Raw genomic sequence first — 137,485 nt, 5'->3', positions numbered from 1 at the left:
ACTCCTCATTCCCCTCACCTTCAGCGCTGGGACGCCCCAATATTCCTTATATCTCTGGATTTATCAATCCCTGGTTTTTCGTATCAGTGGTAACATGTAACTTGTGGCCTGTTGTGTCCGGCCAAGTATGTATGAGGAGACTGATTAAAGTTTGATTCTGGGTTACATAAAAAATGTTAAAAATTTAAGATGGCCACTGAGTTAAGAGGCATGACTTTGGATGTGTTTGATCCAGGGGAATTTCTGAGTGGCGCTTGTGTGAGCAGAAAGGGTTTTAACAAAACATAGCAGGTGCTCAAGGAAGCTTCAGGAAAGTCAGAGTCTCAGTCCAGGGAGCTCAGGACTGAGCACAGGCCCCACCCACCCCTCAGGCTCCTCCAGCAGTGATCCACCGCCCGCCCCTGGTCCAGCCCCCAGGGCTGGCATCCCTCCCATTCAGCTTCTGCACAGGAAGGGGCTCTGCCTTTTCCCCAAAACCACAAATGGGTGGGGGCATTATGGGCCACCTTGTCCATCAAAGTCAAGTCAGGGGCCCTGTTTGGGAAAAGCATCTTAGGAACTTGTTTGGAAACAAGCAATTTCTTTTTTAATTAATTAATTTATTTATTTATCTTTGCGTTGGGTCTTCGTTGTTGCCCACGGGCTTTCTCTAGTTGTGGCAAGCAGGGGCTACTCTTCGTTGTGGTGCATGGGCTTCTCATTGTGGTGGCTTCTCTTGTTGCGGAGCACGGGCTCTAGGCGCACGGGCTTCAGTAGTTGTGGCACACAGGCTCAGTAGTTGTGGCTCACGGGCTTACTTGCTCCGCGGCATGTGAGATCTTCCTGGATCAGGGCTCGAACCCCTGTCCCCTGTGTTTGCAGGTGGATTCTTAACCACTGCACCACCAGGGAAGTCCACAGCGATTTTTAGAAGGCGGCTGCTCTAATCTACAGACCCTAGACTTCAGCTGCAACGCTGAACCCTACTCACTTCAGACTGGCCCCCCTCACAATCCGAATTGGCTCTGGCCAATCTATCCTGTTACTCTTTGTCCTGAATGCAGTGGTTTTCGTATACTGACAGACTCCTCGGTTTGTCTCAAGTTGGAAGTCAAGGAGAGATTCTGTTAGCAATCAAGGACCTGTGTTCAGTCCTGAATGGCAGGTTTTCCCTCCAATTCCAGGACGTGTCCCTAAACTGTGCTCCTAAGTGTACAGTTATACCACCCCCTTAGATTGTCTAATTGTTGAGTATATTGTACAGTGTTAAATACATTGCACCCTTAGAACTGTCTTATCCATTTATCTTTCAAAAATCTGAACATATGGCCAGCATATACCTGAGCTCACTTTTGGTGAAATTTAAATGTCAGTAAAATAGTATACCCATTAAAAAAAAAAAGTAAAGTCATGGGGAGTCCCACGGTCTGAGTTATTGAGTGAGTCCATGGTCAGCGACCTCTCTTTTCTCTGCCCAGAGATGGAGCCCCCCTAAAGCAGAGAACAAAAGTCCTCACAGGGAGGAAATTCTAAGCTCTCCCTTGAGGAGGAAAGACTGAAGCCCCTGATTAAACTTGGAGTAGATGAAGCAGAGAACAGAGGACCAAAGGGAAGGGCTGCCTGGGCTGAGGCTCTACTATAATGGTTAGGAGCACAGGCTCTGTGTTGGTTTGCAGGAAGTGGCCAGGAATCATCCCATCAAAGTCTCCAAATTCACCTCCAGAGAACATCTTCACTAAAGAGCCCAAAATATCACTTGGTCACCTGGAGTCTGTGGAAGCTTGAGACGCTGTCTAGCTCGTGAGCAAAGAGAAGGGTTGAGGACGGGGTGTCCCACAGAGTTCAGGGCAGTGCAGGTTGTCTGCCTTAGCAAGGAGGGCCCACTATCATTGGATGCCCATATTTCCCTAATATAGCAGAAAAACCAGAATACCACAGGCACAGGCAAGAGGGAGATTTCTTCCTTTCTCATGAATGTAAACTGTTCATACTGACCCTCAACTGCACACCTTGGTAGTCAGCCCATATTTTTCTGCCCCAGCATTTTTAGCTGGTGTCCAACCTCAAGGCTGCCTGTCTTTTGGTACAAAGTGGCTGCTGGAGCACCAGCCTTGACCAACCACCAAGTCTTCATTTCTGAGGCAGGAGGGAGGAAAATGAAGGGCGAAAGGGCCAATCCAGCTGTGTCTGTTCTATCTAAACAGCCTCCCACAAGTCCACATAATCCTTTTGCTCACTTCTAATCTTCCTGAAGTTCTTCTGGCTACTTTCAGCTGCAAGAGAGGTTAGGAACTCGACCGTTGAGTTTGGCCAATTTCCGTCCTCAATTAGACTATTTTTCTCTTCTTAAGGAAAATATAATGAAAACCACATGGTGACGGCCAGGGCTCTTTCCCTACAATAAACACCAGGATGAAAGGGAAGGAGATGGAGTGATTTTCAGATGAATTAGACATTCATTTCGCCACCATGGACTCTTTCCCTGGTGTCTTTTTATTCCCAGAGAAATTAGAAACATGGTTCCTTACCAGGATATTTGAGTGGGAAAGATTCTTTCAATTCCTAGGCAGGTGATTGGATCCACTGAGTAGCTTCTTTCTGCCTGTACATTGTAAGTAGCTCTGAGAACACCTTCTGTTCTCTAATGAGGTGGGCAGAATAGGAGGGTGGTGGAGGCTTTTGGGCAAGTGTTCCAAAGGTTGCATCAAAATTGAATTGCTGGGACTTCCCTCATGGCACAGTGGTTAAGAATCTACCTGCCAATGCAGGGGACACAGGTTCGAGCCCCGGTCCGGGAAGATCCCACATACCACGGAGCAACTAAGCCCATGAGCCACAACTACTGAACCCGTGAGCCACAACTACTGAACCCGTGTGTCACAACTACTGAAGCCCGCATGCCTAGAGCCCGTGCTCCGCAACAAGAGAAGCCACTGCAATGAGAAGCCCGCGCACTGCAATGAAGAGTAGCCCCTGCCCGCCACAACTAGAGAAAAGCCCGCACACAGCAACGAAGACCCAATGCAGCCAAAAATAAATAAATAATAAATTTTTTTAAAAAATTGAATTGCTGTCTTCAAGGAATACACTGATTGGACACAAGCCTTTTGACATTAAGAACACTTGCACTGGGACTTCCCTGGTGGCACAGTGTTAAGAATCCGCCTGCCAACGCAGGGGACACAGGTTCCATCCCTGGTCCGGGAAGATCCCACATGCCATGGAACAACCAAGCCCGTGCACCACAACTACTGAGCCTGTGGTCTAGAGCCCACGAGCCACAACTACTGAAGCCCACGAGCCACAGCTACTGAAGCCTGCGCGCCTAGAGCCTGTGCTCCTCAACAGGAGAAGCCACCTCAATGAGAGGCCTGCACATCACAACAAAGAGTGGCCCCCACTCGCTGCAACTAGAGAAAGCCATGTGCAGCCAAAAATAAATAAATATATTTTTAAAAAAAGACTTGCACTATCATGGAGAGTATTAATAGTAAAAATAATACATACCATATAAAACTCCATGTGGTCAAATGTATTATTGATTTAAGATTGATGGAAGAAAAAGATCATTTTGAAGTTTTTTGATATCAATATTTGACTCAGATCAGTTGACCAAGTACAAATAATGATCACTAAAGAAATCTTACAATGAGAGCACTTATAGTCAGTCATTAAGATGTGATGTGAACAAAAAAACCTGTCGTTTATTTTTTTTTAAAATTGATCCCAACTAAAATACTTTTAGTTAATTGAAAATAAACATAGATAAACTATAAATAATTTACTGTGCTGTATTTTCAAAACAGGATCAAAACAATTAAAATGTCTGATTGAAATTTTCCCTGTAAAATACTTTCTCAATGCTATTTTTCAAATACTGTTATAATTCTGATTGCAATGTTTATTAAGGTCAGAATAAAAAATTCTGAGGAATCAAAGTTCTCTGAGGTCAAATGACTGGGTCAGAAGAGCAGGGTTAATTTAGAGGATGAAACTAGAAAGGCAAAATTGAGTTTTGTCATTTTTTTTTAATTTTATTATTTTTTTAAAATATTTATTTATTTATTTTTGGCTGTGTTGGGACTTCGTTGCTGCGTGCGGGCTTTCTCTAGTTGCCGTGAGCAGGAACCACTCTTCGTTGTGCTGTGCGGGCCTCTCATTGAGGTGGCTTCTCCTGTTGCGGAGCACAGGCTCTAGGCGCACAGGCTTCAGTAGTTGTGGCTCACGGGCTCTAGAACGCAGGCTCAGTAGTTGTGGCGCACGGGCTTAGTTGCTCCACAGCATGTGGGCTCTTCCCTGACCAGAGCTCGAACCCATGTCCCCTGCATTGGCAGGCAGATTCTTAACCCCTGCGCCACCAGGGAAGTCCCTATCATTTTTTTTTTTTTACATAAGTTTATTTATTTATTTATTTATGGCTGCGTTGGGTCTTTGTTGCTGCGCAGGCTTTCCCTAGTTGCGGCGAGCAGGGGCCACTCTTCACTGCGGTGTGCGGGCCTCTCACGGCAGTGGCCTCTCTTGTTGTGGAGCACAGGATCTAGGCCTGTGAGCTTCAGCAGCCGTGGCACACGGGCTCAGCAGTTGCGGCTCACAGGCTCTAGAGCGCAGGCTCAGTAGTTGTGGCGCACGGGCTTAGTTGCTCCGCAGCATGTGGGATCTTCGAGACCAGGGATCGAACCCATGTCCCCTGCATTGGCAGGCGGACTCCTAACCACTGCGCCACCGGAGAAATCCTGTCCCTATCATTTTTTTTTAATTAATTAATTTATTTATTTTTATGGCTGTGTTGGGTCTTCGTTTCTGTGCAAGGGCTTTCTCTAGTTACGGCAAGCGGGGGCCACTCTTCATTGCGTGCGCGGGCCTCTCACTATCGCGGCCTCTCTTGTTGCGGAGCACAGGCTCCAGACGCGCAGGCTCAGTAGTTGTGGCTCACGGGCCCAGCTGCTCCACGGCATGTGGGATCTTCCCAGACCAGGGCTCGAACCCGTGTCCCCTGCATTAGCAGGCAGACTCTCAACCACTGCGCCACCAGGGAAGCCCTCCCTGTCATTTTAAATGTACTTGATTGATGCCTATTTAAGTTGATGCTATGATGAAAATTTTTGTGTGTATGTTAGTTTATGCTGAATTACCAAACAACTCCCAAAATTTCAGCAGCACATCACTCTACATTTCACACATCACAGTTCACATTGGGGAGACTGCACTCCTTCACGTGGTCAATCAGGAACCCAGAGTTTTCCATCCTGGGCCTCCTCCATCCCTAGGACCTCATCCCCATCTGCATCCATCAGCAGAAGGGGCAAGAACATGGAGAAATGCATGTGGGAGGTGATAATGGGCCAGGTCTGGAAGGACACACATCAGTTCCTCTCCTGCTCCATTGGTAAGGACATGGTCCTATGGCTACAAAGGAGGGTGAAAAATCTTCCAGCTGTGCACCCCAAGGAGGGGAATGGATTTTCATGGACAATTCACATTGTCAGCAACAGCAAGTAATTCTCAAGTAACTGAGATTTATTGTGTTTTCAAATTATTATTGAGTATTTACCATATGCAAAGCACTGTGCTGCAAGTGGCCTGAGAATTGATTGAACATCATCTTGGTCTGAGGGAAGCTCTGAATCCACAGGAGAAATGACATGGAATTGAAGGCCTGCCATCCGAGGAGAAAAGGATAAAGAGAATGTTCTCTGGAAGTTCAGGGAATGATTCTAGATTTGGAAGCTGCCTGGAGATGATAGGATTTGGATTCCACTTGCAGAGATGAACAAGATACGGTTGTGGAAGAAGCTAGAAGCAGGAGCTATAGAAACAGGTCCTTTAAGTACAAGGTATCATAAAGAATATCACGCAGCCATTAAATACGTATTTTCTAAAACTTTAAATGGATGGAATATTTATTCATATTAAGTGAAAAAGTGACCGGTAATATAAGGTAATCCTTTTCTTTTTAACTCTATATAAGTTTGGATGAATTTATACAGATACGTCGAGTGACAGTTTCCAATTTTTTAAAACGCTTTATTGTTAACATAAACAGAAAAGTGCCATAAACTTCTTTGGTTGGATAGACTAATTTCTCCTCACCAGACACACAGTGCTGGGATGCAGACAAGTGAACACCAGCACGTTCCCACTTTCTCCCTGCAGGTCCCATGAGGCAGCGACCTCTCTATTCTCTGCTGTGGACCCTGGGCCTGACACAGGGGCTCAGTCAACACTCTCTGAAATACTGCACTTGGGAAGTGGCCTATTGTGTCATAGTCAAGACAATGACTTTCACTAGAAGGCTCCCCCAAAACTTTGAGTCTTACAGAATGTGGTTTGCTCTAACAACAAGACTGTGAATTTTGCAAGTTGTATGTTGGTTTCTTTTGCTGATGGATGCTTGGAGCCCTGCAGCAGTCATGCCATATCTCATAAGGCCACCAGAGGGCAGTGTGCTTATGACAAACACACTGCTCCCATTCAAAAGTGGTCCTTTCCAAGTTAGCCTTCATCAGAACATGTTTTATAAAGTTACAGGATTTCTTTAAAGTATATTCATTTTCTTTTCTTCTTCAAACTCATTTTGAAGTTAATGAAAATCCACTGCAAATAACAAATGTAAGGTGACCAACTGACTGGGAGTTGTCCCTTATGACACGTAAAGACATGTAAAATTATGTGTCCAACCCCCCATCTCTGTCCTTTGTTTCTTCCTCTCTCCCTCCATCCATCTATAAACATCTATCTGTGTAAAACATCTTTTGACAATCTATGTAACGTATTAGAGATATTTTTCAGTCATGTTGCCTCTTCTTTGTGATATGAATCTTTGGGGGGCAAGCGGTCTGTTCATAAGATGGTGGAAGTGTCCCCGAATCCCTAGGAGATGATGTGAAGGTGGGGAGTAGGTCTCAGTGGGAGTCGGTAAAGTGGGAGATCTGTTCAGCATAGCCAAGGTCGGCTCCACACTGTCTCCTAGCCCCAAAGCACTGAGTAAGCTTTCCCCTGTGGAACTTTGCTAAAATCCTGTATATCCTGAAGAAGCATCACGGCCAGAATAATGAACAATGGTTATAATAATGTGGGAGAGAGATAAGGTTATGTATTTTCAGTTCTTACCTTTATGTCTCAGATTCATTTGTGAGTTAACTTTTATAAATGGTGTTTGCAGAGGTCCAGGCTCATTCCTCTGCACGTAGATGCCACATTCTCGCAGCACCCTTTGTGGAAAAGTCAGTCTTTTCCCCTTGAATGATCTTGCCACTCTTGTCAAAAATCATTTGACCATATATGTGAGGGTTTGCTTCTGTGCTCTGAATTCTATACCATTGATTGATAATTCTGTCTTTATGCCAGTACCAAGCTCTTTTGATTATTGTAGTTTTGTAGTAAATTTTGAAATTGGGAAGTTTGTGTCCTTCCACATTATTTTTCTTGCTCAAAATTGTTTGACTGTTTAGGGGTCTATTTGGTGTAAAGTGAATTTTAGGATGGGGTTTTCAGTGTAGGATGGGGCTTTCGACTTAGAATGGGGTTTTGATAGGGGTTGCATTGGAATTGTAAATTGAAATGGGTAATATTGAGATCTTAGCAGTGATAAGTCTTCCTATCCATGAAAATGGGATTTGTGTCATTTACTCTCTTTCCAAAAGTTTGGCAAGTTTCATTGTGAAAGTCTTCACCTCCTTGGTCAGGTAAATTGCTAAGAAATTTATTCTTTCTGATTTTATTGTAAATAAAATCGTTTTCTTAATTTCCTTTTCAGATTGATCATATTAGTATACAGAATTGCAAATGATTTTTAATGTTGACTTTGTATCCTTTGTTACTTTGCTGAATTCACATATTAGTTCTAATATCATTTTTGTGGTATCCTTAAGATTTCTACATATGAGATCACATTCTGTGAGAACAGGGCTAATTCTACTTCCTCCTTTCAACTTTGGATATCAGTGATTAATTCCTTCATTCATTTATTTATTGATCTGTCTTTCCTAACTGCTGTGGCTAAAACTACCCCTACTATGTTGCTTCTTTTGTGGGAAAACCCAGCATGCTTACATGCTTCCTGATGCCAAAGGAAAAGTTTTCAGTCTTTCACCATTGAGTATTATGATGGCTGCAGGTTTTACACATATGGCACTGATTATGTGGTGGTAATTACCTTCAAACCTAGTGTGTTGAGTGTTTTTTATCATTAAAGTGTGTTGAATTTTTTCAACTGCTGTTTCTGCATTCAGCTGATCCTGTTTTTTCCCTTCTTTCCATTAATGTGGTTCATTACACCAATGCATTTTCCTAGGTTGAAGCATTCTTGCATTCCAGGAATGAACCCACTTGTTCTTATTATATGAATAGATACAAATTATTATTATGTCAATATATATGTGTGCATTCCCAGCCTCAGCTCAGGCTTCCTGAACCCTGGAAGGATGGCAGGCGATGGCTAGGACAAAACACTGAACCACAGAGGTTTATGACTCTAATTGGTCCTGATGATTGTTATTACTAACGCATGACTGGTGTTTCACACACTCGATGACTGTCTGACTTAGACCTGCACTCACCCATCTCCTGCCTCTGTGTCTCTCACACTCCACTCCTTCCTTCTGGATTTTACTCTCTTCTTCCTTAAATACATCATCCTTCCTCACTCTCAGTGAGAGCCTGAGAGAGGCAAACTCTCTTAGTCTTTTTTATCTGAAAAGGTTCTTATTTTGCTTTATTCTTGAGTGATAGTTTAGAATGAAATCTATACAGACGTTTCTGTGACATTTCCCTTGGCCTCTGAAGATGTCATTCCCTTGTGTTCGCCCTTAACTGTGACTGCTGACTGGTCTGCTGTTTGGTCTCACTGTTGTCTGCCTTCCTCCTCTTTGATAATCTCTTCAATTGTCTTTAATATTCTACAGTCCATTACTGTAGGGCAAGGTTTGAGTTTATTTTTCCTGCTTGGGACTGGAATCTGGAGATCCATGCTTACCAAAATTCTAAAAACTTCAAATCCTGTCTCTTCACCACTCGTTCCATTTCTCATCCTAAAATTCCATGTACATTAGACTCTCTCTATATATATACCTCATGTGCCTCATTGTACTTGCCCTCTTTTCTTTTTTCCATCACTTTATCTCCTGTAACATTCTGGGTCACTGGTTCTCTCTTCAACCCTCGTTAATCTGCTGTCTAATCCACCCAGTAGAGTTCTAATTTCCATGGCACTGTGTTTTTAGTTTTAGAAATTTTTTATCTTGTTTTGTTTTTCTAATTTTCCTGTTATGTTTTCATAGTATCTTATTCACTTATGGTTCCAATACGATTTTTTAGGCCTTTAACCAATTAACAGAAATTTCTGTAATTGTTTAATCAAGTTACTCTATTTCATGAAGGTTTTGGGGTTCTAATCCTCCCATTTGTAGTGTCTGCTGCCTCTTGTTCATGGTGAGATCAGGGCATGTTTTGGTGATAGTGGATCCTTGCTGGCTTGGGGGTTTTAATGTATGTATATGGTTTTTTTTGTCATGTTCAGGACACTTCTACCTATGGCCATTTTTGTGAAGTGTTATTTTGGTTCTTAATCAGAAAAGGATACTGCGTTTTCTCCAACGCACTTTCAGGCCCTCTGGAGACAAACATATAGAATTCTTCTTAAATATCATTTCCTTCCTCTTCTTCCCCACAGAAAGGCTTCACTTATCACCGCAGTTGAAACAAAACGTCCCCCAATCCTCACCTCCACCCCCTTCCTCTGTTTACTTCTATCCACAGCACTTATAATCAGACACTGGCTGCCAGAATCGCAGGCTGTCTTATCCCGTTTGGGCGGCTATAACAAATACCATAGACAGGGTGGCATATAAACAACAGAAGTTTATTTCTCACAGTTTTAGATGCTGGGAAGTCCAAGATCAAGGTGCCTGCAGATTCCCCATCTGGTGAGGGCCCACTTTCTGGTTCACAGGTGGCCATATTTTTGCTGTGTCCTCACATGTCAGAAGAGGTGAGGGGGCTCTCTCAGGCCTCTGGGCTCTTCCTTCTGTCCCAATCACCTCCCAAAGGACCCACCTCCTTATATCGTCACTTTAGGGGTTAAGATGTCAACATATGAATATGAGGGACATAAATATTCAGGCCATGACACAGGCCTAGTAATATCCCCTCAGGGGATTCTCTTTCTTCCTCACCCACAGCCCAGACAACAAAGCTTCCTCAATGAGTTGAAAGTTTTCTAGCTAACTTCTACTAGGGGCAATCCACCAACAGACCTGGCTGTGTGTGTGTGTGTGTGTGTGTCTGTGTGTGTGTGTCTGTGTGTGTGTCTCCGTGTGCGTGTGTCTGTGTGTGTCTCCATCCCTGATCCCTGCCTCCTGTCACATCAGAAGGCAGTAAATCTCAGTCACTCACGTGATTGCCTGGACCAATAGCAGGACCCCCACCCTGGCAGCTTGAAACACTGGATCACAAACTTGCACCTGGTTTTCACTTCCCTCCTCACTCCCAGGACCTTTCCCGTTCTCTCTTCTGATCTTGGCCAGGTCGTCACATGTATGGGTGTTTGGATTGCCTGGTCTACACCTTGCCTGGACCAAGAGCTGTCACATCCCTAGCAGTTACAATCGTCCTTGTTGGCAATGAGGACATACCTAGGCCTTGAACAAACAGTAGTCTCTTGTTGTTGTTGTTTTTAATGTATTTTTTTTTTTTTTAATTTTTTTTTTTTTTTTTTTTTTTTTTTTATATAGCTACTTTATTTATTTATTTATTTATTTTTGGCTGTGTTGGGTCTTCGGTTCGTGCGAGGGCTTTCTCTGGTTACGGCAAGTGGGGGCCACTCTTCATCGCGGTGCGGGGACCGCTCTTCATCGCGGTGCGCGGGCCTTTCACTATCGCGGCCCCTCCCGTTGCGGGGCACAGGCTCCAGACGCGCAGGCTCAGTAATTGTGGCTCACAGGCCCAGCCGCTCCGTGGCATGTGGGATCTTCCCAGACCAGGGCTCGAACCCGTGTCCCCTGCACTAGCAGGCAGATTCTCAACCACTGCGCCACCAGGGAAGCCCTAATGTATTTTTAAAATACTTTCCGTACATAAAAAATAATTCTGGTTCCCCATTTTTTCTTTTAAAGTATCCTTTTTAAAACAAAATAAATTTCAGAATTCTGGGAAAATGGCAGTATTCATGGAAGCATAGCCTTTTCTTCCAGATTCCCCACATAAACACAGACAGAGCAATAAGATATCAAAACCAAAACCCATGGGCAATATTCACAACAAGAGTAGCTGACAAGGTATCCCCCTGTTACCACAAAATACGAGTGGGTGGACAACAGCCAGGAGACCCGCCCAACGTCACCATGAGTGCGGGGAAAGTGGAAGGAAGCAACAGTGCAGCTGGACGCCTGAGGGCCCGGCGCATGCTCAGTACAGGAGCAGAGCGAGCCTGCACCTCCCCCTCCAGGAGGGCCCCCGCATGCGCAGTGCAGGGACCCAATGAGGCTCCGCAGCAGAGCCTAGAGGTTGTGCGGAGCAGGAGTCAGTCCCGGACCTGCGGCTGAGCCAGCCAGGGACGCACTTGGTTCCCTCCACCAGCGAGTGAGGCAGAGGTTTAAGGTAAGACATGAAACTCTTTGAATTCTCACACTGAGGTGTCATGGCTCCATTGGGACTGGACCCACAGTGGACATCAACCACAAGGAGTGACTCAAAATTAAGTGGGATGGGAACCTAAAGACAGAGGACAGCGCAGCTCCAACTCACGGCTAGAACCAGGAGAGGCAGGAAAGGCACTGGCCTTTGGCACAAAATTTCAGGGGCGCCAAACAACTCAGAAATCAAGATAAATGAGATTTTAATGCAATAATTTTTCAAAAAGCAAATTTAATGCCAAAAATCCTTGATGAGCAAAATATCAAATTTTAAATAAAGATAGAATTAGTAACATTCTGACACTGAACCGTCCTGGAGCCTTGAGGCAAAAGGAAAAATCAGTATTACTGATCCAGTCTTTATTACACTGTTTCAGTAGAGTGTTCCAGAGCCCTCCTTGAGGGATCTACTAAAGAAGCAGCTTCAGAAACCAAAATAACTAAAGAGACATTGCAGTAAGGATTAGTGTGTGCAGTAAATATATAGTTATTTGTAGAATTAAGATTAAATGAGGGTTAAAAAGAGATTATACTAGGTAATTGGTACGGTTTTGCGTCCTTGGCCTCTTTAATCAATAGAAATGGATAAGACGCCCACAGGAGGAATTAAGGCACGGCTTTATTGGGATTGGGCTGAGGGAGCGAAAACAAGTAACAGGTGCCCTTGTTTGCTCTCTGAGGAAGGCGGACTGGTCCCTTAAATGGGATAATGGCGCGGATTGGCGGGTCAGGCCAGAGGGCTGGCTTAGGTGGTCTGCCCACCCGCTTGGTGGTGTTGTGTGCAGGCATCACGCAGTTCCCTGCTTTTGCTCCTGGCACCTCAGAAGTGGCAGTTGGTTTGTGGCCTTTTTGTATCTTACTGTTCATAATTGCACATGCATGCAGGTCTTTTTAGTCCCTTAGAGGGTTTTGTGTGTTCTCTTGCTCAAGGAGACGTTTGTCCAGGTGCAAGTGCAAGTGCTCAGGTAGAGGGACCCAGGTCCCAGTCTATCTCATAATGGCTTTATGTTCTGAGAATGTGGATATGGTACAAACACAAAATGGGGAAGGGAGAGGAGAGAATTGAAATATCACGCAAAAAAAAAGTGTTTCCTGTTTTCAGAAGTCACAACTGGTTGTGATATATTTTTCCTAGGATATCATAGGGGTTTTTTTTTGAGGTATAGTTGATATATGACATTGCTAGTTTCAGATGTACAACCTAAGGATTCAGTATTTGTATATATTGTGAAGTAATCACCACAATAAGTCTAGGATGACAGGGTAGCAATTCATCCTCTTGATAATGGATAAATACATGAAAAGAAAGAAGCATCTAACTGCCTTTCCCCTATGCACTGTTCCACTGGGTGACCAAATAGTCGATGAAGGGAATTGTGTCTTTATAAAATTAATCCAGCTGATAAATGAGAAAGAGATGATGTAATTAGAATACCATCATTTTTCACCCCAAGTGGATTAATGGATGTGAGCATTGAACATCATCTCTGCTAACATCTCAGAAAAAGACAGACACCCTGACATTATGTGTCCCTTGATGAAAGAGCACATCAATACCTAGAGTCTCACCCAAAATCTTGATCCTGAGTCTGGTCAGTCCTCTGAATACACTTGAAAATCTGCAGGAAAGGTAGAGAACAGAGTGATGTGTTGAACTGCATCCTAGAACACAGTCTGTAAAATACATACTGGAAAGTTCCATAGGGGGAAGGGCTCAGGTTCTTCCATGGATACAGTGTAAGAAAGAGTAAGGGATGCAGAAGGAACTTAGAGACTAAAAGAGGTTTAAAAGACATCAACAAAATGAGCAAGCCTCATCTACAGGGTCTAGAGAGGACACTTTGGTGATAAAACCTATAAAGAAACTCAAGGAGAGTAATGAGTATAAAAATCAGGACAGAGAATACTTTTGGAAGTAGGGAGGTGGTTGAGATTGGGAAGGGGCACAGAGAGGGTATTTCTGGAGTGGATGGAAATGTACAGTTTCTTGGCGTGGATGGTGGTTACAAGGGTTTTTTTTTGTTTTGTTTTTGAGGTATAGTTGATTTATAATATTATACTAGTTTCCCGTGTAAAACAGTGATTCAAAACTTTACAGGTTATACTCCATTTAAAGTCATTTAAAATGCTGGCTATATTCCCTGTCTTGCAAAATATGTCCTTGTAGCTTGCTTGCTTACTTATTTATCTGTTATTTAAATCTCAAAATATTTGTGCTGAGTGAAAGCAGCCAGATACAGAAAGATGTCATTTATATAAAATGCAATGTTATCTTTAGTGGAAACAAAGCAGATTAGTGGTTGCCTGGGGATGGGAGGGAGGGAGGGAGGTGTGGATTACAAAGGGGCGTGAGGAAACTTTTGGGGGTGATGGGTATTTTTTTACCTTAATTAGACTGATGCTTTTCTGGATATATATATTTGTCGAAGCTCACTGAACTGTACACTTTAAATATGTGCAGTTTTTTGTACCTCATTTGTGAATCCATGAAGCTGTGAATAAAGCAGCACAGAGCGAATGATTATGAGCAGTGTTTCCCAGTTATGTTGATAGAAGCTCCTGGTGCTGTGGAAAGTCCATCCTCCTGGTCCCACTTGTGAGTCCTCCATGAAGCACCAGGTGATTTATGCTTTCAATAAGGGTCCCGGGAATTCTCGTGCTCAGGGAAGTGGGGAAACACTGGTATGAAGTGGGTGGTAGCTGAGAAGGTGCCTTCCCTCATCTTGACCAAACCATCATCAGGTGAAGCCAAATGAAACTGCCACCAACAACAAGCCAGGGGAACACAAGTTTATGATTTCCTAGTTTCACACAAGTACCTGATAGTTATCTACCGTATAACAAGAGTTTGTCACCAGTGTCTCCCTGAAGGAGCTTTCTCAGCCCCCAGCATCTTATATCATTGGATTAACTGGGAGAGAGCCATGCTGATGGGTGAAATGGTGCCTCCGTGAGAATCCGTGTGATTGCAATTATCCAATCAAGATCCTGTCTCCTATAAAAGAATCACGAACACCTGTGCTTAGCATTTCATCTTGAAGGGTATTTGCTGGTGTCTGTAGTGAAATAGATGCATTTAACGCTAGGTTAAGCATGTACCATTTTTTAATATTTATATGAAAGTAGTGGTGTGATTGGAACTCACTAAAAATGCCCTCTTTGTTATGACTCAGTAAGGTCGGGATGTCTTTTGAGATTCACTGAGCATTTCCTCAGATGTGAGTTTTCTGTCATGCACTTTGTCAGTTTTTCTGTTCTTTTTCTTAATTTGTGGTATTCTCTGTATGTTATTGATTTTAACTCTTTTTCTCTTATCTATGTTGAAAATATATTCTTCCATTTATCACTTACTATAACCTCATTTCTGGTGTCTTTTTTTCCTTTATGGCAGCTGTGCTTCATTTCTTTCAGTAAAAACTTGAACTTTTTTCTTTATATAGCAATATTGAAATTACACAAAGATGCATTCACCCTAGGAATTGAAAGCAAAATTTTAAACATTGGAAATGGAGGAGGAATTTAATATGGATAATGTAAAACAGCCAGTTGGAAAGCAAATGCTGTGCTTAATGGATACAACTTAAGGCTGGTTTTTGGAAAAGAATTGTTCTTCTATTTGGAAATAAATGAACTCTGTCAAGTCAATAAGAAATTAGCTTATTATGAAAAAGACAAGAAATTGTGTACAAAAAAAAGAATTCTAAAAGAGATAATGAACAACTTCATGCCTATATACTTGACATGTTAGGCTATATACATAATTTTCTGGAAAACAAAAGTAACCAAAGTTCCATCTAGAAAGAACAGAAACTCCCAACAGACCACTTTCTTAAAAGAATTTTAAAAGTTAGTCACACATTCACCTAGAGATGGACTGAAAGCTGATTCCCTGGAGCTGTTGGAAAGGTTGCAATTATTTTATTCGACAAAGGTAGCTTTACCCTAGCCCCAGCCTCCATAAAAACCCCCATGACAATACAAGGGCCTTACATAAGTTTAAAACATGTAAAATTCCTGACAACACATAGCTTATTTATTTTATACATAGTAGTTTCTGTCTCTTAATCCTTTACCCCATCCTGTCCCCCACTTCCCTCTCCCCACTAAAAACAACCAGTTTATTCTCTATATCTGTGAGTCTGTTTCTGTTTTGTTATATACATTCATTTATTTTTTAGATTCCACATATAAATGATAACATACAGTATTTGTCTTTTTCTGTCTGACTTCTTTCCCTAAGCATAGTATCCATCAGGTCCATCCATGTTGTTGCAAATGGCAGAATTTCATTCTTTATTATGGCTGAATAGTAGTCCCTTTTATATAGAAATATATCTATCCATTCATCTGTTGCTGGACACAGATTGCATCTTATCTTGCCTATTGTAAATAATGCAGCTGTGAACATTGGGGTGCATGTATCTTTTCAGATTTGTGTTTTCTCCAAATATACACTCAGGAGTTTAGTTTACGGTGAATCACCAAACAACTCCCCAAATTTCAGCAGCGTATCCCTCTATATTTCCCATATCACAGTGCTGGGTGGGTGTTCACTTTGGGGAGCCTGCGCTCCTTCGCGTGATCAGTCAGGAACCCAGAGTTCTCCCATCCTGGGCCTCCTCCATCCCTAGGATGTCATCCCCATCTGCATCCATCAGCAGAAGGGGCAAGAACGTGGAGAAATGCATGTGGGAGGTGAAAATGGGCCAGGTCTGGAAGGACACACATCAGTTCCTCTCCTGCTCCATTGGCAAGGACATGGTTCTGTGGCCGCACAAGAGGCTGGAAAGTCTTCCAGTTGTGCACCCCAAGGAGGGGAATGGATTTTCATGGACGATTAATGTTGTCACTGCTACAGTAAGATAATATCTCTTTAAGAAGATTAAAAAGGAGAGAAATCCCCTAAGGAAAGAACATAGAAAATGGACCTGGTGTGGCTAACAGGGACCCAAAATAAAACGGAGCCAGGCAGTCATGACAGACCTGGGGTTCAGTAACATGCTCTGAGTTCTTAGAAAACCACAAACAAAAACTCTAAAGGACTTCTGATTCTGCTAAGGGTCCCACCTGGAAAAGAGCCAAAGGTGAAGCTCCGGTGACAGCCAGTCATCGCAAACCGTGGTCCAGCTGCGAGGACTTGTGGTCGCACTGCAAAGGGCCATCCAATCCCCTTACGAGTCTCCCAACTGTGCATTCTGCAGATTTTGCCTTTAAAAATGCTTCACTCCATTCACGCCCCGGGGAACCTACTTTCAGTTACAGGCAAAAGCTCCGTATCCCCAGATTGCAGACCTTGCCAACAATAAACCAGTCTTTTGCCTCAAGATAACCCCGATTCTTTTCTGAGATTTATTTCTGATTTTAGGATGACTTCAGCAATAGTGAGTAACTCATTTGGATCTCTTGTGTTTTCAAATCGTTATTGAGTATTAGCCCTACGCCAATCACTGTGTGGAGAGCAGACTGAGAATTTATTGAGCAGCATCTTGGTCTGGGAGAAGCTGTGAATCCACAGGAGAGATGAGATGGAATGAAGGCCTGCCATCCTAGGAGACAAGGATAAAGAGAATGTTCTCTGGAAGTTCAGGGAATGATTCTAGATTTGGAAGCTGCCTGGAGATGATAGAATTTGGACTCCGCTTGCAGAGATGAACAAGATACCAGGAGCTATAGAAGCAGGTCCTTTAAATACAAGGTATCATAAGGAATATCATGCAGCCATTAAATTCATAAATTCTAAAACTTTAAATGGGCAGAACAATTACTCATATTAAGTGAAAAAGTGACCGGTAATATAAGGTAATCCCATTTTTTTAACTCTATGTAAATTTGGATGAAATTATACAAATATGTTGAGTGACACTTTTCCAATTTTCCACAATGTTTTATTGTTAACATAAACAGAAAAGTGCCATAAACTTCTTTGGTTGAATAGACGAATTTCTCCTCACCAGACACGCAGCGCTGGGATGCAGACAAGTGAACGTCAGCACGTTCCCACCTTCTCCCTGCAGGTCCCATGAGGCAGCGACCTCCTCTCTATTCTCTGCTGTGGACCCTGGGCCTGACACAGGGGCTCAGTCAACAGTCTCTGAAATACTGCACTTGGGAAGTGGCCTATTTGTCGTAGTCAAGACAATGACTTTCACTAGAAGGCTCCCCCAAAACATTGAATCGTACAGAATTTGGTTTGCTCTGACAGCAAGATGGTGAAAGTGTGTAAGTTTGAGAGTTGGCTGCTTTTGCTGACAAAACCATGGGGCCCTGAATTACTCATGCAATATCTCACGCGGCCACCAGAGGGCGGTGTGTAGATGCTTATGACAAACACTGCTCCCATTCAAAAGTGGTCCTTTCCAAGTTAGCCTTCATCAGAACAGGTTTTTTTTTTTTTTTTTAATTTATTTATTTATTTATTTATTTTTTATTTATGGCTGTGTTGGGTCTTCGTTTCTGCGTGAGGGCTTTCTCTAGTTGCTACAAGTGGGGGCCACTCTTCATCGCGATGCACGGGCTTCTCACTATCGCGGCCTCTCGTTGCGGAGCACAGGCTCCAGACGCGCAGGCTCAGTAGTTGTGGCTCATGGGCCCAGCTGCTCTGCGGCATGTGGGATCTTCCCAGACCAGGGCTCGAACCCGTGTCCCCTGCATTAGCAGGCAGATTCTCAACCACTGTGCCACCAGGGAAGCCCAGAACATGTTTTTTTGTTTTTTGTTTTTTTCACATCTTTATTGGAGTGTAAGTGCTCTACAATGTTGTGTTAGTTTCTGCTGTACAACAAAGTGAATCAGCTATACGTATACATATATCCCCATATCCCCTCCCTCTTGAGCCTCCCTCCCACCCTCCCTATCCCACCCCACTAGGTCATCACAAAGCATCAAGCTAATCTCCTGTGCTATGCAGCAGCTTCCCACTAGCCATCCATTTTACATTTGGTAGTGTATATATGTCAATGCTACTCTCTCACTTCATCCCAGCTTCCCCTTCCTGCCCTGTGCCCTCAAGTCTGTTCTCTATGTCTGTGTCTTTAATTCCTGCCCTGCCACTAGGTTCATCAGTACCGCTTTTTAAAATTCCATATATATGCGTTAGCATACAGTATTTGTTTTTCTCTTTCTGACTTACTTCACTCTGTATGACAGATTCTAGGCCCATCCACCTTACTACAAATAACTCAATTTCATTCGTGTTTATGGCTGAGTAATATTCCATTGTGTATATGTGCCACATCTTCTTTATCCATTCATCTGTTGATGGACATTTAGGTTGCCAGAACATGTTTTATAAACTTGGAGGATTTCTTAATTAATTTACTTGCCTCTCTTCTCCAATCTCATTTGGAAACTAGTGAAAATCCACTACAAGTAATAAATATGAGAGCCACTGACTGGAAGTTGTCCCTTGTGACACATTATAAGCATTTAAAATTATCTGTCCAACCCCCCATCTCTATCCACCTGTCCCCTCCTTTCTCCCTCCAACCATCATAAACATCTATCTGTGTAAAACATCTTTTGACAATCTATGTAACTTAGATAGATTTTTCAGTCATGTTGCCTCTTCTTTGTAATATGAATCTTTGGGTGGCAAGTGGTCTGCTCATAAGACAGTGAGAATGTCCCTGGTGCCCTAGGAGACAATGTGAAAGCGGGGAGTAGGTCTCAGTGGGAGTTGGTCAAAGCAGGAGATCTCCTGCTCAGCATAGCTAAGGTCAGATCCACACTGTCTCCTAACCCCAAAGCACTGAGTCTGCTTTCCCCCCAGGAAACTTTGTTAAAATCCTGTATATCCTGAAGGAGCATCAGGGCCAGTATAATGAACAATGGTTATAATAATTGTGGGAGAGACATAGGTTATGTGTTTTCAGGTCTCACCTTTATTATGAGTTAACTTTTATAAATGGTGTTTGCAGGGATCCAGCCTCATTCCTCTGCACATGGATGTCATGTTCTCCCAGCACATTTTGTGGAAAAATCTGTCTTTCCCCCATTAAATGATCTTCCACTCTTGTCAAAAATTATTTGACCATATACATTAGGGCTTGTTTCTGGGCTCTGAAGTCTATTCCATTGATTCGATAGTTCTGTCTTTATGCCAGGTACCAAGCCGTTTTGATTATTGTAGCTTTGTAGTAAGTTTTGAAATCAGGGAGCGTGCATCTTCTTCCCACATTGTTTTTCTTGCTCAAAATTGTTGAACTCTTTGGGGGTCTATTAGGTGTAAAGTATTTTAGGATGGACTTTTTGATTTAGGGTTGGGTTTTGAAGGGATTGCATGGAATTGTAAATTGCAGTGGGTAATATTGAGATCTTGGCAGTAAATTGTCCAATCCATGAAAATGGGATTTGTGGCATTTACGCTCTTTGCAAAAGTTTGGCAAGTTTCATCGTGTAACTCTTCACCTCCTTGGTTAAGTTGTGTAACTCTTCACCTCCTTGGTTAAGTTAATTACTAAGTAGTTTATTTTTTCTGGCACAATTATAACTGGAATCGTTTTCTTAATTTCCTTTTCAAATTGATCATATTTGTGTATAGGAATGCGGATGATATTCAGTGTTGACTTTGTATCCTGTTACTTTGCTGAATTTATTTATTATTTATAACATTATTTTTGTGGCATCCTTAGGATTTCTAAATATGAGATCATGTCATGTGTGAACAGAGATAATGCTAGTACCTCTTTTCAGATTTGAATGTAAGTGATCTATGCATTGATTCATGTACTTATTGACCTGTCTTTCCTAACTGCTGTGGCTAAAACTACCACTTTTATGTTGCTTAGAAGTGGTAAAACCCAGCATGCTTACATGCATCCTGACGTCAAAGGAAAAGTTTTCAGAATTTCACCATTGACTATGATGTTGGCTGTGGGTATTACATATGTGGCATTAATTACGTCGTGGTAATTACCTTCAAACCTAGTGTATTGAGTGTTTTTTTAAAAATTTATTTATATTTATTTATTTATTTTTGGCTGTGTTGGGTCTTCATTGCTGCACGTGGGCTTTCTCTAGTTGTGATGAGCGGGGGCTACTCTTCATTGTGGTGTGTGGGCTTCTCATTGCAGTGGCTTCTCTTTGTTGCAGAGCACAGGCTCTAGGTATGCGGCTTCAGTAGTTGTGGCACGTGGGCTCAGTAGTTATGGCTTGCAGGCTCTAGAGCGCAGGCTCAGCAGTTGTGGCTCACGGGCCTAGTTGCTCCGTGGCATGTGGGATCTTCCCAGACCAGGGCTCGAAGCCATGTCCCCTGCATTGGCAGGCGGATTCTCAACCACTGCACCACCAGGGAAGTCCTGTTGAGTGTTTTTTTTTTTTTTTTTTTTAAAGATTTTTTTTTTTTTTTATTGATTAATTGATTGATTGATTGATTGCTATGTTGGGTCTTCGTTTCTGTGCTAGGGCTTTCTCTAGTTGTGGCAAGTGGGGGCCACTCTTCATCACGGTGCGCGGGCCTCTCACCATCGCGGCCCCTCTTGTTGCGGAGCGCAGGCTCCAGACACGCAGGCTCAGTAATTGTGGCTCACGGGCCCAGCCGCTCTGCGGCATGTGGGATCTTCCCAGACCAGGGCTCGAACCCGTGTCCCCTGCACTAGCAGGCAGACTCTCAACCACTGCGCCACCAGGGAAGCCCAAGTGTTTTTTATCATGAAAGTGTGTGGAATTTTTTCAACTGCTTTTTCTGCATTAATTGAGGTGATCCTGTGTTTTTCCCTTTTTTCCATTAATGTGGTTCATTACACCAATGCATTTTCCTAGGTTGAAGCATTCTTGCATTCCAGGAATGAACCCACTTGTTCTTATTATATGAATAGATACAAATTATTATTATGTCAATATATATGTGTGCATTCCCAGCCTCAGCTCAGGCTTCCTGAACCCTGCAAGGATGGCAGGCGATGGCTAGGACACAACACTGAACCACAGAGGTTTATGACTCTAATTGGTCCTGATGATTGTTATTACTAACGCATGACTGGTGTTTCACACACTCGATGACTGTCTGACTTAGACCTGCACTCACCCATCTCCTGCCTCTGTGTCTCTCACACTCCACTCCTTCCTTCTGGATTTTACTCTCTTCTTCCTTAAATACATCATCCTTCCTCACTCTCAGTGAGAGCCTGAGAGAGGCAAACTCTCTTAGTCTTTTTTATCTGAAAAGGTTCTTATTTTGCTTTATTCTTGAGTGATAGTTTAGAATGAAATCTATACAGACGTTTCTGTGACATTTCCCTTGGCCTCTGAAGATGTCATTCCCTTGTGTTCGCCCTTAATTGTGACTGCTGACTGGTCTGCTGTTTGGTCTCACTGTCGTCTGCCTTCCCTCCTCTTTGATAATCTCTTCAATTGTCTTTAGTATTCTACAGTCCATTACTGTAGGGCAAATTCGAGTTTATTTTTATTTTTCCTGCTCGGGACTGGAATCTGGAGATCCTTGCTTACCAAAATTCTAAAAACTTCAAATCCTGTCTCTTCACCACTCGTTCCATTTCTCTTCCTAAAATTCCATGTACATTAGACTCTCTCTATATATATACCTCATGTGCCTCATTGTACTTGCCCTCTTTTTTTTTTTCCATCACTTTATCTCCTGTAACATTCTGGGTCACTGGTTCTCTCTTCAACCCTCATTAATCTTCTGTTTAATCCACCCAGTAGAGTTCTAATTTCCATGGCACTGTGTTTTTAGTTTTAGAAATTTTTTTATCTTGTTTTGTTTTCCTAATTTTCCTGTTATGTTTTGACAGTATCTTACTCACTTATGGTTCCAATACGAGTTTTTAGACCTTTAACCAATTAACAGAAATTTCTGTAATTGTTTAATCAAGTTACTCTATTTCATGAAGGTTTTGGGGTTCTAATCCTCCCATTTGTAGTGTCTGCTGCCTCTTGTTCATGGTGGGATCAGGGCATGTTTTGGTGATAGTGGATCCTTGCTGGCTTGGGGGTTTTAATGTATGTATATGTTTTTTTTGTCATGTTCAGGACATTTCTACCTATGGCCATTTTTGTGAAGTGTTATTTTGGTTTTTAATCAGAAAAGGATACAGCGTTTTCTCCAACGCATTTTCAGGCCCTCTGGAGACGAACATATAGAATTCTTCTTAAATATCATTTCCTTCCTCTTCTTCCCCACAGAAAGGCTTCACTTATCACCGCAGTTGAAACAAAACGTCCCCCAATCCTCACCTCCACCCCCTTCCTCTGTTTACTTCTATCCACAGCACTTATAATCAGACACTGGCTGCCAGAATCGCAGGCTGTCTTATCCCGTTTGGGCGGCTATAACAAATACCATAGACAGGGTGGCATATAAACAACAGAAGTTTATTTCTCACAGTTTTAGATGCTGGGAAGTCCAAGATCAAGGTGCTTGCAGATGCCCCATCTGGTGAGGGTCCACTTTCTGGTTCACAGGTGGCCATATTTTTGCTGTGTCCTCACATGTCAGAAGAGGTGAGGGGGCTCTCTCAGGCCTCTGGGCTCTTCCTTCTGACCCAATCACCTCCCAAAGGACCCACCTCCTTATATTGTCACTTTAGAGGTTACGATGTCAACATATGAATATGAGGGACATAAATATTCAGGCCATGACACAGGCCTAGTAATATCCCCTCAGGGGATTCTCTTTCTTCCTCACCCACAGGCCAGGCAGCAAAGCTTCCTCAATGAGTTGAATGTTTTCTAGTCAACCTTCTATTAGGGGCAGTCCACCAACAGACCTGGCTGTGTGTGTGTGTGTGTGTGTGTCTGTGTCTGCTTATGTGTCTGTGTGTGTGTGTCTCTGTGTGTGTGTCTGTGTGTGTCTGTGGATGTCTATGTCTGTGTGTCTGTGTGTGTCTATGTCTGTGTGTCTGTATGTCTCTGTGTGTGTCTGTGTATGTCTGTCTGTGTGTGTGTCTCTGTGTGTGTGTGTCTCCATCCCTGATCCCTGCCTCCTGTCAATCAGAAGGCAGTAAATCTCAGTCACTCACGTGATTGCCTGGACCAATAGCAGGACCCCCACCCTGGCAGCTTGAAACACTGGATCACAAACTTGCACCTGGTTTTCGCTTCCCTCCTCACTCCCAGGGCCTTTCCCGTTCTCTCTTCTGATCTTGGCCAGGTCATTACATGTATGGCTGTTTGTAGCACAAGAGTGTTTGGATTGCCTGGTCTACACCTTGCCTGGACCAAGAGCTGTCACATCCCTAGCAGTTACAATCGTCCTTGTTGGCAATGAGAACATACCTAGGCCTTGAACAAACAGTAGTCTCTTGTTGTTGTTGTTTTTAATGTATTTTTAAAATGCTTTCCATACATAAAAAATAATTCTGGTTCCCCATTTTTTTTTTAAAAGTATCCTTTTTAAAACAAAATAAATTTCAGAATTCTGGAAAGATGGCAGTATTCATGGAAGCATAGTCTTATCTTCCAGAATCCTCACATAAACACAGACAGAGCAATAAGATTTTAAAACCATACACATGGGCAATATTCACAAAAGAGTAGCTGACAAGGTATCCCCCTGTTACCACAAAATACAAGTGGGCGGACAACAGCCAAGAGACCTGCCCAACGTCACCACGAGTGCGGGGAAAGTGGAAGGAAGCAACAGTGCAGCTGGACGCCTGAGGGCTCGGTGCATGCTCAGTACAGGAGCAGAGCGAGCCTGCACCTCCCCCTTCCCAGGAGGGCCCCCGCATGCGCAGTGCAGGGACCCAATGAGGCTCCGCAGCAGAGCCTAGAGGTTGTGCGGAGCAGGAGTCAGTCCCGGACCTGCGGCTGAGCCAGCCAGGGAGGCACTTGGTTCCCTCCACCAGCGAGTGAGGCAGAGGTGTAAGGTAAGACATGAAACTCTTTGAATTCTCACACTGAGGTGTCATGGCTCCATTGGGACTGGACCCACAGTGGACATCAACCATGAGGAGTGACTCAAAATTAAGTGGGATGGGAACCTAAAGACAGAGGACAGCGCAGCTCCAACTCACGGCTAGAGCCAGAGAGGCAGGAAAGGCACTGGCCTCGTGTACAAAATTTTGGGGAACACCAAACAACTCCTAAATCAAGAGATTATGAGATATAATCTTGATTTATTATGAAATAAATGAGATTTTAATGCTAAATTTTTTCAAAAAGAAAATGCTGGCTTCTGCCAGCATTCAGTAGGTGTTCTGTAGGAGTTGTTCCACATGTAGATGTAGTTTTGATGTATTTGTGGAGAGGAAGGTGATCTCCACGTCTTACTCCTCTGCCATCTTGAAGGCGCCCCCTGCAATGTTATCTTTAGTGGGAAAAAAGGAGATTAGTGGTTGCCTAGGGATGGGAGGGAGGGAGGTGTGAATTACAGAGGGGCATGAGAAGATTTTGGGGGGCGATGGGTATATTTTTTATCTTCTTTAAGCTAATGCTTTTCTGGGTATTTGTGTCAAAACTCATTGAACTGTGAACTTTTTTTAAAAAAATTATTTATTTTATTTTTTGGCTGTGTTGGGTCTTGGTTTCTGTGGGAGGGCTTTCTCTAGTTGCGGCAAGCGGGGACCACTCTTCATCGCGGTGCGTGGGCCTCTCACTATCACGGCCTCTCTTGTTGCGGAGCACGAGCTCCAGACGCGCAGGCTCAGTAGTTGTGGCTCACGGGCCTAGTCGCTCCGCGGCATGTAAGATCTTCCCTGACCAGGGCCTGAACCCGTGTCCCCTGCATTGGCAGGCAGATTCTTAACCACTGCGCCACCAGGGAAGCCCTGTGCACTTTAAATATGTGCAGTTATTTGTATCTCATTTGTACATCTGTGAATCTGTGAATAAAGCAGCACAGAGCGAATGATTATTAGCAGTGTTTCCTGGTCTCTTGCTGATAGTAAGAAGCCCCTGGTGCTGTGGAAAGTCCATCCTCGTGGTCCCACTTCTGAGTCCTCCATGAAGCACCAGGAGAATTGTGCTTTCAGCAGGGGTCCCGGGAATTCTCATGCTTAGGCAAGTGGAGAAACACTGGTATGAAGTGGGTGGTAACTGAGAAGGAGCTTTCCCTCATCTTGACCAAACCATCATCAGGTGAAGCCAAAAGAAACTACTACCAATAACAGCCAGGGGAACACAAATCTTTGACTTCCTAGTGTTTCACACAAGTACATGATAGTTAACACCCATATAACAAGGGTTTCTCTCCAGCTTCTCCTTGAAGGAACTTTCCCAGCCCCCCAGCCTCTTCTATCATTGGATTAATTGGGAGAAAGCTAAGCTGATGGGTGCAATGACTATCCATGAGAATCCATGTTATTGCAATTATCCAATCAAGAGCCCATCTCCTATTAAAGAAACAGGAAGATCTGTGCTTAGCATTTCATCTTCAAGGGTATTTGCCGGTTTCTGTGGAGAAGAAGTACATTTAATGTTAGGTAAAGCATGTTACAGTTTTTTAATATTTATATAAAAGTAGTGATATGATTGGAAGTCATTTAAAATGCTCTTTTTCTTATTACTTGGTCAGGGATGTCTTTTGAGATTCAGTGAGCATTGCAATTCCTCAGATGTGACTTTTTCGTTATACCGTTTATCAGTTTTTCTATTTTTTTCTTCATTTGCGGTATTCTTTGTATGTAACTGATTTTAACTCTTTGTCTTAGCTATGTTTAAAAGATATTCTTCCACCTATCACTTACTATAACCTTGTTTCTGGTGTCTTTTTTCCTTTATGGCAGCTGTGTTTCATTTTTTTTTTCATTAAAAACTTGGACTTTTTTCTTTATTTAGCAAGATTGAAACTACACAAAGCATGCATTCAACCTAAGAATTGAAAGCAAAATTTTAAACATTGGAAATGGAGGAGAAATTTAATATGGAAAACCTAAAAAAACCAATTGGAAAGCAAACCTCATGCTTGATGGATACAACTAAATGCTGGTTCTTGGCAAAGCAAAGTATTGCTTCTATTTGGACATAGATGAACCCTGTCAAGACAATAAAAAATTAGTTTATTATAAGACAAGGAATACTCTACCAAAAAAAAGAATTATAAATAAGGTAATGAACAACTTCATACCTGTATACCTGACATTTTAGGCTATGTGGATAATTTTCTGGAAAACAAGTGACTAAAATTAATCTAGAAATGACTGAGACTTCAAACAGACCACTTTCTTAAAAGAATTTTAAAAGTTGGTCACAAGTTCACCTAGAGATGGACTGAAAGCTGATTCTTTTGAGCTGTTGGAAAGTTTGCAATTATTTGACAAAGGTAGCTTTACCCTAGCCCTGGCATCCATACAAATCCCCACAACAAAACTGGGGCCTTGATTAAGTGAAAAACATAAATGTAAAAATTCCTAACAACATATAGTTTATTGTATACATAGTAGTTTGTGTCTCTTAATCCTTTTCACCGTCTTGTCCCTCCCCACTCTCCCCACTAGTAACAGCTAGTTTGTTCTCTATATGAGTGAGTCTGTTTGTGTTTTGTTATATACATTCGTTTATTTCATTTTTTTTAGATCCCACGTACAAGTGATAACATACGGTATTTGTCTTTCTCTGTCTGACTTATTTTACTAAGCATAATATCTTCCAGGTGTATCCATACTGTTGCAAATGGCAAAATTTCATTCTTTTTTATGGCTGAGTAGCATTCCATTGTATATATATACTTACATATATATTTATATTTATATATTTATTTTTACATATATATTTTATCCAGTCATCTCTTGCTGGACACTTGGATTGCTTCCATATCTTAGCTATTGTAAATAATGCTGCTATAAACATTGGGATGCATATATCTTTTCAAATTGGTGTTTTTGTTTTCTACAAGAGTTTCTTTTTCTACATATCCTTGCCAACATTTGTTATTTGTTGTCCTTTTGATGATAGCCATTCGGCAGGTGGGCAGTAAGATCTCGTTGTGGTTTTGATTTGCATTTCTCTGAGGATTAACAATGTTGAGCATCTTTTCATGTGCCTGTTGGCCACCTGTATGTCTTCTTTGGAAAAATGTCTATTCACATCTTCTATGTACTTTTTAATCGGATGTTTTGGTTTCTTGACCTTAAATTGTATGAGGTGTTTATATATGTTGGATATTAACCCCTTATTGGTCATATCATTTGCAAATATTTTCTCCAATTCAGTAATCTGTCTTTTTATTTTGTAGATGGTTTCCTTTGCTGTGCAAAAGCTTTTAAGTTTAAGTAGCTCCCATTTATTTTTGCTTTTGTTTCCTTTGCCTGAGGAGACAAATTTTAAAAAATTGCTACAATTTATGTCAAAGAGTGTTCTGCCTGCTTTCTTCTAGGAGTTTTATGGTCTCTGGTCTTACAGTTAGGTCTTTAATTCATTTTGAGTTTATTTTTGTATATGGTTAATTCATTTTGAGTTTAGTTTTGCATATGGTATGAGAAAATGTTCTAATCATTCTTTTACATGTAGCTGTCCAGTTTTTCCAGTGCCTCTTTTGTCATAGATTAACTGACCATATATTCATGAGTTTATTTCTGGACAGTCTATTCTGTTTCATTGATCTATGTGTCTGTTTTTGTGCCAGTACCATACTGTTTTGATTACTGTAGTTTTGTAGTATAGTCTAAAGTCTGGGCGCATGATACCTCCATTTCTGTTCTTCTCTCTTGAGATTGCTTTGGATATTTGGGGTCTTTGTTTCCATAAATTTTAGAAGCATTTGTTCTAGTTCTCTGTTTTGATGTTTTGATAGGGTATATCTTTCCATCTGTTTGTGTGGTCTTCAATTTCTTTCATCAGTGTCTTATAGTTTTCTGAGTAGAGGTCTTTTACCTCCTTATATTTATTCCTAGGTATTTTATTCTTTTTGATGTGATGGCAAATGGGATTGTTCTCTTAATTTCTCTGATAGTTTGTTCTTAGTGTACAGAAATGCAACAGATTTCTGTATATTAATTTTGTATTTTGAAAGTTTACTGAATTGATTGATGAGCTCTAGTAGTATTTTGGTGGCATCTTTAGGATTTTCTATGTATAGTATCGTGTCATCTGCAAACAGTAACAAGTTTATTTCTTCCATTCCATTTTAGATTCCTTTAATTCTTTTTCTTGTGTGATTGCTATGGCTAGGACTTCTAATACTATGTTGAATAAAAGTGGCAAGAGTGGGCATCCTTGTCTTGTTACTGATCTTAGAGGAAATGTTTTCAGCTTTTTACTGTTGAGTATGATATTAGCTGTGGGCTTATCATATATGGCCTTTATTATGTTTAGGTATGTTCCCTCTATGCCTACTTTCTGGAGAGTTTTTATCATAAATGGATGTTGAATTTTGTCGAAAGCTCTTTCTGAATCTATTGAAATTAACATATGATTTTAATTTTTCAGTTTGTTAATGTGGTATATATCACATAGATTTGCAGATATTGAACCATACAAGGTTATTCTTTTTGTAATAATTCACTAAGCTTCCCATTTGTTTTGTGTCATTTTCTATACATTGGATATTTGATACAGACTGAGAACTTCTAACTCCAACACCCAAGGCTACAGCCCACAGAGGCAGAGTCTGTCAGGTAGAAAAAAGGAAGGCTCCAGGGATCTCTAGTTAAGACAAGGTTGGGAAATGGGTCCCCTGCTACCCGTACTGGAGACTCACTGCAGGGGGCGCTGTAGGCACACTGGAATCAAGGAAAGGACTGCAGTTTTTTGACCTGAATCCTGGGAAGCCCAGAGGCCTCCCCAGTCCAACTCAGAACCGGAGAGCAGACAGTGAGGAGGGCGTCGGAGATCTGAGCCCCGCAGCTGGTTGACGTAAGCCCCAGGGTCGGACAGGCAGGCTTGGGCACATGGCCCTGAGCACCCAGAGAACTGGCTTGCAGCCAGGCACAGGAGGGTGGAAATCTGCAATTTGCTGAGCCCCAGCCAACAATCTGGTCCAGGAGGAGGCGGCCCACCCCCCGCGGCTGGCTGACTGCCAAGCTTTGCTTGTCCCGGTGGCCTTTGATTGGGCTGATGCCGATGACAGTTGCCAACCTCTCGGACTTTCCCTGCAACCCGCTCAGGCGGACTCCAGCCTGACTTGGGCTCTAGAGCTGTTTGCGCTGGTTGGGGTCAGCCTCACCACCCCCAAGTTCCCCCACACCCACATCTTCCAGGCTCAGAGGAAGGGCCAGTCAATCCAGAGAGGATGGTGGCGCAGGGACAGAGGAGGTCGAAATTGGAGCTGATGGGCTCCCCTAGGGACTGTGGGGAGCAGGAGAGGTGGATCTTCCCTTGACTGAAGGCTGGGAGCATGAGGCCATGGGTTTGAATGGGGGCCGAGGTGCCAGTGCCTCCTAAGGCCCCCAGGGGAAGGAGCAGAGCAGGGCAAGTTCCGGGGATGTGGTGCCTACGCCAGGATGTGTCACTCTGCCTACCTACTTACCCACGTGGTGACACCCGCAAATCCTGGCCCTGTGCCGCCGGCCCTGGGGTGCTGATGAGACCACAGGAGAGGTCAGACAAGGACAAGGTTAGGCAGGCGTGGGGCCTAAGATGGCTCTCAGCACCTACCAGGATCAGCCTCCTCTCCAGGTAGCCCTTGGGCGGCTTGCTCCTCCTGGGGCCTCCGATTCCACCCCTGGGTGAAGAGAGCTAAGTGGAGGGGACATCCAGCTGGCTGGGATCAGCAACGCAGTTTCCTCCATGATCTAGCCAGTGTAGAGATGCACACAGGGACTGGAGCCCTGGACTTGGAGTCCGCCAAGGGCAATCTCCTGCCCTCCTTACTGCTCCTTGTCAGCTTTGAGCTGGTCTTGGGGGTAGAAGGGTGAGTCAGCCCGGCTCCACTGCCCTCGGGTGCTGACAGGAGGGAAGGACACACCAGTGTCTGCAATGAGAACAGAGGGGGCAGTAGATGGAGCAGGGGAACCATAGGAGGGGAAGTGACAGACGGCACACGAGGCATGGGAATCACAGGACAGCCGGCAGAGGACTGATGCACACATGCTCCTGAGGGCTGGTCACCACCACTGAGATGTGTCCCGAGTTCCCTGTGTGTCCATCCCTAAGGGACCTGAGAGGTTCCTTGTTCTGTGCAGCCTGCGAAGACCTAAGGAGCATGGGCAGGGCAGATGGAGTAAAGCACAGGAGCAAAGGCTTCTGGGGACCAAAGTGTGAGCACACCAAGACCCAAAGTAAGTACAGTTCTGATCAGTTCGGGTCACTTATAGCTGAGAGGAGAGAGAAGTTTGAGAGGTGATGAAAACAAACCATGGGAGTCCTTGAATGCCATGGGGAGATGCTCAGACTCCAGAGGGGATGGGCAGCCATGGCCAGTTGCGAGGTTGGGCAAGGCAGTTTCAGAGCTAGGCTGCAGACTGATGTATCTGGAAGCTGGGGAAATGATTTACCTAAGGGTGAGCCTAGAGACTGGTTTGGCACCAGCACAAGAGCCCTAGTGGGACATGAGAAGGACCTGAATGAGGTGGTGGAAATGGAAAAGCAGGGGGTCAGTGTGACAGATGCTCTGGAGGCCAGCATCACAAAGACTGATATGGAAGAGGTATGGGTTAGGCTTATTTATTTAATCATGTGGACAAGCCCATTCAGGCTGCAAGTAGGGGGGAAAGGGATGTCTTCTATAAGGGCAGAAATGAAACAGAACCAGGCCTCATGGGAACAAGGCTCGGATCTGGGAAGCATTAAGATCAGAGGAGGCTCCTCTTTTTATGTGTGGTCCTTGTCTCTCCTTTCTGAGACTCTACCCTGTTCTCCACGGTTCCAGGTTTCTGTTCCCTGTGACTTCATTCTGCAGTGGTCCAGGATTGCCATGGCACCAATTCTGACCTCTTATCTCTGTGACCTGAAAGTTCCAGTGCTGCACAGTTATGAACAGTTTGGGATCTTGACATGGGAATACTTGTCTAGCATTGAACTACGTGTGCGTTGGGTCATGTATCTACTCTTGGGTGAGGTCACCCAGGGCTGCCCCTTCTTGAGCTTTGGCAAAGCAGATTAGATCAGAAGTTGAATGACATGTCTGGTAGAAATGCTGAAGAGAAGCAATCAAAAGCAATAGCAGGGACAATCTATTCTTATTGAAATACATTGCTGCATCTCACTGAAAGGAAAATATGAGAGGGAGCATTTGATGAAGTTCAACACCAGGTCATAACTTTAAAAAAAATCTACATCAGAGATTGTTGTCAATGGGAAAATGTTAAAGTTCCTTTAAAACTAGAAATATATAAAGGATGACCACAATCACCACCTCTATTCAATATTACGTTGGTGATCCTAGCCATTGTAGTAAGAGAAGAAAAAGAAAATTAATGTATAAAAAATGGAAAGGTAGAAGCAAAACTGTCATTACACAAGTGATATCATTGTCTAATAGAAACCAAAGAAATCTATAGACAAACTATTATGGTAATAAAAGCTTATCTAAAAATCAATCACACTTCTATACCTCAACAGCAGTTAGAATAAAATCTTAAAAATAACGTATTTTCATTAGGAACAAAAAGCCCACAAGATATCCATGGAAAAATCTTACACAAGATGTACAACACCAGTATGAAAAAAATTTGAAGCCTCTTGTAATACATCAAAGACCTAAGTAAATACAGGAGTATGCTATGTTCTTAGGAAAACTCAAGATTGAAAGAGGTTAATTTTTCCCAAAATGACTATTCATAGAGTCAATATATTTCTAAACAAAACCACAATAGGGTCTTACGAGGAACTTGACAAGCAGATTCTGAAATTTATCTGGAAAAGCAAAGGCCTAAGAAGAGTCAGTTAGCCAAGACATAGGGCTTTTAGAAAGAAGCTCTAGAGAAGAATGTATTGTTATTCCTTTTCCAATTTCTAAAGACGCCTGCATTCCTTGGCTTGTGACCCCTTCCTCTGTCTTCAGAGTATATAACTCCATCTCTGACCTCTGCTTCTGTCCTTGTATTTCTCTAAGCCTACTCCTCCCTCTTATGAAGATCCTTCTGATTACATTGGGTTCGCCCACATAATCCAAGTTAATCTCCCATTCTCAAGATCCTTAACTTAATGAATACCTGCAAATTCCCTTTTGCCATAAAAGGTAACACATTCTCAGGTTCCAAGGATTAGGAAGTGGACATCTTTGGGGAACCATTATTCACCCTACCACAAAGACCAATAGAGAATGAAGACATATCAAGCTAGGACAATTTGTTATTCACGTGGAAAAAATGAAATTGATATTTGTAACACAAAAATCAATTCCAAATCAAACACTTAAATGTGAAAGCATAGTTTAATACTTTTAGAAGGTAATACAGATGAATGTCTTCATCAACTTGGGTAGAGAATAGTTTACTAAACAATATTTTAAAATTCTGGGAGTTCCCTGGTGGTTCCCAGTGGTTAGGACTGGGCACTTTCACTGACCATAGCCCCAGGTTCAATCCCTGGTCAGGGAACTAAGATCCCACAAGCCACATGGTGCAGCCAAAAAAAATTTTTTTCTAATCATGAAAGAAAAGATTAATAATGCAACTACATTAAAATCAAAAACTTCTCTTTGTTAAAAGACACTATAAAGAAAGTGAAGAGTCAAGCCACAAACTGGGAGAACATATTAACAACATATATAAGCAACAAAGGAATAATATTGAGAATAAATAATTATAACAATCAATAAGGAAATGATAACCTAATAGAAAAATGGATAAAAGACCAGTGGTCCATAAATATGCTCCAGCTTATTAGTAATGAAGAAAGTGGAAGATGACAATGAGATATCATTTTATATCCACCAAATTAGAAAAATTTTTAAATCTGATAGTTCAAAGTGTTGGGGGAAATATGGAGCAATGGGGGCACCTTTAACTGCAGGTGGGAGTATAAATTGGTACAACCACTTTGGAAAACACTTCGACAGTATTTTGCAAAACAGAATATGACCACATTCTATGAGCTGTATATTCCACTCCTTTGTATATACCCTAGAGAAACTCTTGCACAGGTACACAAGAAGATATTTGCAAGATGGATCCTAACAGCATTCTTTGAAATAAAAAAAAAAATACTGAGAACAACATGGATGGGCTAATGCATAAATAAATTGTGGGGGAAAGAATCATGTAGAATGTTATCCAGCTGTGAAAATGGGTGATCTACAACTACATGCAGAAATAAAGATGGGGCTTCCCTGGTGGCGCAGTGGTTGAGAGTCTGCCTGCTAATGCAGGGGACAGGGGTTCGAGCCCTGGTCTGGGAAGATCCCACATGCCGTGGAGCAACTAGGCCCGTGCGCCACAACTACTGAGCCTGTGCGTCTGGAGCCTGTGCTCCGCAACAGGAGAGGCCGCGATAGTGAGAGGCCCGCGCACTGCGATGAAGAGTGGCCCCCGCTTGCCACAACTAGAGAAAGCCCTCGCACAGAAACGAAGACCCAACACAGCCAAAAATAAATAAATAAATAAGTAAATTAAAAAAAAAAAAGAAATAAAGATGAATCTTGGAAACATAAAGTGAGTAGGAGGAAAAAAGAAAGCCTAAGAAGACAACACAGTATAAGAGACTATTTTTATAAATCTCAAAAACAGACAAGTGGAGCAACATGTTGTTTAGAGATACATCCATATTAGGTAACACTATTTTTAAAAGTATGTGAATGATAAATACAAAATTCAAGGCAAGAGTTATCTCTGAGGGAGTAGCAGGGAGGGAGTAGTTGACTTGAAGGGCAAGCTGCTCCAAAGTAGGGGTCATGTTCTAGATCAGAAATTTGGGGTGGGTTTGCAGGTATTCATTTTATTATTATTATAATTATATTATAATAATTATATTATTATAATTATATTATAATTAATTATAATTATATTGTAATATGTATTCATCATATTTTTAAAAAGATAAGTCCTGGTTCATTAAAAGTAAGTACTTAGGTTAAGCAAAAGATATCACTAATAGGCAAGCCAGCGACTGGGAGAATAGATTCACAACACATCTATCTGACAAAAGGACACCTACATATCAATAAGAAAAGGACAAACAACTCAATTAAAAAATGGGCAAAAGATCTGAACAGACACTTCATAAAGAGGCATCCAAATGGTCAATAAGCTTTTGAAAAAGTGCTCAACCTCATCATTCATGTGGAAAATGCAAATTAAAACCTCAGTGAGATAGCACTACATACCAGACAGGGCAGCTAAAATATAAAAGTCTGACAGTATTAAGTGCTAACAAGGATATGGAGCACGCTTCATTTTCAGAGGGAGAGTAAATGATTTTATCCACTTCAGAAAACTGCTGGACATTATCTACTAAAGCTAAACATACGCTCAACCCTACGAATCAGCAATTTCACTCCTAGGTATTTGCCCAAGAGAAATGAGTGCATATGTCCACAAATATGTAGGAAAGTGTTCATGACAACCTTATTCATAATAGCCCCAGACTGGAAATGACCTTCATGTTCATCAGCAAGGTATATAAATGTTGGTATATTTGTACAATAAAAACAACAAATTACTGATACAACATGGATGAATTTTCGACGTTTTGTGGAGCAAAAGGAGTCAAAGACACACATGCTTTGTATTTCCATATGTATGAAGTTCAAGAACAGGTTAATTAATCTATGATGATAGAAGTCAGAGTAGTGGTTACCTCGTGGTACCTAGGAAATGCATGAGGGAACCTCTGGGATGATGGATGTCCTAGATCTGAGTGGTGGTTACATGGTGTATACATATGCACATTTTATAGCACTGTACAATTAAGATTTGTGTAGTGTACTTTCTATAGGTCATACCATTAAAAGATTTTTTTTCTAGTGTCCCCTTTCAACCAGGTTTCTCCTCCCCAGCATGCCCTGTATAAGAATTTTGTAACCTTTGACATTTTGCCTGAGGAAAGCCACTTGAGTCACAGTGAGCAATGACAGCAAAGAAACTGAGTATTATTAGGGGCACAATATGGCTCACAAGATAAACAAGAAACAAGCTGACACAGTTGAGAAGAATGTATTTTGTTGATGGAATGGAGATAAGTAGGACAGGAAAGCTGACTGCCCCACGAATTCATTTGTTATTCAACAAATACTTTTTTGGACTTCTGCCATGTGCAGACATAGTGCGAAGTTCTCCTCTAAGGATCAGGCCATCTTGTTTATCCCTTAGCAACAGAACTAGCTTCATCTTCCCCTTCATAGTTTGTTTCCCTCTGTACCTGCCTCATTCTGTCACCTTTTCACCCTCTTCTCTGTGTACTTTTTATGCTCCTGAGTTTAACTTGCTTGGATTCAACCTTGGGCTATGAATCTTTCCAGCTTAGGCTGTTCCTAATAAGGGTCTGTCTCAGTCAGCTATAGCTGTGTCACAAAGTACACTCAAACTTAGTAGATTAAAACAACAATCCTTTTGTCAGTTATGATTCTGTGGGTCAGAAATTTGAGCTGGGCTCAGTGGGCATGGCTTCTTCTCCACATGGTGTCATCTGGAACGGCTCAACTAGGGCTTCCCTCTTCTTAACAATGCCTGCTCATTAGGCATTACTTTAATACATCATCTCCTTTCCCATTGAGGTCTTGTGAAACTTTCACATAATGGCTGCCACAATCCCTAAAACAAACATAAAATCATGCTAAACCAGGGCCTTGGGCTTTGCTTCAGCATCAGGTGTCCACTGTGTGTCTAAGAAACCTTGCTTAAGGAAACACACAGAGGTATTATCCATTCTGTAATTAGGAGACTAAGATTCTTTATTTCTTTCATGAAAGAAAAATGAAAACTTTACTTTGGGTGAACCCATGAGTGGACAATTAAGTCAGTCTCCTCTCTTGACACTGTTCCCCACTACACCCAGCTTCTTCCTGGATATCTCATTCAGGCCACATCTTCAAAAAACCTAAGTATTAGTAAAAAATGTAGATGGAGCAAAACAGAAATAAATGTCAAAGACTGCACAGATAAAATACATCAGTCAGTCTTCTAACCCAGCAGATTATTTCAGGAAACATCCATGGAGCTCAGCAGGACATAACTGCCCTTCAGAGCTTGCAGACACAGGGAGCATTGCTGGTACAGGACAGGCTTAGAGAATTGGGTTACAGCCCTGAGTTAGCCCTTATCTGCTAACTGTGATCCTGGCTTTCTCCAGGCCGCAGTTCCTGCCAGTGTGACAATTACTGAGGGAGTGCACAGGAAGCCCCTAGCACCATACGTAGCACCTTGTAGATATGCAGTAGATGTTGGCTTTTACTGGGACTGCTGGAGCAGCCCAGCCTTGCAAACAGCTGGCCACGTCCAACCACTTTATCGACTGTCATGGAACCAGGCCCTGGTAGGCTCTCCCCACTCGGCACTGCCTCTTCCAAAGGAGTTGTTCATTTTCCTACCGCATGAGGCTATACACACCTGTGGCTCACCCCTAGTGGGTCCAGCCCTGGCGGGTCATTTTACCATGTAGAAGATTTGATTAAAACATCATTGTATTAATTTGATGTAGCATGTAAGGGAGCTACACACTACATGATAAATAACTCATTAACTTCCAAGGAAGCCCTAAAGTTAACCTTCATTGCTTTTTACCGTCACACTGCCTCGAAAATAAAGAGTTAGCTTGTTCACACTTTATAAGTTCTTCAAGCATAGACTTAGAACCCCATAACTGAAACATCAGCTCTTCTGGAAGTATCTAAATATTGAAGGCTGTGCCAGGGACATCCTGGGTGCTCAGTAAAGGTTAGCAGTTTATATTAAAACGTCCCTCAAAATGTCATCCTAGGTTGGAGAGGCAAGGTGAGGTAGTCATTGGAAAATTAACAGGTGCTTTAAAAAGATGGTTTACTTTATTCCATTTTAGTTTCTCTTGAATGTGGCTTTGCTCTGTCACTCCTAAAACCCTAAAAATAAATGCTGTATTTAATATTAGCCCACTTAACCTATTTCTGGCTGGCCATGGTAGATTGTGCAGTAATTCATGCTTACCGTTTCAGAAACTGTTCAGTGATCCAGAGGTTAAAGGCAGGAAGTGGTTTATTCAGCGTCTGGCATAGATATAGCGAATGTTCAGTGTAGGTGAATTATTTTTATGAAAACTGTGCTTACATTTTCACCTTGAATGACAGCAACAGAAAACAGAAAAAGTTGGAGTAGCAGTATGTGCTTAAGTAATGTTTGATTTGTACTGTTTTATTTTCCATGATGTGCTGTATGGCTAGAGTACTGACAACTACAGTACTAAAACCCTGAACGTTTATTTTTGTTTCTTCAGTTTAGTCACCAAAAATTATTTGATGCTCCACATGGCTAATCATGCAAGAATTCACACTCAAGTACTTCAGAAACAGTTCCATGGTCTAAAGGTTCAACTCAGGATATGGGTTCCACCCTGAAGACGGTCCCAGCTACCACTCACTTTACTTTATAATTTAAGTTTTATCTCTGTCAAAGTAATATATGTATGTACCTTAAAAAGTCAGAAGTTTTACAATGAAGACGCTTACAATGAAATATAACAGTTCCCTTGGCTTTCCTCCAACGCACCCTCATCCCCGTTCCCCAGAAGTACCCACATCCTGCTCTTTCAGCTGTTTCTTCTGCCTGTTACTTCCTTATTTCTTTTTTTTAAGTTTTTTTAAAAATATTTATTTATTTATTTGGCTGTGCCAGGTCTTAGTTACAGCATGTGAACTCTTAGTTGTGGCATGCATGTGGGATCTAGTTCCCTGACCAGGGATCAAACCCGGGCCCCCTGCATTGGGAGAGCAGAGTCTTAGCCACTGGACCACCAGGGAAGTCACACCTCCTTATTTCTAAACAATATGCTTATACTGCTATTTCTTGGTATTTTCATCAACTAACCACCCTGGAAGACTCAGATTCCCTCTCCTATGGCCCCCACCCCACATTTACCCTTCCAACATATCTATGTCACAAGTTTTGGTGAAATCAATATTCAATATTCGTAATAACAATTGTGTAAATATTACTCCCAGATAAGCTATATATAATATACCTTGATTACATTTCTTATGCAACTTTGGTTACCTCTAAGTTAATAATTTGCTTAGTTTTCTAAGTACCTGTCTCTAATTCATCCCAAATTGCCAACTGACATATAAATTGCTTCTCAGCACATTCAAACTAATGAGGTATCCAGCAGCCTAATTTGTTTTTTCTTAACTATGTCCCTCCTGGAGTCCTACTGTTTCTAATTACTCTCTTCCTTAGAACTTTAAATGGTTTCTTCTTTGCTGTAAGAAATCAGAATTTATTTTAGAAATTGGATGAGAGAAAAGTAAAGTTATTTTAAGCTAGTTTCATCAGGACCCTGAGCATTCAAACATGAGTAAGTCGTGCTTCCTGCCCTCAATAAACTCAGTCTGGATGGGGAAACCCATGAAACAGAAAGATGCAGAGACCCTTGCAGGGGATACAATGAGAGGTCACCCCAGGTGGGACAGCGTGGGTGCGTACCTTTGGAATCAGGCAGTTTTTGATTTGAATCCTGATTCTGCCCCTGGTGGGACCTCAGGTAACCAACCTGACCTCCCAGAACCTCAATTTATTTCTCAATGAAATACAGATACCACTCAGCCTTCCAGGATGTCGGAGAGATTATATCAGAGAAGAGACATGTGAAAGCACCTAGTACCACGTTGGATCCATAGCAGTCACAAAAAAACTCTCTAAATAAAATCCAAGGTTCACATACCTTAGGATTTGTGCCAACATTAATTTCATATTGCAATCATCCTCCCCAAAACCACCATACAAACTTTGGGCTTTTACAGTTTTGTAACTAGGGGAGTAAAAAGCTCAATTTTACTGGAAGGTAAAACCTTTGTTTCAGTTCATCCCCATTTCAGAGCTCGACTCAAGTTTTGTGTGTCAGACATACTGGCGATTGGTTGTGAGAAAAATTGCCCCAGTAAAAATTCTGATGTTTCATACTCTAAGAGAATTATAAGGTTTCAAATCAGCCATCAGGGAGTATTACTTGAAAGCTGAAAAGTGCGACCATCCTATGGCGTCATCCTCAGCTTGGCTCTTCATCGGAGGGTCAGGTTTCTGCTGCTCACAGGCCTGCTTTCCTGCCCAAAGTCTTGATCGTTTATCAGCAAATAGTGGTCCCATTCTCATCACATCCTTGCACAGAGTTGTTTTGAGTTACTTCTGCTCTTGATGTTTTAGAACACTTTAAATACCTTAAACAGACTATCATTTGGAAATCGACTCTCTTTTCAATAGTATTTGCTTTTTTCCAGGGATCAAGACATTTTAGATTTTAGAGGATCAAGACATTCATTAAAAAGATCTAAAAATCATTCACAGTTTTGCATTAAGCTATTCATATGATGCTGGTTGAAATATACAATACCTGTTAACCTCTCAAGGACTCTTAGTTGCATGTAACATGTTTATTATATTTACTGCCTACATCTGGCACTAAATAATGATAACTTGCCCCCACAAAGGTCAGGTTTCCACTGAGCTATTAGGACTATTTTAACTAAGTTGAGGGTGGTTTGCTGGGATGCTCTTGAATGTAACCAGATCACCATTTAGGCTCAATATTTAGAATCCTCTGCAGATAGCTACTAGGTAGCAGTGGCACAAATACCAGCTTTATGTCTGTTCATTTGATTTTCTGGCCTTTCAAATTTATTTTTAATACATATGAATAAATATGTTCTTATTTAAAAGAAATCCAAATCGATACTGATTAAACAAAGTTCACCTTGACATCTCCCCTCACCTCATCTTCCAACATAAAAATCATTGTTATCAGTTTGATAAGTAGCCTTCCAGAATTTTTCTGTCTATGCACTCATAAGCATATCTAGATATCATATAAATATGTACTTTAACTGATTATGATGCACTGTACATATTACTGTGCAACTTAAATATCCCCCTAACAATATGACTTTGAGATCGTGTCAGTAGAAGAATGATCTCTTTCTTTCCACAGATGTATGGTATTTCAGAGATTTGCCTCTGTAATGTTTATGACGTATAATCCTTTTTAAAGTTTCACTGTTGGGGCTTCCCTAGTGGTGCAGTGGTTAAGAATCCACCGGCCAATGCGGGGACACAGGTCGGAGCCCTGGTCCGGGAAGATCCCACATGATGTGGAGCAACTAAGCCTGTGCACCACAACTACTGAGCCTGTGTGCTAGAACCAGTGAGCCACAGCTACTGAAGCCCACGAGCCTAGAGCCCATGCTCCACAACAAGAAAAGCCACCCTTATGAGAAGACCACGCACCACAATGAAGAGTAGCCCCCGCTTGCCGCAACTAGAGAAAGCCCGCGTGCAGCCATGAAGACACAATGCAGCCAAAATTAAAATAAATTAAATAAATTTTTAAAAAAGTGTCACTGTTATTACCTGTGGACAAGCAAATCCCTCAGGGCAAAAGTGATTGTGAGTGCTGGGTTCTTCCTTCTCACCTCTTTGTTAAGCCAAGTAATGTTTCATTAGCCTGTTAGTTCTTCAATGCTTTTCTTAAAAGGTTTAAAGGAATTTTTTTTGCCAGCATTTTAATTTGTCTTCAGCAGGATGGTTGGTTTGAACTCTTCTGTTGGCTGTTCGGTTTTTTTAAATTCTTATCTACTATATTGCTAAACTGTCTTTATTTCTAACAAATTCTCTATGGATTTATTTGGATTTTGTATTAGACAATCATATCTGCAAGTGGTTTCAGGCTTTCTTTATTTTCAGCTTTTATGTCTGTAATTACTTGTCATCACACTAGCTAGGACCTCTAAATAATGTTCAATAGAAGTACTGACATTGGAAATCCTTATTTTGTTACTGACTTTAAAGAAAATGCTTCTAGGATTTTACTATTAAGATACATTTCTGTAGATTTATACTAGATACCTTTGATTGTTTCCAGGAAGTTCCCTTCTATTCCTACGTTGCTAAAAGATCTTTTTTTCTTTGAATATTTTTGAATTTGTTTTGTTAATATTGAATCTTCAAATAAAATAATTCTTTCAATTTATTTTATTTTGAATATTTATCTTTGAATATTATTTGAATTTAATTAAATGCTTTTTGTGCATCCACTGAGAAGATCCCACGGGTTTTGTCATTTATTAATATGATGAGTTACAGATACTGATTTTCCTAATGTTAATTTACCATTGCTTTCCTGTGATAGATCCAACTTGGACATGTTCTGTATTTTTTTAATAAATTGCTGGACTCAATTTGCTAACATGTTTTAAAGGAATTTAGTGTCTATGGTTTTGAGTGGGAGAAGCCTGCAATTTCCTTTTCCTTGTTCTCCTTGTCTTATTTTGTTATCAGTGGACTTCATCGAGTATTTAGGCAAGTTCCCTCTTTTTCAATGCCCTAGAATTTTTGTAAAATTGGAATTGTTTATTGCTTGAAAATTTAGTGGAAATAACTTTCAAAACCATGAACTTTCTGTTATATATGTTATGGAGTGTTTTTCTTAATGTTGATTTGATTTCTTTAGAAGTTATAAAACGCTTTTGCTTTTCATTTCTTTTTGTGTGTTTTGTTCACTTAATTTTTCTGATTTGATAATGTCTTTTAAGTTACCAATTTCATTAGCATATATCTATTCAGAGTATTCAGTTAATGTCTTTTAAATCACTGTCTCTGTACTTTCATATTTTTATAGTTAATTTTTAAATGTGTACTTTATTTCTTCCTTCTTGGTCAGTATCCCCAAGTTAGGTTACCCTCTTCAAAGAATCTGTTTTTGGCCAATTAAAAATTTTTTTTCTATTAACTTCTTTTTTTTTTCACTTTAAAATGGCTAAACTGATACTTTTATTTTATGCATGTTTTCCTAAAATTAAAAAAAAAACTATCAAGAAAGTAAAAAGACAGCCCACAAAATGGAAAAAAAATATTTTCTTATCATATATCTGATTAGGGTCTACTATCCAGAATATATAAAGAACTGTTACAACACAATAAAAAAAAAGAACAAATAACCCAGTTTCAAAAATAGGCAAAGCATTTCAATAGACAGTTCTCCAATGAAGATACACAAATGGCCAACAATCACATGAAAAGATTCATGCAAAAGATTCTTGTATATGAATGCAAGAGATTTTGTGCATTAATTTTGTATCCTGCTACTTTACCAAATTCATTGATTAGCACTAGTAGTTTTCTGGTAGTATCTTTAAGATTCTCTGTGTATAGTATCATGTCATCTGCAAACAGTGACAGCTTTACTTCTTCTTTTCTGATTTGGATTCCTTTTATTTCTTTTTCTTCTCTGATTGCTATGGCTAAAACTTCCAAAACTATGTTGAATAATAGTGGTGAGAGTGGACAACCTTGTCTTGGTCTTGATCTTAGGGGAAATGGTTTCACTTTTTCACCATTGAGAACGATGTTGGCTGTGGGTTTCTCGTATATGGCCTTTATTATGTTGAGGTAAGTTCCCTCTATGCCTACTTTCTGGAGGGTTTTTATCATAAATGGGTGTTGAATTTTGTCAAAAGCTTTTTCTCCATCTATTGAGATGATCATATGGTTTATCTCCTTCAATTTGTTAATATGGTTTATCACATTGATTGATTTGCATATACTGAGGAATCCTTGCATTCCTGAGATAAACCCCACTTGATCATGGTGTATGATCCTTTTAACATGCTGTTGGATTCTGTTTGCTAGTATTTTTTTGAGGATTTTTGCATCTATGTTCATCAGTAATATTGGCCTGTAGTTTTCTTTCTTAGTGACATCTTTGTCTGGTTTTGGTATCAGGGTGATGGTGGCCTTGTAGAATGAGTTTGGGAACGTTCCTCCCTCTGCTATATTTTGGAAGAGTTTGAGAAGGATGGGTGTTAGCTCTTCTCTAAATGTTTGATAGAATTCGCCTGTGAAGCCATCTGGTCCTGGGCTTTTGTTTGTTGGAAGATTTTTAATCACAGTCTCAATTTCAGTGCTTGTGATTGGTCTGTTTATATTTTCTATTTCTTCCTGGTTCAGTCTCAGAAGGTTGTGCTTTTCTAAGAATTTGTCCATTACTTCCAGGTTGTCCATCTTACTGACATATAGTTGCTTGTAGTAATCTCTCATGATCCTTTGTATTTCTGCAGTGTCAGTTGTTACTTCTCCTTTTCATTTCTAATACTATTGATTTGCGTCCTCTGCCTTTTTTTCCTGATGAGTCTGGCAAATGGTTTATCAATTTTGTTTATCTTCTCAAAGAACTAGCTTTTAGTTTTATTGATCTTTGCTATTGTTCCCTTCATTTCTTTTTCATTTATTTCTGATCTGATCTTTATGATTTCTTTCCTTCTGCTAACTTAGGGGTTTTTTGTTCTTCTTTCTCTAATTGCTTTAGGTGTAAGGTTAGGTTGTTTATTTGAGGTGTTTCTTGTTTCTTGAGTTAGGATTGTATTGCTATAAACTTCCCTCTTAGAACTGCTTTTGCTACATCCCATAGGTTTTGGGTCATCATGTTTTCATTGTCATTTGTTTCTAGTATTTTTTTATTTCCTCTTTGATTTCTTCAGTGATCTCTTGGTTATTTAGTAGTGTATTGTTTAGCCTCCATGTGTTTGTATTTTTTACAGACTTTGTCCTGCAATTGATATCTAGTCTCATAGCATTGTGGTCGGTAAAGATACTTGATATGATTTCAATTTTCTTAAGGCTTGATTTGTGACCCATGCTATGATCTATCCTGGAGAATGTTCCATGAGCACTTGAGAAGAAAGTGTAATCTGCTGTTTTTGGATGGAATGTCCTATAAATATCAATTAAGTCCATCTTGTTTAATGTATCATTTAAAGCTTGTGTTTCCTTACTTATTTTCATTTTGGATGATCTGTCCATTGGTGAAAGTGGGGTGTTAAAGTCCCCTACTGTGATTGTGTTACTGTCAATTTCCCCTTTTATGGCTGTTAGCATTTGCCTTATGTATTGAGGTGCTGCTATGTTGGGTGCATAAATATTTACAATTGTTATATCTTCTTCTTGGATTGATCCCTTGATCATTATGTAGTGTCCTTCTTTGTCTCTTGTAATAGTCTTTATTTTAAAGTCTATGTTGTCTGATATGAGAATTGCTACTCCAGCTTTCTTTTGATTTCCATTTGCATGGAATATATTTTTCTATCCCCTCACTTTCAGTCTGTATGTGTTCCTAGGTCTGAAGTGGGTCTCTTGTAGACAGCATATATACAGGTCTTGTTTTTGTATCCATTCAGCCAGTCTATGTCTTTTGGTTGGAGCATTTAATCCATTTACACTTAAGGTAGTTATCGATATGTATGTTCCTATTATCATTTTTTTAATTGTTTTGGGTTTGTTATTGTGTTTTCCTTCTCTTGTGTTTCCTGCCTAGAGAAGTTCCTTTAGCATTTGTTGTAGAGCTGGTTTGGTGGTGCTGAATTCTCTTAGCTTTTGCTTGTCTGTAAAGGTTTTAATTTCTCCATCATATATGAATGAGATCCTTGCTGGGTAGAGTAATCTTGGTTGTAGGTTTTTCCCTTTCATCACTTTAAAATATGTCCTGCCACTCCTTTCTGGCTTGCAGAGTTTCTGCTGAAAGATCAGCTGTTAACCTTATGGGGATTCCAATAAATGTTAATTGTTGCTTTTCCCTTGCTGCTTTTAATATTTTTCCTTTGTATTTAATTTTTTTAAAAATTTTTGTATATCGATCTTATATACTGAAACCTAATTTTTATTAATTCTCATAGATATTCTTTGTACAGTCTTTGGATTTTCTACATAGACAATCCTGTCGTATACTAATAGAGGCAGTTTTATTTCCTCCTTTCATATCTCTGTGCACTTAAACTTGATTCTTTTTTTAAAAAATTAATTAATTAATTAATTTATGGCTGTGTTGGGTCTTCGTTTCTGTGTGAGGGCTTTCTTCTAGTTGTGGCAAGCGGGGGCCACTCTTCATCGCTGTGCGCGGGCCTCTCACTATCGCGGCCTCTCTTGTTACGGAGCACAGGCTCCAGACGCGCAGGCTCAGTAATTGTGGCTCACGGGCCCAGTTGCTCCGCGGCATGTGGGATCCTCCCAGACCAGGGCTTGAACCCGTGTGCCCTGCATTGGCAGGCAGACTCTCAACCACTGTGCCACCAGGGAAGCCCCTGTATTTAATTTTTGATAGTTTGATTAATGTGTGTCTTGGCATGTTTCTCCTTGGATTTATCCTGTATGGGACTCTCTGTGCTTCCTGGACTTGATTGACTATTTCCTTTCCCATATTAGGGAAGTTTTCAACTATAATCTCTTCAAATATTTTCTCAGTCCCTTTCTTTCTCTCTTCTTCTTCTGGGACCCATATAATTCGAATGTTGGTGAATTTAATGTTGTCCTAGAGGTCTCTAAGACTGTCCTCAATTCTTTTCATTCTTTTTTCTTTATTCTGCTCTGCGGTAGTTATTTCCACTATTTTATCTTCCAGGTCACTTATCCGTTCTTCTGCCTCAGTTATTCTGCTATTGATTTCTTCTACAGAATTTTTAATTTCATTTATTGTGGTGTTCATCTTTGTTTGTTTGCTCTTTAGTTCTTTTAGGTCCTTGTTAAACGTTTCTTGTATTTTCTCCATTCTATTTCCAAGATTTTGGATCATCTTTCCTATCATTGCTCTGAATTCTTTTTCAGGTAGACTGCCTATTTCCTCTTCATTTGTTTGGTCTGGTGGGTTTTTACCTTGCTCCCTCATCTGCTGTGTGTTTCTCTGTCTTCTCATTTTGCTTAATTTACTTTGTTTGGGGTCTCCTTTTCACAGGCTGCAGGTTCGTGGTTCCTGTTGTTTTTGGTGTCTGCCCCCAGTGGCTAAGGCTGGTTCAGTGGGTTGTGTAGGCTTCCTGGTGAAGGGGACTGGTGCCTGTGTTTTGGTGGATGAGGCAGGATCTTGTCTTTCTGGTGGCAGAACCGTGTCCAGTGGTGTGTTTTGGGGTGTCTGTGAACTTATGATTTGAGGCAGCCTCTCTGCTAATGAGTGGGGTTGTGTCTTGCTAGTTGTTTGGCACAGGGTGTCCAGCACTGTATTTTGCTGGTTGTTGAGTGGAGCTGGGTCTTAGCGTTGAGATGGAGGTCTCTGGGAGAGCTTTCGCCATTTGATATTACGTGGAGCCACGAGGTCTCTAGTGGACCAGTGTCCTGAACCTCTCCCACCTCAGAGGCACAGGCCTGACACCTGGCTGGAGCACCATGACCCTATCAGCCACATGGCTCAGAAGAAAAGGGAGAAAAAAAGAAAGAAAGAAAAAAAGAAAATAAAGTTAGTAAAATAAAAAATAAAAACAAATTATTAAAAATAAAAAAATCAAAAAGTAATAAAAAAAAAAGAATAGAGCAACCAAACCAAAACACAAATCCACCAGTGATAAGTGCTATAAACTATACTCAAAAAACAAACAAACAAAATGGACAGACAGAACCCTAGGACAAATGGTAAAAGCAAAGCTATACAGACAAAATCACATAAAGAAGCATACACATACACACAAAAAGAGAAAAAGGAAAAAAATATATATATCCCAAGTCTACAGTTGCTCCCAAAGTCCACCACCTCAATTTGGGGATGATTCATTGTCTATTCAGGTATTCCACAGATGCAGGGTACATCAAGTTGATTGTGGAGATTTAATCCGCTGCTCCTGAGGCTGCTGGGAGAGATTTCCCTTTCTCTTCTTTGTTTGCACAGCTCCTGGGGTTTAGCTTTGGATTTGGCCCTGCCTCTGCGTGTAGGTCACCTGAGGGCATCTGTTCTTCGCTCAGACAGGGTGTGGTTAAAGAAGCAGCTGATTAGGGGGCTCTGGCTCACTCAGGCCAGGGGGAGGGAGGGGTATGGAATGCAGGGCAAGCCTGCAGCGGCAGAGTCCGGCATGACGTTGCAACAGCCTGAGGTGTGCCTCTGTTCTCCCGGGGAAGTTGTCCCTGGATCACGGGACCTTGGCAGTGGTGGGCTGCACAGGCTCCCAGGAGGGGAGGTGTGGATAGTGACCTGTGCTTGCACACAGGCTTCTTGGTGGCTGCAGCAGCAGCCTTAGCGTCTCATGCCCATCTCTGGTGTCCGCGCTGATAGCTGCGGCTCACTCCCATCTCTGGAGCTTGTTTAGGCGGTGCTCTGAATCCCCTCTCCTCACACACCCTGAAACAATGGTCTCTTGACTCTTAGGCAGCTCCCGACTTTTTCCCAGACTCCCTCCCAGCTAGCTGTGGCGCACTAGCCCCCTTCAGGCTGTGTTCACGCAGCCAACCCCAGTCCTCTCCCTGGGATCTGACCTCCGAAGCCCAAGCCTCAGCTCCCAGCCCCCGCCTGCCCTGGTGGGTGAGCAGACAACCCTCTCCGGCTGGTGAGTGCTGATCAGCACCGATCCTCTCTGCAGGAATCTCTCCGCTTTGCCCTCTGCACCCCTGTTGCTGTACTCTCCTCTGTGGCTCCAAAGCTTCCCCCCTCCGCCCCCCTCCCCCCATCTCCTCCAGTGAAGGGGCTTCCTAGTGTGTGGAAACTTTTCGTTCTTCACAGCTCCCTCCCAGAGGTGCAGGTCCCGTCCCTATTCTTTTTTTTTTTTAATGATTTTTTTTAAATTTATTTTTATTTATTTATGGCTGTGTTGGGTCCCCATTTCTGTGCGAGGGGTTTCTTCTAGTTGTGGCAAGCAGGGGCCACTCTTCATCACAGTGCGTGGGCCTCTCACTATCGCGGCCTCTCTTGTTGCGGAGCACAGGCTCCAGACGCGCAGGCTCAGTAATCGCGGCTCACGGGCCCAGTTGCTCCGCGGCACGTGGGATCCTCCCAGACCAGGGCATGAACCCGTGTCCCCTGCATTGGCAGGCAGACTCTCAACCACTGTGCCACCAGGGAAACCCCCTGTCCCTATTCTTTTGTCTCTGTTTTTTTCTTTTTTCTTTTGCCCTACCCAGGTATGTGGGTAGTTTCTTGCCTTTTGGGAAGTCTGAGGTCTTCTGCCAGCATTCAGTAGGTGTTCTGTAGGAGTTGTTCCACTTGTAGATGTACTTCTGATGTTTTTGTGGGGAGGAAGGTGATTTCCACATCTTACTCCTCTGCCATCTTGGAGCGCTTTAGCCCAAGCACAGTCAGGAAGCCAGGCACCTTTAGCCTCAGTTTGTCAGTTGGGGAAAAAAGGGGAGGTGAAGACTCACTATCCTCTTCCTCTAGCTGGAACTGCTTCACCCCGGGGGCTGTCTCCCGGGCGCAGCACACCAGAGCCTAATGCCTGTTAACTTCTTTCTACTTATCAAAGGTTTATTCTATTGCTGTTCTATCTTTAAAGTGGAAAGTTTTCCTTTAGAGTTTTCAGCCATTCTGTTTTTCAAATATAAACATTTAAGGTTAAACATTTATCCTTAGTATTGTTTTGCTGCATCTTATGACTTTTGATATTTTATTTTTGTCATCATTTAGTTCTAATTTTTGAAAAATTTCCACCATAATTTCTCTAACCCATAAGTTATCAGGAGGTTTGTTTTAAACTTTCTAAACAAAGAAATTTTCATTTAACTTTTTGTTATTGTCTTCCAAACGAATTGTTGTGAACGTTTTCACCTTAAACTTGTTTTGCCAGTTCTACAAATTTGTATCAATTGATTCATGCTATAAGTAAGCTTTTTTTGTTAGGCTTCTTCCACTCAGCATTATAAATATGAGATTTATCTACATTGTTGATTGAAAGAGTAGGTCATTCCTCTTTATTGCTAAATTCTGTTGCATAAATAAATCACAATTTGTTTATCCATTGCCTGTTGATGGACGTTTGTGTTGTTTCCAGTGTTTGGCTGTTGTTAATAAAATGGCTATGAACATTTTGTCACAAATTTTTCTGTTGAATGTTTTCATTTCTCCTGGACAAAATGGAAATGCTGAGTTGAAAGAGAAATGTATTTTTAATTTTACAAGCACATCCCAAAACTTTTCCAAAGTGGTGTTATGACTTTACATTCCCACCAGCAACATTAACAAAGTTCCAGTTGCTCATTTGTGCCAACATTTAGTGTTATATTTGGTTGAATTTTGGCTGTTCTGTTGAATAGAGTAGTATCTCGTAATTTAAATGTGCATTTCCATGATTACTAATGATGTTGAGCACTTTTAAATGTGTTTATTAATTATTCATACATCATCCTTTGTGAAGTACCTATTCAAGTTCATTTAAATATTGGACTGTTTGCTTTTTTTTTGAGTTGTAGTTCTTTCTATATTCTGGATACAAGTCCTTCGTCAAGCATATGATTTGTGAATATTTTCTCCCAGTCTAAAACTTGCCTTTTCATTTTCTTAATGGTGTACCTTTATGAACAGGCATTTTTGATTTTAATAAAATTTAATGAATCAATTTTTTGGTTATTGATTTCTGTATCTTGTCAAAAAAATTCTTGCCAATCCCCAAATCATGATGATGTTTTTTCATGCTTTCTTCTAAAAGCTTTATAGTTTTAGCTTTTACACTTGGATCTAGGAACCATCTGGAATTAATTTTTGTGTTTGGTATGAGGTGGGGGGGGGGTCAAGATTTTGTTTTAATTGGATATCTAGTTGTTTCAGAACCACTTGTTAAAAAGTACTTTCTACATTAAATTGCTTTGCTGCCTCTGCCACAAATCAGTTGGTGATATATATGTGCTTCTGTTTCTAGGCTCTCTTTGCTGTACTGATCTATTTGCCCTATGCTAATATCACATGGTTTTGACTACTGTAGTTTTATAGTGAAACTTGAAGTTCAATAGTGTACATCCTTTGTTATTCTTCAAGATTATTTTGACTACTTTAGGTTCTTTGCATTTTCATGTGAATTTTAGGTCAGTTTGCCAAGTCTTCTTAAAAGAAAAGTATTGAGATTGGACATCTCTGCCTTTTTCTCAATATTAGGAGTAAAGTATTCTACATTATATTACTGTACTTTTCCTATATGCTCTTTTTCTTATTAAGGTGGCTCCCATCTATTTCTAGTTTGCCAAGAGTTGGGGGGTTTTAAAATCATGAATGGGGGGTGCATTTCGTCAAATACTTTTTCTGTATCTAAAGAGCTGATCATATTATTTTAGTCCTTTATTTTGTTAATATGGTTTATCATCTTGATTTTCATGTTAAAACAACCTTGCACTCCTTTGATAAACCCCACTTGTGATGTATTATACTTTTTATATAATAATGGATTTTATTTTCTAGTATTTTGTTAAAGCTTTTGCATCTTTATTCATAAAATTTGGTCTGTAGTTTTTTTTTTCCCCCTTTGCTGTTTATTTTTTCCATTGTCTGCCTTTAGTATTAGGGATATATTATATGGGTAAGACCCATAAAGTGATTTGAGAAGTATTCCATTCTCTGCTTTCTCAATAAGTCTATTTAAGATTGATACTCTTCCTTAAATGTTTTATGATACACTAGTGTTCTTCTAGGACAGGACTTTTATTTGTAAGAAAGTTTTAAAATATAAATTATTTTTATAGATAGAGGGCAAATCAGGTTTCCTATTTCTTGAGTCAGTCTTGGTAAGTTTTGTTTTTCAAGGAATTTGCTCATTTCACTTAAGTTGTAAAACTTACTGGCTTAAGTTGTTCATAAGTCTTTATCATCCTTTTAAAGGTCTGCAGTATCTATAGTGATAATCCATCTTTCATTCCTGGCATTGGTAATTTGTGACTTCTTTTTTCTTGATTAGTCTTGCTAAGTGTTTATCAATTCTACTAACTTTTCAAAGAACAAAATTTTGGCCTTGGTAAAATTTCTCCATTGCTTGTCTTTTTTATTTTATTGAGTTCTGCTCTTGTTTTGACTTCTTTCCTTCAACAACTTACTTGGGTTTAACTGCTCAACTTTTTCTAGCTTCTTCCAGTAATTAGCTTCTTCAAGCTAATTTTCCTCTAAGCACTGCTTTATCTGTATCCAACAAATTTTTTTTGTATTTTGTCGTTTAGTTCAAAATTTTTTCTAGTTTTCCTTGTGATTTGTTATTTAGACGTATATTTAATTTTCAAATATTATGTTCTAGATATTGTACTGTATTGCCTTCTGATATAATTCCTTGTGGTCAAGGCTTCAGTCATCTGAAATTCACTGAGACTACCATCGTGTGCTCTGTCTTGGTAAAAGTTTCACATGCATTGGAAAAACTGTTCAGTGTAAATGTCCCACAAATGTCAGTTAGGTCAAGGTCGTTGATATTGTCATTCAGATCTGTAAAATATATCAATTCCTGAGAGGTGTTACTGTGACTGTATCTATTTCTCCTGTGGAAAAAGAATGTTGCCTGCCCTCAGCCACTGCAGACCCCCTCTCCCCACCACCACGAAGGCATACCCTGAGGGGAATTCAGGATGGAGAAAAACAGTTAAGATTCTGTGATCTGGATACTGGCCCTAGGTAGTTAAGATGCGTATCTTAAGGAATGATTTGTGAGCCCAGACTCTTGCATCTTCCCATACACAGAAAAGCACTAAAACCATTAGCTTGAAATTTTTGTAATCAGCAGTAATCTTTCAGTGTTTGACTACATGTTCTTTTCAGCAAAAACTCCTATGTATTCTGGCTCCACCCTCACCTCTTTGGAGGAGTTCCTCAGAGCTATATGAGAAGCTCTCGGGCTATAGTCCTCAGTAAGATCCCCAAATAAAACTTAACTCACAACTTTTAGGTTGTTTTTCTTCAGTAGACACTCCCTTTAATTTCAGTTTTTGCTGTGCATTTTAAAAGTTCTACTGCTAGGTGCATAGCCATAATTGTTATTTCTTACTGATACAGATTTTCCCCTTTCCCTAATCATTATGAAATAATTCTTTTTAGACTTGTTAATATTCTTTTGTCTTAAAAGTCTACTTTGCCTGATTTTAATCACTCCAATTTTCTTATAATTCTTGCACAATGTATCTTTTCCCATCCATCTTCTTTGAAACTATTTGTATATCCATTTTCTTTGAAATTATTTGTATATTTGTGTTTATTGTGTGACTTCATTTTTCAATTTGACAATCTCTGCCATTTAATTGGAGTGTTAAAATAATTCAAAATAATTACTGGTATCATTAGATTTAGTGAACAACCTTGGCTTGTTCCTGTCTTAGGAGGAAAGCAGTTTTTGCTTTTTACTTACATGTGTTTTCTATTTTTCTCATCAGCTTTTTGTTACTGCTACTCTTTCTCTACCTTTGGTTAATCAAGTATTTTCCAGTGTTTGACTTTGATTCCTGTAAGGGGCTCGAGCTGTTATCTTTTTGCATTACTTTTTACTGGATGCTTTAGGCATTATAACAGGCATCTTTAATTGACTTAAATCTACTAAGTATTACACTATTTTACATTAAGATTTCTGAACCTTGTAACAGTATAGTTCTATTTACCCATAGTCTCTGTTATACAACTCTGGCAGACAGGTCCTTTTAATCTAGGTGGTGTACAGGTATGGTTTTCTATTTTTGCTCCTTGAGCCAGTGCACGGCCTTTGGAGTATTCAAATTGCAAACACAGACACTAAGGAAATAGAGGTTTGACCAAAACACTCAACAGTATTTATTCAATTTTTTTCTTCAGTTTAAAGACTTTCTGTATGAAATTATTTATCTATGCATCCAGTATCAGGATACCAATTAACTGACAGTGAATTGTGCAAACTTCTACTGGTCCTTGCTTCTAATGTAAGGAAAAATCTTGTTTGAAACATTTTAATGATTACTTTATTCCATTTTTTCCCCGCTTTATTAGTCACTACCAAGATATTAATAGTATGTTTTGAAACAACAATTTTAGAGATTTGCCTTTAAAGTAACCCAAACCCAATACCCTCAGTGATATGAAAAGGTATTATCCCAGGTGTTTAAAATTGTTCTTTACAACATTTTAATTTCCTGATGGAGTGAAAACAAAATTGTTTGATAAAAGCCGTTTACCAAGACCTGTTTGAAACACTGAATGCTTCACATGTACTATATCTTGATCTTCACAACACTGAGGTTAAGTACTATCCCCCATTTCTGGTTGAGTAAACAAAATAAAAGTTCAGGAGTTTATTCAAAGTCCATAAACATCACTAATATTCAAAATATATGCATTTTTTTTTACGATCTTTCTATATCCTTAGCCTGCACTCTTAAACAGGTTATATACTATCTCTATGTGGGTAAGAGGGGAAAGTAGTTGGGAACTTCCAGGACAGATCCTTTCATCTAGGTTTGTAGTTAAAAGCACTGAGGAGAGGTTGAGGAACCCACTTGAGTAAATACAGGAAACTTAAAGGCTGTCAACTAAGAAGAAAACTGAAAAACTAAAAAGCAGCTCTAAAAACTCAAACGCAAAGAAGTCCTGGGTCATATTCAGAGGAGCAAAAGGATTAAAGCAACTTAAAAAACACACCAAGGGCATGACTACTCAACCAGAAAACTACCATCCCTAATATGTGAGTTGCTGAGTTGACATTACATTCAGATGAGTATTATTAAAAACATGGAGAGATACATAGTGTTTAACAAAAATTGGTTAAATTTTTATGTGCATATTCAAAGTGTGAAATTCACTTAAGTGACACATCATGTTTCCCATTAGTTGGCTATATCAAGTTCGTGAGACTTCTTCCTCCAAAATAGTTCAATAGATTTATGTTAAAGACAACATGTGTATTGAAAGTAGCAATTTTATTTGAGTTAAAATTATTTACAAAAACCCAAAGACATACTTCATGAAACTGGTACAAACTATTTTTTTTCCTGCCGTTGGCTTTTGCTCCAAAGATCACAGCTGAGAAATACTGTATAAAATAAAAATAGGATTGGATTCAAAAAAGTACTCTACCTTCTAATTTCCAATTGGTAGTATTTACAGAAATATTTACAATGGAAAAAAAGGTTACTTTAAAACTTTAGTTAATTTGCAAGTCAGCCTCAAGTACCCTAAAATGCAGAGTTCTCTGAGGGTTAAAAACACACAAATGCACTGCGGTTGGTGAGGTGATTTCTCCCCCACCACTCCCCACCAAAATCTGCATCTCTATCAGTGCTTGACAATTAGTTATTATTTAAAAAACAAAACAGAACAAAAAAAACTGTTAAACACTGAGGTAAATCAATTCTCAAATGATTACCAGTGTAACAGAAAAATGTAGTTCACCCTGATTGTTCTTATCCAAATGTTTTATAATACCCCTTAACCATCTGCCACAAGTCAGTTTGATCAACACTAAAAATCTCTTCCTAAATCCAATGAGTAATAAATATCAGTGTATTTTAAAATAATTTAACTAATTCAACTTTATGGATATCATTTACCAATAAGCTTTTAAAATAGTTTGCTAAGCTAGCTTTTATACTCAGGGCAAATACAACCTCAATCTTTCCCAAGTTACACTGGCATACTATGCTCTTAAAAGGTGATGGGTGGGGTGTGGGGTGGGTAGGAGGAAGAAGAAAACAATTTGACTGGAATCAGTTACTTCCTTATAGATTTCCCAACAATCTGCATTATCAAAAATAGGAAGACAATAAAAGGCAGCCACTGCATTAAAAAACATTACAGGTGGCACTGATCCAAGAGCCCCAATTTGTCACTTTGTACAAGGAAATAACAAAGTCTAAATGGGTAAAAATTAGACTTTCAGCTATTTTCCCCAATACACACCAAACTAATATTTTTATGGCTTCAAGTTTTACAAATCCAATGAAGAAACATAACTACCTGAAAGGTGTTTTAATGTATTAAACGAAATCTCTGGAAAGCCTGTATTCAGGCCTGATCAAGAAAAAAATGTATTAACCAGTGGTCTGAACAATAATTAATAAAAATTTGCAGTGTTGTGAAATTAAATACATAAAATGTGTTTTGTGTGTTCCAAACAACACACTGTTCTATGAACTAAAAGAATCTGAATGAAAAAAAAGGATCTTCTCTAAACCAACAATTTAAGGCTTTGCGTTTATGCATTTGATCCTGTCACTCTTATAGAAGAATATACATGTTATCTGGAAACATGAATTCTACATTGGTGTTTTAGCTTACTTATATTTACTGTACTGAACATTAGAAAATATATCTAGAGAGTTCTCCCTCAAAACTTAATCATGTTTCAAGAGCCTCCCCTAACATTAAGGGTAAACTACCCTGGGTTTGTCTATTTTGCTTCATCCTTTTAACAGGGCACATCATCTTATATTCCCTCAAACTGTTATTTGTTTTCTTGCGTCTATAGCTATGACTCATTATGATATGATAATGAATATGGTCATGGTCTCAAAGGTGAAAAACAGTTTTGACAAACCAAATCAAGAATAAAAAAATATACTATTAATCCCTTGTGTCTTTGGATTCCATCTAATTTTAAATATAGACAGTAGTTCAGGGAACAACAACAAAAAAAATTCACAAAATTATTAAAAGCTTTATTTACGATTGGAATCATTCAACAAAAAAGCAAAAGCAAATGAGCCTGAAAAAGGAACTAAGCTGTTGTCTAGAATGTCCCCAGAACATTCGATACCTCAGTAGCTAAGCTGCCTTTGCACCTGGCTGGCATGACAACAGTGGCTCAACATACACAGCAGTTGCACTAACAGCAGCACAAATTTTCCCCTTAAAACTTGCCCAGAATAAAAGCAAGAAAACAAGGGGAGAGTATAAATTCTGCCAAAGTGTGTTTAAATACTGTGTGGAACTGTTAACAGCCTGAACCTTTTCCCTCATTTTTGATAGTTGCAGATTGATGTAGTAACTGTCATTTAGCAAATGCAGAATGCATGACGAAGAAGAAATCAGGTGGCCTTAAAAATCCACATATGAATGATACTGATGAATGTTCTTGGTATATCTTCAAGGACTTCTTTCATGACTTTTCTTTGTCTAAGAATAGCTCCAGCATTACCGAGCACCTGAAGCAAAGGTAAAGCAGCTAGCAATGTTCCAAGTATTCAATCACTCTAGAGATAGATTTCTGGCCTGTGGTTCCAACAGCACACTGAAAAGGGGAGGATTGGAGGTCGGGTTTAGGGGGGAAGGGGGGGAAGAAGTAACAATTAATATTTATCAAATTTTTAAAAGTATTGAATCAAAGCTTAAATTCTTTAGCTTTACTAAACCAAATAAACACTATGAATCAAAACAAACAGATTAAATTGTGGCTTTGATAATACAGTATCAATATATTTGGCCATAATAATTCAGTTTTCTTAAAGAAATAGAGCACAATTATTAGAAGAGAATCTTTTTTTGCTTCTATTCACTATGGCCAAATATTTGTATTTCTACTGTCATTAATGTATCATATTTAAAACCACAGAAGCTGCAATAGAAGTCACTTACAGTAAGGTTCATGAAGCTCAGGAATTTTTTGAGCATCTCTGTCATTATGGAAAAGTCCCCTTCTGGCAGATACTCACGCACAGTGGTCACATTGATCTGAGGAAACATGGAAACATTGATCAGGCGACAGAAAACATGAGCTTGAACCTTGCACTGTGTTGTTGGTTTTGGCACACACACCCTATTTCAAACTTCTACAAGGTCCTTGAACTCCTTGTAGATAGTAGTTCAAGGACCTATGTGATTTCCTTTTCCACACTCCTTAATTCTGTAAGCGTGTGTGTCCATTCCCTACTCTATCCCATTCTCCGAAAGAAAGGAAAAAAGGTAAAGCTGACAAAGGCTACAAAGAAACGTGTGCATATTTACTTTTGTAAATACACAAAAAGATGCCTGAAATAACAAAATGCACTGTTGAATGTGTGTGTTGCGGTGGTGGGGGCGGAATGTAAGTAAGGAGAGGGAAGGAGTACAGACTTAGAATGTATCCAAAGCTGCTTAGGAATACAAAGAAAAAGATCAAAGAAAATTCTTCGTGTTCCTATGTAGGCTAGGAATTAACTACATCTTTCCAAAAATAATGTAATATCATCTATGAGAAGGAAAATGTAGGCAATGCCAGGAGAGAAGATTAAGATGTTTCCCTCCATTATTACCAAGAAGCAGCCGAACTATATATAAACCAATTTGTTGTAAGAAAAATAGACGGCCTGCTTAAAAAACTGTTTTATTTCAATATATTTTTAAAATGCTTTAAAGGTTCATAAAGAATAAAAGGAAAAGCTCTTCTAAGGAGGCTCACCTATAATAAAAAGCACATACAAAAAAATGTTGTCCCGAGTTTTGGGCCGCAAGATGGGGAGGAAGTGGGAAGCTTCTGATTTGATTTTTGTTGATGGAGGCAGGGGAGGAAAGAGTACATATTACCTCTTAGGAAATTTGCAACCAATCCCCTCCTTCCCACTTTCACTGCTACTGAGTTAGATCTTGGAGCTAAAATCTTTAAAATACTTATATTTTTAAAATATACTGAAAAGTGGAGAGTATGTTATAAGGGCAATAGCTATGGTAACTAACTGCAGAGGTAAAGGAACGCTGGATTTAATAACATCTTTAACCAGTTTCTAGGAAAGGGACATGATAGCACAGTGGGGGGAAGAGAATAGTGGCTATGTTGTCTATGAAGAGTGCTCAATAGAAAAGTGTACTTTTATCATTCAGAATAAATGATTAGATCCTAGGTTTTGAGTGAAAGCCCTCAACAACCCAAATCAAATCCTTTTCTATCAACACACTACAGAATACAACATAATAAGTAGCCGAGGCATAGGAAGGAGAGCCTGAGCATTTATTTTTAAATAGTGTGCAGCAGGTATAAAAAGAAAAGGTGATAAATGGCATGGCCTATTTGGGAAATTTAGAAAAAGTACCCACAGGGTATGACAGATTTTAATATTGGATCAACTATACTTCAATAAAATAAAATTTAAAATAAAAAATAAAAATTGGAGAAGCATTCAAGTTTGGAGTCTTATAGCAGTAAACAAAGTTATCATTCCCTAAATGATGGTGAGTCAGGAAAGATTGATGAGAGAGGAGTTACATGATCATATGTGCTCGTAAGGAAGTCAGCTATGGTGGCAGTGTGCAGGATTTCAGGAATGGAGAGTGTCAAGAGAGCAGCAAGGACAGAAAGACCAGAGAGAAGACCGACCATTGCAATGCACCAAGATGTATAGTGGGTAATGGAAAATGACACCAGAGTCTCCTGGGCTTCCTAAACACGTTGTCCTTTACCATAAAGCAGCATTAACTGCATATAACCACCTGCTTTCTTGTCTCTCCTCCACTTAAACATTGGGCAAACTAGTTTCTTTTACATTTTGTGGCATCAGCTAGCTCTTTGGGGTTAATCATAATGATTCCCAAGGCAACAAAGACATCCTGGGCTCTATGAATTCACAATATTGTTTACAACCTAAGGATCTTATGATCTCTTTAAAGACAGGAGAGAGATAGACAAATAGGAAATTATTAACATGGGAAAGATGGCCCTAAATAAATCACATCTGATAATAACTCAAGTTAATTTTAAGAATGATTATTTAAGAAAGAACATGATTGAAACCAGGTGTATACAAAATACAATACCTAAAAATCTTTAAATAGCATACCCATTGTTTTTTTCTTTTCGGGGGGCGAAGGGGGAGTCTTCCTCCTTCCCTTTGCTTGGTATGTGTTTCTCATTTGTCCTTAAATCTCCGGATTTTAAGGAAATAAGGAAAAGAGCTGAGCTGAAGAGATTCAGGAAAGGGAATAAAGATTTGCAGGGCCTCCAGAGCCACAGTAAGAACTCTGGTCTTGATCCTGAAAGCAGCTGTGCCAGCAAGGGCCACAACGAAGTGGGCTACTGTGCATTTAGATCTGAGCTTGTCTACAATATAAATATGGAAGAGATGAACAAGAAGGATTCAGAAAAATACACAGGACTTAGACAGATACAGGGCAATGCAGAAAACTCAGTGGCAAAAATGAGGAAATAAGGGTAGGCTGATAGAAGCCCTTCATATCATAATTATGTTCTTCTAATCCTCCAGTCTCAGAAAAGAGAAACTAACCATCCCACTATACAACACATCTCCACTCTTTCTTGCATCCTGAATGCCCTTGCTTGTAAGGGAAAAAAACACCTCCCTTTTATTGTAAAATTTGGCTCTTCTACTGGGCCTCTTCTGTAAAAAAAAAAGAAAAAAGAAAAAATCCACATGTCCCCGATTTTAAAGCAGACTGTCTGAATAGCCAGAACTGTCCACTTTTGTGCTGATTCAGCCCAATTGTGTAGACACTCACATGCTTCTCGTAGTTAAATCATGATGATCTAAATCTCACATAGTAATCCCATTTTCCCGGCCAGTGAGTAGATCAAACAAAATCATGTGAGCTAATGTTGGCCAAGGTAAAGGGAAGTCTACTTTTTGCAGTGGGTGTGGAGAGGTCCTAGAGAAAAGAAACCATTGCTCTTACAAAGAAACAAAGCCACATTCTTCTGCTGGACATTATTTAACTAGATGAGACACATAGCCAGAGTCAGCACAGGGCCATGAAGAGAGCTAGCAAAAGATAAGACAATATGCAGAGGACAGCAGAGTTTAAAAATAGAAATTATGAGTCCTTGATGGTATCACTGAGGCTAGACTTTTCCACCTTAAGTCAGTTGAGCGCAGGTTTTATATGATGTTCTTTTACTTCAACCAAAGACACGTGAAATCGATTCCTCCATCAATCTGGAACTTACTCATCAAATCCAATATACTCTTACTTTGAAATGCACCTTCTAAAGTTCACCAAATATGTAAATGTTTTTAGCATGAGGGGAAATAAATAATAAGTTAATTAGGTAATGATGTGAAGTGGTCGCAATGGAATCCTTTTAAGATACATAAAACAACACTGAACTTACTGGACTCTCCTGGCAGAGACACCCGAGAAGTAGTGCTGTGTATGAGGCCACAATGCAATCCTCCATGTGTTTGCCAGCATGCTGAAGGGCTGGAAGTATTAAAACAGAAAACCGTAACAGTACATCCAAAAAAAAGCCCACAAACAAACAAACAAACGCTCCCAGGAAACCAACAACTGTCATCTTTTCTTCAAAACTGCTGAACATCGATAAATGGTGGTAGGAAGATGGGATATCCACACAAATTAACCAAAAAATAACACAAATGGAAGAGGGACCATAATGTAAAAGCTAAAACTGTAAAACTTTTAGAAGAAAACACAGGACTAAATCTTTGTGACCTTGGGTTAGGAATCTTTGTGACCTTGGGTTAGGAAATGGTTTCTTAGACACAACACCAAAACCACAAGTGACAACATAAAAAACAGGTTAAGTTAGACTTCATCAAATTTAAAGCTTCACCATCAAAAAAGTGAAGACAATTCACAGAATTTATCTGCAAATCATGTACTTGATATGAGTCCAGTCTCTAAAATATACAGAATTCTTACAACTCAACAACAACAAAAAAAGACAACCCAATTTAAAATATGGGCAACATTTCAAAGCTCTAAAAACCTTTAGAGGTCATATTATTTGGCTGCTTCTCTTTACAGATGAGTAAAGAACAAACCAGGGAGGAAAAGCAAACCTTCCCCACACTGCACATATACCTTCCTCACTGCTAGGAAGCCAATGAAGAAGAACTATGAAAAAGCAAGGCTTGTCTCCACTGAACTAGAGAGGCCATAAAATAGCAAGATTATGACAACACATGAATTAAAAGAAAGTCTTGCAGGAAAAAAACCACATTACTTTTTTTAATACACCAGTCAAAATAAATATACCTTTATTGAGGTCAAGTTCTTCATCATCCTCCTCCTTCTTATGTTTCTCTTCTGTACCATCAGTCTTTTCAGTTGATACCCACTGTATTTCTCCACTTGTTTCTTGCCACTCTCCACTCTTATCATGCTGAGTGGTGGGAGCATCTTTGATCAATTCATCTGTTTTACTTTCTGCCAACTGTGCTGCTCGCTCTCGCTCAAGGAATAGCTGATAAACATCATTTTTGAAGATCATTAAAAGGGATCACCAACCAACATGTATGTACCCAAATATAAGGTTCTATTTGCTTTTAAACATCACTATCCCTAAGAAGCATGTTGTTTGGTAAAAAGGGTAAGTATCAATAAAAGCCTTCACTCTACATCCAACGGAAGGCCAAAACAAAAATATAAATGCCACTGGGGTTCAATCAAGTGAATTAACTATTGATGATGCATACATTGTTTTTAAGAAAGAAAATCTCAACTCCTTCCCTTAATTTAGATAATATTGACAGGAAATTCAAGCAAAAACTACAAATTAAAGGTTAAAATTAAAAGAGTTAAAAGTTCTTTAAACCTAAGCAGCCTGGATAAATTAACTGGAAGGAAGGAAGGACACTGAATAAAGCTACATAGTATTGGGGAAAAGCAACATAGCTTCCTTAAAAGAAATTTAAAGAAATAAACAAGAACCAGTGAAAGTAAAAGGCCAGTTTTCAGAGAAAGACTCAGAACTGAATCTTAACTAGTATTATTAACAATGGAAGTACAGGGTGTGGAGAAAAGGGAACCCTCTTGCACTGCTGGTGGGAATGTAAATTGATACAGCCATTATGGTGAACAGTATGGAGGTTCCTTAAAAAACTAAAAATAGAACTACCATATGACCCAGCAATCCCACTACTGGGCATGGGCATATACCCTGAGAAAACCATAACTCAAAAAGAGTCATGTACCACAATGTTCATTGCAGCTCTATTTACAACAGCCAGGACATGGAAGCAGCCTAAGTGCCCATCAACAGATGAATGGATAAAGAAGATGTGGTACATATATACAATGGAATATTACTCAGCCATAAAAAGAAACGGAATTGAGTTATTTGTAGTGAGGTGAATGGACCTAGAGTCTGTCATACAGAGTGAAGTAAGTCAGAAAGAGAAAAACAAATACCGTATGCTAACACATATATATGGAATCTAAGGAAAAAAAAAAAAAAAGGTCATGAAGAACCTAGGGGCAAGACAGGAATAAAGACACAGACCTACTAGAGAATGGACTTGAGGATATGGGGAGGGGGAAGGGTAAGCTGGGACAAAATGAGAGAGTGGCATGGACATACATACACTACCAAATATAAAATAGATAGCTAGTGGGAAGCAGCTGCATAGCACAGGGAGATCAGCTCGGTGCTTTGTGACCACCTAGAGGGGTGGGATAGGGAGGGTGGGAGGGAGGGAGATGCAAGAGGGAAGAGATATGGGAACATATGTATATGTATAACTGATTCACTTTGTTATAAAGCAGAAACTAACACACCATTGTAAAGCAATTATACTCCAATAAAGATGTTAAAAAAAAAAAAGTACAGTGCTCACTTCAGCAGCACATATACTAAAATTGGAACAATACAGAGATTAGCATGGTGCCTGCGCAAGGATGACACACAAACTGTGAAGTGTTCCATATTTTTTACAACTAGAGATGATCATACTAAATGAAGTAAGTCACAAAGAGAAAAACAAATACCATATGATACCACTTATATGTGGAATCTAAAATATGACACAAATGAACTTATCTACAAAGCAGAAACAGACTCACAGATACAGTGAACAGACTTGTTGCCAAGGGGGAGGGGAGTGGGGGAGGGATGGACTGGGAGTTTACGGTTAGTAGATGCGAACTATTACATATAGAATGGACAGACAACAAGGTCCTACTGTATAGGACAGGGAACTATATTCAATGTTCTGGGATAAACCATAATGGAAAAGAATATGAAAAAGAATGTATATGTGTAACTGAGTCACTCTGCTGTACAACAGAAATTAACACGTTTTAAATCGACTATACTTCAATTAAAAACAAACAAACAATGGAAGTACAATTGTCAATGGAAGTATATACCAAAAAGTCTAAAAGGGAACACACACTAAAATCTTTTGCCTTCACTTACTTCCCTGTGCTGATACAGTGTTGAATGTACAGAAAGCATTTCATATATTTGCTGATATGATTTGGAGAAAATCCCAAGTTACTAATGACAACTACCTGAAAACTAAATGCCAAGCAGATCTCAAAAACTTGCTGAGTATATACAAGAGTGGTATGTAAACTTTAATACCCTTAAAAAAATAAAATTTAAGCTTTATATAAAGCAGTATTTCTTAAAATTGGGTTCAAGGATCCCTAGGGGAACGCAAGATCCTTTCAGGGAGTCGGTGAGGTCAAAACTGCATTCATAAGAATATTAAAAGGTCAACTGACTTCTTTCATTCTCTCATGACTGTATGGTGGAGTGTTCCAGAATCTACATGCTATGTGATTATGTTATTGCTCCAATGGTTAACAGAATGAGTGCCTGTATTTTACACTTTTCTCTGTTTTGATTTCTAATTTAGTAAATATCAATAGATAAAGCACACATAAACAAAAGTTCTTTGGAGTTCCCAATAATTGTTAAGAGTATAGAGAAGTCCTGAGATCAAAATGTTTGAAAAGAGAATGATGGGCTTCTAGTTATGACTCAGGAAAAGATCCAAGTTGTTGAAGATTACTTCCTGAAGATACAGTTCAAGCACTTCTAGTTTCAAAAAGGCCAAAAGGATTAAAGGTTAGCAAAGGCTTCAGAAAAAATGAAAAGAATGGTTCACTATCACTTGTGAACGTGTGCAAACTGTCATTTAAGGAAATTACAAAGGTAGCTAGGAACTGGCAAAAAGTAAAAACTGTAATGCCCAGCACTGTCAAAAAACAAAAACTCACATACAGTTTCGGGGGGAGTATAAATCGAGGTGAGAGGGAGTGTTTGGTTTTTGGGGTGGAGCGAGTTGGAGACATCAATTTTAAAACACATATTCTGACACAATTCCTAAGCCAGGAAATTATACTCTGAAAAGTATGTCCCAATATTTAGTTGCACACAGTCCTGGGCACAGATCAGACCAGTAAGTAAATGCTGGAGGACATGAACCAGGATAGGGCTAGAACTTAATTCCTAATTTGTTGTTAATAATCTACCTTTGATTCATAAACAAATATGCCTTGTTTCTGCTTTTTGCTAACAATGTCTAATGAGTGATTATAGTAGTTGAAAACAGTCAGCAGAGAAGTAATGGTATACATTCTAACCCAGTGTACCTCTCACAGAACTGGTGAGAGAGAAAGGGGGAGGGGAGGTAGGGGGGAGAGAGAAGATGCAACTGATCAAGAAATTGGACAGATGCAACAAACTAAAGTGTTAGGTTTTAAATTGTTGCTTACCTGCACTAACGCCTGAACTGCGTGAACCTGTCCAGCTATCCTTAAACTATCATCTCCTTCTCCACTACAGAAGGAAGAATCAAAAGAACACGATGTTTCCATGTTGACAAGACAGTGCCGATTCCGAGCACTATACTCCACTAGATTTATCAGTAGACCTAAACCCTATAAAAATTAAAACATGCATGTTACCACAGGGGAGAATTAAAAGCAAATGAACACAATATACATAACTCTTACTTGCAGCCAGAAAACTAATCAGTGCTCTACCATCTACAAAGTGGTTAAAAACCAGTATATGATCTTCCCAAACAAAGATTTCACCAATTTTAAAAGTTACCACTTTTAGTTCTTATACTTTTTATTTTTACACAGGGCCCTTCATAGCTCTCTTTTGTACAATAAGAGGTATATTCATAAGGAATCAATTGAAACCCACAACATATTAAACAACTGGTTCTTAAATCCAAAACTAAGATGAAGTTTTTATCATCTTAATAGATCAAGTACTCATTTCTGAAATAGTTACACTTCAACTCACCAGCACTCGAATATCAAATCTCTGCTCCTGAGGTAGGTACTTTGGAACCTGAAGCACACAGTTCATCGCTGTGCCAATCAAGCCATCCTGTTCTCCTGTTTTGGTGCTGCCCCATTCTAAAATGGAGAATGGGAAGAGTATGAAAATTGTTACTGATTCTTTATGACAACCAATACTTATTAACATGAATATTAAAAGTTAAAAACATGTATCTTGAAAAAAAAGTATAGCTATTCCTTTATTAAAATACATTGTTGACTATAATATTTCTGAGACAAGCTACCAAGCTGGTTCTAAAAATATCAACTCCTAAAAGCAGTTAAATCTATACATGAATAAGTGAATTACATGATGGCAATTTAAAAATCACTACATCAAGACAAGAAACAAGGGAGGGGCTTCCCTGGTGGCGCAGTGGTTGGGAATCCGCCTGCCAATGCAGAGGACATGGGTTTGAGCCCTGGTCCAGGAAGATCCCACATGCCACAGAGCGACTAAGCCCGTGTGCCACAACTGCTGAGCCTGCGCTCTAGAGCCCGCGAGCCACAACTGCTGAGCCCACATGTCACAGCTACTGAGGCCTGTGCGCCTGGAGCCTGTGCTCCGCAACAAGAGAGGCCACCACAATGAGAAGCCCACACACTGCAACCAAGAGTAGCCCACGCTCACCGCAACTAGAGAGAGCCCATGCACAACAACGAAGACACAACACAGCCAAAATAAATAAACAAGAGTAAAAAAAAAATGGGGGATTAACTTTTTTTTAACATGTAATACAGTCTATCATTGAGAATATATGTAGAAAATATGACTTACCATTATCATTAGTTAAATTGAGCAACACCCCAATGATGGCCCTCATGCAGTCTTCCACTGCTTTGCCCACATGATTAGTTACATTCTGGTGAGGCAGAGGCTTACTGTCAGGTAAGCATATACTGTTCTCAGCACGGTTATACTGCTTAATCAATTCTTCACAATGTTGTAATGCTCTTAAAGAGAAGACAAAACACAGAAGACTATTATGCTAAACTAAAATAGTTACACTAAGAATTTCTACTTACTTCGACCTTAATGTTTTAAATCTGTCATAGGGACTACCCTGGTGGTCCAGTGGGTAAGACTCCGCGCTCCCAATGCAGGGGGCCCAGGTTCAATCCCTGGTCAGGGAACTAGATCCCGCATTCATGCCGCAACTAAAGATCCTGCGTGCCATTACTATGACCCGACACAGCCAATAAATAAATATTTTTAAAAACACACAAAGAAAAAAAAAATCTGTCATAAATGCTGCCAAATTAATTTTTTTTCTACCCCAAAAGTTATATCAACTATTCAGTCATGTACCAAACATGTCTGATATCACACCAGGTGCTCAATTTTATTTGGGGAAAACCTGATAATATAAATTTTTCTAAGCAAAGTTAAAATTATCAAGTCAATGCGGAAGTTTATAACTATACTACCTACAGCTGTTCCCCATTTTACCAATCTCTCCAACATAACAGACCTACCACTACCCCACCCCAAACAAGGTAAAACCTTTAAAAGCTAACACTGGACACTTCTGAATTTCATTTAGATGTTTTTCCTTTAGAATGTAAGCTCTTAGCAAGTAAAGAATATTATTTATATTAACATTGCATAATAACCTTGTATAAATGGATGTTAAATACTTCATAAACATCAGAGCAAATCATTTTTTTTAACATGAGGTCACTTAACTGACATGTCTCCTGGCAGACATACAAGGGTACCAGATACATCCAAGGACTCTCAAGATGCTACCCAAAATAACAAGGAAATGTAATCTTTAAGTGGGTCTAGTATTTCTGAAGACTCTCTTTAAATCACTAACTCCATTAACTTAAAAAAGTCTATGAGAGAATGAGGTAAGCTGACTCTGTCAGTTGATTCTTCATGTATTATATACCACACAAGACCCTTAAAGAAAACTGTACTATATCTAATCCCCCTCTAGCTGCTCCTTAAAACACATCCTCTAGTTAGGAAGGTGTTCGTGTCTAACCTAAAATAATTTGTTTAGATGTTTGGGGATGTTCACCAGAATTACCATGCTGTTACTGTTAACTGCCTTAAGTAGCACTGAGCTAAATCTGTTGGGAGGTGAGGGGAGAACAGTAAGGGTGTACCATTTAATCGTTCAATATGCTATCCCTGCATTTATCAGGGTTCTACTGAAAGTTTCAAAAAGTCTTTCACAAACATCCAATTCTGACATCTACTGCCACTTTTAAGACATCTGACACAAGTTCCTAATCGCAAAGGTTCCTAACCTCCTTTTAGAAGTCCATTTGTCAGGGGTCATGAAGTATACAGGAGACGTTTTAAAAATAAGAAATAGATTTAACTTGCAAGAATACTCTTTGGTGAGGGAGGGTAAAACATGGTAACAAAACAACCAGAACACATGCCTTAAGGATACTAACTGTGATACAAAATTTAAAGAGATGGAGGGGAAACCTACAGATTAAAAACAAGTCTATTGGGAACTAGAGACTATTAGAAATTTGAGACTATGGCAAATTTGAATACTGACTGGATTTATGATAATATTAAGCAATTAATAATTTTTAAGAGATGAAAATGGTATTGTGGTTATATTTTTTAGAGTCCTCTTTTAGAGATTATATACTCAAGTATTTATGGATGAAATTATATGAAATCTGTAATTTGCTCCAAAATAATGTAGAGGGGGGAATGGATAGGGTTATACATGGAAACAAGACTGGCCAATGTTTGATGATTATTCAAGCTGCATGGAGTGTACATTGGGGTTTATCAAACTATTGTCTACTTTTGTCTCTGTTTGAAATTCTCCAAAATAAGAAGTTAAAAAACAGATAAACTTGAGTCAGGCTGTAGTGGACCTTTGATACTATACTAAGGACTTTGGACATATATCCAAAGACAAGGGATCACAGAGATTAGGAGTTTGGGATTATTTTTACAAAACAGAAATCTGGGGAAGGTTAACCCCCTGTGGTATTATGTTGGAGAGGCTAGAGGCCAGAGTACCAGGGCAGAGGTATCAAAAACTAAAATAGACATATTAGGAAGAAGCTACTGTAATAAGCTAGAACCAGGACTGGAGACATACTTGGAAATTTTACACACACTGAGTGACAGCATTAGCCTAATGTCAAGAAAGTTGGGTGGAGAGTGTGAAACGGAGGAAGCTACATATAGATCTGGGAAAACAGGTATAAATAAACAGTAGAAGGCAGCTAGTAAACTTCATTTACAATAAAAATAAGGACTAATGCTTAGTGTTTACTATATGCCAAGCATTGTTCTAGACTTTATGTATATATATAAAAACTCCTTAATATATATTGTATATAATATATATTATATACAATATACAAAAGATATTTTAAAATCTTTTTTAGAATTAAAATATTATTTAAAATACACATTTAAAATATATATCATATATAATTTAAGATACATTAACATATACTAATACTTTTTATTGTAACAACCACCTTGGGTAGGTAGATACAATTATTACCCCCCTTCTGAGGAACCTGTAAGTATTCTTGCCCAAGGTTATAGGGCTGAAGTTATGAAGCTGGGATCCAAACTCAAGTTATTCTGGCTTCAGAATCTGTACTCCTCTAACTTTTGTACTATACTGCACTGCTTCTGGTTCACAGAACTTGACAGAAAGAAGTACTTTATGGAGGAAGGTGATACAATGGCACTTCCTTAATGGTCAATCCAAATGCTTTAAATAAATAGCATGACATTTCAGAAAAACTTACTTAGCTGATGAAACAATGAGTTGTGAATCTTTATATGCTATCAAGTAGCTTTGATTCTCTGGATTATGCACCGTTACCTAAAAGGGAAAATTTTGAAGTTTTGTGGCAATCCATAACATTCATTCATTCACACACAACACACAGTGCTCTAAAAGACATAAAGATGAGGCATAATTAGCCCTTGTCATCTAAGGGAATAACAACCCACATGTTCTAAATTTAAAATAATAGAGCTATAGCTTTATTACAAAATCTAAACACCACTGTTATAACTGCTTGCTCATAATTAATATATTCTGTACTATACATTCACTGTAATGAACTACCAAGCACTTTAAATGTCAGAAAAGAGCAATCACTAACTTAATAAACAAACTAATATTTTAAACTACTTAAGTAGATTTAGAATTTTACAAAATTAGATCTGTTTATCAAATGTACCTCACACTCTAGAAAAGGAACAATTTCAATTTCATCTGTGCCAGGAACTTTTCTTTCACACTAGACTATTTTCCCATAGATGTTTCATAAAGTACCTAGCTAATCCAGTGTGGTCAACACACAGTCTATGCATCCTGAAATTCACTGGCAGAATAAATTCTAATCTACACTGAACTAGGTTAAGTCATTCATAAAAGTCAAAGAACAAATAGACTGCATTACAGTTACAATTTCAATTTGGATTAACAAAAGTGAAACTCTAGGGATATGTAATATAAACTATGACAGTCTCACATACAGAGTCACATTTAAGATTAAATAATTTTCTCCAAATAATTGTCCATACTTACGCTTTCTAAGACTCGTAAACATCTCTCTGCTCCCCATAATGAGGCTACTAGTTTCTCTTCATCCTCATCTTTACTTAAATGATCCACACATTCTTTCACTAGGAGAAAAGAAATGGACATAAATTAGCATGTCTCACCACTTCAATACTTACCCCCTTTACTAATATTAAAAGCCATCTGTACACGTGCTATGAATATGCTGGAACCTCTCCGAACACTGTTTATTCTAAGTTTTATACTGTGAGATGCTGAAATTTATGAGAATCTAATTTATTATAATTATTTTATTTCCATAATTCCCCAATATCAAACTGTTAATGGCTTTTCCTTTAAAAGTTAAGAGATTTTCAAGATGCTACTAAAAGGAACCGATCTTTTCAAACTGATGCAATTATTCTTTGAAGTATGTAAATAGAATATTTTCCGCAGGCTTTAAATAATATATAAAAATGTTATACGTGTGTATATCATACCTTTATCTACAATATGATCCAGACCACCCAAAAGCCGTAGTTCTTCTTTAAACCAGTCTCCGGCTCGTTTAGAAGTAAGGGACAGTAATGTCTCCATAGCTAAATGCCCAGTCTGAAAATCAAAAGCACCATTAATGAATACTGACTCTTAGCAATAACTCTGAGGCAACACTTCTAGAGACTGCTTTTTTTTAAAGCATATTGCATGCTACCAGCCCACAGTAATACAGTAAATGCTTTTTTAAGTAAAATTAAACTAATTTAAATTCTTAAGCTGAAGAAATGTTTTTAACCATTGGGTTGTTTTCAGAGAAAATCCATTATTTAAAGTAGTCTATCACTTGCCAGTTCAATAAAATATATACTGGTATCATCATATAAAGACTCAAGGGCAAATCGAAGGGTACATGTATTTTAACTGCAGATCAATATATTGGATTAATTTACCACAAAGGCTGTAAAAAGTAATACTCTAGGAACAAGGTGTGGGTGTGTCTGAATTTTTGTCTGTTGGTAAAAACTGGAATCTTATTGCTTTGCTTTGTATTTTTCTAATTACAGCAAATGAGCTTGTTTTCCCATATTTATCAGTTAACCGTATTTCTTCTACTGTAAGTCCCCTGTCAAATATTCTTTCCTTATTTTCTTGCAGAGTTGCTTGTCTTTTTCCTGTTGTTCTATACATTTTCTTATCTATTCTGAACAAAAATCCTTTGTTACTTTTAGGGTTTCAGATTCACCAGTTTTAAACTTTATACTAAGGGTTAGCAGCTTAGATATACATAATGTGGCCACCATGACAAAATTATATATAAATAATGATTCAGGACCACCACTAGAGGAAGCATAGAACAGTCAGAGCCATATTTATAAACCAGTTTAGGTTTTTCCTTCTCTTTATTTGCCTTTAATTATTAATCTTACTTTTTATTGTATTTCTTTTAAAAAACATAAAACCACCCCCCAACAATGGGCAACTTGGTTCCTGTTGCAATAAAGGAACTTTAGTGTAACAAAAGAAATGCTTTAATTAACAAGGCTGAAAAGACCTGGGTATCTTCCCAAAGCTTTTTCCTTTGAAAGATGCAAGTTTACATTAAGTCTTCCTGGCCTATTTGGAACTGAATATAAATTAGATATTCAGAAATGCAAAAAACAGACCTTATCAGCGAAAATCTTCCTATTACTGATTTAGAAGAGATTTTATTCTGTACCTTATAGATTTTACTCTATACTTTAAAAAGAACAAGGTTGATATCCAAGGTGACAAATATATAACTAGAATTCAACACTACAAAAACAGATTAAATTTTGCTCAATTCTCATTCTAAGTCCCTGAAAGAGTAATGTAATGAGATCGGTACAGGTAGGTTAGCACCTGAGTCACAGAAGTGAAACTGAAGACTAATGAGGCTTTCTTTGCTTAGGAAGATTTGATGTTAATATAGCAAAGACTCATAAGATTTTATGCAAAAAAGGGACTTGACTGTTTGTTTCTATAGGCATAAAAAGGACTGTCTGGATATTTTAGGCTATACTCAGTATATAATAAGCTAGTATATTAAAACAGCCTACAATTCAAACATTTTATTTGAAACTGGAATAGTCCTTAAAGAGTTAAATCACAACCAAATCACTAATCAGAATGCTATTCAGCAATTGCGAGCTCTCAGTTATCTGAATTATATTTTAATGTTATAGTGTTAATGTTTTAAAGTATCTCTCCATGGCACATCAGGAGAAGCAATGTATTTCAAGGAAGAGGTTGAGCAATTAATAAAACAAAATTAATGTGTAGGAGATAGTCACTGTACGAAACAATGGCTATTGTTAAAATTTAAAACAAACACAATATCCAAGAATAGCTGAAGTTGGGGTGGGGGGAGGCAGGCATCCTAGTATTAGCAACTGTGTGTTCTGGTTTTAATCATGTGAGTTAACTACTTAACATAATATAACAAAGTTATTAGCTGGTATTTACCATCCTAATAAATTCCACAAACAATGGAGAAAATTCAATGAACAAGTTTCCCATCATGCTTTTAAGAGCGAATGCCTGTAAAGAATGTAAGTGTTCAACAGTATGGGAGATGAAATAATAATAATAACTTTAAAGAGCTGTATTTATTCCATTATGCAGCAAATAAAATTATAGGCTCAAATTTATTCTTTTATAGCATTAAAAATTAGTATATGTTGTAAAATTGTTAAAAGTAAATAAAAATTATGAATATATTTTAAAAGCAGTATACAAATAGTTTGGTGAGGTAGGATTGTTTAGCCACACTTTGAGCATAACAGCTATTTTCTAATTTTAATAAGTGAAAGTACTGAATACGTGTCAATTTTGTATCCTGCCTTTTAATGTTAACTTGTTTTACCCCTCAACCCTCCACTCTAACTGAATCTATTCCCTACTCTACCTTAACTAAACAGAGCAATAACCCTAAGTTCATATGTGGGTAGCACAAAGCATTCTGTAATTTTCGGAGGCAAATGTCTTCAGTTGTCAGTTTAGTGGGCAGCAGAAAAATCAATGTTTATATAGTTCAGATGTTGGAAATATCTGAAAGTCAGGTATATATAAATAATCTTATTTTTTCAAAATGACAAGGCCAATTCATCTTCTACTGGCCTACTAGTCTTTGGGGATTCTACAAGTTAAAGAAAGCCAGAGGAAAGTAGAACTAAAATCAACCGAAGGCAACATAGTCATCTTAAACTTAGGGAGTTGTATTGAGCATAAGGGTAGCCATGGCCATGACCCTGAGTATTAGGGACATTGCTCGACGGAAGGGCAGGTGCCTAGGAATCTTCCGAGTCTTGGTCCCTTGCAGCAGTTAATCAGACATCGTGAGATACTATGGAATAAATGAATGCTCATTGAAACTGGCTCTTTCTGAAGATCCTTTAAATCTTTATTCCTGAAACCCACAGAGGGTTAAAAATTCAAGTTCCTAATAGCCTAAATGTAGTCTCTACACTGAAAAAAAATTTTTTTCAAAAGGAAAGGATTAGGCAAAACACAATAAAAAATTTATTGGGAAAAAAAATCTAAATACCAATGGGCCAAGTTTAGAAATTTCAGGCAGGGAACAGAATTATGCTCAGAGCTAAACCTTAGAAGAATTTGCCAAATTGTAAACCAAGAGGTTAAATGATTTGTCCAAAGTCACACAGCTGCTGTGACAAATTAAAAACTTTCTGAAAGTAATTTTCATTTTACAATAGAAGGAAGGAACCCACCGTTATATTTTCTAGATCAAGGTGCTTGTTGTGTACAGTTTCACAGAGCCTTCGAATTTTTTCTTTTATTTTGTTCATGTCTTTTTCATTCAGCAGCTTAGCTGAAGAAGCATCTTGTTCCAGTTCTAGAAGTCGAATCATTAGATCTAGGCTAGCTCTATCAAGATCCATGTTCAAACGATCTCTACTCAGTATGTACATGAGGGCAGCTGTACAAAGGGACAGATTCTTCAACGGACCCCCCCCAAAAAAAAAAAAAAAAAAGTTAATGTAAGCAATTAGTGACAATTTCAGGAAACAAGACTATTTTGACATTTGTTCACATGTTGGAAACCTTGAATATGTTTTATTCAGTGAAAACCTTCCTCAAAATATTCTAGGGAAATGTGAATTAAATAAATACATAAATAAAGCACCACTGCTTAAGATTTTCCTTTCTACAGACCTTCCCTATATGAATGCCCCAGAGCTAGAAGCGTTTAAGTGGAATTACATATGTTTTTAGCCATTCTGTGCTAAATGAAGAGTTCACAAAACATTTTTTCAGCTACATAATCCTATTTTACAATACACTTCACTCTTTGTCCTTTATGATATAGTAAAGTCAAACTTCCGTTTAAAAATAATGTAGGGACTTCACTAGTGGAGCGGTGGTTAAGAATCCGCCTGCCAGTGTAGGGCACACGGGTTCGAGCCCTGGTCTGGGAAGATCCCACATGCCGTGGAGCAACTAAGCCCGTGTGCCACAACTACTGAGTCTGTGCATAACTACTGAAGCCCGCGTGCCTAGAGCCCATGCTCCACAACAAGAGAAGCCACCACAAATGAGAAGCCCGCGCACCACAAGGAAGAGTAGCCCCCGCTCGCCGCAACTAGAGAAAGCCCAAGCGCAGCAACGACGACCCAACGCAGCCAAAAAATAAAAATAAATAAAATCAATAATGTAAATGTGTTTTAAAATCTGTATCAGAAACTTAGCTATTTTTTTCCTGTAAAAATAAACACAGCTGGGTTTGTGTCAATACATAAAACTACGATGCTCAAATAAACATATTTAGACTCATTTCTTTAAAATAAACCTATCAGGTCTGGTCGAACCAAGTAATTTTTTAAAAACCATTAATATAATGTGCTCTCAAAATCATTCAGATCTGGTAGTTAGCACACTCTGCTTATAATAAAATCTACAAGTACTGAAGGTGATATAGGTAAGCATTAATATAACAAAGAGGTCTATGTTCGAATATTCCAACATTTGGGATATTACTTTTTTCCCCCCTACATATGTATTTATTTTTATTGAAGTATAGTTGATCTTACACTTATTTCAATGCACAGAAACACAATTAACTATCTAAAGATTTAAACTTTGAATCCCCAAAATTCAGACTAGGTGACTAATTAAATGCTTACAGAGCAAATATTTTTGGAAACAGGGATGTCACAGTACAGGCCTTAGGAGATCCACCGCCCCTAAGAACACACATTAATGCCTTGGTCCTCTCGTAACTGCATAAGAAAGCAAATTAATTCTTGTTCTCTTCTCCCTCATTGTTTTATACCTGCTACAACTTGGTAATGGAGTTCTCCTCACTCGGGATTAAGTATACTGCTTTCAGTTTCAGAAGACTCAATATTAGATTATGTCACCTAATCTGCACTTGGAACACAATTTCCCTGAACAAAAATATAATAAAGCCATCTCAAAATATCACTATTGATGATTAATAATGATTTTTTTCTAACTTTGAAAATGTTAAACCTGACTTTCATATGTAAATATGCTTTATTTTTAAGTGTCAAAGTCATAATGAAAATGAGGATATGATTCCTTTTCACAGTGGGATTCAACATCCAGACAAAATGCTAAAAAAAAATTAATATCAAAACTTTTTTTTCATGCTATTAATATCAAAAACTAGTAAAAGATTTTTTTTTCTAGTACTTTCTGATTCGAGGAAATCAGTACTTACAGAATTAAATATCCAGTATGGCATGGTATGTTAGCTACAGTATCCAGTATGGTATGGTATGGTATGTTATACAACGGTTAATAGGATATACTGACAAGTTAAGGAGGAAAAATGTCATGAGAAGATAATCTTAAATGACTTATTAAGCAAAAATTCTGGCATTAAGCTCTAAATATTTAGCACATAAAACTAACTCAACCCATAATGAGAAATATTTACAGATGAATATCCAATGAAGGTTGTTTTTTTTTTTTTCCTATTTTGGTCATGCCACGCAGCTTGTAGGATCTGTTCCCTGACCAGGGATCGAACCCAGGCCCCTGGCATTGGAAGCTCAGCATCCTAACCACTGGACCACCAGGGAATTCCCGAAGGTATTTCTCAGTAGCCAAATAAACTAGAATTCTAAAATAATGCTTCTCAATCCCAGAAACTTAAATACCTGATGATGCTGGGAATCATCCAAGGTTTTAAAGACCATTGCTACCATTCCATGTGCTCTCAGGTGCATTCGAAAACTGGGCATGGCACATTTAGTAGCCAAGCTAATAACACTAGAAGAAAATAGACTAGGTTAAGGGGGCTGAAGTTTTTTTATTTGCGTAATACCAAAATAAGCAAAAGGGCGCTCAGGGGTGGGGGTGTATGTGTGTCAAAGCATTGCCCATGCAGATCACAATATTAAAAACACGGGCAAAACAAGTTATTAAAAACTTACTGATGTGATTAGGTATGCTATATAAGAAATATGAATAACCCATGATCATCTTCAGTGTTTTCCTTACATTACTACTACCATTAAATGAAAAGCAAAAAAACCTCAGCTACCTTTCATAATGCTTCTGATCCATAAAGATTATAAATATCTAACTGGACATATTCCAAATGACTGGAGTTTAACTCAATCAAACCAAGATATTCAATCCATTACAGTATGTAAAAGATGATCCAAATCAAAACATGCTTAAATTAAATCAAATCTATCACTTGCATATGTAAAATCTGGGGCTAAAAGTACTTAAAATATTCTTTGGCATAACACTTTTAAGCAGCTGGAAACTGAAGCCTATGCTGTGCTAAAATGCTGTATCACCCAACTTTCCTTTGTGCATGTAGAATCAAGTCCCTTAAAAGAAATCAATCACATTTTAACATCACTGGCTATAACCTACACCTACGATAACAAAAATCACAAATGTTTGGCTCTAATGAGCTAGAAAATTTTAATGAGAAAGCACACACACAGTTTTCAAATATAAAAATAAGATCTTACCTAAGGCAACGTGTGTTTAGAGGCTGAGTGCTCTTTAAGCCACTTAACAAGTACTCAATGTCATCAGTGAACTCCTGATTTTCACCAAATTCCACCACATCATTGAAGTGCTTCACGTGCTGAACAACAGTATACAACTGCCAAGAAAAAAATATGTCCACCTCTTTTGTAACTATGAAGTAGCATATTTAAATATTTAAAGCACTTGCTATGCTTTATTTAAAAGTGTATAAAATAGTTTATTAGATGGCAACCAAAAAAAATGTTTTAAAAACATGGGTAGTAGTAGGACAAGATAAGTTTGTGGTTCAAAACTGAGTATCAGTGTACTGATATGTGTTCAAGACATTAAAAGGCTAAATTACATACGAAATTCTATCCATGTGCAGTAAAACTGTATATGGCTGCTTACTTCTTTGTCTTCTTTTCTGCATTTCAGTGCAGTAACTATATCTTGGTAGGGCTGAGTAGGTATTGTCACAGTTTTTATCACTTTGGGTGGTGGTGCAGGAGCCTTAAAAACTCCATCATCTTTTTGATTTTGCTCCTTTGAAGACAGCCTCACCTATTAATAAAGGTATTAAATTAGTTGTTCTACATAAATATATAAAAATAGTAACATCTCATCTACTTGGCAAATTTAGCTTAAGAGTAATAAAACCCTATTCTCCCCCTCAAAGGTAGGGGGAGGCCTCTGAAAGGTCACAAGGGATACTTTAAAATTCCATGCACTACAAGGTAAGACTCATATGTGTTTTATTCACAAAAGAACCACTCAGGAACTTATTCTGGTCTTTTTAACCTTACATTTCATACAATTTGTTATCCATCTCCAGGACCATTACAAGGAACAAAGAACCACCATTACATACATAAATAGTATTGATAAGCAGCTCAGGATAGACAGGAAAACTACAACAGATAGACAAAAGAATTTTTAAAGTACAGGAGTCCATAGTTCAGGGTAGGGGGGAAAAGCCATAATAAGAGCATGGTATTTAATTACTAATATACACAATAATGGTTTAATACTAGTGAAAGAAGTTTAATATATCAAGAAGACAGGGAACTGTACATTACATTTTAGAATGATCTCTATCCCTATTTTTTGTTGTTGTCTATAAAGAACCCATTCCTTGATAGCTCCGGAAGACTGAGGTGTCACCATTAATCTGTAAGTATTAATGCATGGTCCTACCAGTTATTCTGAAAAAAATAATTTGATAAGAATCTTTTTCAAATGTGTTTTGAATTGAACGGTATTACTGGAATGCAGGAAAAAGTTCTGCTCTGAAAAACAAATTAATCACTCAAAGACACTTTAAGATCAATGTAGGATATAATTTATAATATAGCTCTTAATCATTAATACAAACTTGAAATATGTAATTTATAATATAGCTCTTAACAGTTAATACGAACTTCAAATAATTTGCCCTTAAACACTAAATACTATAATTCCATAAAATGTCAGGAGTGAAAAAAGTAGTCCAATATTTTTTAAGGCTTTCATTTATAACCGAGCAACACCAGAATTTCTGTTATCCTGTCCACAATCCTTACTTTTCCAATGAATTAAACTAAAGCCACTAAATTTTAGTAAGGAAGTTGAAAATAAACTGTTAAACAGAAAAGCCAGAGACTTTCAAATTATGAATGAAGATAGCAACTGCTTAATTTAAAATTCATTACACAAACATGAAATTAAAAAGTACAAGGGTAAGCTGTGACAAAGTGAGAGAGTGGCATGGACATATATACACTACCAAACGTAAAATAGATAGCTAGTGGGAAGCAGCCGCATAGCACAGGGAGATGAGCTCGGTGCTTTGTGATCACCTAGAGGGGTGGGATAGGGAGGGTGGGAGGGAGGGAGATGCAAGAGGGAAGAGATATGGGAATATATGTATATGTATAACTGATTCACTTTGTTATAAAGCAGAAACTAACACACCATTGTAAAGCAATTATACTCCAATAAAGATGTTAAAAAAAAAAAAAAAGTACAGTTCACTTACTGTGACACTCTGAGGTTTTACTACTGGTGGCCCAGGTAGTTCTTCTGAATCTGGATGGTTCCAATGCCTGGCATTATATACAGCTTTTGTAGGAGACTAGAGAAATGAGGAAAAGATCAACTGTTTCCATCTTACTTTGCATACTTATAAAATTACCTCATTTTAAAACTAAAACTAAAAATCATAAAGAGTAATTTAAATACATAGACATATATCCTAGACAGAGCAGGAAAGACAGTATCTGGCTTACACTCCCACCATGCTCCCATGCCGATGGCAGACATGGAGTCACAGTGCTATTCTGACACAAAATCGACAATCAGTGTTCTGGGCGATTATTACCAACCAAGAAAAGAAATTAAACCTCTTGCCAGGCTTATATTAACTTATAATTATATTGACTAATCAATATAGTTAAATTCAACCTGTTCTTTATTCCTCATACTGCTGATTCATGCCCCACATTCTTCCAACAATGAAAATCAGGCAGGTTATGACAAGGGATAAAAGTCCTTATTCATTTAAGTGAAACTGGTGAGGCCAGATGAGTGCCGTTATTCAAGTTTTCAGGTTTTATAAAGGTAAATATGGTATGTATAACATGTATTACATAACACACTGGAATCTAAAGCAGTACTATATACTAAAATACATGCAAAATGTATAAAAATTCACACCAGGCGGGATAAAGATGTAAATTGCCCCACCCCAGTTCAGATTAGTTTGCTGCCAAATCAATATACTATAAACTTAATGAAAAAAAACTTTGTTTTAACACTTTGAATTTCAGAATTGAGGATAAATAACTGTGAGCCTGCATGATCAAATCCATAGGATTAAATCTGTATAAAAGGAACAAATCCTCACTTTCAAAAGAGGATTGATTAAACAGACTGACATTTTCTCCATCCTTTACAAAAGTGATGTTAAATTATGTCCTTTAAACTTCAAATAAATAATCTCATTAGAAATTTTTTGTTTTTTAGAGTGTAATTAATTAATGATCTTCATACTTTCAGTACTACATAAAAAAATAAAGAGTACAAAAGAAACATACTTCAAGACTGGCCAAAAATCTGCATTAAAAAATTAACCATCTTCCCTTATTAGCTGCAGTGAAGTAACATAATTGGAATTAAGCATCATACAAAGTTATCTTTTTATACAAATATTATCTTCAAAATAACCATGCTGTGACAAAGACAACAGTGTAAGCTCCACAAGAACTGGTTTTTCAAAAGATAAAAGTTTAAACTGACTCACGTATTAAATTTGTCAGAAAATCTTAACAGTAAAAGGAATCTACTGTGAAACTTACATAAAGCAGAAAGTCTCATTTGTATTGTGTATATGAACGTATTATTCTTATATATCAGGTTAGCATAAAGTAATGCAGCATTAGTAATCTAAAGCAATTTATGTACTCATGCAATGACTTGATCAAGCCCCCTAAGGCACAACCATACAGAGCAGACTGAACATAAATTTTTAAACCTAGCTCTATTCCTTACTATTTTTCTCTCAAACATTATCTATATAATCTACATGCCTGCTAACTGTTAGATCCCTCATTTAAGCAACCTCTAATCCCCAAAGCACAGCCATAAGCTCAGGAAGATAACAGACTTTTGAAAGGAATAGGTGCCTCAAGGCTTAAGCACTTTACTTATTTTTAAAAAGCACTGATTTCAGGTAACAAACAATCTTTTGGATAACAAAAAGGTTATCTGGTTCCACAGGTAACAAAATAGCACAGTCAGGTCAATGTTCTAAATTAAACAGACCCTGGAGATAGGGATTGACATATACACACTACTATATATAAAACAGATAACTAATAAGGACCTACTAGATAGCACAGGGAACTCTACTCAATACTCTGTAATGGCCTATATAGGAAGAGAATCTAAAAAAGAGTGGATATATGTATATGTATAACTGATTCACTTTGCTGTACACCTGAAACTAACACTGTAAATCAACTATACTCCAATAAAAATTTTAAAAAGATTAATACCAAAAAATATATATAAATTAAACAGACCCCCTTCCAGTTAATTGTGAGTGGCAATATATACCTAACAGTTATAAAGGAGACAGGAACCAGATGATCCAGATAAATAGTAAGCTCTACTACTGCTTGTTACTAAACATTATTCTCATCTGTAAAATGGGGTTAATAACAGTACCGACTGTAAAGGGTTGTTGTGAGGATTAAATGAATATATGTAAAACACATATTAGAGTGCCTGAAACAATATGTGCTATACAAGTTTTACTGCTGATAATTCAAGTTATAATAATTGTTATGTGATGATGTGCAATTCTGAGTTCAGCATCTTCATAAAAAGAATTGGAGTATATGGTCTACCCACATAACAGAGGGACTGCAATAAAAGGGATAACTGACATGAACACACTCTGTTAACAAATATTATTATTATAAAAAGTAGACTGGGATATACTGTTCTAATTCATCTCAAAAGTAATTGAATGATATGCCTGATAAATACAGAGGCAAAAATCCTCAACAAAACACTAGAAAACTAAATTCAATAGCACATTAAAAGGATCATACACCATAACCATGTAGGATGTATCCCTGGGATGTAAGGATGGTTCAACATATGAAAACCAACCAATGTGATACACTGCCTTAACAGAATGAAGGACAAAAATCACATAATCATCTCAATTGGTGCAGAAAAAGTATTTAACAAAATTCAACTCTCTTTCGTGAAAAATTACTCAACAACAGGAACAGAAGGAAAGTACCACAACATAGAGGTCATATTTTAAAAGCCTGCTGCTAACATCATACTCAACAGTGAAAAACTGAAAGCTTTTCCTCTAAGATCAGGAACAAGGCAGGGATGCCGATGCTCACTGATTCTACATACTAGCAAAAGTAATTAGGCAAGAAAAAGAAATAAAAGGCATCCAAATCAGAAAGAAAGAAGTAAAATTTTCTCTATTCACAGATATAATCTTGTATATAGAAAACCATAAAGATTCCATCAAAAAAAAACCCTGTGAGAATAAATGTATTCAATAAAGCTGTATGATACAAAACTCATTTGCATTTCTATACACCAACAAAAAACAATCAAAAGAGGAAATGAAGAAAATTCCATTCACAGTAACATCAAAAAGAATAAAATACTTAGGAATAAACTTAACCAAGGACGCAAAAGATCTGTACACTGACAACTACAAAATGTTGAAAATAAAGGCACAAAGAAATGGAAAGACATCCTTTGTTCATGGATTAGATGACTTGATACTGTTAAAATGGTCATACTACCCAAAGTGACCTGCAAATTCAATGCAGTTCCTGTCAAAATCCCAGTAATAATTTTTACAGAAATAGACAGAATGAACCTAAACTTCATATGGAATGCCAAAGGACCCTGAATAGCCAAAACAATCTTGAGAAAGAACAAAAAACTCAAAGGCCCCACACTTGCTGATTTCAAAACATTGCAAAGCTACAGTAATCAAAGAGTAGGCTACTGACATAAAGACAAATATATAGACCAACAGTACAGAATAGAACGCCTAGGAATAAATCCACATATATATGGTCAAATGATCTTCACCAATGGAGACAGTCTCTTCAATAAATGGTGATTGGAAAACTGGATATCCACATGCAAAAGAATGAAACTGGACCCTTATCTTATACCGTACACAAAAAACAACTCAAAATGTATTAAAGACTTAAAGACTTAAACATAAGACCTGAGCTAAAAACTCCTAGAAGAAAACATGGGAGAAAAAAATACATAACCCTGGTCTTGGCAATGACTTCTTGCCAAGAAGCACAAGCAACAAAAGCAAGCATAGACAGGTAGGACTACATCATAAAAAGCTTCTGCACAGCAAAGAAAACAATCAAGAGTGAAAAATGCAACCTATGGAATGGAAGAAAATATTTGCAAACCATATATCCGATAAGGGATTATTATCCAAAATATATAAGGAACTCCTACAAGTCAATAGCAAAAACAAACAAAACAAAAAACAAAACAACAACAACAAACCCTGACTAAAAAACGGGCAAAGGACTTGAACAGAAATTTCCCCAAAGAAGAAATGGCCAATAGGTATACAAAAAGATGATCAACATCACTAATCATAAGAGAAATGCAAATCAAAATCACAATGAAATACCACCTCGCACCCATTAGGATAGCCACTAGCAAAAGAACAGAAAATAACAAGTGTTGGCAAGGACGCAGAGAAATTGGAACCCTCATGCAGTGCTGGTGTGAATTTAAATAATGAAGCCATTATGGAAAACAGTATGAAGGTTCCTCAAAGAATTAAAAGTAGAACTACCACATGATCCTGCAATCCCACTTTCAGGTATTTATTCAGAAGAATTAAGAGCAGGATCTCAAAAAAATATTTGCACTCCCATGTTCAATGCAGTATTTTTCACAACAGCCAAGAGGTAGAAACAACCTAACCATCCATCAACAGATGAATAAAGAAAATGTTACATATCCATACAACAGAATATTATTCAGCCATAAAAGAGAAGGAAATCCTATCATATGCTACAACATGAACCTTCAGGATGTTACCCTAAATGAAATAAGCCAGTCACAGAAAGACTTTAAAACTGCATGATTCCACTTATGAGATATCTAGTCAAACTCATAAAAACAGAAATGGTGGTTGCCAGGGGCTGGAGGGAGACTGAAGTAAGAAGTTACTATTCAATGGGTATAGAGTTTCAGTCATGCAAGATGAAAAAATTCTAGAGATCTGTGGTACAATACTGTGCTTACAGTTAACAATACTGTACACTTTAAATGTTCCTAAGAGGGTAGACATCATGTTGTGTTTTCTACCACAATAAAAAAAAAAAAAAACTTTGAAAAGGCTTTGAAGCTTAAAAGTATACAGAATAACTGCATAAGTTATATTCAAAAGATACATTCAATGAACATTTTGTTTACTCTGTTGAACTAGGCAGCTTAGTAAATACTATTATTTTAAAAGTTTTGACAAGGTTTTGCCATTTTAATGCTAACGATTAATCTAAAAGAAAGTGAATCCAATGAGAACTGTTCCTCGACTATTCATTATTTCAAAGTTTTACAAGGTTAATATAGAGTTTATTATCGGCAGCAGGAGGAGATGAAGATACACCCTACTATCTAAAAATTAAAATAAAAAATAACATCTGGATGTGGCTAATACACACACACGGGGTGGGGGGTGGCAGAGGTTATGACAACACTGACCAACTGAGCTCTTCACATCATTCCAAATAGTATAACAATTCCACATGCACCTAAGTGAATTGTATATGGAAACCATACAACACTACTATGTCACATAATAATGTCACTCAGTGAAAGTGACTGTGTACAGTATCTGCAAATATACCAGATAGCAATCAACTTTTCATGGAAAATGAAAATCACTCCTATCATTTAGCAACCTTAGCTAAGTTTTAACTGGGTCATTCTGATTACACCACCAGGCTTATCTTTAATTCTTGTTAATTTTTTTCTGGTTTAAAAAGCAGATGCACCATATTAACCAGATTCCTTAACTTTTCTATGTTAAAATATTTGTGGATTCTGTTTCCTCTGAAATGTAATGGGAAGAATACTTAGAACAAAATAAGCAGAAAGCTCTTAAGACTACTCTAACATCCTAAAGATTTGCAATCATTGTAGCACATTTCAGTCCTAGTAATCTTAAACATACTATTCCTTTCTTTCAGTTCTCCAGGGGCATGACAAACAAGGAGAACCTCAAATGTAACACTGTATTACAGCTAAGGAAAAAATATGCCAGTGACAGACCCTAGAGCATTTATCCATGAGAGGGAATCCAGTATCTACAAAAACAATGGATTAAAAATTGGTTTTTACAATTATAATGCCAAGGCTGTGGTTAACAGATTGGCTTGTTAAATCACAATTATAAAGCAGAGGTAAGAAGAGTTCCTTCATGAAAAGCTAAGAAGAAATTACAGTATTGTTATCCTTTATTGAGCTGGCTCTCAAAAGGGAAAAAAATTGGAATAACCGCTTTTAAGCCATATGAATTTTTTAGCAGTACCAAACTTATTTCTGAGTTTTAAAGAGTACTATGTATACTGTGTACTAAAGGAGAACAAACATAGTAAGCCGATTAGAATTCATCCAGCCTTACCCACACAAGGATGTCATAACAGAATTGCACTCTTACCAGTAATTCAATCAGCACATTCTAAAACTAAATGAGTTCTGAAAAAGCAAAGTGCCACAACGCACCACTGTGCGTGTGTGTGTTTGTGTGCACGCACAGTACTTTAGTGGCAATTCAAAAAGGGGGAAAATTAATCTGAATTTGGCTTTTTAAATAAATTGTTAAGTTTGTTTGTTTTTTCCTAAAGATGGGCAGTAGAAGCAGAGGGAATTTGAGGAAGAAAGTTTTACAAAGATTAGGGTACCTTTTAGCTCTTTAGAACTTTCTTTTAAGCATAATCATATAATCTCAAACTGTCTTAAACTATGACCAAAAAAGCTTTAAAGTAAATTTTCATAATTTGTTAAATATTCAGGGCATTAAATTATTTGAGGAAAAACTGCAGCTATCCCTAAACTAAAACCAAGAATGTCTGTACTGCTAAGAACTAGACATTTAGAATATGTTAAGATAGAGCACTATGCAAAGAATATAATCCACAGGCACACGGGAGAAGTAGAGCTGAAAATCTTTCTTTTCTCCCTGATTCAATTAAGTGCTACAGATAAACCTTTCAAAGATACAGCTGCTATTTTTATGAAGAAACTTGTCAATTCCTATCCACAAGAAGAACAATACACCTACTACTCAGTTGTTTTAACTTCAAAAGTATTTATACCAATATTATAAAACTTTATAAAAGCAAGCATTGCCATATCAGAATATCACCTTGAAATAGCATAACCTGAACATAAGCTCTAAAAAAGTCCAGGTAACAAAGCATAAAATCCAATACTTGGCCCTTTGTGAAAACTAATACAACTAAGCCTACAACTCAACAATTGTTAAATAAAAAGATACTAGAGGGGGCTTCCCTGGTGGCGCAGTGGTTGAGGGTCTGCCTGCCAATGCAGACGACACGGGTTCGAGCCCTGGTCTGGGAGGTTCCCACATGCCGCGGAGCGGCTGGGCCCGTGAGCCACAGCTGCTGAGCCTGTGAGCCACAGCTGCTGAGCCTGCGCGTCTGGAGCCTGTGCTCCGCAGCGGGAGAGGCCGCGATAGTGCGAGGCCCGCGCACCGCGATGAGGAGTGGCCCCCGCTTGCCACAACTGGAGAGAGCCCTCGCACAGAAACGAAGACCCAACACAGCCAAAAATAAGTAAATTAATTAATTTTAAAAAAAAATTTCTATGAGAACAAAGCTTTAAAAAAAAAAAAAAGATACTAGAATGAGCCATGATGAAAAATCAGCTGAAATAAGCATCAGTTTTACAACTAAAAATATCACTAAATATAGAATGGACCAGCTGTATTAGGGAGATGATTTATCAAATTTAGAAACACAAAAAGAGAAGCTGAAAATATCTTGAGACACCTATGGGTAGACAGAGAATGTTCATTCTCCCCTTCGTTTTCCTCTTAAGAATATTTAGCTGGACACATGCTTGCCCTGATTTTCCAACATCTCTTGCTACCTGTGTGGGCACGTGACCAGGTTCTAGTCAATCAATGAACAGAAGTAGGGTACACCTTCTGGGTCCTGGCCTTCTAGGGATGGTTCTTTGCCTCCCCTTCCCGTTCTTACTATTTGTACTCTTCAATACTCTACAGATGGTAGAACACCACCCACAGAGGAAGGGGTCCCTGACAATACAGCAACTTGAAAATAGTCCAGAGATAAACAGCCAAGGTCTGATACGCCACAGAAAAATAAGCTACCAATTAAAAACTAACTTGAGATTTCTTTTACAGTAGTTGAGGCAAATGCTACGACTGAAATTAGGACTAAATAATGATAGGGATGTGCTGAATATATAAGATTTTGCCAACACTGGATTTGTATATACATAACCTACACATGTATAACCTTAAAAGAAACAATTTGAAGGATATAAAGAACATTTAAGAGAAGAAGGAAAAAACCAAGGAAAAATACAATCTAAAGCCAACTATTTTTAAAACAAACGTAAACATATATATTCTGAGGAATATCTGTGAACTCACATGGTACAATTTCCAAGAGTTATTACTAAATAAAAATTTAAATAGAAAGCAAAGTGCCAAAGTGCACATACAGATGCTACCTTTTATATAAGAAAGGGGGAAAATAAGAAAATTTGTGCTTATTTTTATAAAAAGAAATACAGAAAGGATAAAGCAGGGAAGTCAGTTCCCTACCAGGGGTGAGTGATGGGCTAGAACATCACTCAGTGAAGTGACCCTTCATTGAATTACCTTTTTGTATAGTGCTGACTTTTGGAAGCATGCTAATGTTGTGCATATTCAATCAAATAAATTAAATAAATGAGAATGAAAGGGGATAAAAACCTAAAAGTGAAAGCAAACCAGAACACATAAACCTACTCATAATTCAAATAAATAGCAAATACAATGAAGGGAAGATAGAAAGAAAAGACAGGCAGACAGAACTAATTTAAATAACTTATGAACACAGTATTTGACTTTATACCTTGAGTCAGTGGCAGTGTAGGGTAGGGCAAGTGCAGGATTACAAATAAATCCTAAACACAGTAGTAGAGTTATTTATTGTAGTGGAATGGACAAAGCAATTCTCAAACTATTTTAGATGCATTATAGATTTTAGTAAAAGTGTTGATATTGCTGGGAGTCAGGGTTAAGACAGAAGGCAAGAAAGAACCCTGTAGGGATGGACTAATATTGAAGTTAGTGTGAACACATGATTTCTAAAACAGATATGTGCATATGCAGGAATCCATATGCATATACATGAATGTTTCCTATCTCCATCTACTACTAAAAGGGCCAAGAAGTGATGACCACATCTACTGACCAGATCTTGGTCTCTAGTACCATTCCCCACTAAAGGGAATGGAGACTTCTCAGAGAATGGGCTTAATTCCAGGGCTGGAGCAGAGCAGGTACAATATGAATCTGGAAAACTGTTATGTCAATAAGTAAGAAAATGCCCATAGAATGATGGGGGTATGTCACAGAGATGGAAGAGCCAGACTAGCCAAATCAGGACAAATGTACCTCCAAAATAAATAATGAATTATGAACCATTAGGCAGGAATTCATGAGTCCATACTGATAAAAGAAAAATAAAACCAAACAAATAAAATAAATAAATAAACGGGGAGAACTGACTAAATGAATATTTTGCAAGCAGCACGCAAACACTGAATCAGGAAAGCATCATCATGTATATCAAATCTAAGAGTATGAAGAACAAGGTATTTGAATAGTCTCTTCAAAGACTGCTTTTTAGTTGCATGGGGAAGAAAATAATTATACAGCAGAGGAACAGACAACCCCTTAACTGGGTGATCATAATTAACATTCTCCAGAGGTGGCACGCTGAAAAGAATACATCATCACTTACACAGTATCCCAGCCTAGAATGAATAACCTGAATACAATCATGAAGAAACTTCAGATTAAACCAAAATGAGAAGCTTTTTTTTAAAGGGGGATCAGGGGATGTCAACGTCATGAAAGACTACAGAAATGTTCCTGGTTAAGAGACTAAAGACACAGCTAAACAGCTAAATGAATGACAGCTAAATGAAATACCTCACCCTAGACTGGATCCTGTAGCAGAGATGAGAAAATGCTACAAAGGACATTACTGTGTCAACTGACAAAACTGACACAACAGATTAGGTAAAAATACTGGACCAATGTTAAATTTACTAAAGATGATTACTGTGATGTGGACATGTAATTGATTAGGAAGTACACACTGTATTTAGGGTACAGGGCTAATTATATATATATATATGAACTTACCCTTAAATATTCAGAAAAAATACGTATGTATGAATATATATACACACAAACACAGAGAAAGAACAAAGGAAAAAGCGAATATTAAGATAATATTCGTAAGGAATGTTTGTTGTACTATTTTATTTTTGTAACTCTTCTGTAATTTTGAAATTATCTCCAAGTACAAACTATTTTTAAATTATTTCCAGATAAAAAATGTTAAAAATCTTTTAAAATTCTCTCAGAAAACTTGTAAAATAGAAAAAGTATAAATCATCATTCTATCAGTTAATATTTTAATTTCCATGAAACAACTAAATCAAATTCAGACAACAGTAAAAGAAAGTAAGAAATCAAAGAGTAATAAAAAGATGAATTCAAGTTTAATACTGGCAATCCTACAAAATGGGAAGGGATAAAGATATTCTTCATTTATGTTCTTAAATCAAATGTTAATTAAATAGCCCATCAATAACAAATGAAATAGCAATACTTCTTAGCTGAGGCACAGAAAAAGATGAAAACATAACCCATACCTGGCCCAAGGGTAGTAAGAGTTTTCTGTTTTTAATGTCCCCTCCTAAAAAGAAAACGGGCCACTGATAATCTTCTCTGCCCTGGCTTCTAAGAAGCTCAAAGTTGTATTTGTGGTAGGTCCCCAGGAAATCCATCAAGACAAAAAGGCTTGAATTTTGGCTTCAACTCATCTATTCCTTACTTTTTCTTAACACAGTTTCCTCATTTATTTCCAATCTGGTTCTACCAAATTTGTCTCTGTTCACTATAAGAACAGACCCAGAAACAAGGCAGATAACAGAATGAGGAGACAAAGACACTGAAAATAACTGTAACTATATTCCACATATGTAAGAAAGTAGGGAAAACAACTCAGTACGTTAAGTAGACAAGAAAGATATAAAATAGACCCAAACTAAACTTTCAGAGATGGGATTAATAGCTGATTAGACGCTGTAGAAGAACCTGAAAATGGGCAACAGAAACTATCTAAACTATCTCCAAATAAAACCAAGACTGAAAAAATTAAAAAGATGGAAAGAATGTCAGCACACACTGGGACAAGTTCACCCAGCCCAATAAATGTATGAGAAAGTAAAAATTAACTCCCTTCACAGATGGTACTTTGCCCTGAACCTCTCAAACACTGTTTCATTTAAATTTTACCCAAACTCCCCAGTTCCCCCAAAATCCTACAAAAACTTTTCTTTGGTAAGACGCCCCTTGGTTTCTCTGCTGTGCAGTATCCTTTATTGCAATAAGTCAATAAGCCTTATTCTGTCAGACTACAGGTTATACGTGTTGATCTTAGGCTGATTCAAGCAAGACAGTATAATAAGAGTCCCCAGAGGGGGACAGAGAGCCAAAAACTATTTGAAGAATATTGGCTAAAATTTTCCCAAATTTGATGTTTACCAATTTTCAAACATAAAATAGCCAAACATTTAGTCTATATGAAGATTCTTTGCTGAAAGATACTTCCAAAAATCCTAGAAATACACATTTATGAATACCTTCTGTATCTCAGACACTAAGAATTTAAAGGTGAAAAAATATATGGTCACCATCCCCAAAAAACTCCCAATATTTTACATCTAATGTTAATTTATGGTCATCATTAGCATAAAGTCGTAAGACTATCAATAAAAGAAAGTTCAGCAAAGAGTTTTCTGGATGTCAGAATCCAAATGAACTCTAAATAAAATGTACTACAAACTGGAAAACCAAATTCCAAACTATAAACAACCTAATACACACACACACACACACACACACACACACACACACACACACACACACACACACACACACACCCCTCTCTCTCTCTCTCTCTCTCTCTCTCTCTCTCTCTCCCCCTCTCCCTCTGTCAAATATTTGTTCGAGTTCCCATGCTCTTGATTAACCCATGGCTACATTTTCTCATTTCAAACTTCATTTTCTGGGAAATAAGTTATAGTGAAATATTTTGAACTTTCAAACTTTAAAGGAACCTGAACTACAGAAAATAAAAAGATTAATGGTGCTTTTATTCCTTATTAAAATCCTTCCAGAATAAAATATTACAGGAAAAAAAACACCAGAATTAGATCTCATAAAGAAAATAACTTACACTTTCCTACATCTTTATAGAATACAGATCAATGATTTAAGTACGTGGTTCAATGTTTAAGTTAAATACTATCTATATAAAAGGAAGACAGATACTCCTGCTTTGGAACAAACACAATGAGTATGAAATACTAAGACTACTCAAAAGTTTCCGTGGGGGAAAAACATTCTACCTCACTTTCTAAGACACTTACTTATCTTTCTCCTTTTTATATCCCCAGTACCTAGTACTGTGAAATGCAGGTATTACGTAAAAACAATGACAAAGAAAAGTCAACTAAAACTGACCCTCTTCCATACCCAGGCTCAGCCAGAACACGCTCAGCTTCAACAACTCTTTGACTCATCAACCTGCTTTTTACTTTTACACTTTGGCCAGCATCCCTCATCAGCAGACCAATGGCTAGAGTCTCTCTTTTTTTGGGGGCTTCACGTTTATCTATGTCTCAGGTTTCTAGTCCATGAGACTATAGTGAATCTCATACTGCTATCTCGATGACTGGATCCCAGGATGGTCAATGAATCCCCAGACACAGAACAAAGGTAACCATGGGTAAAACAATTTGACAGAAAAATAAGCTGCTTCATCAGAGTGAGTTCTAACTGCTGGAGAAGGATACTATAAAGGAACATCTGTTCTTGGGTGAGAGGTGGAACTATCTGTCCTTTAAAATCTCTTCAATTGTAAGATTCTGTTTTTAAGCTGACAACCTATATATATAAACTCATTTTATAAAACAAAAAAAAATGAGTTTACAAAACTATAAAAACTATACTTAACTTTAAAACTGCAGCTTTACACAATTCTAACTTTTGAATACAGCTAAATATATAACCATGATTTATACTGATAATCAAGTTTTAATTCAACTGCCCATAAACCCACTATCCTATGTCATATTGAATGACAGGAGGGAAGAAGAAAAAGAAGTCCAGAATGTTCCTTTGAGAGTCAAACAAAAGACAGTACCAGATGGGCCCAGCATTAAACCACAGGGAAATGATGAAAGTGAAGGTATAAATATTTGAGAACTGAAACTGAGACTGACATCGTGGTTAGTTTCATCAATGACCCAGCAGATAGTCTTAACGGGCAAAATAAGATGGCCAAAGCCCAAGGTAAAATATAACCCTCCAAGCACTGAAGGTTAGTTGGGATGATTATACAGATAATCCCTTAGGAAGAGAGCAAACTGGCAGCAGCTGAATGGAAAGCTAGAAATCAAACAAAAAGCAGGGCAGGCAGAAAAAATGATCTAAGTTTATCAGCACATACAGGGTTGGCCAAAAAGCTCCTTCAGTTTTTAAGTAAAAATAAAAGACATATTTTTCATTTTCCCCAACAACTTTATTGAACAACATATTCACTGTTTTGTTCCACTACCTTCTGCCATTTTTCAGGCAATTTCATAATTCCATCTTCCCAAAACTTTTTATCTTTCTGAGCAAAGAACTGTTCCAGGTGCCTTTTACAGTCTTCCAGGGAATTGAAAATTTTTTCCATTAAGAGAATTCTGTAAAGACCAAAATAAATGGAAATCCAAAGGTGCAATGTCTGGTTAATATGGCGGATGAATCAGAACTTCCCAGCCAAGCTGTAACAGTTTTTGCCTGGTCATCAAAGAAACATGTGGTCTGGTGTTATCCTGATGGAAGATTATGCGTTTTCTGTTGACTAATTCCGGATACTTTTCGTCCAGTGCTGCTTTCAGCTGGTCTAACTGGGAGCAGTACTTGTTGGAATTAATCGTTTGGTTTTCCAGAAGGAGCTCATAATAGAGGACTCCCTTCCAATCCCACTGTATACACAACATCACCTTCTTTGGATGAAGACCAGCCTTTGGTGTGGCTGGTGGTGGTTCATTTCGCTTGCCCCACAATCTCTTCCATTCCACATTATTGTACAGTATTCACTTTTCATCACCCATCACAGTTTGTTTTACAAATGGAACGTTTTCGTTACAATAAGTAGAGAATCGCATGCGGAAATATGGTCAAGAAGGCTTTTTTTGCTTAACTTATGTGGAACCCAAACATCAAAGCAATTACATAACCAAGCTAGTGAAAATGATTTTCAACACTTGATTTGGATATTTTGAGTATGTCGGCTGTCTACCACGTGGTATAACGTTGACTGTTCTCAATTAACGTCTCAATTTGATCACTATCAACTTCAGCTGGTCTACCCGACCGTGGAGCACTGTCCAGCGAGAAATCTCCAGCACAAAACTTTGCAAACCACTTTTGACACATTCGATCAGTCACAGCACCTTCTCCATACACTGCACAAATCTTTTTGTGCGCTTCAGTTACGTTTTTACCTTTCTTGAAATAATAAAGCATAATATGCCGAAAGTGTTGTTTTCTTCCATCTTCAATATTAAAATGGCTACACAAAAATTCACCAATTCTGATCTTTTTTTTAATGCACGCTGATATGTCAGCTGTCACATACAATCTAACAAAATTGTTTCAGGACTTCCCTGGTGGCGCAGTGGTTAAGAATCCGCCTGCCAATGCAGGGGACACGGGTTCAAGCCCTGGTCTGGGAAGATCCCACATGCCGCGGAGTAACTAAACGTGTGCACCACAACTACTGAGCCTGCGCTCTAGAGCCCGCGAGCCACAACTACTGAGCCCGCGTGCCACGACTACTGAAGCCCGTGCGCCTAGAGCCCGTGCTCCACAACAAGAGAAGCCACGACAATGAGAAGTCCGCTCACTGCAACAAAGAGTAGCCCTGCTCACCGCAACTAGAGAAAGCCTGCATGCAGCAACAAAGACCCAACGCAGCCAAAAATAAATAAAATAAACAAATTTTAAAAAAATTGTTTCAAATGAAGTTAATGACAACTAAGCACTACTAGAGCCATATTATGGAAAAAAACTGAACGTACATTTTAGCCAACCCCATACATGGCAACTACAAATAATGGGATTCAGTGATCAGAAATAAGATGGCACTGAAAGAAAAAAAAAAACTATTAAAATTATCAAATGATCAGGACTTCCCTGGTGGCGCAGTGGTTAAGAACCCGCCTGCCAATGCAGGGGACACGGGTTCGAGCCCTGGTCCAGGAAGATCTCACATACCGCGGAGCAACTGGGCCCGTGCGCCACAACTACTGAGTCTGCACTCTAGAGCCCGCGAGCCACAACTACTGCGCCCGCGTGCCACAACTACTAAAGATTGTGTGCCTAGAGCCTGTGCTCCACAACAAGTGAAGCCACCACAATGACAAACCTGCGCACCGCAACGAAGAGTAGCCCCCGCTGGCTGCAACTAGAGAAAGCCCGCGCGCAGCAACGAAGACCTGACACAGCCAAACATAAATAAATAAATAAATATTTATTTATTTTTTAAAAAATTATCAAATGATAAAACCACATACAGAAACAACAGGTACTTAAAACCAGGTATGTTTCAACTTAATCCCTCAAACTCTATCTTTACTTTTCTCCCTTGCAAGTGACAACTTTTCTGAGTAATCATTTCAAATATGTTCTTACCAGAAGTTTACTTTACCTTCCTCATCTTTCTGCCACATGTGTTCACCCAGCCAGCCCTCAATTCTGTTATGAACAGAATTCTCTATATACCTGGTGAGGTGTTGGGGAAAATTCTCGCAGCCAGCAAGCTTAAAAAGTTAATGTTTTTTGTGTTTCTTTTTTTGGCTGCACCACACGGCCTGTGAGATCTTAGTTCCCTGACCAGGGATCAAACCTGGGACCCCAGCCATGGAAGTGCAGAGCCCTAACCACTGGACCACCAGGGAATTCCCAAGTTAATGTTTTCTAACATGGAAAGATAGAGAGAGGGAAGAGGGACCTCTTGGCTGGTGGCACTAAGTGATGGCCTGTGTGGTCAGGAAATTGGCTATATACAAGAGGACTGAGCAAATACGTAAATCTATTGAGGATACTGGGAACCAGATTCCTCACTGTCAGCAAAGAGAAGTAAAATGTGCAAAGTGGGAAGGCTAGAATAAAACATGTGGTGTTGAACTAGAATTGGAGGTATCAGTGTGAACTCATGGTTCTAAATATACATAGATATGAAATAAGTATGTGTCTGTGTGGTGACGGGGTGGGGGGCGAGGGAGAGAGGAAGAAAATGCATATATTCACGTGTTTCCTTGCTCTGTTAACTCAAAGAAGGCCTAGAAGCAATGACATCCCAGAAGAAATGACCATACTTGGCGACCAAATTTTATTTTTAAATCATTCTCCACTAAAAGAAAACAGGGGTCCTTGGAGGAATGGTTGATTCCACAACTGGGAATGTGCATCATGAGCCTTGAACATCTTAGTGTGTCATTAGTAAGGAAATGCAAAATGGTGGGCCATGTTAAAAACCAGTTTGAAAAAACACGAACAGGCCAAGTCTAAGAAAATCTGAGTATTGAAATAATAATAGTACTATCATTTAAATAAATAACAGTAACAAATGACTGAATAAAACAGAAATCCATGTTCATACTGACATAAGGAAATTTACAGGGACTTCCCTGGTGGCGCAGTGGTTGAGAATCCGCCTGCCAATGCAGGGGACACAGGTTCAAGCCCTGGTCCGGGAGGATCCCACATGCCGCGCAACTAAGTCCGTGCGACACAACTACTGAGCCTGCGCTCTAGAGCCCGCGAGCCACAACTACTGAAGCCCACGTGCCACAACTACTGAGCCCGTGTGCCTAGAGCCTGTGCTCCGCAACAAGAGAAGCCACCACGGTGAGAAGCCCGCGCACCGCAACAAAGAGTAGCCCCCGCTCTCCGCAACTAGAGAAAGCCCGCGCGCATCAATGAAGACCCAACACAGCCAAAAATAAATTAATTAATTAATTTTAAAAAAAATTATAAATACTTAAATGAATATATAATAATGAATATATAATGTATACACTATATAATGAATATATAAATACGTATATTCTTTTATATACATGGAGAGGAAAAAAATCTACCTTACCAGTAGAAGGCCAACTACTAACAACTAGAGAAGGCAGGATGTAATTAGAAAAAAAAATTCAACAACCATCATAGTAAAGATTGATTCAGGCAAAAATCAATGCTAAAACTAGTGGGTAAAAGTTTGATGAGGGGGCTTCCCTGGTGGCGCAGTGGTTGAGAATCTGCCTGCCAATGCAGGGGACACGGGTTCGAGCCCTGGTCCGGGAAGATCCCACATGCCGTGGAGCGACTAGGCCCGTGAGCCACAATTGCTGAGCCTGCACGTCTGGAGCCTGTGCTCCGCAACAAGAGAGGCCGCGACAGTGAGAGGCCCGCGCACCGCGATGAAGAGTGGCCCCCACTTGCCACAACTAGAGAAAGCCCTCGCACAGAAATGAAGACCCAACACAGCCATAAATAAATAAATAAATAAATAAATAAATAAATAAATAAATAATTTAAAAAAAAGGTTTGATGAGGAGTTGAGGAACCTGACAGACCTCAAGGGATAGTTAACATCAACAGTAATGGTACAAAGTGACATTGTGCGCCACCTGGTTATGATGCAGTAAGAACAGAGCACCTCTTCCGAGGTATTTCCACCAAATACACAAAACCTAAATCTAATCGGGAGGAAACATCAGACAAGCACAAACTGAGGGACATTCAACAAATAACTGATTTTAACTCTTCAAAGATGTCAAAGCCATGGAAAGACTAGGAAAGACACAGATGTTCCAGACTGAAGGAGGGTGGAGACTTGTGACAACTAAATACAACATATGATTCTGGATTGGATCATGGGTTCTTTCTTTGGAAGATGCAGGGGAGGGGGCAGTAATGTGTGATTTGTTCTGCTATAAAGGCCATTAATGAGACAATTGGTAAAACTGAATGGGATCTGTGGATTAGACTGAATTATTATATCAATGTTATTATTAGCTTCCTGGTTTTGACGGGTATACTATAGCTATAGAGTAGAGTACTCTTGTTTCCAGAAAGTAAAGACTAAGGTATTTGGGAGTAATCAGCATTAAGTCTACAACTTACTCTCAAATCATACATACACACACATACCCCCAATGAGAGGGGAGCCCATTTTGACCCCCATAGGACATTTAGTAATGTCCAAGACATTTTTGGTTGAAATGGAGGCGCATGGAGCAGGGGAAAACGGGACTAGCATCTGGTGGGTAGAGGCCAGGGATGTTGTTAAATATCCTCCAATGTACAGGGCTACCCTCCACAACAGCTTTATTCAATCCAAAACATGAGCTAAGAAAGCCTGATAGGTAAGGAGGAAAATTTGCCACTGCAAGACGTGGGCCACCTCTCTACCACTCAGAAATGAGGTCATTAGTGCCTTTAATCAGAATGCAGAAGACCCAGATACTCCCACTGACCTATCAGCTACAGGAGGGTATTTCTATTATAATGGAGAAATGGAACAACTGCTGAGTACATTTCCTATGCCCACCTACCTAGTGACCCCTGCCTTTCCTTTTTCTCTGGAGATTTGGGGGATAACCTACATAAAACTCCTTGGAGAACTGAGCTTATCCTTTTTACATCGAAAACATGAATCCTGATTTCTCAAATATGAAACAAATCTATTCTTTCCACTCTGTTAATCTATAAATGCTTAAAACTTTGATCCCATTTCTTTCCTGTATTCCTTTATACTCATCAAAACTCAATAGGTTAAATTTCCACTACTTCTGTTTCTCAATGGTTCTCTCCTTTTAAACAACTCTTAAGTAGTCTTTTAGCTGTCTTGAAGACAAATGGATGACCTATTTAAGAGCTAGGGATTTTATACTGCTTAACTTCTTGCTGCTCTCTTCCTGAAGGAGGCTTCTAAATTCTTTACCTAGATATTTTCATAAGGATACATAACTTCCATGGGATCTAAAGCATTTTTTATTACTTTTTACTAAAGTACTATAACACTCTGGATCAAAGTCTCATTTTTGAATCTTACTGATCCACCTAAATAGTAGTAGTATCTAAGTGAAAAAATTCTGACACAATTCCACTTAAAGAGGGTTTTGGGCAAACCTTTCAATAGGAGGTTAAAAAGGAAATTAAAACATTTACTGAAGACTCTTTGGGGATTAGATCAGGACTATTGTTTTAAGGCAGGCTTTACTTATATTACATCTTTTAAATGAGTTCAATCTCATAGCTCTTTTGGTTTCATAAATTAATAATGATTTTCTTAATTTTCCTCTGACACTATCCATCAACAGTAAATAGGTCTTCTGCCTACCTGGTTGTATGACCTGATTTACTTTAGGCCAGAGAGATTCCTTCGTAATCGGGTCAAGTACATGTACACTGCTGCCTCCTAAGTCGTGTTAGTAGGAAAGAAATATATCCAATATTAAGTTTAAAACTAAGTTTAAAAAAATGAACATAAATAAGTACAAATGAACTCAAATACTGAATTAACATACACAAGATAAAAATTACTTCAAAACTTTTGAACACATTACTATGACTCCATCCTTAGTGAAATAATCTAAAGACAAAAAGAACTGGAAAGAAATTTTAACTTCACTTAGTGTATTTACTGTTCATAATAATATTGGTCTTATAATTTAAAAAGTAATGTGTGCTGTAGAATAAAGCAAGAAAGCTAAGTACCAAATTCTGAAATGTTAAATTTGAAATGAAACTATCAATATGAACTCAGTTTATTTTTCAGCGTATTTCATAGCTCTGTCCAGTGAAAGAGCCTAGAAGCAATGAACACACCCAGCACTTAGTTCTGGGTTTCTAAGTACTAATCCCCACAAAAAGAACCAAGGATCAGGATCCTTGGATGGGTCCATGATTGAAAGCACAAGATAAGTCCTGGGTCATCTTTTGTGCAGAAAGCAAAAGAAAAGCTCAAAGATGATGGGCCTATATCAAAAGGACACAAGAAATGGCTTGAAATGGTTTACTCTGGCCAAATCTATTATAAATACATTTAATAAGTAAACATTATTGAGTCTATAGTGAAAGGAGTTCGGGGTTGGGATGGGGAGAAAGAAAACTCCCTTTTTACAAAATTCCAGTTATTAAATGTAGAAGAAATCGCAATTAGAAAACTCACCATTCTGTAACTGTCAGTGTAATAACTGATGCAGGCAAAAATCAACAATGGATGCTAAAATGATGAGGTGAAACAATAATGGGGAACAGAATATTCATGAGCTGCCAGAGTAACACCCAGAAGCTTACTAATTAAATTATAAAAGGAAAAACATACTTTTATTTTGGAGAGATCCAGTGGTCACAACCTTCAATAGGTGGTCAAACAATTTTGAGTGGAATAACCAGGTATTACATACCTTCCGATGTGATGCAACATACACAATATTACTTTGAGGCATTCTTGCCAAAATATGTTTAACCTCAGCCTAATCAAACATAGAGACTTACTCCCAGTGTTCTATGACACCATACTACTTTAATATAGTGGAGTAACAACTTACATCATCAGGAAACAATCAGATAAATTCTGAATGTGAAACATTCTACAAGACAGATATCCTGGGCTCTTAAAAACAAAAAATAAACAAACAAAAAAAAACAACAAAAAACTAGTGCCATGGGGAATTTTAAAAAGATGAGGGGACTGCTCAAGATTAAAGAGACATAACAAGTAAATGATTATAGTTTGGGGAGAAAAACAGCACTAAAAGACATTTTGGAGACAGCTGAGGAAAACTAAATATGGACTGGACATAGGACTATATCAAAGAATTACTAATTTTCTTAAGTATTATAATCATATAACCACAGTTAGGTATGAGATTGTCTTTTTTCTTAAGAAATGCATGCTATCTCAACAACTTACTTTCAAATACAACAGGAAAAAATGTTATATAATATACACACACACACACACACACATATATGAAGAGAAGAGAAAAAGGGGAAGAGGAAGGGGACTGTGTGTGTAATTATGACGATTTGGTGGGGGGGGTGGGGATCAATCTAGATAGAGGAATATAGTTATTCATCACATTGCTTTTTTACATTTTCTGTATATTTTAACTTTTTTATAATAAAAAGTTGAGGTGGGAGAAATAAAGAATGCTTTAAAGGACTCAGGAAACTCTTCCAGGGTGTCTACAAAGACAAAACCATTTTCACAATAATAATATGCTGTTTGCCTTTTTCACTTTGTTGATATTTGCAGGGATGGTGCAAAAGCAATGCTGGGTAAAGCTGTTGGTGCCTCAGCATGAATCAAGGTAGGGGCTCTGAACTGTATATAAGTAGTCATATTCTTCACCGCTACATACTTCACAGTTAAAAAATAAAATGCCAGTTTCACATAAGAAAAAAGCCCTTGATAAAGGAGTGAAAATTACTATTAAATCATAACCCTAAGTGCACTAATGGTCTATGTGACAAAACCAGTGCGCCTAAAACACTTCTGTTGCATACAAAGTGTGGTTGTATAAAAAAAAACACTACTGGCTCCAGTTTCAAGCTGAACTAGCCACTTTTTTTCTGAACACCATTCTTTACTTGAAAGACTGACAAACTATGCTTATACAGACTTGGGTATTAGGCAGACATTTTCTCAAAAATGAACAAAGTAGGCCTGTCATTGCCAGTCGTTTTCCCTGAAGTATTTTCTGCCAATGAAAAAATTTCAACTTTTAAGCAAAAACTAAAATTCTGGAGAACTGTGAACTTGATAGCTTCCCAATACTTAAAAGACTTTTCTGATGAGTTTGGCAGTGATATTAATGATATTTTTGATACTGTATAATGAAGTGTGTCACCATTGAAAGATTTAGATAAGTCAGTCTAACCAGTATTTTCCAAATGACCAATGTATAATGTTACAAAGCATGCATGTGTAAAAGATCCATTCAAAGGCAAGACAGACCAACAGATTTTAATGCAACATTATGAAAGGTTCACTGGCAGGGTTTTAGATTCCAAGCTGCAACTAATCTTTAAGAAACTCCTGGGGTAGGGACTTTCCTCGTGGTCCAGGGGGTAAGGCTCTGTGCTCCCAATGCAGGGGGTGCCTGGGTTCGATCCCTGGTTGGGGAACTAGATCCCACATGCCACAACTAAGACCCGGCGCAGCCAAATAAATAAATAAATATTAAAAAAGAAAAGAAACTCCCGGGGCTTCCCTGGTGGCGCAGTGGTTAAGAATCCGCCTGCCAATGCAGGGTACGCAGGTTCGAGCCCTGGTCCGGGAAGATCCCACATGCCGCAGAGCAACTAAGCCCGTGCGCCACAACTACTGACCCTGCGCTCTAGAGCCCACAAGCCACAACTGCTGAAGCCCACGCGCCTAGAGCCCGAGCTCTGCAACAAGAGAAGCCACCGCAGTAAGAAGCCCACGCACCGCAATGAAGAGTAGTCCCCACTCGCCGCAACTAGAGAAAGCCTGTGCGCAGCAACGAAGACCCAACGCAGCCATAGATAAATAAATAAATAAATAAATAAATAAATTTATAAAAGAAACTCCCATTTTTTTCAATTTTGGTGTAATGTCAACAAAGAATGTCCATAATTATCTGAAAAAGCTACTTAAAATACAACTACTTATCATGTGAGGCTGGATTTTCTTCATATTTTTTCAACTAAAACAACATAATGAAAAATACTGAATATAGAGGATATAAGAATCTAGCTGTTTTTTTAAAAAATTTTATTGAAGTATAGTTGATTTACAATGTTGGGTTAATTTCTGCTGTACAGCAAAGTGACTCAGTTATATATATTCTTCGTCATATTCTTTTCCATTATGGTTTATCACAGGATACTGAATAGAGTTCCCTGTGCTATACGGTAGGACCTTGTTGTTTATTCATCCTAAACATACTAGTTTGCATCTGCTAATCCCAAAGAATCTAGCTGTCTTTTACTAAGCCAAACTTTATAAAGAGATTTGCAAAAAATGTACAACAATGCTACTCTTCTCACTACTTTTTTTAAGAAAATAATTCTCGCTAAAATGTTATATTAACATGTAATGGGTTACTGTTAAGTGAATTATTAATAAGTATCTTTGAAATATGTTTTCACTTCCAATTTGATAAATATAACATATATAATCAAAAGCTTTCTGGGATTCTTAATAAAATTTTTAAGAATGTGAAGTAGTCCTGAGACCAAAACATGTATAACTTTTACACTAGAAATCAACACATGCCATACACAATTTTATAAACCAAAACCTCACCTAAGCATTAAGGGCTATAGCCATTACACCACACTACCCTGGCCCCTGGCTCCAGAGCAAGTTAGCTCTGTTGAAATGAGCATTAAGCATTTTTTTTTCTGGTGGGGGGTGAGCACCTGGGGCTGCAAAAAGTATAACACAATCACTCTGAAAAGATTCCTAACTGGCTGTTTACAGAGGTAAAAGAATAAAAATAAAACGAGGCCAGATAATATGGACACACTCATTCTTTAGTTGCTTAAAAGTAGTTCAATCTACAAAAAATGTCAACAACTTCTAACTGCAATTTTCAATAACAAAACTGTTTAACACTATACAAGCTATTTAAGTAAAGGAATATTTTTTAAAAAAGGTAAAGTCAAGCAAATTATTCTCAATACCTATGCTGGACCATATTAAAATGACTTATATAATGCATAAGAATGAAGCTGGACCCTTAACTTACACTATATACAGAAATTAACTCAAAATGGATCAATGACCTAAATGTAAAACCTAAAACTATAAAACCTAGAAGAAAACATAGGGAAAAGGTACATGACATCCAATTTGACAATGATTTATTAGATATGACACCAAAAGCACACGTAACAAAAGAAAAAAATAGATAAACTGGACTTCACTGATATTAAAGCACACTACCAAGAAAGTAAAGAGACAATCCACAGTATAGGAACATCTATGTGCAATTTATGTATCTAATAAGACATTAATATATAAAGAACTCCTATAACTCAACAATAAAAAACCAAACAACTTGATTCAAAAATGGGCACTGAATAGACACTTCTCCAAAAAAGATATACAAATGTCCAACAAGTACATGAAAAGATGCTCAACATCAATAATTAGGAAAATGTAAATCAAACCACCATGAGATACCATTTCCCACACATTAGGATAGCTATTATCAAAAAAAAAAAAACAACTCAGAAAATAAATGTTGGTGAGGATGTGGAAACATTGGAAACCTTGTGCATTGCTAATATGAATATAAAAATGGTGCAGTCAAGGTGGAAAACACTTTGGCAGTTAAACAAAGACCTACCATATGTCCCCCAAATTCCACTCTTTTTTTTTTTTTTCCAAATTCCACTCTTAAGTATCCAAATCAATTGAAAGCAGGGACTCAACTAGCCAAAAAGTGAGAACCACCCAAGTGACCATCTACAGATGAATGGATAAACAAAATTTGGTATTCAGCCGTAAAAAAGAAACATTCTGATATATGCTACAACAGGGATGGACCTTGACAACATAATGCTTAGTGAAATAAGCCAGACACAGATAGACAAACATTGTGTGACTCCACTTATATGAGGCACCTAGAATAGGCAAATTTATAGAGACAGAAAGTAAAACTGTGTTTACCAGAGGCTGGGAAGGTCAAGGTGGAGTTATTGTTTAATGTGTACAGTGTTTTTGTTAGAGATGATGAAAAAGTTTTGGTTATAGGTAATGGTGACGGTTATACAACACTACGAATGTATTTAATGTCACTGAATTGTACACTTGCATATAATAAAGACTATGTTATATATGTTTTACAACACTTCAAAAAATGGTTACAATGCTTTTAAAAAATAATTTACATATATCCTTTGAAAGACAAAATTTAATTGCCACGATGTTTGTTAGTAATTTTTAAATTAAAAAATTAAGAGTTGAGCCCTCCAACAATAATACAAATCACTGATAGTGCTTTACTTACCCGTTTGGGGCCACTAAAAATCTTTCTGGTATTTTCCTTTGATTTATCTCCTTGTTTATTTGGGGGCTTCTTCACACTTTCAGGCACACCAGGCAAATCCTCTGTAAAATCCAAGTTTTCTGAAATGGTAATCAAAACTAGCTAGCTTTCTATTATTTCAAATTATCTACCAGACAACCTATGAACATTTTGAGGAGAAAGAGGCATATTGTGGGGAGAATAAAATAAAGGAATAAAAGCACCACAGAGTTGACAAAATACTCCAATGATATTAAGTCTCATTCTCCCGTGCTCACTCCCTGCTTGTCCCCTACTCTAAAAGAAAATCAGAAACCTAGTTGCTATGTATGTGCTCCAGTTTTACTGGCAAAATCAATTCTTTTCCAGAATAATTTGTTCTTCAAAGTTCATATAACTGCTAGTTATCTATCAACATTAACACTGGCATGGTCTAGTTTAAACACACACACACACACACACACACACACACCCCATCAGGTGATATGTACCTGTAACATTTTTCTAGAATTTAAGTACACTGAATCATGTTGGCCTTCAAAGAATGCCTGCTTACATCTGAAGAGGCCACATTTTTAAAAAAAAACCAAAAAAGGATATAGCTATCCTTGGCAAAAGATACAGAATGACCTAGTACAATGCAGTTCAGTGGTCTGTGGTACTCCCACAAAACTAACCAAAGGATTACATTAATTTCCAAATGGTTATATTTTTTTCTAGCCTAAACGAAAACAAAAAAGAAAAAAATAAGAAGGGGACTTCCCTGGTGGTCCAGTGGCTAAGACTCCACGCTCCCAATGCAAGGGGCCCAGGTTCGATCCCTGGTTAGGGAACTAGATCCCATGTGCATGCTGCAACTAAGAGTTCGCATGCCACAGCTAAAGATTCCGCATGCCGCAGCTAAAGATCCCACGTGCCGCAACTAAAGAGCCTGCACGCAGCAACAAAGATCCCGTGTACGGCAACTAAGACCCAGCACAGCCTAAATAAATAAATATTTTTTAAAAACTAGGAAGACTTTTCTCTATCCCAACCCTGAAAAATGTTTGCTGTTTCATACACTGTATGAAGACTCAGATTCCAACTTTGGATATATCAATCAAACAGTCTCTAATTTTTAAACATATTTGGTATCAACATGACGTTTTTCAAAGGGAGCCTAATGATTTAGGATAACTTGCTATCAAGGTTAGCATAAGAGCTAAGAAGGTTGTAGCAGGACTGGAGCTCAGGTTTCAGTACATAATTACTAACCACCCTCCTGAGAAAGCAAATGTAAAGCTGTCTAACCAGTCATATCTCAAGCGACTAGCAAGGCTGCAGCAAACTTCAGTTCTTCAGGAGCAATTCAACACAACGTTGAATTCTGAAAATACTCTTATTTTTAGCAAACCTATTTTTAGGCCAAATGAAGCAAAATGGTAGGTAGCCTCAAGTATGAGACACTCTATAAGAGAATCTATATGTAAAAATACTATGGGATCTTTAGTTGCAGCCTGTGGGCTCTTAGTTGCGGCATGAGGGATCTAGTTTCCTGACCAGGGATCAGAACACCCAGGTCCCCTGCATTGGGAGCATGGAGTCTTTTTTTTTTTTTAATATATTTATTTATTTATTTATTTTTGGCTGCATTGGGTCTTCGTTGCTGTGCACGGGCTTTCTCTAGTTGCAGAGAGCAGGGGCTACTCTTCACTCCTGTGCGCGGGCTTCTCATTGTGGTAGTTTCTCTTGTTGCGGAGCACAGGCTCTACGCGCGTGGGCTTCAGTGGTTGTGGCTCATGGGCTCTAGAGCACAGGCTCAGTAGTTGTGGCGCACGGGCTTAGTTGCCCCGCAGCATGTGGGATCTTCCTGGACCAGGGCTCAAACCCGTGTCCCCTGCGTTAGCAGGCGGATTCTTAACCAACTGCACCACCAGGAAAGTCCCGGGAGCGTGGTGTCTTAAACACTGGACCACCAGGAGAAGTCCCTACTATGATAGTTCTAACTCACCATAATGACTCTTGTTCTATGACCCTAAAAGGACAAAAGCTCTATTTAACAAGTAAACTGATATAGGAAAAATGTATTTGGTTAAATACAAATAAATTTAGCCCCTGTATCCCAGAGGCTTTCACATACTCTTCCTCGCTCAGCAGTCAATCCACTTAACAAAGCCCTTGTCAAGTAGTGACTTACTCATAGCAAAGCTAACCTATTTCTTTTGTTTGTCTCTCAGTGGAGACTATCAACTCCTCAAGGACTTCAAGTCATTACTGGTCCTACTATCTTAAGGGACAAATTAATTTTTCACTGATAAGAGTGTATAAATACTTAACTAGCACTTTTTAATTTTATTAAGTCAACTTACGAGGATGATTCTTAAGATTTAATCTTAACTTCATAAATTTAAGATTTCTTTAGAATGTTTTTTAACATTTATTGATTGATTACGCTTTTTTATTTTAATTTTCTAATATTTCCCTCATTACAACCACCTAATATCAATATAGTTCTAAATGACCAAAATCTATCCTTATGTCTCCATTGCATTTAGTTTTTCAAAGCTGAAACATCAAGATGTTCAGTATCCCTATACACACACACACACACACACACACACACACTTTAAAATTCTCAAGTGCTAATGGTAGAATTAAAATACAAATATGAGGGCTTTCCTGGTGGCGCAGTAGTTGAGAATCTGCCTGCTAATGCAGGGGACACGGGCTCGAGCCCTGGTCTGGGAAGATCCCACATGCCAAGGAGCAGCTGGGCCCGTGAGCCACAACTACTGAGCCTGTGCATCTGGAGCTTGTGCTCCGCAACAAGAGAGGCCGCGATAGTGAGAGGCCCGCGCACCGCGATGAAGAGTGGCCCCCGCTTGCCGCAACTAGAGAAAGCCCTTGCACAGAAACGAAGACCCAACACAGCCATAAATAAATAAATAAATAAATAAATAAATAAATAAATAATAAAAATAAAGGAATTCCTTTAAAAAAAATACAAATATGAAAAGACTCCCCAATTTACAAACTGGTTCCTTAAAAGGTGGGACTTTATTAACATTTAAATGCTGTTATCTTTGGATAAGGTAATCTTCGGCACTAAATAGGTACTCCTATTAAAATTAAATGTAGTAGCAAGCTAAAACTGAGTATCCAGGAGGAAACTAAGTAGCTGTTATTTAAGCCTGAAAAACACGTTTACTAGTAGTTTTTTTTTTAAGTCTTACCTGCATTATTAGTACTAGACTGACTGTCCTGGGAATTATCACTGCTTTCTGGAGGAGGCTGCAAGGAGGGTGATGGAGCCGTTTTAGATCTTTTTTTGTTTGTCTTTCTTTCCACTTGACAGTCATCATCTTCATCATCTTCACTTTCACTGAGATCATCAAAGCCAAAATACTTAATTTTGTAATTAGAACTCCCAGAACCTCCTTCATCACCTCCTGTCTCATCATGATCTTCAAAACCAAAAAATTCAAGTTTAACATCCTTTTTAGATTTAGTATTACTAGGTCGAAATCTAGTAGTGGTCTTAGACGTTGCAATATCTGCTTTTTTTCTTAGCCGGCCAGCTTCTCCCAGATCTGCAGGAGTTGATGCAGTGAACTCATCCATGCTGCGTTCCATAGTATCCTGTATGGTAACATTACAAACTGACAAGCAAGATGGATGTAAAACAGTATAATCTCTAGTCCGTCCAACCGTCCCTCTAAAACTGGTCCCACAACTTACACTGCCTTTCTTTGCCTGATTCAGGCCATCTTTACTTGATTCACTGTTTGCTTTGGCTAAGGCCTGACTGGTGCCGTCCATTAGCTTATCAAAATTTGATGCTCCTTGTGAGGATTTTGCTTTATTGGCCCTACAATACGTCCTACAGTTGCTTGGCCTAAGAACACTTTGCATGATGTCTTCTTCAATGGCTTCATTTAGATTTTCCAACCGATTTTTAAAATCCTCATCCTTCATCTCCAAAAGAGGATCACTATCCAAACTTAAAATACAATCTTCTGATCTGCTATCTTCAAAGTCATTATCCCATTCATACAAACCAGTTCTTACAGATCCCTTGATTGAAGATGTTTCTGATGGAGATTCTGACCTTCTTCCAAGCTGGGAGTTCCAAGTATCATTTGTTTCTTTGATTTCATCAGCTTTGTATCCAGAAGCCACTGTAGTTTCTGCATTGGGTTTCTTAGTACTGTCTTCAGCATTTTTGTAAATATGGTGACTATTTTTTTCATGTTCTTCACTAAAGTTCTCCACTTTATCTATAAAAATGAAAAATAAGTCAAAGGATAAAAATATGAGTGACAGCAATGTAAAAGTTAACAAATAAAAGGGACATTTGGTTAATTAATAGTACAATTAATTATGAAATAATTGCAATAATTTTAAATTGTGAAAAAAATGTTTACAAATCTGATAATTCCCCTTCCAGTATACAGCTCTCATATCTTCCAGTGACTTCTCCCTAGGCATCCAAGTCCCTTAAAATTGTCACCCTAAACTCAAGAGATTTCAGCAGTGTTAAACAACAGGATCAATTCAGAATGACATATAAATAACTCGGCCAAACCTTCTAAGACGTACTATGGATTTTTCAAATAAAAATGTTTAACCACTGTAAAGCAATTATACTCCAATAAAGATGTTTATAAAAAATGTTTAAAAATTATTTAACAGAACCTAAACAACGTAACACAATTAATGAAAACATTCTGGCAGTATCTATTTCTCTGGGGTAGGGTTGCCCATATGGCATGCCAGCTCTGTCTAGAAACCTGTTCCAGGGTCAGGTTTCTTTAGCTATTTCTGCTTTCCATTCTTTTTTCTAATCGTAAAAGCCATACAACTTCAAGGCTCTTTTTTTTTTTTTTAAACAGTGGCTCTGATGCCTAAATTACATGGCTACAGTGGCTATTTATCCATATCAGCCAGTGGTAAATCTTAAATTGCCTATTCATTTTGTACTTGGGGAATTCATTTTTGTTGTCTTTAATTTTATCATCAGAAATATTTTTTAAATTTTTCTAAATGAGATGGAAATGTGATTCAAACTGGTACTACAATTAATTCTCCAAGCACTTGTTAGTAGAAAAGTCTGGTTAAATGTTTATGCCAAATAATAAAATTACCAAAAAACAAAACAAAAAACCACCTATATTTAAGAAAAGTCATTTACAAATCTCAATTAACAAACCATCAAATAAAAGCAAAGGGATGCTTTACATGAATTCACTGTACACTTTTTAATGCTACCCAATGGGTGTAAATGTAATTTATATTTACTTACCTCTACAAAGCAATTAATTTATAGGTATACCTGTTTTATTCTTGGATATTTCCCAGCCAAAGGCAAGGAACTATAGTTTTCATAATCTCAGAAGTACCAAATCACTAAGTATACAATACTGAAAAGATAAGAATTAAAAGCTGACTCTGACATCTGATACTTTCTTAAAGGGGCAGAAGCAAAGCCAAGTTTAAAACCAAACCTGAAGAAATGATACCCGTGCTCTCATAACAAGTGGACAGAGCACTAGTAGCTGAAGTTGGAGACTTGTGTTGCCCTAACCAACTAGCCCTATAGAGCTCAGGCAAGACCCGCAACTTTGGGCGTTTTCCTGAGGGCTTCAATTCCCTCCTGTGCTCAAAAGGGAAGCCACTGACCCATACTACTTTATAGCATTATTAAAGGAATTATTTGCTAAAAAATGCCTATGGGAATGCTTAGCTACACAGACGTCTATGAGATGTCATTAAATGTTATACCACACCACTTTTAGTTACATAGCATTCTACTGTCTTAATGTCACAAAATTTATTTAAGCTGTTTCTAATTGTTTTATGTAATAAACATCCTTCTGACTTAAAAAAAAAAAGGTTATGTTACAGTAAACTTTATTATCCATGTTTTTAAAAATTACTACTTTAAGTTTTACTTACCACTCCCATTTCCCCTAAAGTCAGAGAATATGTGTTGTGTTTTAACAGTTAATATTCTCATGGGCTGCCTTTCATATGTAAATCTAACTCTGTTGTGAGTATACCTTATAAATTTAAGTGCAAAGAGTAATAAAGAGCCTCAGAGAAAGAAGTTTTGTCACTAAAAGTTATGTCACTAGTAAATACAATTTATTCATGTATTCAATTATATAGCATAAATAATCCTACAGATGAATTATTAAAGTATATTATATAATTTTTAAACTTCAGAAATACACTGCATAGATAAAAACTAATTTAATCAGCAAAGAGTTCTGCACAAGGAAAGCTATCTAAGTTTTCCACAACAGTATTCTGATATATAAAATAAATGCTTTCTACAGTCCTTCATCATTTAGGTCTTCAAGAAATATTCTTAACTATACCTTCAGAAGAGAAAGCAAGGCTATCTTGTCCTAAAATGCAAAATAGCAATTACTTTCAACTGCCCTCCTTCCTCAAACATCCCAGCTTCCTTGTCAGATAAACTCACTTTATATCTCAAAACATCAAGGGCGGGGAGGGGAAACAAAAATGAGTTGTTTTTTTTTTTCTTTTAAAATGGCTTTTACTGAGACACTTTAGGGCTTCTGCAACATTTCTACTTGGAAATCTTCTTTATTTCCAGTTCTTAGGTGGCTAAACCCTTTTCTGTATGCCAACAAGGCTCACTCACACCACCTTAGCAAGGAAGCATACTCATCTATCTTTGCTCAAATGTCCAACCTGGTACGCCCCTGCGCCTCTTTTTTTTTTTAAACAGAGAAGATAAATATCAGTATTTACTCTGTTTTAATCTAAACCAGCTATATAAACAGAAATGTATTTCTAGCAAAGATAACAGTTTAGAAGTTAAACGGATGAGTGCCAGCTCTGCCACTTAGTGGCTAAAATGACCTTAGGCAAGTCACCTTAACTTGGGACAGGGACTTCCCTGGTGGTCCAGTGGTTAAGAATCCGCCTTCCAATGCAGGGGACTCGGGTTCAATCCCTGGTCAGGAAACTAAGATCCCACATGCTGCGGGGCAACTAAGCCTGCACACTGCAACTACTGAGCACGCAGGCCAAAACTAGAGAGCCCATGCACCACAACTACAGAGCCCATGCGCTCTGGAGCCCATGCACCACAACAAGGAACCCACAGGCCAGAGCGAAGGAGCCCACAGGCCAGAGCGGAGGATCCCACGTGCCGCAACTAAGCCCTGACGCAGCCAAAAATAAAATAAAATAAACATTAAAAAAAAAAAGAAGGGGCTTCCCTGGTGGCGCAGTGGTTGAGAATCTGCCTGCTAATGCAGGGGACACGGGTTCGGGCCCTGGTCTGGGAAGATCCCACATGCCACGGAGCAGCTAGGCCCGTGAGCCACAACTACTGAGCCTGCGCGTCTGGAGCCTGTGCTCCGCAACAAGAGAGGCCGCGATAGTGAGAGGCCCGCGCACCGCGATGAAGAGTGACCCCCGGTTGCCACAACTAGAGAAAGCCCTCGCACAGAAACGAAGACCCAACACAGCCAAAAATAAATAAATTAATTAATTAATTAAAAAAAAAAAAAAAAGAAGTTGGAACAATTTCTTCATCTGAAAAAATGAGCTAATAAAATCTGTCTCAAGGGCAAGTTGAACAGATAAAAGAAGATAAAAGAAGATGTATCTAAGGATATATGCAGGTTACAGAGTATCACACAAATGCAAATTATCACAGCTGTTACAACTCTGCCACAATATAGCATATATTTTTAATAATCTTTTAGTGAGACATTTCTCAGTGGAATTTAACCTGTATGTTCATCAATATTCCCTTAGGTCCTGTGTCTATCAGCTTCAAGCAAGGAATCCAAAACTACATTCTAAGGCCTACTGTTCTTCCTCAGTCTAAAGGGTGAAGATTGGATATGTAGAAAGTTTTCAGCAGAAGACTTAGCCTAGCACCATCTGCAAAGATACTTAATAAATGCTTTTTAATATCACTAGATTTTAGTATCACTGGATAGGTACTCAATCTTTTGTATATTCGGTATTACACAAGGGAGAGAATTTAGCATAATAAAGGCTACATGGAATTTGAGAAACATGGTATTGAACCACACAGCTAAGACAATAACTAGACGTGTAAAAATTTGGCAAGTTGTATTTCCTCTCTAAGCCTCATTCTGCTTATCTAAAAACAGTATGCAACCTCACATTAAAGATTAATTAAATGCCTATTATTCCCTTAAGATTCTTAATTTTGAAAGGAAACAGAAGATTCCCTTAAAAATAAAAACACATCAGTACTTGCAATAATATGAGTATATATGGTTTTATACAGGAAAATAATCAGGTGGGATAATTTAAGGCTTCCATGCGTAAAGTGAACTCTGAAGTATTTAAAAAGTGGGAAGGGAGGTTTGATCAGTGATTTATGAATGATTTCATGGGATCTGCAAATCTTGTGACACTGTGTGAAAAAAAATGCCTGTGCACACATTTTTCAGGGAGAGTATCTATAACTTTAGCAGGTTTTAAAACACTCCAAAATATATTTTTTAATTGGCAAAGGACAAGAGAAGGAGCAAAATAGCTGTGGGAAATCAGTATATGTTAATTGCAGAATTTCAAATCTCTATGGGAAGGATTATTCAATAATGTGTACTGGAACATCTTTTATCTTTAACCATAAAGCAAAAGAAATTTCATCAAAATTAAATGTCCATTAAAAAACCACTATTTAGGGAATTCCCTGGCAGTCCAGTGGTTAAGACTCCACACTTCCACTGCAGGGGACATAGGTTTGATCCCTGGTCAGGGAACTAAGATCCCGCATGCTTCAGCGCAGCCAAAAAAAAAAAAAAGAAAAAAAGAAAAGATTAAAACACACACACACACACCAAAAAACGCTATTTAAGAGAACTACCATACCAGAGAGAGAGAGAAAGAGAGTGAGTGAGTGAGTGTGTGTGTGTGTGTGTGTGTGTGTGTGTGTGTGTGTGTGTGTGTGGCCGGGTCAGGGCTGGGGGTTGGTTACAACTATGTAAAGAATGCCCCAACTCAATAAGACACCTAGGGCTTCCCTGGTGGCGCAGTGGTTGAGAATCTGCCTGCTAATGCAGGGGACACGGGTTCGAGCCCTGGTCTGGGAAGATCCCACATGCCACGGAGCAGCTGGGCCCGTGAGCCACAATTGCTGAGCCTGCGCGTCTGGAGCCTGTGCCCCGTGACGGGAGGGGCCGCGATAGAGAAAGGCCCGCGCACCGCGATGAAGAGCAGTCCCCGCACCGCGATGAAGAGTGGCCCCCGCTTGCCGCAACTGGAGAAAGCCCTCGCACGAACCGAAGACCCAACACAGCCATAAATAAATAAATAAATAAATAAATAAATAAGAAAATCCTTTAAAAAAAATAAATAAATAAGACACCTAATAAAAATTTAAAATAGAAAAATGATCAAGAGACTTGACCAGTCACTTGATAAAAAAGGATATTCAATAAACATATAAAATATAAATATATTAAAAGGCGTTGACATTCATTGGTTATTAGGAAGATGCAACTGAAACCATAATGAGATGCTACTAAACAACCGCCGAAAGAGTTATAATTCACAATGCCAAGTATTGCGGAGGAGGTAAAGCAACTTCAACTGTTCAGAATGGAAATGGGAACCACCACTCTGGCATTATCTACAAAAGCTAAACGTAACAGTTACCCTATGACCCAGAAATTCCACTTCAAAGTACTTACCTAAAAGAAATGTATGCATACATACACTAAACGACTTATTAAACTTAACCATACGAAACTTCCACTTTTAAAATAATCAAGTATTAGCAATTCCACGTAGTTCAACGTAAGGGAAGTACACTTATGACAACATCATTCCAAAACAAAGAAATATAAATATCCATTAACAGTACAATCAAAAGTGGTCTATTAATACAAAGAAATACTGCAGAGCAATAAAAATAAATAAAACTACATTTCTGTAGGAGTATATCTTAGTACAATCACTACAGAGAGCAATTTAGTAATACTTTTTAAAATTAAAAATGTACATATGAAAGAAATAGACTGACCCTGAAGCAAGCTGTTTTATTTACTCTACAAATAACTCTCCATGAGTATGAATAACATAAGTAACAAGGAAACTCACTACAACATTGTTTCCTGATTTCTGTTTTCATAAACAATACAAATACCTATCAATAAAGAACTAATTAAATTATCATACAACCACATGTCTGAATACTATATAGCTGTTAAAAAGAATGAGGCAGGTCTACAGATACGGTTGCCCTTAGGGAAAGGGATGACAGAAGGATAAAGGGAAAGTCTTCCATACCTCTTGAATTTTATATTGTCTATAAATAGTCTATTCAAAAATCTTAAAAGTAAAAATTAAAAAAATAAAACAAAAACAAAAAGTAAAAATTAACAAAGGTACATATTAAGTACCTTAAACTGTAACAGTGATCCTACAGTTATCTTTTTTTGGAGTGCTGAGCTGTTAAAGAATTATATTTATGTACGAAATACAGTGTCTGGAATTTGCTTCAAAATAATCCACTGTTGAAAGGGAGTAGGTGGTAATAAAAATGAAATAAGACTGACTATGAATTGATGTTTATTGAAGCTGGATACACACACACCCCTGTATAGCTGTATGCTAGTCTGTATATACTAACAGCATATATACTACCTTCACCCTTCTTAGAAGAAAATGAAGATATTTCCTTTCACGTTTCACTAAACCCATCATTATAGAGATGAAGGAAAGGCAGCCCAGAGAGGCCAATGACGACAAAGGCTGCCAATTAAACCAATGACCAAGAGATCTTATAAAAAGAACCATACCAAATTCTAATACATATTAACTACCTCTAGTGGTGGCTGCTGAAAACTGAAATACTAAAACAGATAAACCATCTTAACCCACATTAATATAAGAGGTCTAGATGAGATGAAGAGGTTAAAATCTAATGTGTTGGGCAAATTGCAATGAGTATCACCTGATGTGCTAAATACTAAATTTAAACAAAAACCTTTGACTTCTAAGGAGACTGTACAGATGGCAGAGAAGTGGCTTTGGAGACCATGACCCATGAAATAGAGTTGAGGTAACGAGAAAAGTTTAATTTGTGAGGCGGGGGGGATGTGCCACCATTACATGGCAAGCTGCCTCTAATCTGAGTGGCTGTCATGCAAAGAGAGAACAAACTTATTCAATGTGTAGAAATCATTCAAATTCACAGAAACTAAAAGGACTGATGAGCATTAGAGGTCAATTAGAGGGACTTCCCTGGTGGTCCAGTGGTTAAGACTCTGCGCTCCCAACGCAGGAGGACCGGGTTCAATCCTTGGTCAGCGAACTAGATCCCGCATGCCTCAACTAAGAGCCCACAGGCCGCAACTAAAGATCCCACATGCTGTAATGTAGATCCTGTGTGCCACAACTAAGACCTGGTGCAGCTAAATAAATAAATAAATAAATAAATAAATATTTTCTTTAACAAATCAATTAGAGCCGTCCAATGAAGGGGATGCCTAGGGAGGAGAGTGTACTCCCTTGTCATAAAAGAAGTATTTGATAAAATGGGGCTTCATCAAAACCAGTAACTTCTGCTCTGCAAAAAACACTGTTAAGAGAATGCAAAGACAAGCCACAGAGTCAGAGAAAATGTCTGCAATAAATATGTCTGATACAATACTTGTACCCAGAATAAAGAACTCTTAAAATTCAGTGAGAAAATAAACAACCCGATTAAAACTGAGCAAAAAAATGTGAGCAGACATCACCAAAGAAACTATACTGTTACCAAATAAGTACATGAAAAATGATCATTAGTCATGAAGGAAACGCAAAAGGCTGATTTCCTTAATATACTAAGAATTCAGGGCTTCCCTGGTGGCGCAGTGATTAAGAATTCGCCTGCCAGTGCAGGGTACAAGGGTTCGAGCCCTGGTCCGGGAAGATCCCACATGCCGCAGGGCAGCTAATCCCGTGCACCACAACTACCGAGCCTGCGCTCTAGAGGCCGCGAGCCACAACTACTGAGCCTGCATGCCACAACTACTGAAGCCTGCATGCCACAACTACTGAAGCCCACGTGCCTAGAGCCTGTGCTCTGCAACAAGAGAAGTCACCGCAATGAGAAGCCCGCGTACCGCAATGAAGAGTAGCCCCCTCTCGCCACAACTAGAGAAAGCCCGTGTGCAGCAATGATGACCCAGCGCAGACAAAAATAAACTAATTAATTAATTTAAAAGATTTCTATGAAAAAAAATATATATACTAAGAATTCTTACACATCGATAAGTCCAATGAACGTCCCAGCAGAAGAAGCAGGTAGAGACACATAAAAGCAATCAATAGAAAAAGAAATAGAATGAATTAATAACTTATGAAAAGACACTCAATTTCATTCACAATTAAAAATCAGAGTACACGTTATATAATTATATCTCAATAAAGCTGGAAGAAGAAAGTAAAACAAAGTTGAACTATATTTATACTTACTAAGCCCTCAGTATGTGCCTAGTACTGCCCTAAATACTTTCCATCTATTAATTCGTTTGATCTCTTAGCAACCATCTGATGTAGGTACTATTACAAGTTCACAAGCTTTTATCCACAATTCTAACATCTAAAAAGCTCTGAAAACAAAGTTTTCTCATAATGCATTTTGAAGCAAAACCTGACCTCACCTAAGTGAGGCTACTGATAGTATTTTCTTTTTCTGAAGAAACAGCTGTCTTGATTAGAGTGCTACCTAGCCCCTGACGGGTGTTAATGTAAAATACATACACTTCCTAAATTCCAAAATAATCCCAATTTCAAGATAAATCTGGCCCCAAAGGTTTCAGGTAAGGAAATGTGAAGCTGTATCCCATTCTGCAGATGAGGGACGGTAGATTTCAGTTTGTAGACAGTTGACAGCCACATAGTTAAGTGGTGTTTATTGTCTGAAAAATAAAGCAACTTTTTAAAGAAAACAAAAACACTGGAAGCAACCCAAAGGTCTGACATCTACAAGGAACTGGTTAAGAAATTACAAAACATAGGTAAATTGACACACCATGCAGCAGTATTTTTAAATAAAAAAGGGAGGGAGGCCAGAAAGAAAACTTTCATATACTGACACAGAATTATTCCCAAGATATATTAAGTGAAAAAGCAAGGTACACAACAACACGTTATCATTTTGCAGATCTAAATACACACACGTATATGTAACTGTTTGTATTGCTTGTAGGTGCACAGCATATGTCAGAAAGGGTAACAAAATTATGAATGGTCGATCACGCCAAGAGGAACTGGGACAACTGGAGAAAGGGGCTGGGAAGCTTTTAACTAACCACTATCATTTTGTACCATGTGCAGATATTTTTAAAACATAAAGATGTATATATTCTAAAGCAGAAAAAATTAAATCCCCAAAATAAACAAAACATTTTTTTTCTACTTTCAGCTAGACAAAGTCCAAAGTTCGACAGAATGATATGCTAGAAAAAAAAACCCACAGTTAGTGGGAAATTTGGTAATATCAATTGAATATTTAAATGTATATTCTTTTTCAATTCTGGATGTTTCAACTTCTAGAAATATCTTCTGCCACGATACTGACATGACTCTCAAAAACATAAGTAGAATGATGTTCCAAGTAGCATTTATTTGTAATAGCAAATGACTAGAAACAGCCAAACTACTCCTAAGAGACTTAAGTATGGTACATCCATATAATGGAAAACCATGAAGCTGCTAAAAAAGAACAAGGTAGATTTATAAATACTGATGTGTACATCTTAAAGATTTTTCCGTGTTTTTTAAGGCACAATACACTATACACACACAGTATACACAGATATATATCATGCTCCCATTTATGTGTTTGTTTTTAAGGATACATAGATTTACATGCTGTGCATATTAAAGATTATGAAAGTATATATAAGAAATTGTTAACAGCACTTGCTTCTGTGAAAGGGAACTGATTTTTCACTGTCAGCGAAGGTATGTGGCTATCTATCAAGGGCACTTAAAAAGTCACAGGAAAAACATGGCACATCATCTTCAGTGGGTCAGTTTTACTCAAAGATCTGGAAGGTAAAAAGTACTTAAAAAGTTAAGCATTTCAAGTGGTAATTTAAAATGTTTTTATATTTTATAAAGCATACCTATCAAACACAAAGCCAACATGTAATTTTAAAGATAAAACAGTAAATATAAAACAACTTCAGGGACTTCCCTGGTGGTCCAGTGGTTAAAAATCTGCGCTTCTACCGCAGGAGGCACGGGTTCAATCCCTAGTCAGGGGACTTAACATCCTGCATGCCGCACAGCATGGCCAAAAAAACTTCAAAAGCAGCATTCAGCTGGGCCCACTACACAGAGCAGTCCAAGTCAACTCAACTTCCTCTCAGTCCTCATTAACAACAGCCCATGGAGAGCCTTACTGCCCACTGCCATTGCCCACCCACACACCAGGAAGCTTGTCTGCTCCTGTGGCCTCCTGCTCAAGCTGCCTAACTCTGCCCACCCTTGCAGAAGAACAGGGAACACACCCACATACCCAAGCCAATACTCAAACAGTAGGCCACCCTGACAATTAACTCTTCAAACTAGATACACAGACCCCTGGAGTTACACAAAGACCTTCCAAAACATATACAGGCACAATTAAGTTTTAGGGACATTCATTTCTAAATCCCCATCTTCCTCATGTACTCTGGTCCAAAAACTGATCTACCAACCCATCTGGGATTAATCATTCTTCTCCCATGTTACAAATAATGGCATATCCCTCACCTACCCCTAATCTATGATACACTGCTCCTACTCTGGCATGACCTATAAAGAAATAATGTGATACATTATTAGTTTCTGTGCTTAATAACTGAGTAACTCTAATGTCTTGGTAACAAATCCTTTGCATGTCAGGTGGTTCCAATTATTGCTTTCCAAATAGAAACTACCATAGCAAAACTCTCTCCATTCTTATTTTTGTCAATATGGTATCCCAATATTTACATGTATTAAAAAATAGGAATAGGGACTTCCCGGGTGGCGCAGTGGTTGAGAATCTGCCTGTCAATGCAGGGGACACGGGTTCGAGCCCTGGTCTGGGAAGATCCCACATGCCGCAGAGCAACTAGGCCCGTGAGCCACAACTACTGAGCCTGCGCGTCTGGAGCCTGTGCTCCGCAACAAGAGAGGCCGCGATAGTGAGAGGCCCGCGCACCGCAATGAAGAGTGGCCTCCGCTTGCTGCAACTAGAGAAAGCCCTCGCACAGAAACGAAGACCTAACACAGCCAAAAATAAAAATAAATTAATTAATTAAAAAATATATAGGAATAGGTTGATGCCAAAGACTTCGTAATTCTAGCAATAATATTCATCCACATATACATGAGCTAATTGAAAAAAGGCGCCACGCATATCATTAAGAGGTGTATTTCCAATAAACTTTGCCTTTAAGACTCACAGCAATCACATTTGATCAATTATACACTAATAATTGTGGTCATAACTTAATCTAGAAGAATTTTTAAATACTTAAAGCATCAGAATCACAGAAAATTCTTAAAAGTTTACATTTAAATTTATACACATATTTTTGTACAAAGAATTATGAAAAGATGACCATTAAAAAACATATTCAGGGACTTCCCTGGTGGCGCAGTGGTTAAGAATCCGCCTGCCAATGCAGGGGACACAGGTTCGATCCCTGGTCTGGGAAGATCCCACATGCCGTAGAGCAACTAAGCCCGTGCTCCAACAACTACTGAGCTTGCACTCTAGAGCCCACGAGCCACAACTACTGAGCCCACACGCCACAACTACTGAAGCCCGTGCACCCTAGGGCCCGCGTGTCGCAACAAGAGAAGCCACCGCAATGAGAAGCCTGTGCACCGCAACGAAGAGTAGCCCCCGCTCGCCGCAACTAGAGAAAGCCTGCGTGCAGCAACAAAGACCCAAAGCAGTCAAAAAAAAAAAAAAAAAAAAAGAAGACATATTCATTAGGATCAAATTCTAAAGGGGAAGTGGGACAGAAATACAATTTCAAAAAGGATAAAGGGTGCTGTAAGTCTTCTGGCTGTTCAAGAAAAACTTGTTCTTTTATTTTTTTTAATGTACGAAAGTGAACAGCAAATACTTATGTATTTGTAAGCAAGAAGGTGATTACAATAAAAGACAGGATAGCAATTACTTTGAGGTGAAGGAGGGGACACAAGGAAGAGCTTCTGGAGTGGCTGGCACTATTCTGTTCCTTGATGTGGGTGGTGGTTACAACAGTGTTGCTCCTATAATAATTCACTAAGCAAAACATGTATTTCTAGATATTTTATTATATTGTGTGATTTTCTGTATCTGTGTTTTTTTTTTTACAATAAAAAGTTAAAGAAATCACTATGATACCTATTGCATGTCAGTTTTATTTTAAAATGTCAATATTTACAGGAAATTATATTATTATTTTACAGAAAATGTATATCCTTTGCAAGCATTTCAGTATTTTCGTGACCAGCAATCCACACCTAGGTACTTACCCCAAGAGGAATGTGGACATATCTCTACACAAAAACCTAAATGGAATTGTAAGCAACTTCATTCATAATTGCCAAAAACTGAAAACCCAAATGTCCTTCAACTAGTGAATGGATTGTGGTACGTACAATGGAATACTAGTCAACAATAAAAATACTGATACAGTGCTCGCTTCGGCAGCACAGATACTAAAATTGGAACGATACAGAGAAGACTAGCATGGCCCCTGCACAAGGATGACACGCAAATTTGTGAAGCATTCCATATTTTTGGCATGGACATATATACACTACCAAACGTAAAATAGATAGCTAGTGGGAAGCAGCCGCATAGCACAGGGAGATCAGCTCGGTGCTTTGTGACCACCTAGAGGGGTGGGATAGGGAGGGAGATGCTACAGGAAAGAGATCTGGGGACATATGTATATGTATAACTGATTCACTTTGTTATAAAGCAGAAACTAACACACCATTGTAAAGCAATTATACTCCAATAAAGATGTTAAAAAAAAAAAACTGATACATGCAACAACGTGGAATACTCTCAAAAGCATTATGCTAAATGAAAAAAGCCAGACTGAAACTGCTACATACTGTATGACCTCAGGTATATGAAATTTTGGAAAAAACAAGGCTGCAGGGACAGAAAACAGATCAGTAGATGCGAGGGTTGGTGGTGGGAGAAGGGACCCACCACAAAGGAGCATGAAAGAACTTTTGACATGAGGGAAATAGTCTCTATCTTGATAATGATTACCTAATTGTGTACATTTCCACAGTTTTGTTTTGTTTTTTTTAAGATATTGCACCAGTTATCTTCTCCTTGCCCTTCCAGATCTACTCTCCACCCTGATCTCAGCCCTGGGAGGCTGACCTGTAACAAAGTTTCCTTACCCTCAGGCTTCCATTGGGTTCCATCTATGAGGAGCCTCAGGACAGAGGAGGGAAGGAGCAGAGTTAGGTTCAAATACTTTATCCTCAAGCACCCTCCTTATGAGGTCCCTTCAACAGAAGGATACTGCTCTTCTTAAGGTGGCCTCTAAGCAGCTAAATTAATCGCTTGCCCCTGTGAAACTGGGTGATAATAGCTTCACTGCAGCTAACCCAGGCTAGGCTTTCCCTAACATTCCTCCCACACCTTTGTAAATAGCCTAAAACCCTCCAGGTTTGAGCCTAACTGGGGCCCGCCATGTTTCCAAGTGTGACCTTGACTGATAAATCAAGATGAAAACTTTAAAAATATATGTATGAGAGGGCAAACACATCTTGTCATCTACCTCCTCCTGTACTCTAACACTCAAAATGTACCTGTACTTCTTTCCCATCTCCTAATCCAACAACCCACTGCCCCCACCTCCCCGTACCTTTTAAGTCCAGAGTATTCAGGCCTCAGTGACCAGCAAACTCACACCCACCTGGGGGTCATACCCTCTATCACCTCCTTGCCCTAACTGAAACCTGACTAAGGATGCTACTTCTCCTGCAGTGCTCTCTAGTATCTCAGAGAAGGATGGCTTGCCCTTTATACAACTATTACTACTCCCCACTCTTATAAAAGCCCATTCCTTTGAGGCTTGTGCCACCTGGCTAGTTACCCTCTAATATTCCTCATATCTGTCATCTAACAACCTCTTATTCTTCATTTAAGGATTTTACACGAAAATTTACAATCTACCCCTCCATGCCACTTTCACTATCATCCTGAATTCCACCAAATTCCAACCCCCTGACCTCCCAGTTCCTTTATCTTCTCCCATCAACAGTCTTCTACATTCCATCTGAGCCACCAGTTCAGTTTCATCCAGGAACTTGTCATGTCCTAAAATGCTTCAACTTTCAAATATTAAAATCAGATAACCCATATTTTAATCACTACCAACTATCCAACTTGCTTGTTCCAGTAATCCTATTCTTGACTTTTATTTAATAAGACTCTCAGTATACTGACCTCTCTTCTCTCCTTTCTCCTACCCATCCACCCTGTCCAGTTAGTAAACTTTAAACTGCACAGTCCATCATTTCAGTCACTCTCTGGTTGATAACCTAAATTCTTTCTTCTCTATCTGCTCATTCCATATCTACTCAGACAAAATGCCAGTCCAGGGGCTTCCCTGGTGGCGCAGTGGTTGGGAATCTGCCTGCTAATGCGGGGGACACGGGTTCGAGCCCTGGTCTGGGAAGATCCCACATGCCGCAGAGCAGCTGGGCCCGTGAGCCACAATTGCTGAGCCTGCGCGTCTGGAGCCTGTGCTCCGCAACAAGAGAGGCCGGGATAGTGAGAGGCCCGCGCGCCGCGATGAAGAGTGGCCCCCGCTTGCTGCAACTAGAGAAAGCCCTCGCACAGAAACGAAGACCCAACATAGCAATCAATCAATCAATTAATCAATAAAATAAATCTTTAAAAAAAAAAAATGCCAGTCCAGGGTAATTCTCATTATTCTATCCAATATTCTGTATTTTGTGCAGGTTCTGGCTAATAGGGCCTACTAAAGAAGAGGGGGAAACACACATACTCAATGGGGAGATCAGCAATCATGAGTTTTCAGTGATACAAACTTCAACTAAGGCATCAATAATGTCCAGAAATTCTACTTTCTCCCTAGACAGCTCCCTCCTTTTCCACTTTCTGCAACATCTATTTGAACCCTTTGCTCCTCCCCTCCAGCCACCACATACCCCTTCTTTTTTCTTTCTCCCTTTCAGAGATGACTTCTTTCGCCACTTTACGGAAAGAAAGAAAAAAAAAGAAGCTTTTGTTCATAAACCACCTTATCTTCCATCTTCCCATTAAACTCACATTTTCACCCACCTTTCCTCCTAGCCAAGAAATGCAGCATCCCTTCTCCTAAGACCACTCTCCCCCTGGGTTTTGGATCCTACGCTTCAAGGTTCCCTTGTATAATCAAACCTTCCAGAACCCCTCATTTATCTCTAGCTGCCCCTTTTCTTCTCTCCTTCTAACATCTTTAACAAGTTGTGTACACTTGCCAACCCCATTTCCTCGCTGTGTACTCACTGCTCAGACCACTTCTATCCAAGCTGTAAAGTCCAATGCCTGCTTTGCAGTCCTCATTTTCATTGATTTTACAGCAGGAATTCCAATTCAGTAGATCCTTCATGAAACACTTTTCTGTTGGATTCTATAAAATATCACTCACATGATTTTCCTTCAGGTACTCTAGCTTCTCCTACTCAATTTCCTTATCTAGTTTTTCTTCCTCTTCTCTCCATCCATTAAGTATTGCAAGTTCTTCACAGTTCAGTACTTTTCCTTACATTCTCTGTAATGACTTCTAATCCTGTACTTTCAAATAACATTTATATGCTGAGTCGCAAATTTATCATCTCTAACCAAGACTTCTTATCTAAGTTCCATACCAGCAGATCCTGCTGACTCTTGAACATATCTCACAAATATCTTAAACTCAATGTATCCAAAACTGAACTCACGAACTTCCCCTCATAAATGTCCCCTTATCTCAATGAATGATACTACAACCTACTCAGTTGCTCACATTAGATACCTGGGATTCATTCTTTATGTCTCCTTCCTTAAAGCCCACATCACCAAGCAGGTTCACTTTTATCCTTTCCCAGTGCACCAGCAGGTCTCAAGTCAAATGTCAGTCTTGCCCCCAGGCCTCACTCAGACTAGGTAAATTAGCCTATGATATATTTCACAGCATCCTATATTTTTCTGTCATTTTCTGCAGAAAATGTTTGTCTTTATGCAATCTCTTATTCTTTATTCAATCCATCTTGCCCACTAGAATGTGAAAAAGCAAGATCTTGTTCATGGACATACACCCAACACCCGGCATACAGAAGACACTGAAATTATAGCTGGACGGTTGGAAGGAAGGCATCCCCACAACTACTTATGAAATATTCATCCTCCTCTACCACCAGAGGTCTGGAAAAGTTGAGGACTATTTCCTGAAGAGTCAGGGGCTGAACCATAAAAATATACGGTGCATCATCTTGTTCTAAATTCTAAGAATATGGAATACATGTTGAAAATGCTCTGAAAAACAACAAGCATTACAAAAATGTGTTGCCATTGTTTTAGAAATAGTTATTTATCATAACCAGCAGAAGTCAACAGTTCCATCCCTAGAGGGCAGAGACTATGCTTACGGTTTTCTTGTACCAGCTTACGGCTGGTATTCAACCTGGATCTGAGAAGAAACTTATTAGTGATTACCTGCACTTGTGTTACTGCTCAAACCCTGAGAATGAACCTCCTTTCACAAAGAAACTCCTTTACAAGAAACTAAAGCTCCACTTTAAAACAAAATGTATTTACTTGAAATTACAGTGTCTCTCAGAATTTGCATATTGTTAAATTTCCATACAGAACAAAAAATTAACAAATAGAAGATACCTATTAACTATAAAAATAAGGTCAGCTTTCTTCAGTAAGTATTATAGGTAGTTTGGCCTCTATTCTTATTAAAAAGCAAATTACTTAAACAGAGGCAAGAGATAATCCATAATTTGTTGTCAAAGTTATTTCCAACATCAAGAGAAAACTCACTGTATAGTGACAGTCTATTATTTTAAATATAAAGCTTTAAATATGATAAAATTAAGTTCACTCACATCAGAATACAGCAGCACTGTACGAAAAGAACACTTTGGACGTTTCTCAGATCTTCCACTTAATAGTTCAAGTCATTCAACTTCTCTGAACTATGCTTTACCCCCTCTAAAATGGGAATAAAGCCTGCCTTAAATAGTTGTGATTAAAGAGCAACTGATATATAAAGGGCTTAGCACAAAGTAACAACAGGCATCTTCTCCTCTTCTCTCTTTTTTTTTTTTTTTCTTTTTTGGCCAGCTTTGCAGCTTGCCCCGACCAGGGATCAAACCCATGCCCCCTGCAGTGGAAGTGCAGAGTCTTAACCACTGGACCACCAGGGAAGTCCCTTATCCTCTTCTCTTAAAAGAAGCTGATTTCAGGTATGACAAGTATATTCTGTATGACAAATACATTCAATATCTAAATGAAGGCAGGTAACTCTTGCTGATGCTATACTTGCAGAATTCTTCAGTAATCCTTATTAATCACCTGTACTTTATCCAATGAGTAGATGACAATCTCTCAGGTCACAAGTTCCTGGCCTACTTTAAGCTTTCAGGACTAGAACAATTCATTTCCCTTTCTAAAAACCATCTTCAGTTCTAAATCAAAGTTGCTAATTTCCTGACAATAACGGCCCTCTAACTTATACAAATACTCAGTACAGCTTTAAGCAAATGGAAAAAATTTTATTGGCTACAAAGACAGTCATGCAAATTAAGAGCCTATGCCATAGTTATCTCAATATTTGGCAGGATATGTAGACTGAATCCCAGCTGGCTAGCAAGTAAAGTGTGCCAAGTAGAAATACAAGTCTTTACACACTTTATTCTGGAGCCCAGATTAAAAACCTGCAGCAGAAAGCACAAAGATGGAAAATAGAAGTAGCTGCATATAAAAGGCAAGAGAAGCTTTCTTTTACCCCTAATGCACATAGCCCTGGATTCCAAACTTTATAAGAATACTCCAAGATCTCTCAAAAGGTCAAAGTTTTAGGTCCTGCTAAAAGTCATTTTTAAGTGTCACACTTGTTTGAGGATTCACTGGATTTAATGATAACTGCAACTAAAGTATCTACAGATAAAATAACAAATCCTGAAGCTGCTTTAAAATAATCCAAGAGAGGGAATTCCCTAGTGGCACAGTGGCTAAGAATCCCCCTGCCAATGCAGGGTACACAGGTTCGAGCCCTTGTCTGGGAAGATCCCACATGCCGCGGAGCAAATAAGCCCGTGCGCCACAACTACTGAGCCCGCACACCTAGAGCCCGTGCTCCACAACAACAGAAGCCACCGCAATGAGAAGCCCGCGCACCGCAATGAAGAGTAGCCCCCGCTCACCCAACCAGAGAAAGCCTGTGCTCAGCAACAAAGACCCAACATAGCCAAAAATAAATAAATAAAATAAATAAATTTAAAAAATAAAATAAAATCCAGGAGGCAAAGACTAGTGTGTACAATAGATGGAACAAGATTTGCCATATACTGACAACTGTTGAAGCTAGAAAACAGGCACATGACGTTCTTTTTAACATTCTATTTTTGTGTGTCTGAAAGTTCCACACTAAAAAGTTTTTTTTCTGAAATCAAGGTTAGGATGTTTTAGCAACTCAGTCCTTCCCTGCAGTTCTCATTCAGTTTGTAATCTTGCTTCTGGTTCCCTTACCCACCAAGCATCTATTCGGAAAATAGCAACCATCATATTTTATCATGACCTCATTCTGGGTTTCCTCTTCAAATAAGCCACAATCTTAAAAAGCACTATCTGGTATAAAATATTTAAAACAAAGAATTTTAATAGTACCTAAAAATTAACCACATACTCCCCCATAAAGAGATCTACTTTAAAACTTAATGCCAGGAGAAATGATATAATAAGTCTGAGCTTGGATAAGTCCTTTTCACTGATGTGATATAATTCTGCAGCAAAAATGGTATGAATGAGCAGAACATTCCACTGGAAGGATACCAAAGAAACTGACTTGTGCACTTTGAACAGAATAATCATAAAATTTCCTGTACATGACCTGCAAAGAATTTCTGAGACCAAAATAGGTGTACATCACTTTTATCTGAAGTCCAAAATTTTATCATTCTCAAAAGATCTCTAATTCAAAAAAGGTTTAGGAACCACTCTAGATTTACAGAGACTCCTTTTATCAAAACCTTAGGTTTGAATTTCTAAACTTCAACTAAAATCAGAAGGCTTTCTGAACGATAGCAAAGGCAATGACAATCTGACAGACATAATGCAAGAAAAGAGTCTAGGCACAGAGAAATGCCCAAATTTTAGAGAAGACGGGCAAAAAAGGAAGCTCATAATGTATAGAAGTATTCTCAGAACTATAACCAACTTATAAACATGAACTTATAAAGGGTTTATAAGAACAATAACTTCTACATCTTAGGGATAGGACAAGACCATGAGAATTAAAAGCACTCCTTCAAAGTTCCCTTCTTATCCTACAGCAAGCTACCAGGGTTGCTGCAGCTCTGGATGGGCGAGGGAGAGGAGAAAGTAAGAAATATTTATGGTGCTACACCATTCCCTTCCTACTAAGGGTGCCTTGTGAAGAAAGAAGGAAGAGGAACAAGATGTTCTTGAACATCTATTTTCTCTATTTTAGTATATATTTTCCCCTCACAAACCCATTATAATGGAGTTTGGCTTCCCAGTCAGTCCACAGTATCAGCACCATAACTACAATTTAGCTACATTATACTGGGAAGCTAATACCTCATTTCTACAGAACATTATGTTTCCAGTTCCCAGTGAACAACTTCAAATGGCACTCTGGATATATATAGATGTAACATGAACAAAACTATATAAGCAATTGCTGCCTATGAATATTTCACTTCCAAGTTCCTGTTCCCCCTGCAACTAAACATTTATCCTATTGATGATACCCTCTGCCTGCCAGTGATGCCCCCCTCTCCTCCAAAGACAGCACTTGGGGAAGCTTGTGTCTGCACACCTTGACCAGTTTCACCACTTCCCCAGCCTCATCTTCCCTCCTCCAGCCTATCTGCACCATACTGAGGATTAGAACACTGGATAACTGACTGGAACAGCATTCCCAGAGCCTGGCACAGTGAAGGACACAGAGTAGGTGCGTGTTTTGAAAAAAATCAATAAATGAATCTCATTCCAATTCTGCCACTACCCACACTTGGACTGTTAATCTTTTTGAGTCTCATCTATAAAACAAGGAAAGCTGAATTAAAGTTCATTTTGGCTCAGTGGTTCTATGATTAGAATACATTTTTAGGAGCTGATCTGGGAAGCAGCTTTTATGCTCTGTTTTCTAATGAAAATTTAACCTAACCTTAATTTATGAACAATGCTTCAGGAGAAATGTAGGCAAAGGATAAGAAGAGCCAAATCAGAATTAACCAGGAGGACAAGGGCATGACAGTAACAGCTGGCTCACACTCTCATCCAAGGGTGAGAAAAAGAGTGAAAAATGTTCAGGATTTTTTGTAAAACTATGCAAGGCAAAGTATTTGAGGTGCCTTATAGTAAGCCCCCAAAGGACAAATTCCTCTCCAGAATTCAGAAATAGGAAAGTTTTGTCTTTACCTCCTTTTAAAATATGAGCTCTCTGTAATTTTTTCTTTTTTTTTAAGGCCGCGCAGCAAGGGGGATCTTAGTTCCCTGACCAGCGATCGAACCCGAGCCCCCTGCAATGGAAGCGCGGAGTCTTAACCACTGGACTGCCAGGGAAGTCTCTATGTAACCTTTTATTATCACTAAATTTTGCCAGGAAGTCAAGAACTAAGGTTTGTTTTAGACCACAGTGCGATCCTTATCCTATTGCTGATAAGGCACGCAGGCTGTCTCCCTTGCCATCTCCAATCTAAGCTCTTCAGTCTTTTAGTTAATTGCACTTTTTATCATTTATTATTGTAAGTCTTAAATCCTTTACAAAAATGAGTTAGGGGTACAACTGATAAAATACATTGTTTTAAGAACAAACACTAGATGCCAGGTTTACAAATTAACATTTTAAAAATACAACTGGTTTTGTGGATGAAAATCTATTAATACAAGTTGCTACTGGCACCAGACTCCAAACAAATTTCAATTTGCTCAATTCTTTGTTTCCACTCCATACTTCCTTAATCTTCCTAGTTTTGGAAGAAAGTCTAACACTCCTAAACTTAATCCTCATTGTAAATGCTCATCTCAGTTTCATTATCAGTAACCATCCAAATCCTTCACAGTAATAGAAATGAGATACTGTGCAATCCCAACACAACAAAAAGAGATGTTTCTTACTGCAATTGGAGCTAAGGATTAATGAAAGATCACTCCCAAAATGTACTGTGAGTACAGTCTGGAAACATTAATTTCCAAGTTGCTTAAGTAAAATTTCAACTCCTAATTGGTTTCTTTAATTTCTTAAATCGCCTCTACAAAATTATCTTCGGTCCCCATTAATTGTTAATGCAGAAAAAAAACCCAAGAGGTGTAATATTTCAGAATCTAAATCAAAATCATTTAACTAAATGGCTTACACAAAGCTCTCCTGGCTCAGAATAAAGAAAATCAAAACTTACCTGAAGTCATTAATTTAGCACAGCTACTTCTGCTTGCATCATCATCTAAGACACGGTTTGTGCTCTTTTCTTTCCCAAGCAAAGTATCCTCCAAACGTAAGCATTTATCAGATACAACACTGTCTTCACCCATCACATGACTAATTTTGCTATTAGTTTCAAGTACAGAAGTGACGTCTTCCAGCTGAGCAGCTTCACTAGATTCTGAATAAGAGGAACCTTTACCCTGGGCTAAATTCTTTGAAGAAACTGGTAGAGACTCATCATCACTGTCAAATCCAAAAGGATCTCCAGTATCTTCTTCTTCCATCTTAGGTTTCTTCGGAATTTCTTGGATATCCGGTTTGAAATTGGGCCTCTTCTGTCCTAATTTAGCCATAAATGTGGTCTCTCCCCACTTTGTGCTAAGGGTGGTCCGTTTGTTGGAAAAGACTTCATCAAACTTTGAACTGCCATTTCCTCCTTTCCTACTGTATGTTTTCCCAAATCTGGATGTCATTTTGACACCTGTTTCATATTCTCTGTGGACAAAAAAGTAAGAAAATATATAATCACCAAATATTTAACAAGTAAATATGGCTTTTCTCCCCATATGGCTTTTCCACGTTCAAGGTACAAATCTTTAAAAACAGTTAAATAAATAAGGGGAGGGAGTATAAAGAGAGGGGCTCATTTTTTACTCTACATACTTCTGTTAATCTTTTTTACGAATACATATTCATATGCTACTTTCAGAATAAGAAAGCCTAACAACTAACCAATTTATAATACAGCATTCACAAAACCAACTTATAGTGGAACACTGATTTCTTTAAAAGTTTCAAATTAATCTACTTACTATTCGCATATCACTTTTACCATAATAAATAATCTGAATAGGTTAATTACCCTTAATATAAAATCTTAAGCACAAAATGTTAATTTTTTTCAGGATTTTAGAGATGTCAAATAATTGACTAATATAGTTCTTCGAAACTTCAGAGCACTTACTCATATAAGGGGGAAAAAGTCAGAAAAATGGTGCTATTTTCTCACATATTAGAACCTGCAGCTTTTAACCCATTCTTAAAAACCTGATTTTTGGTCTAATGTAATATGAACTATGACTTGAAAAATATTCCTTACTTGGTCATCTCCCTTAGTGCACGAAACCATATTTCTTCTACCTTCCTTGTCTCCATAGTGCTGTGCTCATTTGCTGGAGCTAGTGAACTCCAGCATATTACACTGACTGGTCCATGGATTATTAAAAGAAGCAATAGAAACATGTAACTTTATTTTCCTCTTTGCTTGAAGACAGGATAAATTGATTCATCTGATTTATCTACATACTAAGTACTAGGACAAAAATATTTCAGGACAGTAAATCAAGAGTCAAACATTTTTAAAGTAAGTTAAAGTACTTCTTAAACACTATCAATCCTCATCCATTTCTTACACAATACAACAATCAGAATATTTTGACCTATACTTCTCAAAGTTTTAATTTGTAGTTTATGTTTCCCTTTATCAACTTAAATTCTCCCAATTTATAGAGAATCCCTATAAACTCAGTTTGATATATATATGTGTGTGTGCACATATATATATCCAGTAAAGGAATTTCCCCTCTAATATTTTGGTTAGAAGCCAATTCTAATTGGACAAAATAATACTTAATTTAGTCATCATACACATCTGCTTTAAGAGAAAATAATTTGTAATTTGTTTGAAGACCTTTTAACATGTCACAAAACTTTTTCCTTTGGGAAATCTATTTCCCCTTCTACTGTAGATTTACACTAAAAAATCTTGTCTTTCTTGTTAAGTATAGCTAAAAAAACTAAGTATATTTGGCAGTTACAAGAAACACAAAATAAGTCATTTCTTTTCATTCCTCCTTGGACGTAAAGCCCTGATCTACAGATCTACATTTACACATACACCAACAAAGCTGGAATGTTTTGGATACACTAACACGGTAATTACCTAAAAATGCTGACTAAAGGCCAAACCAAAAATCTAGACTTGGGCTACTTTAGGCCCATACCAGAAAAACTCATGGCAAAAGTGGTCTGAGAACCATAAAGCATTCACTGTTACAACTTGAAAGTGTGCAGATGAATATTTGATATTAAGGAGTGAATTATTTTAAGTTACAAGAAAATCATGCTTATGTTTTTTAAAAAAAAACCATGTCTTTGACAAATATATACTGAAATACTGATGCAATAATGTCAGTGATTCTCTAACTTTAAAGGGTGTGGAATGGAAAGTGCATAGATGAGAAAAATTTGGTTTAGAGTTAATAACTGTTGAATCTGAAAGATGAATACATGGGAGTTCATTATATACAATATCCCCTACATTTGCCTGTCTTTACAGTTTTCCACGTCTTTTTTTTTTTTTAAGTCACTAGGCAAACTATTGTGATGGCATTATCCAAGCCTCGAGTGTAAAGTACACAGAAATTCAAAAACAAGTGTGTAGATGTATGTGACATTATATTTTCAGTATACTTCAAGAACACAGGCTGTCTTGCTCAGGCTTCAAACTCCAAAGATTACCATAACCAAAAAGGAAAGAATGATTCACAAGTAAGTCTTTTCTGTCGGTGGGCCTTTGCCCCAGCCCAAAGCCAGGTCGAATTTTCTGGGAAGTGCGCTGGGATAAAAAGTCCTCACACTTAACCCCCAAGCAAACCCAGCGTCTTTCACATCTCCAAGGGCTTAGGGGCTTCCACGACGGAATGAAAGCCGGAAAAGCCAAACCTCATCACCCAGAAATCCTCACCTGGGGGCGGCGGTGCGCGAGGAGGTGGCGGGGAGAGGCGGCCCCCCTCCCGCTGGAAGCTCACGCAACTTTTCTCCTCCCCACCCCCACCTCCCAGGAAAGGGATGTTGCTTCCGACGCCCCGGAAGCCTCTGCCACCGAATCCCCAGGGCAGTGGAAGGCCTCAGTGGCGGCCAGGGGCGGAGGAAAGACGGCAAAAAATTCCGGCCTGAAACCAACGCACTTGACCGCGCCTGGGGAGGGAACTAAATTAGCCGTAGCCCCCGAAAGAACTCAGAATAAAGGGGAAAAGAGTTCTTCAGATTGTTCCCCTGCCCAACTTCCTCAGAGGCCGGGTGGGTGAGATACAGAGACTTCCATCACCCCCTCCCAGACCCCTGCCTCCCCCACCCTCGGCAAGCTCCGGGCCTAGGCAGCCACCCGAGACCTCACTTACCCTCGGCGCCTGGAGGGTGCTTTAGCCTCGGGCCGCCTCCGCTTCTCCCGCTCCCAACAGCCCACGGGCGGGCGCCGGAGCCCCGCGCGGGAGAACGGGGCCGGCTGGTGAGCGAAGAGAAGCAAAGGGCTCCGCCACCGTCAGAACCCGCGACTCCGCTCTCGGTAAATAGGAAACCCGGTGGAGGGGGGGAGGAGCGGCGGCACCGCAACTTCCCTCCCCACCTCGAGCGCCGCCGGCCGGGCCCAGGCCTAGGCCTCCCTGGCTGCCGCCGCCGCCGCCGGAGCTGGTACCAGAGCCCGCTACGTGCCCCCGATGGGCCGCCGCCGCCTCCTGCGCCGCCGCTTCCGTCGGTGAATGGTCAGCGCTAGAGTTTGAACAGGGCCCTGAACCATCTCAACGCCATTTGCGCTCCCGGCCCCCACCTCCTTCCTCCAACAGCCGCTCGCTCCGTCACTCCGCTTCCCACAGGCCCCGCGCGGCCGTCCGACCCCGCAACCAATCGCGCGGCTGCTTACTCAAACCGCCGCGCAGGCGCCGCGCCCCGCATGCTCCGGCGCCCGCCATTGGGCCGACCGCGGGGCCCGACGGGAGTTGTAGTCCGAGTCCTCGAGGTCGCGGTGCTGAGAGCTCGGCGCGGGAGCTGGCAGCGGGAGGAGAGGCTGCGGCGGACCCGGGCGGCCCGGGCTCCGGAGCCAGTTCCAGCTGCTGGTCCTGCCGGGAGACGCAGGTGCCACGGGAGAGGGCCGGGGGCGCAGTGCAGGCAGCTGTGTCAATCGTTTCCCCTCCAGGGACTCGCCGGTGTCTGGGGACGGTGGGTTGTACAGCTGCGCCGGGCCTGCTGGGGTCGCCTCCTGGGAGCCGGCCGGGAGGCTGGGAGCTCGCGGCTCCGTGCGGCCCTCGACCCGTCCTGGCCGGTGCTGTCCCGGCGCAGTTAATGACAGCGGGAACGGGGAGGCCCGGGGAACTGGGCACCCGATCCACGGCCGTGGCCTGGAGCGATGTCGGCTCGGCTCTGTATTGTGCCACCTGTATCCCCTCGGTCCTTACCTTCGTAGTTCTTTCTCCCTCTGTCCGTCCCGAACCCGTTAAAAGTGACCCCTGAGAATATTGGATGGTATTAAGGAATTATCGTTAACCTTGTTGGGTGTGATGACAGTAATGTGGTTATGTGAAGGAGAGAAAGAAAAAAAAAAAAGACGAAATACTAAAAGTTTTGACAGATAAAATGATCCGGTGTCTGGGATTTATTTTAAAATAACTCCTACAAAAACTGATGGAAGGAGAATAAAACAAGCCAGTGGGGTGTTTTTCATTGCTGATGCTGTGTTATACACGGACTCATTCCAATAGATCTACCTATATATCTGAAATTTTCCATAATAAAAAATTTAATGAACCAGTGATTGCCTCTGGGGAGGACAGGGAGGTGGCAGATGATGGGAGATCATTTATTTTTCTTTATACACCATTTTGTGCTGTTCGAAGTTTTTTCTGTGTCAATGTATTACCTCTTCAGAAACTCGGAAAGTTTTAGTTTTCCTTTTTTGTTTTTAAGGCTGCGGAGGGAAAACCACGTTAATAGTAGCACAATTGGTTCCTCCTAAGAGATGTACATGATTCTTTGGGCTCGGATGGCACTGCTGTTAGGTGGGCGGTGAATGGAGATCCACTTGGGAAATTAGAAAACTACTAATTGAAAAGCCCGCCTCTTCCTCCACAAAAGGCAATTTGCTTTGAATGCACCGGAAGTTACCAAACTGCTCCAATATATTCGGGCAGCTACAAACAGAAAACATAGTTCAGACATCCTGTAGCCCTTCCCAACGGGAATTTAAAGTGGATTTTAGTCTGGCTGAACTGTTTTACATTTGCACAACTGCTTGCAAAATTTACATTCCGACATTTACAATTTCCCAAATATATCAATACTTGATTGTTTCAAAACCAACTTTTTTCTTTTTTCTTTTTTTTGGCTTAAACAGTAGAAATTTATTTCTCACATTCTGGAGGCTAGGAAGTCCAAGATCAAGGTGCAGGTTGATTATCTTCCTGGTGAGGACTCTCTTCCTGGCTTGCAGATGGCTGCCTTCTTGCTGTCTCTTCACATGGTAGAGAGAGATCATTTGTGTCTCTTCATATAGTGGTTCTACCCTCATAAACTATAACCTCCCAAAGGCCCTACCTCCAAATGCCCTCACATTGGGGTTAGGGCTTCACTATATAATTTTTTTTTTTTCCAAAACCAACTCAAGTAGCTTATTCTAATGGACGTTGTAATGAGTCTGCGTGTTCCACGGCATGTGACTTTTATTTGGGTCAGTTTTGTCTTTTTAAAAATTGGCATAGGATCTTGTTTTATCACTGTGTTTGAAGACTGCCAGCAGAGGTGCAAGCTGCACTTACTATAATTATTTAGATGACATGGTGGTGGGTGCTAATTAAGGGGTAATTATCATCAGAGGCAAAGGCTAAGATCAAAAAGCTGAAAATGGTGGGGAGACAGTTGCAGGATCTTTCCGTAAAAGGGTGCTGTGAACCCTCCGGGACCAAATGATGCCCTCACAAAGCTCATTATGCCCTGGCCTGGCTGGTGCTGGGCACTTAGCTTGGTCAGTGACTCTGCATGAAGCTGAAGTGGAAAAGTAAAATTTTTAAAGAAATAGCTAGTCCGTGAAGCTCCTTTTGAGGGTTTTTGTGTGGTAGTTGTGTTAAGTAATGGAACTTAATGTTAAATTCTTGCTACTCCAAGAGTGACCCCCAGCATAGTCAGAACCTGGAAGCTTGTTGGGTAATGCAAGAATCCTTGTCCCCTCCCCAACTCCCCTGAATCAGAATCTGCATTTTAACAGGATTCCCCCAGGTGATTGGTCCACATGTTAAAGGTTAACAAGTACTGTTTTAAAGTATACCCATAGCGTTTGACAGTAATCTAATTCTTTTTGTTAGGATGGGGGAGAACATTAAGAACCTACTATGCATCAGATATGATATCAGGCTCTTGAGGAAGTCTTCATTTGCATCTCTACCTGTTATCTTTATTTTACTGGTGAGGTAATGGAGACAATGGAGACGTTGGCATTTGCTCGAGGTGTTGTAACTAATGAGGAAATCAAACTTTTTCTTAAGCATTCAGGACCCATTATTACTTTCAGATCTTCTTGAATCCAGTACATGATTTGAAAAATAAATTGTGTGTGTGTGTTAAGTCTGTGGAAGCTTGGTGTATGAATACTGAAAAGAGCTGTGCTAGGGCTCTCCACCCTCATGTGTCCCACACTAAAGACAGGAGAGCCTGCCCACTCCAGGGCCCCTGCTAGAGGAAGTTCAGACTGTGGATCTGCAAGCTGTACCACCACTTTACCCTTTACCTCCCTGGTTCCACTGAGGCTAACAAATGCTCTGAAGGCTCCACCCCATTCCCTTGCCATGGCCCCGAGTTCCATACCAGAGTGAGCGAACTGGATTCCAGTGTGGATAACACATGGGCAAGCAGCTTTTTGGGGTTTTTTATATTTTATTGCTTTTGTTTTCTTAGTTCCCTCAGCTTATACTCCTGCCCATTCCCCATCCCCACCCCCTAGGTTGGTTCTCTTCACTTCATTTGACTCTGCGCACATACACACCCAGTAGGTGCTTTTTTCTTTGCTAGAATGCCGCTATGCAAAGCTCTCAGATGTCTGATTTTTTTTCCATTAAATTTCTTATGTATTTCAGAAACTGAAAAGGATCTGAGGCAAGCGTGTACCCTTTGATGCTGCAGGCTGTCCCTGTATGCTGCCTAGAGGAGCACAGCATCCCCACTACCTTGAGTTCCACTCAGATGGACTCTAGCTGAAAAAAGAAAATCCCACAAAGAAAACTAATAGAAGAATCTATTCTGCCATTGTTGTGCCTTTGTTTTAGCCCAGACATGGGAACTGTCAGAACTGGAGTTGCTAAAGAGAGCTATGCAGTCTTTTTCTGATAATGTGTAGTAAAATGTACTACAACTTATATAATTCAGTTCCAAAAACTAGAGGTCAGAAATTACCACATCGGCTAGAGGAAATTTTCCCTTTTCATGGAATGTGGAATAAAATTATAAATCATACCCTTAACATTGTAGTGGTTGTATTACAAGATGTGGGCCCCGCCCTGCCTTTATCCCTCTGACACTCCCCAACCCTTCTCTGTGTTCCGAGGAATATTGGGCTGATTGATAGGACTTTTTCAACTAATCTCCCCCTGACTAGCCTATTTTAAATTGTAACACACCCACTCTCAAATGTTCACTATTCCCCCCCTTATTTTTCTTCAGGGCATTTATCTCCTCATCCAACATACCACATATTTTGCGTGTTTATCTTCCGTATGAGGGCAGAGGTCTTTGCCGGTCTTGTTTTTTGCTGTATCCCTTGCACCTAGAAGAGTGTGTGGCACATAGTAGGTGCTCAGTAAATATTTGTTGAATAAACGGCCCCATTTCTTTCTTTTTTTAATGTAAGATTATATCATAAAAAGAAAGTGACTTGAAACTAACAACAGTTTCACATAAACTGTGGCTCCCTAAGTTGAGGACTGGGTTTTCCCAAGTGGGAGGGAGTGCTTTCTGGAGCTACCTTTTGTTCTTGCTTTGGATAGGTTTTCATTCTGAGAATTGAGGCGACGAATATTGCTATAATCCCAATTACCTTGTTTACTGGGATAATTGGAACATGTTCTCTGGAGATAGTGACATCCTTTGGGGAATAAACTGCTGTCTAGGTAATTGAAAGACAATTCAAAGGGAAATTCCCTGGGGACAGGCTGCCTGATAAGGATTGGTACCCAGTCATCTCTAAAGGTCTGGCTACCTGACCCTTGTCTGGAAACAGCCCTCTTCTCCCCAAGGTCCTCACCCCTAATGCTCTATGATACCCCTCTCCCTCAACAAAAACCCTCCTGGGGCTTCCCATCACCAAAACTAAAATCCAAAGTCCTTATCATGGCCTATA

General features: G+C 38.8%; 1 protein-coding gene, 1 long non-coding RNA gene and 3 other non-coding genes across 7 annotated transcripts; 3 read left to right on the top strand and 2 right to left on the bottom strand.

Annotated features, from left to right (window-relative positions):
* Positions 1 to 55,858: 55,858 nt before the first annotated feature.
* On the bottom strand, positions 55,859 to 132,994 carry WAPL (WAPL cohesin release factor). Of its 3 annotated transcripts, none has more exons than XM_007174568.3 (19): positions 132,510 to 132,994; positions 129,302 to 129,822; positions 106,876 to 107,919; positions 103,646 to 103,764; positions 78,714 to 78,809; positions 77,108 to 77,260; positions 76,696 to 76,832; positions 75,865 to 75,976; positions 73,450 to 73,677; positions 70,204 to 70,315; positions 69,731 to 69,828; positions 68,940 to 69,016; positions 65,968 to 66,143; positions 65,152 to 65,267; positions 64,611 to 64,775; positions 61,143 to 61,350; positions 60,256 to 60,344; positions 56,796 to 56,891; positions 55,859 to 56,451 (listed from the first exon to the last, which is right to left on the bottom strand). In XM_007174568.3, the coding sequence occupies exons 2-19, from the start codon at positions 129,798 to 129,800 to the stop codon at positions 56,386 to 56,388; spliced, it is 3,591 nt and encodes a 1,196-aa protein (XP_007174630.1). In that variant the 5' UTR covers positions 129,801 to 129,822; positions 132,510 to 132,994; the 3' UTR covers positions 55,859 to 56,385. The 3 variants fall into 3 exon arrangements, with proteins under 3 accessions (XP_007174630.1, XP_007174631.1, XP_057386804.1); XM_007174569.3 differs by having other exon boundaries at positions 103,646 to 103,746; XM_057530821.1 differs by lacking the exon at positions 73,450 to 73,677.
* LOC114236782 (U6 spliceosomal RNA) lies at positions 62,715 to 62,817 on the top strand. The gene has a single exon (XR_003622645.2). It is a non-coding gene; the product is annotated as a U6 spliceosomal RNA (small nuclear RNA).
* TRNAW-CCA (transfer RNA tryptophan (anticodon CCA)) lies at positions 75,714 to 75,786 on the bottom strand. Its single transcript has one exon. It is a non-coding gene; the product is annotated as a tRNA-Trp (tRNA).
* On the top strand, positions 120,323 to 120,429 carry LOC114236781 (U6 spliceosomal RNA). The gene has a single exon (XR_003622644.1). It is a non-coding gene; the product is annotated as a U6 spliceosomal RNA (small nuclear RNA).
* Positions 132,995 to 133,111: 117 nt separating the features above from the next.
* LOC103006467 (uncharacterized) lies at positions 133,112 to 136,609 on the top strand. The gene is made up of 2 exons (XR_009005578.1): positions 133,112 to 133,239; positions 136,227 to 136,609. It is a non-coding gene; the product is annotated as an uncharacterized LOC103006467 (long non-coding RNA).
* The last annotated feature ends 876 nt before the right edge of the window (positions 136,610 to 137,485 follow it).

Source organism: Balaenoptera acutorostrata, chromosome 16, assembly GCF_949987535.1.
Source record: "Balaenoptera acutorostrata chromosome 16, mBalAcu1.1, whole genome shotgun sequence".
Classification (NCBI taxonomy): domain Eukaryota; kingdom Metazoa; phylum Chordata; class Mammalia; order Artiodactyla; family Balaenopteridae; genus Balaenoptera; species Balaenoptera acutorostrata.
This window is presented reverse-complemented; position numbering and strand designations above follow the sequence as displayed.

Bases quoted from the DNA above. Each gene is read 5' to 3' on its own strand.
- WAPL (XM_007174568.3), bottom strand. From the start codon at position 129,800: ATGACATCCAGATTTGGGAAAACATACAGTAGGAAAGGAGGAAATGGC. The intron at 77,261-78,713 runs GTAAGTGAACTG...CTTTATTAATAG, and splicing joins TAAAACCTCAGAGTGTCACA to GTGAGGCTGTCTTCAAAGGA. The intron at 64,776-65,151 runs GTGAGTTGAAGT...TAATTTTTATAG, and splicing joins GATTTGATATTCGAGTGCTG to GGTTTAGGTCTACTGATAAA.